This window comes from Chiroxiphia lanceolata, chromosome 12 (assembly GCF_009829145.1).
Source record: "Chiroxiphia lanceolata isolate bChiLan1 chromosome 12, bChiLan1.pri, whole genome shotgun sequence".
NCBI classification, from domain to species: Eukaryota; Metazoa; Chordata; class Aves; order Passeriformes; family Pipridae; genus Chiroxiphia; species Chiroxiphia lanceolata.
The window spans coordinates 11,971,838-12,092,070 of NC_045648.1; the positions used below are offsets into that span (position 1 = coordinate 11,971,838).

The window sequence follows — 120,233 nt, forward strand, 5'->3', positions numbered from 1 at the left end:
ATATAAATTCAGTGATTGCACATAAGTAGTTAATAATTGATTTAGGTAATTTCTTGATATTCATGTACACTTGCAATGACTGCACAGGCAAATGGATACACAGAGGAGAATGAAACCTGGCTAGCATTAAAAATATGGCAATCACTATGATCAAACAGACATTTTTGGGACCAAAGAACAAGAAGTGTCACCAGGTTGAGTCAATTCCTAATACAAACAAGAAAGTCTTGTACCTTTTCTGGTAACTAAGTTCCAGTGTTAATAGTTAAGGAGAAACAGAATTATTTTATTTTTTTTTTAGTGCTGATCAGTTACAATTAGGATTTCCCCTTCAATAGGTGAAAGTCTCCGGGCTTTCTGGAGGAAAAAGTAGTAACACCTCAGCAATAGAGGAAAGCTTGTGATTCTTCCAGCTATATAAAAAAAACTTCCAACTCTCAGTTTTCCAAAGACTACAGATGCTCTGCCACACAGTTCAGCACTCACAGGTGCAAGCTCAGGATTGGAATTATGAAAGCTTTACAACTATATATTAAAGTTTGTGACTGCACTGAATGTAGAATTCAGATGAGCTCAAGGTTCAAAACAAATTTTTGACAAACCCCACCTTAGAAGAGGTTGCATAAATCAAAATAACTCTCCTCAGTAACAGTATATTCTTTACAAAATATTTGATACGAAAAAAAGGAAGGATTAAAACGCCTCCCTCATCACGCTACAATGTGTGTTGTATCTGTACAACAGTTAATCGAAACCCAAGAAGAGAAGCTCTTCACACAGCAGTTAAACCATGAAGGAAGGCAACAGTCAATCCAAATGCAAACGGATTTTATCTTCCTCTGGTCAACAAACAGGGGTTGTCAATCAAAACTTATTCACTGCTCTGATCACACATGTACATATATGCAACTTAGGAAAAACTCCCATCCCTGTTTCCTCTCTAGCATAAAAAGAATATAATTTGCCTCATGTTAAAAGGACTCCCAACCAAATATACTTTTTCAAAGAATTGGAAAAAAAAGGAAGTACAAAAGTCAACAACCTTAGTAGCCCTCAGCCCTCTTCCAGCCCTGGCATATAATGCCTTCATATTCCCCAAGTGGAGCTCCAAAATGAGTAGATATACCTATATGACTAAAGGAGTTTGGATAAGAATTTCTGTGCTGAATGTGTAAACAGAGGCAACTTAGAAAAAATGGAACTGCACACCTTTCTAAGGAAAAATAACACTCTTACTTGGTTATGTACACACGTGTCTATACAGGGAAGGCCATTTCAGCTGGCCCCTTTTTAAATTATTCATTGTTGTATACACATATTTTTAGTACTATAAAAGGTCAGTCCTCTTCTGATTCTGCAACACTTTCTTGTGGAGTAAAGAAGAGTCCCATGAATATGCAGACACACACCCCTGTAACACTGCAGTCACTGTGCATTAATGTGTGTTCTCTGTATATTTCAAAGTCAAACAAATAATACCTGTCATGAACATGAATTTCTAATATCTTCTATATTTCATTTTAAATGAAATGTCAAAATGATGGAAAATATTTTCCAGAAAGTTTGCAAAGGGCAGTATCTAGCAAAAAGCTGCAATACGTAATTCTGCCCTGGTGCAGAATTAAAGGGACATTGCCACAGCTTGAATCAGATTTTTAAAACCATTATTTTCCCTACCTTTGTCAATCCTTACACAACCTGAGAACAGAAATCTGTTCGTAATCCTGAATTGTCATTCTTCAATTACAACAGCCAGTTAGATTTCCCTGCAGCTGAGGAAATGGATGCCAGTATATTATTTTTCCTTTGTTACACAGTATCATGTTGACAAAATATTTACAAAACACAACGAGCTGGAAGCCAAGTTTGGATGGGTGGTGTTTGCAAAAGATTGATTTTTCTGGCTCTGTCACCTGGCATGCATAAAAGTGCTTTTATATATTTATTCGCCAATATTGGTTCAGCTGACTAAGCACCAAGGAAGTCTTAATCACTTTATGTGGGTATTCCAGTCACTCATATTCAAAACATAAGCTGCCTTTTACATCAAAAGCCAGGTCCAGCAGCTCCTCAGCTCAGTGACTTGACATCTTTCTCCTGTCCTTGGCAATCCCACCATCCTCATAGCACTCGGGTTGCCTTTTTTTCTAGTCACTCCACCACCTGCATCTTTTGCTTTTCCTCTCTGTCCCACCGCTGGTGGCTCCTGACCCCCAAGGAGGCCAGAGTTTGCCTGTCCTATATACTCAGATCCTTACTGAACTGCCAGAAACACTTCTTACCCATTTGTCTCTCAGGCCACCGCAGTTGTGTTTTCCCCACCCTCTACTTCTCTCTCCCCAGACTGTCCAGCCCCATCTCCCTACCGACAGGAACATCAGCGCTTAAATCTTCTCAAGCTCCACCGTGGATTTCTTCCCACAAACCCAGATTACAGTGACTCCACCTTCTCCTTGGAAGCTGAGCTTCTCAGAACACTCCCCTGCTGCATCAGGATGGGAGACTGCAAAGGCACAATTCCTCCTGACAAAGATCGAAGTGTTAAGCTTGAACAACCACAGTCACCTTGATCTTCAAGCATTCAAGCATTTTTGAAAGATTTGGGCCTCAAAGATTGCTTCAACTAGAAATACATGATCAGGTGTTGGATATGCTTCTGTTCCCTGAAAGAGTGTAAGCAGATTTTGTGTTCCTGAACACATTGTGAATCAAGCAACACCACAATTTCTTTAGTCAGTGTTCTAAGTCTTTTGGCAGCCTGTAACTTGCCCAGATGTTAAGTCCAATTCTTTTTTTTTTTTTTTCTTATGGTTGCTCTGTAAATGCTTTTCTAACCATACATATGGTTCCTTCATAATCACATTTTGGAGTTTTTGCCTCTCTCAGTTTACCCCCACCCAAAAGAGCCCTTCTTCCACCCAAGGAATGATACTCAACCTCTTCAGTTCCTAAATAAAAGATTATTAAGCCACACAGCACAGATTGCAGACAAGCCATACACTTTTCCCTTATTTGAGGATTTTCAATGATTTTCTTTTATTTTTCATCAAGAAACTTAAAATGTGCTGCTTAGGAGGTGAGAAGAATAGGTGTGTTTTCTTGGGGGGGGCTGTTTTCACCAAGATGAATTTTAGAGTTCACACTCATATGTTTCCTCTTTCAGTTCACACACAGTGCTACACCAGTGAATCTTTGTTAACCCACCAAATTCATCTTTCACTAGATTAGCTATGTTCATAAAAAGAGAGTAAGTCATTAAGTCAAGTGACATAATTTTATCATTAGCTAAGGAATACAGGAGAGGGGGGTTGGTGGTTTTTCTGGGGTGGGGTATTGATTTCTCAATGTCAGCGCAGTCTTAATTTCTTTCACAGTTGTTATTTCAGACTTGTGATCTATCCAAACACAGTTCACACAGATGAAAAGATAAATCTTAGCAAAAAGAGAAAGCATTGATTTTCAGGCAGCAAATGAATCTCTAATGTCCATACTACCTTCACTGTGATCTCTAGCAGATAAATTATTAATGCAAGTGTATGAACATCATTTTGTTGTGATTAGATTTCACTTAAATTTTAATTTAAAAAAAGTCACAGGGGATCGAAGAAGCAGTCACATAAGATAAGCGAGTCAGTCAAAGTTTTATTTTTCATGTTTGTGTGCTGGGATTATCTGCAATCTTATCATTCATGCAGCAAATTACCAAGAACTACATTAAAAATGTGTATAGCCATTTTCATTTTTGAAAGATTCAAGACTATAAATAATTAACTGGGTGAGACATCTGTTATTTATGAGCTGAAATGACAGTTTTAATTTAGTTCTTCGTTTAGCTGAGCCTGAACGTATTGAGACTAAGTAAGAGAAAACAGGAAATATTTTTAAATGACATCTCACAGAGTTTAGACCTTCCAGGAGTGCAAATCACACACTGCTGGTTTTTTTGTTTGTTATGTTTTACTTCAAGGCCCATCAGAAAACATTCTTCATTCATGACCTAATATTGCATGCTCACGAGGACTCTGATGACAAGGTAGAGCAACTACCATGGCTTCACAAAATAAATCAGCCATGTTACTTTTTTGTAAACATCTAGGAAACAAACTGTTTATTTAGCACATGGGTACCAGTCAGATACGTTGCTCAAACCACAACACTGCTACAAAGGAGATATTTCCCACAGTTCTTCAACTTATTTCTCTCTCCTACTGTACTGGTTGTATGTCTACTGTTGTGAATCAAAATATTCGTTGTGAGAAAATAGGGAACTCAAAAAACTCTGTAACAAGGTTTCCAGGGATGTCTGTGTCAGATAAAAATAAAAGATGCCCATGTCCCCCTTCCCAGCTTTGGTTTGGAGAGGAGAGGTCGACTTTTTCTAAAACTATATCCTTCCTCTCTCTCTCTCTCTCCTTCCTTTTAAGGAAAAGTCTATGTACCATGAAATGCTTCCCTAGGAACAGATCTTTAATGATTCTCCCTCATCACTGATTGTTGAAACTACTATCCCATATGTCTGCTAACTTTGAAATAAAAGGCATTGGGCACAGATTAGAGATTTAGTATTCAAAGGACTTTTGCAGGCTTCAGTAGACAAAAAACCCAAGTGACTAGAATGTAAAAGCAAATTTTTTTAAGTAAAAAAAATTTTTTTTGTGATTCCAATTATTTTTATATACCTCAGCTACAAACAAACACACGGCCCCCAAAGCCAAAGGCCCCAAAAGTCAAAACTCCTAAACTGAAAAGAGATGAAATTATTTGTATAAATCTATCATTACAATTAACTTCAGGTCAAGTTTACCTTGGAACTGACTGTCCCTGTTCTCTGTTCGAGCTTGAGGGTATCCCAAGGGGTGGGCAAGTGGGGTGGTATGTGAAATTCCTCTGAGATGGAAGCTTTCCCATTGAAAGGAATGTCATAATTCTTCTCATACTGAGGAGAACAAGGTCTAGGCTCCCAAGTGATCAGCCTGGGACAGAAGGGACACAACTGCTTTGCAGAGGTGATGGACAGAGACAGCTTTCACTGAAGTCAATGGGAGTCATCATTGCTCTTTATCTGAAAAACACTCTAAGAGAAAGGGTTCACCACATGTTGAATCCAGGGATAAAGGAACTTGATGGAAAAAAAACAACCTGGAAAAAGGCATAAGTCTAGAGACTTGTAATAACAAGCTACCTGTTATTAGATCAGCCATGAGAGGCAGACACACAAGGAAAATATTCCAGCTGATCTCATAGAAGACTTTATCTGCCCTATGAACACTGCAATTCTTAAATCCTAGGCAATCCTAGGCCATCAGTGACACAACAACATCACTACCATGTCCAGAACAAGCAGTAACTTTCTTTTGATGTCTTCTCGTTTCACAGAGAAACAACTGTATGTTCAGAATCTCAGGCTAGTATAGTAACCCTCCCTGTGTTACATGATTGTATTGTCTATTTTTGGTGAAGCACATAGAAAACCAGTGCCTCAGGTTTTTGTTTCTTCACTTACTGCAATACAAGCAAAAAGGCATTTCAAAAACCTGAATGTTTTACATTTTATCTCTTAAACAAGAAAAGGTAAAACAAAGTAATACTGACATTTCATTCCTGCAGAAGAAAGTAAAAGTCTTTCTCAGCATCTTCTCTCATTTCTCACTGGTCATTGCCCATTTATTTCGTAGGATAAGAATGGCAAGTGTTAGGGGGTTCTCCTCATACACACAGAAAAAAAAAAAGAAAAAAAAACAGTGAAAATGAGGTGAGGAAAGGAATATATTCTTTTTCCACTGGAAGATTAGCTTGTTTAAAAAAATCACAACAACTTTTCACACAACGTATCAACAATTACTTTTCTCCCCTGCTGATATATCAGCTGAGATACCTATTGAAAGGGAATCAGCAAGAAGGTAGCAGGTGTTGAGGAGCATTCAGGCCAAAGACACCTGCTGTAGATGTCAAGAAAATCAAGAGAAACTAGGGACATATGAGAAGACAAACACAGGTGAAAGCTAGAAAAGTAACAGGGTGTCAAGAGAAAAAAATAAACAGTGCTAATCAGAGAGATGAAATTAAAAGCTTGTAGATAAGCACTGCTGAGATGCCCACCCCATGAGTATAATTATTTGTAGCCACAAAAATAAGCTTCGAAAGTTGCAGCCTGATGAAAACTTGGTCATATACATCTTATAACATCCTATAACACCTAAAAAGTTGCATGAGCTCATTTCAAATCCAACCTTCTTATTTTTTTTTTTTTTTTTTTTTTTGTGAGAGGAAACTAATATATGTCCTGAAAACAGCGAACAAAAGACAAGAATAAGATAAGATAAGATAAGCAGGACTGCACAAAATAAACTGTTACAAGGTACTATTATAGAGCATCTGGAAATCAGATGTCAAGTGGGTGGCTTTGAGTGAAGAGAGAAACACCTGCTCCAGTCCCAGCATGTGGGAGCTATTTCAGCAGTGGAGCTGGGGACTGTCTGACCTGCAGAAACGCACTGCATCTGGAAAACACTTTCTGTTTAGATGTACTTGAAATGCAGATTCATTTGAAGGGCATAGATTATATTTTGAAATGTATTAGTGAAGTACAATTTTATTTTTGTGAGTCAAATTTCATCAGGAAACCCTAAAAGAGGAATAGAGCAGAAGTCACATATGAAACTACCAACAGCATTGGTTCTCATAGTTCTGAAGCAAAAGAAGAAACACTTGCAGTCAACTATCTGTCTCTCTATCTATCTGTCTATTTATCCATCCTGCTTTGGCCACTTGGCAGATTCCTTCTGCAAGTCCTGGGGAAACACACTGCTGGCACTGATGAAAGGACACATAGGTAATATTTCCTGTCACTTATCAGCCCAAGGACAGCAACTAATTAAAAGACTTTTGAGAATCTAAGGAACCGAAAATTGAATGCAAGACCATGCTCAGATTAGTAAAAAAATTGCCATCACAGAAGATACCGACTGACCATGACATTAATCAAAGAAAAAGGCAGACAGGTGATGAAGGGGGAAAAGATCTGCTCTGCAAACAGCTTTACATTCAGCATCTGAAGAAAGGTCTCAGCTTATTACTACACTGAGCAAGGTGTATGTCATATGTTGCAGAGATTCACAGAGGTCCCTTCCCTCATTTGACTACCATGCTCTTCTTGCAGCAGAGGTTTTGGGCACTATAGAAAACATTGCCAGACTTAAAAACAGCTGTATTTGTTATATAGGTACACATTACACACTAAAACCGTCAAAAAATGTTCAAGATAAATTAATGGGTTTAATATTTACTGCAAACTCACTTTCTTAAAAAAAAAACTCCACCACCTTCAATAATGTAAATAGTATTAATTTTAAAGCAGATAGATGGAATACTCCACTATCATTATCAACACTGATGTCATATTAAAAATGAAGGGAATGCATGTTAAAAAAATCATAAAATTAATCAACCTTTCACTTGTCTTCCCAATGTACTACTGAAAGAGATTAAATACTAGTGTGACCTTTGCAAAGTCAGAGGATTATGATTATGAATATTATGGGTAAAATAACTCCAAAAAAACTACAGAATATCTATTTTCTCTGCATCAGTGCTACACAAAGAGTGAAATCAAAACCTGTCACTTTTGCTACTCCACCAAAAGAAGACAGATCTGAAAAATTCCCAAAACTAGAGTAACTCTGGAAAATAAAAGCAAATCCAAAATAAACACAAAGTTTAATATGAATCATAGCCTTTTCAGAAAACAAAAACAAAAATAGTTGTAAAAAAATTTAGAATATTATAACACAAAGGTTTTGAAAACAGATTTGTCTTTAGATCTTGAAGTGCTCAATTTCCATTTTTCCATCAAGTCTCAAAATATCAGATTTTGTCATTACAAAAGTGAGATCTTGATTTAAATTAAAGGACGTTGCAGTGAGTGCTAAACTGTGGCTATCAAAAAAAATTTAAATAAAATTTAAAAATACAATAGCTTGTCTGTTTCTCCGTCAGAAAATGTCAGTAAAAGGATACACCTGAGATTCTGCACTGGGATGCTCTATATCTTCTCCTGTGCCAATACTACTGACATGTCAGGAAATCGTGGAAGACATAATAAGTTACATGATCTCCTGTCCCAATAATACCAACTCAGTAGTATACCATGAGAAAATAAATTTATATACACTGGAATGCCTTTGTAATCCACCCATACAATAGAAAGAACATGCCATTTCCCATTCCATAACAATGCTTCTAAAATGGGGAGAAAGAAGTCAATAGGATTCTAGGTTAGTTTAGTTTTTAATTATTATGATAGAAAGAAAGAAAATCCAACCCTAAGCTTTTCAAGGATGAGCAGCTCTGTGTGTGTAAATCATGCTTCACCACAGTTTAAGTACAGAAGTAACTATTTCCAAGCAATTGTGTGCAAAACAAAAGTAATGGAAATTTTATATTCTCCTCCCACTTGCATAATAGCTGACTGCATTTAATTGAAACCTTCCTGAAAACATTTGAGCTGAGACTAATGATGGCAGCTTTGAGACAGTAGAATTTTTAAAAAATGTAGCTGATGGGATAAAAAGAGAGCTTTAATAAAAGGCTGCTTGCAGCATTAACTAGGGTGTTTACTGGTGCAGAAATACCAGAAATTATCAACATACATCTTTGCTCAGGTAGGCTGAAGATAAAATTTCTGTGGCAAAAAGGGAAATTCTTCACTGGATTCCGCAAGTACAAGGTATATTATCCCAAAAGCTTAGTGTGAAAGGGGAAAAAAAAAATTAACTTTGATTTCTACAAGCCACTTGCTACAAGTTCCCTGAAGCAGAGAAAACTGCCTGTAGATGTACAACAAAAAAGTCAAGGGCAAATTTTGAACAAGTAAGAACTCTGTTGGCATTTCTCATGTGTTGTCCCAGGCGCTTTTCAGGCATGAAATAAAGGCTTTGTTGATCACAGTAAGAAACAGTGATACTTCAGTATAGGGTACCAGAAACACAAATTTCTATATCATTGATCAATTTATACAGATATTTACAGTTATATCTGGAGGGGGGAAAAAAAAAGAAAAAAAAAAACACACACACACAAAAAAACCCCAACTATTTGATGTAGAAACAATCTCTCTCTGAAATAATTTAGTAGTCTCTAAGGTACTGAAAATTAAGTAATTGTAATATGTTTCAGTGCATATAATTCACTGTTTACAGGAGATGGAGGGCTGGATGCAGTAAAGAACATAAGCCCAGAGGTCAGATTTTAACTTAGTACAGAATTCTATAATAGTTTTTCTGCTTTACTTAATGTTTTCTATGCCAGTATCAGGACATGTGGGACATGCAGTTGTTGCCTCCTGCTTAGAAGCCTTCTGAAACACAGAAATAAGCATCCCTTTGTCTTAGGAAGCCACCAAGAGAGGAAATTTTAGAAGTCAGAGTTCTTTTTCCGTGAAGGTTTCGCAATGTACACTCAGATCATGCTTCTGACAAAAAACATATGTTAGAATCATAGAATCACCCAGACTGACACTTGCAAACTTATATGTTCCATCCTTGGGTGGGCTCTCAAATAGGCCCAGGAAAGTCAGAGCACGAGCTCAGCTCCCTGGTGTGAAAGACAAAGACAGTAAACAGCAGAGGAACTTGAACACAAACCCAGTCCATGCTGCAGGGAATGATGTGAGTCTCAGCAACAGCAAAAATGGCACCAAAGAAAAATTGGCATTTTCCCCACTTTCCCTACACCCAGCCCCTTATACTGATTCATTTTAGATAGCAGTCTGACTTTAAATATCTAAAGCATAAATAAGTGGATAAAAATGAATAAAAATACCTAGACTTTCCTTAGGCATTTAAGAAGAGAATAAAAAAAAAAAAGCCAACAAAACCCCCAACAAAGCCATCCAAGAAACAAAACAACAAAAAAACCCAACTACAAACCACCTGTTTCATTGTCTACAAATAAATCACAGAGAGAAAATATCTGTCATTGTCAAGCTCCTTCCCTTGGATTTCTAGCACTGAGAATCCAATTTAGAGGTATAATTCTACAGTGCAATAATGCTCATTCACCTATTAAATTAATCAGTGGTATTTGTTCCCTTTGAATTTGTTTTTGAAAAATCCTTTTAATCCAACCTTTCTTTTCAGGATGGCAGTCAAAGACTGGAGGCAAAACAAAATTAGCTCTGATTGTACCGAGCCATCACATTTCATGACTCAGCAGTACAGATACTAAAAATTCATCTGTGGAAAGGCATAAAGTGCTCACAAACACCTGACAGGACCTGCTTTTCTTCCTTGACAAGCTGAGTCCGAGAAATTTCCTACCAGATTCAAGCAGTGAGGAGCAGGAAGCTCAGGGTATGTTTGTATGGGATGGATGGCCAGTCGTGAGTGCTCCAAGCAGCACTTCTACACAGCACAGCACTTGGCCACCCTGCAAGGGAACACCAGGGCAGCTCTGCACTCAGGGTAACAGGTCCTGCTGAGCCCTGCAAGATGCATCACCTGCACAACTTCCCACTGCCAAAGAAACCTGCTTCACAGAGTTCAGAGACATTTCTCTAGCTTGGCTAAAGAGGATAAAAAAGCCATCCGAAGTTGTTACGTCCCTGGTATAATGGGATATGGTAAAATATCCATCCAGAATTTCTACCATAATACCTCCTTTCACTTTTGGCACACAGGGCCACACAAGGCTTAGCTTGGTTCCTCAGGTGATGCATCCTCAAAATAAAACTGTAACTGCAGTCACCCACCACAGCTTTAGAGTGGACACATTGATCATAAGCAGCTGGCAACAAACTGGTTTGTGTCATTTCAGGAAGAGCACCTACAATGCCAATTTGTCATTCCATCCAGATAGTAAATTCTTTAAAGCTACTCAGCTGAGGTTTGCTTGTGTTTATACACAACTTCGCACATTGGATCCCTGATTTTCATTTAAACCTTGCAGGTTACTGCACATAATAAGAACCAGTAGTAACAGTAAGGATCAATAGTAACAACTATTTAAAGTAACTTTAAAAAAAGCTTTTAAACAAATGATGTCTTGAAGACGTTTAACCTTTCCTGCCTCTGAAGAAAAAAGAAGGGGAAAAAATGACCTAAGACTGTTAATCTCACATGTTGTGACTAAAAACAGGGAAGGGGAGTGGAAAGGATGTGATGATCCAGGTCATAAACCTGCCTAGGCAGATATGGGTATACCCTCCACTCTTATAACTCCAAGGAGTAGATGTCCACATTTAAAATCTTCAAGTAACATAGGTATGTACCACAACTGAATTTCTGGAGCAAAGCACCCCTATAGATCTCCATGCCCATCATATGGGAAAAGAAACAGCCAAGTGTTTCCACAGAGAGGCCAAACTCCATCCTGCACAGGTCAGCCTGCTCTAGTCCCAGAGTCCATCACCTTACACAGCTCCTGTGCTACGCAAGACTGCAAATCATTACACCTTAATAGAGCTCTAACAGGAGGACCAGCTCCCTGCTTTGCTCCACACATCTCTGGAGAGAGAGAGAGCTGACATCCAATAGAATGGTAATCAATACATACCTGACACAAGCAATGTACATAAATTATAGATGAAGGATCATTTAAATACATTCAAAGAGCACAGTCAGCCCTTCAGATGCACTTGAAATGTAGATCTTGTTATATGAAAATTGGTTTGTGATACATAATTGTATGGGGAACGTTTTTTCAACAGAGGCAGATCACATTACAAGCTCTGGGATAAGCTGCTTCAAAGAGACAATACCACTGGACTAAGAACACTGCTTTCCCAAGGTCTGGCTCCTTTATGTTGGCTGTAATTTACCTTAAGGTATTGATTGTCTTCACCAAAGTGTTTCTTGCTTAGTGATTCTACCCCATTCATTGCCTGCTTCTTCCATGTTTCTGCTCTTTTGATCACTTTGATTGTCCTTCAGGCCAAGCAGTGCTGAAGGCACTACTAAGGATTTTATTTGTCTGTTGTCCATCCCTGTGTTCAAGAACTTGAGTTAATAAAGGCACACATCATTTCCATCTTGCTTATAACACATTTGCATCAGAATAAATTCCTCCCAGAGTAGTTCCTCAGCCACATCTCCTGTCTTCAGCAGCACTATACTAATTTACACTAGCTAAGCATCCAGCTTGTGAACTCTATATAAGTACAAGAGAAAAATCAAGGCCCCAGGAGTCCTGTTCTTTCTGAGATGCCAGTGAGAAACGAACTGAAGAGAGTCCATGTATTTGTCATAAGTAGACTTTGTTTTTCATGTTCTTTATTCACCTTTCTTACACATTTTTTCCTCCTCTCATTATTTGTTACTCTTCTTTAAATGCTAACTGAGGAACATGAGAAAGAGCAATCCAGTTTGATTCAGAGATATTTCCCCTCAGCTGAACAAGGAGTGGGCGTTCTCAAAAATAGGAAATGAAACAACTTTACTTTGCAACAAGAACCAGGGAGTAAGTTATTACACCAGAGACAATTCAACTTAAATCCCAAGAGCTGCAATTTCAAGATTAGTTTATCTTGTCATATTCACATAGTAACTAATGCACTAGACAACTGATTAGTACTAATTCGCTCACTAACCAAAGTGTTAGATCAGTGAGGGAAACACCAAAAAAAACCCCAAAACATTTTCTTATATCTTAAACTTATCTGAAATCTCCTTCCTTTTATCCCATGTATAATATACTCACAGCCTGTAAGCCAAGGATGAAGAAACTGCAAAAAGAGGCTATGTGCAGAGGTAAACCAGCACCCTAAGGAGAGAAAACTTGCAAGAGCAACTGATACAGAAAGTTTTGCACCAGCAAACACTTTTTAACCACTGAGATCACTCCTGGCTTTTCTCATGAAGTTAATCCTTTTCTCAGGAAATACAACTTGATAGCCTGCTCCTACTATAGCTCTTGCAGTCAAAATTACTTCATTCATACTTTATTACCTCCCAGCTTTTAATACCTATTCAGCCATATGCAAGAGGGAAATATCCCATTAAAAATATGACCAAGCAATTCTATTGAAAAACTTCCCTTTCCCTTACTGTAAAATCTTGTCTAGTCTGAATTTAAGCAAAGAAAAACTGCTTTGCTCACAACAATGCAACAATGAGAGCCCCTGGGAACAAGACTCAATTTAGTTCCAAGAGTTTTACCCTACACAAATGGCAAAAAGCAGCTAGAAATGTGCTCAGCCTTCTCAACCCTGAGCATTCCTGTAGCACAGAGGAAATCTCTGGCTGGCACAGAGCTGCTTCTCCAGCCAGCACATGTAGTAGCTTGGTAGGTACCTAGAGCTCAGTTTCTGCAATTGCCAAGGGCCTGAGTGTAAGTGCAGAATTAGTGCAAGAAAATGGACAACTAAAGTGCTTAAGGAGCACGGTAGCCTGCCTTGAGCTCTGTGCTGCCACACAGCTGTAATCTAAGATAATTCAGATAAATTAATACAAATTGCAGTCACCACAGCTATACATATACCAAATTAGATTCTTTTGGTTCCAAGTACCCACAAATGCATCAAATCAGACCAGAAGCTGTTTAACTGTTTAGCAATAGCACCTGGAACAAGTCCTTTGCAGTCTGTATGCAGTCCTGTCAAGGATCACTCAGCACACAAGAACAGAAGATTAGGTCTAAATAAAATAACATGGACCTTGTGAAGTCCTCCAGTCCTGATCGACCTTACTGCCTTCATCCAGGCCTTGTTTTTCTCCAGAAGGTGCAGGGGACTACTGGTTCTAGCCAGGGACAGCCCACAAAATGCCTTCTTTTACTCCCATCTCTCAGCCCACGGTGGCAGCCCCTTCTGTCCAGCCACATTGGCCACAGGAAACATGAGTATTTCCCCATTCTGCAAGTGTTCCCTTCACTCTCCCTCTGGGAGAGCAGGAAGGGAGATCAGTAAAGGGGAAAACTGTTCCTGGGATTATTTACAGAATTACTACATATTGTGCATTTTTAGAAGGAGGTGCCTGTGGGTGCATTTCCTCTCTGCAGTGTGTGAAATCAGACACATAACAGACACAGAGAAGGGAAGGCACAAAGCATTAATAAAGCACATCGAAGCTCACTTGAATTGAGGTGATAGGACTGCACTGCCAGCTGGCAGTCAGACAGTCTGGCAGTGTCAGAGGTCTTTGTGTCTCCTGATAAGAGAGAAAGCAAAGGCTACATGTAACCTCTCTGGAGCAGTATCTGATGTGACTGGTGGACATTTGGCTAAATGTACATTATGCCTTTTTAGCCAAGACTTCAAAATGCAAATGCCAGGTACTGTATCTCACAGCAGATCAAGCTGGAAATTGTATCTCCATGTATTAAACAGCCAAAATACCTAAGAAAATTCTAGGTCAGACTACAATACAGATTTAGATGTACAGATGAAGTACATGAAACATGACAACACATACAGATGCTAACTAGAATAAAGCTGCCAGAGTTTAATTGGTTGGCAGTCAGTGTGACTCTAGGCAGAAATAGCTGCAGATTGTTCTATATTGTGCAAGGAAGGAAAGCAGCAAAACCAAGCATATAAAAGCAGATTTTCAAAATGAAAGCCCAGAAACATTCCCAGCTACAACTGTAAATCTGGATACAGTAATGTATTAGTAACACTAAAGAAATTAACTAAATGATAACAGTTGTAATACCAGTAATGACAACATATTGGAAATTCAGAGGAAATCGGGTAATGCCTGACAAAGAATAACAAAGCTTTACCATGACCCCAGTATTCCTCACTTGTACAGCACACCAGGGTAAGGAAATGACACTCACACCTTTCCACACAATCAGTTCTTGCCACGCCTGCCACCATATGCAGCACAGATGAAACAAGATTTTATTCCAGGTTTAGTGAAGCTGTGCTGTAGTGAAAGAGAGGGAGAGAGAATATGAGATCAAATGGTGAGCTCAGCAAGCCCTGGCAGGAGTTACTGGGCTTAAATAAAAGCTTGGAGGTTAGAGAAGAAAAGAGAAGAAGTTCAGAGAGGCAGGGCTATCTATCTTCTTTGAGTATTACCAAGGCATTCAGGCCACTTCTGCTTCCTGGCAATGCCTACCAAATATTTAAGTCAGCACTAAGGATGCTAAAAAGTGCATCTCCCCTTTACTTCCTTCCTTCCTTTCCTCCTGTTTTCCCTAGCATGACTGGTATTTCACTCTTTTCACCTTTTGTTTCACTTTCCCTTTTTAAATTTTCAGCAGTGCAGACTGATCCTAAAGGGAACTGCCTTGCCAAAGAGCATTTAGGCCAAGCTTGACTCTGCATGAGTCTATCCTTTTGCTGAGCAGGCTGAGTGAAATCAGAAAAAAACTCACTGGACAAAGGAAGAGAGTCACTGGTAAAGCAAGTTTTAAGTCAAAACTATTTGTGAATAGAACAAATACTTTTGGCCAAAGGAGGAAAATATTCTGTGTGGCCTGAATGAAAATACTATGTCAAATATTTCAATTGATCTAGTATTTTAAACAGGGTTCCACAATTTAATTAAATAAAACAAAACATTTTTGTTGAGTAAGGCAATTTTGTATCTTTTAATTTTACACTTGTCCACTGACAAAAACCTCTGCTTTCCACAAATGAACATTGCAAGTCAATGTTGTAACACAGAACCCGAAAAGCTGCTCAACTTCGTTTATCAATCATATGAGCTGCCCATACACTGGGGATGATACTGTCCTTAGAATTCATTGAGCTGCTTCATGAGACAAAATAATCCAGGTTTTTTTCTGAAATAAGTTAGCAAATACTATCAAGAATTCAAAGAGAAAGGCATTTTGTTATTATAAACATCCTCCCATTGACCTTTAGATACTGCTGGTCTGGTGCTAAACTAAAAAAAATTCTTAGGTTTTCCTATCTTTTCCTCATCTTATTACAAATCTGATATGCATATCATTTCTACCTAAATATAGTTTCTATTCCTGAGATCAATAAGCAGTATTTCCTACAATTACTTCAATAACATCTACATAGACATGTTACTTTAATTTTTGAAGATCTAGGTCTGGCCAACAGAATTCAAGCTGGTACCTTCAAGTGAAAATAAATGTAGCCCAAAGAACTACAAGCCTCTACTTACAACTACACACAGCCTGAGCATTGCCATTGTTTGACAAAGGGTGTCACAGCAGCTTTGCCTGCACAGAATTGAGTTACTGAGTGATCCAGGAATGACAGGACAATGCAAAGAGGCCTTGAGAGTAACGAGCCATGGCCAGTAGGACAACACAGCTAAAATTGAGTATAATGGGCCGTGGTAGGACTTGTGGGTTAACAAGTGACAGGAGAACACCTGAAATTGCTGGAATATTGCACCATTGCTACCAGTACGATATGTGATCAGCTGACACCTGTATACTGAAAAACCTGGAGGAAGGCACAAAGCTGGTGTGCAAATACCTGTCACCTCATTGAAACAGAGTGTGCAAGGTAACACAGTTACAGATTGACACTGAGCTGCCACTGGAACCTTACACTGAGAAAAGTCAGAGCAAGTGTCCTGCTTGACTGCATCTCCTTGCTGGGGTAATATCTGGGGCAGGTCTCAGGACTCTGTGCATACGTGTTTCTGTTTAAGACTTCTCCAGCAGAGAATTTATAAAACAGAGCTCAACAGTGCCATGCTGTTCAGTGTGCCCATGGGGAAAGGAGAAGGCCAGAGGACTCTTCACACTGAGGTGTGTGGTTTGGCCAAGGCATCCTGCTGCTGCTTCAGTGATATTGCTGCCATCTCTCCAAAGGAGTAAAGTGACAACCTCATTGCTGCCGAGTTAGGGTCACTGGGAACTACTCAGTTCAGCAGAGATGTGTGGCTGGTAGAGGTTCTTGCATCTTTGCTCACAGTACTTAAAAATTCACAGACAACTTTCAGCAAATAAGCCTGCCTTTTCAAATAGCACTGCAGATGTCACAGCAATGAACCCACCAATGTAAAAATGCACCCACTGTTTATCAAACCATTTGCTGACCACTGAACCAAACCTGCTCTTCATGAAATATTTATATCAAAGCAAGAAATCATGCGTTGGCCTATTTTTAGGTTTTGCAATCAGCCTAGAACCCAGATCATGGTAGGATAAATCTTCTGATGCTCCAGGTCAGTTGTGAAGTGAACCACAGCAGAATTACAGCTTTGTAATACCATCACGAGCAATTTGCCATTTCACCTGCTTTCAGTGGTGAAGAGCTGAAGTTCCAAGTTTCATTCAATTTTGCTGATAGAGGTACATGTATGTTGCTAAAGCAAATCCATGCTCATTACCATGGTATCAGGCTTTAAAAGGGAAAAAAACCCCAACCAAACAAAAAAACAAAACAAAAAACCCCATAAAACCAAACAAAAAACCCAACAAAAACAAACAAACAAAAAACCCACTAACCACCTGGTCTCTAAAAAGAAAACATACTGCTTTGCACACATCTAAATCACTGAGAAAACCACTCTGTCCCAAACTTCAGAAGACTTCTAAGAAAAAAAGCCTTCATAAAGACCACTCAAACATTTCAGGAAAAATCCTTAAACTTGCTAGTAAAAACTTAAATTCACAATATTCAATGATGCATCTTCTTCTTTGAGAAAGGAACAGACAAAGAGTACTTCTCTAGATTAAAAAGCTATCTAAGCACAGACATCTTGGTCTTTGTACTGTCCAAAGCTTCATCATATTGCAGATATTAACAGCGTAAACTTTCACTTCCTGAAAAATCAGGATTATTGTTGAATTTTTGCACTATAGTTTCTTCCTAGCTTACTCTGTGTGTGTAGCAAATGCTAACTCACTAGGGAAATTTTTATTCTGGAAAATATTTTGAAACATTAAGAAGCATGATCTGCTAGGTATAATCTGAGAATGTAAGGCTCAAAAGGCCCAAATGATGGCAAGCCACTAGGAGCTGGCACCAGACTGTTTTGCTTTATCAAGAACCCTGAACTAAAAACATGACCAAGGATGCTTAAGAAACATTACTGAGAAGAATTTCATGTCTCTGGGCTTCTGGCAGACTGTTCCAAGCTCGGGAAGCAAATGAGATATTTTTTTTAAGGACTGTAATTCTGGACTGGGCTCCCAAATCCTTTTATGTATCCAGATTTTTATCTTATTTTGTGCAATCCCAGCCCCCAGTACGATTTGGTTAGGAAAGTTTTCAGTGTTCTCTCACAGAGATCCAAAACTTCTCAGTGCTACTACACTCAGCGTCAACCAAAGAAGGCAATAACTCCGCAAAGGCCTGGAATTACCTAAACAGTTGTTATATGCAAATTCCCAACAGAAGGGAGGCAGTGGCATGTATTGCCATTTTTTAGGAACAAGCAAATTCATCTGATATAAACAAGAGCCTCACTACAGAGCTACAGTGCCCCCTCCCCCAGACCTGAAAAGCAAAATATCTGCCATATTCATAAATCCCAGGTAGCCTGTGAATCCCAAGAGCTACTCTGAAATGAGTTTCCACCTTCACAGGAACTACATTATTCAAAGGACCTTGCACTTCTAATTTGTCATTGTAATGTGTTCTTCAATACCTTGCACTGACATTGTGTAATTTGACAGAGTTACATGAATTGCTCTCCGAGGACAAGTTATCCAGTAATATTCCCAGAGCCGTTAGTTTCACTGCTGAACATGGCCACTCTCACCAGTAGGACAGAAGATGGAGTTATTGCTGAATAATTATTTCCATATTGGTTAATTTTGTTATAGACAGTAAAAGTGGCCTCACTAAAGCTTAAACAACCTCCACCACCCCCTCTCTCTCTGACTGCCTCTTAAAACAAAGCTGAAATTGCTGAGACAGCAGTGATCAAAATTTATCATGTTCTGCAACAAAATGTTCTATTGCTGAAAAGTCTTTGGGGATGACACTGCTCCTTCTCATAAAATAGCACCTAAAAGACTTCTTACAGTAGCTCCAGAGACTAAAGCAAAGACTTTAAACCACACATTGCCAACAAATCACTAACCATCAGCAACACTCAGCACAGGGCTAAAGTGCTTTACTGAGCAAGGAGCAAGGAAGAGAACAGATCTGAGGCCAGTGAAGGAAGAACAGTAGTGACGAAACACATACATCGAGTTTGGCACATCAAGGGACTTGCTCTTCGTCTGGAATATGCTGTACTCTTCACCCACATTTCTCTTCAAATAACACCCTGTTCTAACACAGAGAACTCTGATTTTAGCTGTTTCTGGTTTTTACAGTTGTTATCCATAGATTACCCTGACAATGACAAGACAAAGAATGTTATCACACACGTCACTTAAAAGCATATTTTAACGTAGTTTAATTAAGAATAGAGGAACAGCTATTGCTACAATCAATGAGAAATGCAACTCATTAGGCCAGACTATGGATGGGGGGAAAAAAAGTGCCTATGAGACAGGCACTTAGCTATTTGCTTGTGTTTTAAAAAATACCAAAACTATGATTATATAAAAACTACTGATAACAAATTTGGCAGAAAAATACACTGACATTTCAGAAGAACAGCAGTCAGAACAAATAAGTGTATCTTCTAAGCAAAGTAATAGGAATTTTCATTAGAGTTGCAAAAATTATAGCTCAGTTCCCAATAATGCAGTATGCTTCTCCCTCTGCTGGAAAATCCATCCTACTACACAATCCAAAAACTACAGAGCTGAAGTATTATTATAACATACTTCTCTGACTCCTCCTGCTGGGAGAGGTCAAGACTTAAACCTAAACACAGCTCAGTTTTTTTATCATGAATGCTGCACTGCCTCAATAATTTAATTTGAGTAAGCACTTCATTTTTGTGAATGACTTGCAATGTGAAGTTACTAGTTAAACTTAGCTGATGACAACTTCAAAAATTATCATGCTTGAATTTTTAGGGTTAGTGCATAATTTTTTTTCCTTTCAGACAGTTTTTTTTCAGAAAGGGGGGAAGGAATGTTGTATTTGAGCAAAATTCTATAAGTCTATTGTTTCTCTAAATGGAGATAAAATGAGTCTGTATGCAATTCATTTCTATGAACTTCCACACACAGATATATACAGGATAAACTCATAATTTTAGCTTCTAGAGATGCTGAAATTAATGCTTAGATGCCAACTGATGGTTGGAACCAGTAACAAGTGCAGCAAGTAACCAACCTAATTTGGAGAAAACTGTTTACTAAGATGAAGAACTGGTGGGATTAGTTGCATACAACTTTTCACAACTAGCATAACTCATGCCACTATTTAACAATGCACAGAGATTTCCCTAAATTATTAAAGTACAGAGGTTTTGGGGTGGCCATGTGCAAGCAAACCTCGGTACAGGTGAAATACATATACATACATTATTTTTTTAAGACACATCTATGCTGCTGGAAGTGTCTGCTGCCAAAATACAACTGACAGATAGGGATGAATTTGGGCTGGATATGTATTCCGATTCAAACCATTCCAGTGTTCCCAAAAACCAATTACCAAAATTCCACTCAAGTCATCAGAAGAACAATCAGAGAAGGAACAAACAACACATCAAAAAGCAATTCCTTAAGTGCACACTTATTTTGTTTAATAGCTACATCATATACTTTAGGATGACAGTCTTCAACTTAGTTATCCAAATTGCATCATGATTGAACCCATTTTCTGAAAATAACAAACTGTAATGAGCTTTACAAAACAGCAGCCTACTTGCAAGTCAAAAAAAATAAGATCTTATTAAATGGAAGAGTAGTCCCCCATGAATTCCCAAGAATTGCTTTCAATCAGCAAGGCCTAATTCAGACACCCTCCTGTGCTGAGTCTCTTGTGGGGAAAAAAATAAAAAAAATAAAAAAAATTATTACCCTTCCAACTCTCCAGTACTTTAGACCCTTTGGTTGGCACCTGGGATCTCTGGTATGCAGCCAGCTGAGACAAAGCCCACATTTACCATGCCTGTTGCTGGGAGGTTAAAAGGGTAGGAAGACTTTGGCCCTAAGAGACAAACACTTTCAATTATTTTCACCTTTCTCCAGTCTCATTATTGTCTACTTTCCACCAAAAAAAGCAGGACATAAATTCAAGCTAGATCAACACACATCCTGTGACAATCCCAAGACTGGGGATAAGCCTGAAAACCATTTATAAGACAAAACTGTCATACTTTGGGAGCCCAAATCTTCTTGTGTGCCCAAACCCTTGCTTAATCTCTGGGTATCCAGCATATAAAAGGGCCTGTGCTCTCCAGCACACACATCATGGGTTCCTACTGCTGAGCTTTGTCAGTGCTGCCTGTTGGGACTGGCACCTCCCTGTGCCCTCCCTGAACAGTGGTGAGGGCAGCTGGCTTGGGCCATGGCAGCAGGAGTGTCAACAGCCAAACAGGATGGACTAACTCAGGCCAGGGTGTCACCTATGTTGACACACTGACAATATGATGACCCTTCAGACAAATAACAACCTGTATCTAGCACAGCAATCCTGCTCAACTAAAACCAACTCATCTCTGCTCCAGGAGCCTCAAAAGGAAAATGCTTGCAGTCTAGCAATAACCATCAAACAATACAACATTACATCTTAAGCCTGTCTGAATCATTAGTTATCCCTTGCAAGTGGCTGATCCCCACAAGGTACATGAAGTAAGCAGTGCTGAAGGCTGACAAACAAGCTCCCCCCAGAACAAACACACAGCAATAGCACAGAAGTTCCTGTGGACATCCAAGAATCTTGGCATCTTTGCAATTACTACTTTTTCAATCCAGATAAGGCTCTTAAGCACGAGTTTCAAACTGATGACTTTTGGAAATATGATGGACTGGAAACAAGAAACAACAAGAAACGAAAAGGTATTCACAGACTCATTCAACTCTGAAGAAATAAGTAGGGGAACTTAAAAATTAATGCAGAAGATCTGAAAATTGAGATAACATCAACAGAAATGTGCAAAGTAAATCAAACCAGAGATGAACAGGAACCAAATTACCCTGCAAATTTCACACACAGCTGCACAATGTTAAAAACAGAAACCTGTGAGCAGGGGACACTTTTGCAGAGCTGTATCAGAGCAAATCCCAGCTCTGGAATGCAGTACCTCAGAGGTTAGAATTTTTAAGTTTTAATTTAAAGAATATAAGAGAATACAGTATTTTCTGCCACTTTCAAATGTGATCACAAAAGATGTTTCTATAGCTGCTCTTCGAGGCAGTCTCCTTTTTCAAATGAAATCCCCACAGATTTGTTCAAGTAAGGTATTAGACTGGGAATCAAAACTCATTAAACAATATTAGTGCTTTGGCATTAAAAATTGCATTAAGCTGCCATACATCTCCGACTAAAATGTGAATAAACCCAGGAACAAAGAGGGTACTTAAAACAGTAGCTGGGAAACATGACTGGTCTAAGCATGGCCTGCATTCACCACACGGGGTCTCTCAGCTACACTGACCTAACAACTGCCACAAGGAAAAACCAAAAACCAACGAGCCACTTCTTCAAATGAACAGCACTGATGACTTTCATTTCTTTGTCATTCCTCAGTAAGAAAATGACAACCTAACTCTGTGAAGACAGAGTGTAAGTGGTGAGGAGGGCAATGGAAAATGAGCATCAAGGATGGCTGGGATTCTGCATAATCTGGACCTTGCAGGTTATGCTGGATTGGAAGTAAAAATCCAGCAGTTTTCATGTTTCTCCTGTCCTGTATCTTGAGCTTCTCTTCAGATTTTAAAAACATTAACATTCTTTTCACTGCTGTGCTGTCTTACTACAGCAAGAACTGAACATGGAAGAACTTTTTAGCGACCTTTTTCTTCATAGAATGTCTACTAAGCCCACCAATGAAGTACAGCACTTTTTAAAAAAAGATAAAATAAACTAAAAATCTGCTCAATGCTCCCTTGCATCTGATTTGCTTTTTCTGATAATGTGTTCCCATATATTAATTCAAGGTTTTGTCATTTTAAAAAAATAAAATCAATTATCCTTCAAACCAATCTTTTTCAGATTGCATAAGTAGCACAGATATCCCCCTCAGTAATCTGAACATTTCCTGCAGATGACCTTTTTTAAAGGGTTTTATCTTGAAGCACAGCCAGGTGAGCACCAAATTAAAAAGAGATGGTCACTTTTAACTTGGGTTCTTTTTCCAAGGATTCTTTGTTGGAGGACATAGAATAGCTACCAGTTATTAGCATTTTAATCAATTTAGCAACCCTATATAAGCACTATATTTATTACAAGTATGATTCTTCTCAAGGGATTGTTATAGTGGCAGCTCTACCATTTAAATAAGTAACAATTCAAATGTGTGAAATATTATTTTTAGAGCTTTTAATAATTTCTGCTTTGATGACAGAAATTAAAGTATAAAAACCACAGTCCTATCAAATGACTAATCAATCTTTGTTATTTAAATAGTCCTTGGATCAAGGTCCAATATAAAAAAATTTTCTGAGTTTTTTCCTAATATCATTGTAAGACGTGTTACAATGGGCCATAAAAATACATCACATTAATGGATTTTGTCCTACCAATAAGCACTTTTCAACAGTTTCAGTAAGTATTTTAGAATAAAATACAAATAAGACAAATTATTTGCTAAATCTCTTATTTAATGGCAGAATATCTATAAATGTTACCTTAATTGCAAGTGCCATAATTTTGCTTCCCATGTTATATTTTCAAATCTGGAAATATTTTTTTCCATAAAAGCACCTGTGCACTCAGCTCCTACTCCCATGCTGGGTAAATCTCTGACTATGTGCCTGTCTAAATCTCATATATTTTCTTTTCATAATGTGCACAGAAGAAACTCAGAAGCAGCAGCAGGGCTTATTGCATAATTATGAACTCCAGTAGGAGATTGTGTATGCATGAACAGCTTCGGAAGTAGTTTTTTTTTAAGGACTACTTCACATCTAAATCCTGAGGTTGATTTTTATTTTTAATTTCATTACAGCATATTTAGTTAGAATTTACTGCTGTGTTTTATAAATGCTAATATTTCTTTTAAAAATATATAAAGCTATGATTTATAACTTATCATGCTGCTTCATTTTGAAAAATATATATTAAATGTAAGTAAGTACCTCAGCAGTCTCTGGCAGTGACTGTTATGTTTGGAAACAATTTCTACACATCTGAAATTAGAGATACTATTATTTGTAATAAACACTTTGTTAAGTTTAACCCAATCTTTTCCTGAATTGTTTATGTTGAATATCATTAATTTGAGCAACTATTAACTGTGATAATGAATGAATATTTGCAGGAATATATGTAAGCCAAAAGGCTGATTAAGAATTGTGTGCTTTTCATTCTCTCCCTTTCAGAATGGCGTAATTTTTATCAAACTTGCCCCTTGACAATATGATTTATTCTTCTGAATTCAGAGTGATAATAAGAAAAATAGTTTCAAAAAAGGTAACTGAACCACGTTCTGTGCACGTGTGTTTCTTTTTCTTACAATAAGGACTGGAAACTCCCATATCCAAAGGTAGAAATAACAAATACAAATGTCCTATCCAAGCCCAAGCCAAACAGCTGTTTAGAATTCAAGTGAACTTGAAAAGCCTGTGTTGTATTGCTCCCCACCCAGCAGAACAGCTCTACCCATTTGATTTACATACCACATTTCTTTTAAGCATCATTTTTTTTTAGGCATGGGGATGAAATTTTTTAGACATTCTCTATATCCAAAAATGAAGTCTGGCCAAAAAAACCCCACCTAGCTGCCTCAGCCATTTTCTTTATCCACCTGCTAATGCCAATAAGCTGTAAACACTTCTCTACAGAAAAATACAACCGCTTGAAAACTGGATCCTTGGTACCAACCTCATCATCTCTGCTGGCTGGTGCCTGTGTCTGATTTGTACTCCAAAAAAAGTAACAACATTTCAAAACTATGTTCTGAGTGTCATTAGTTAAGACCTGAAAATCTGGTAAAGTCCAACAAATTCTTGAAATAACCCACAACTTCCTTATATAAAGTTATTCAGACCGTGCCACTCAGATGTGTTTCTGTTTTAGAGAGGAAGTGGTTGCTGCAGAAGTGCTGCTGAAGATGCTTAACTCCTCCATGCAGTTGTTGCTCTTCACACTGATGTTTTTGTATTTCTTACATTGGCTTCTGTGAATGCAGATTCAGTTGCCAAAAGTCTCTTATACACGTTGCATTCTTCCAAACAGCTGAACCCAGTCAAGAATTTTAAATACACCTCCTCAGCTGAAGGTTTTTCACGCAAAAGGAGAAGAAACTCCCTTGTCAGTTTATTGAAATTTTTCTTATCAGTCATGATGTGAGAAGAGAAAGACTCTTATTCAGAGTCATTAAAATGTGATTTAAGCTTAAAAAGTATATACACAATGAGCCAGAGCAAACCATGTTATTTCACTAATGGAGATAAGCCTGTGCTGCCTGAAGTGAGAGCTGTGCTCCAGTCCAAGCTTTGCCTTGCAGCTAAACTCTCTTGGAACAAACCTGTACTCAACCACTGGATAAGGTAAAAATATTTAAGCCCACAAAACTGGTGGCCTCCACACATTCATACACTCTTCTGGTGATGCCAAGTGAACAACAGCAGGCAGATATTTCATTTAGAAAGATGTCCCTTGAAAGATCTGCCAAGCAGATAGAATTTGTACACAACCAGACCACAGACAGATTTCGTGACACTGAGAGATGTCCCACTGAGCCCCAAAGTCCTGTTGCTGTCCCTGGGGAGCAGTGGATCCTGCTGAGGTGTGCAGCCATATTGTCACACTTGATTTCTCACTTACCCCTTGTCTTTAAGTGGCTCCCAAAAAGCACCATTTTTTCAGTAAAACTCCTGTTTTGCAAAGGAGTCCTCACATTTGTCAGCTAAAGGCTGGTAGCCTCAGGCCATATCTGTGTGAAAGAAATATGCCTCATAACAACTCTGTTAATGTTGCCACACTGGAACACACATAGACACACTACACCTTCACAAGTTCAGCTCGTACCAGCTTGATTTTATCTGGCAGCAAAACAAGACACATTGTGCAGCTATACCAAGAACTGCTAAAACACAGAATAGGCTTAAGATACCAAGTTTTTAGAGGTTTGGAGCTGGCTGACTATGACTGTCTATCAAGTTTCATAGCCTGAATATACTCAACTGAATATATGCTCAGTATTTTAAAAGTAAAAGAGGATTAAAAAGCTCAGTCTCCTTCAGAATATTCTTAATTCCAGTCTCCTCAACAAGGCTAGATCCCCATACTGGTAACGTGAGAGGTATCAGACATCAGAAAGAACTATAAGTTAAATTTTCAATTTTGTATTTCTAACTGGTGTTAATAAGAACAGATGGTGTTATTTCTCTCACTACATTCTGTTTGTGTTGTTTAGAAAGTACAGGCTACGCTTACTGCTTTGCAAGTAACTATGAATTTGATACCTTGTTTCCCAGCATTATTTTTCTTATTCCATGTTGACTGGCCCTGTCAGAGCACTGCAATCTGCAGAGCAATCTCCATGCTCATGATTAAATAGCTTCTCATGGTATTATTCATTTCTCTGGGAGATATGATAAATATATTCTGTAGTCAAAGGCATGAATCCGAAAAAACCATGATATTTGAATATTTCAGCTCAAGTCTTGATAAAGTAAGACAGATATAAGAAAATCAATCCCACGCTGGTCTCATTTCAATTTCATGGATTCTCCTCTGCAATCATAAAGCAGAGTACTGGCCAATCTGAATGGAAATATTACCTGTTCTAAAATGATCAATATTATACAGAAATGGACAGCGAGGGCTATAGATACTGCGTGCTCAAGACACAGACTTTGAGATCTGAGTGACTTTATGGTTTATGGTCAGTGCATTTTGCTGCCCATTTCAGGACATGAAATCAATCCCTTCACAACAACAGCATCTCTCGTAAAACAGATGCTGAAAAATGCAGCCATGCTCTCTGAGATTGCACTTAGCATCTCCTAAAAAGGGACTAGCACACTGCCAGGCAAATCTTCCCTAACAATAGTAAGATTTTATCCTATGAAAATCAATGAAAACATACTTTCTCTTCCATAAATCCACCCTTACCCCCCCTCAGTGAACAATTAATTTTCCTTTCTCAGTGAAAGAGAAGGCACAGTTTAATCAAGCCCTGCACGCTGCACTGACCTGGTGCCCTTAGAAAACACTGTCTTTAGGCTTCAGGATATTTATTCTCCAAGCCAGGAAAACACTGATAGCACCATTTTATATATGAAGAACAGGCATATTTAGAACTATAAAACTTGCCCAAGTATGCTTAAAACTAAGAAACTGAAACCAGGTTTCCCTCATGAAGCTTAAAGTTTACATCATGCCCTACACAGACAGGCTCATAAGCTAAATTTCTATCTGCATTAGATTACTTTCCCCCCACCTCAACTCATCTTTTCCTTTTTTCCTTCAACTTTCAAGGGTACAAATAAGAGGCGTGTCACCTTTGTGCCACTGGGGTATGAAATCTTGTTGTCTGACCCTCTGTATCCTCTGCTGGAATAACTGTCCTTGTGACCATCCATATTTAGGAGAGTTATTTCCACGTCTGAGTTTTCAGACAAATGCTCAGACCTCCTGCTACAGGTTGAACCAAAATAATTAATCCTAAGGAATTTAGTAGGACTGACTTCAGGAGCAGGTTTTGCTCATGATTAAGGCAACAGTTGACACAATAAAAAGACAAATAGTTTATAACCTATAATTTAAAAACATCAACATTAATCAACTTCTAAATGTCTTTAAAAAACAACAAGTCGTGTCCTAGTAAAACAAGCAAGGTACAAAAGAGGAATGACAATAGTCTAAAACAGTAAGCCAAGCTTTCTGTACAAACTTACCTAATTGTAGCAGAAAAGAATAAATCATGTCAATACAGTGTATTATTTAAAATGTGAAATAAACAGGGGAGGTAGAAAAGAGGAAGAAAGAAGGAGGAAAAGGAGTGCATTCCTTACAGCACAAAAGCCATTTTCCCACTGTCATTAAACCTGTTATAAAGTGAGAACCATTTCAGAACAAGTTTGAAGTACTTTTCTCCCCCCCCTTCCTTTCCTTTCCTTAAGCTTACTCAAGTTTTTGAACCTAAACTATAGCTGAATATATACCAAAGGCCCACAGACTTCAAATAGTTTTTCCATGGGTTCTGTGAGCTCCAGTTTTCATAAGAGAAAAAGGCTTAGAATAAATTTTATAATGTTTATTAGTCCATAACCAAATATAACCACTGGGTGTCACCAATGTTCTATAAAAAAGGCAGTAAGTTATTGCATTTCCAAAGTATTTTCTGGTGGAAATATTGCCACATGCCTTGGCAATCCCCAAGCCTTCATAAAATACCCACATATTTAGGAGCAGCATTAAATTTAAACAGATGACTAAACAGGAGTACAGAATCTTGAGGGGTCTGTGATTCCCTGAGAATCAATAGCACCTCTGCCTCCACTCTGACTGAACAGGATTCAATTTAGCAAGAGACAAAATCCTGCCATAGAACAACAATACATGAAAGCAACTGTTTCTATGCAGTCACTGAGAACAGAACAACCTCATTAATTGGTGTCAAGCAGAACAACAAAGCCAATGTGCTCCTACAGTAAAAAATCAACAGATCCTTTGTTATCAGTTTTTATCAACTGATACTATAATCCAGCACTGACATGAACTAGTCACTGTGCTTTGTATGTTGTGTGATTGATCTGTGAGATTCTATAAACCAGTTCTTTTTTTTGCTGCCAGTAAATTAACTTTCCTCTAGCAATTCTCTATTTTAGCCTGAATAAGGCAAATAAATTAAAAGGATTTCCTTTCATCTTGTTTAAGAAAGGCGTTTGTCAAGTATCAGATTGGCAGCTTTCTAATTACTTAACAAAAGATACGTAAACAACAAATCACTCAGGACAAAATCAACCTTTTTAAAGTGTTTGCACTATAAAATAAGATATAGTTTCTGCCAGAGTAGAACTATATTTAACATTCAATTTTTTAAGCGCAATACCTAAACAGTTCCTTCCATTCTATACTGGAAGGATCAGCTGTGAAAACATCACTTCAAATCTAAAACTACTGCAGTTTAAACACTTTCTTTTCTCATTAGTAATTCTGATTTTCATTCTCTTTGATCTTTTCAGTCAGTAAAAGTAGAGCATTACCCATTCCCTCGATTCTTCAAAATTGATTATTATTCAAAATGAATCACTTTTCTACTTTTTTCACAATCATTCAAGAACACGTTGGACATAAGGAATAAGAAATGTTACACTGACAACAATACACTTCAGTATAGTTTTATGCCATCACCAGTGGTTCCATTTCTTTCATACATCATTCCAAACTGCTCGCATCCTACTTAAAAAAGGTTTGCCTTTAAGAAAACACTGTGCTGACCGACAGAAGACAGAATGTTTCTTTCCCTTTCCTCTATGATTTAATTTTAGCATCAGATAGTTAACATGCAATTCTACAGGGCCAGAACTAACCAACACATATGTAAAGTACATGTACACCAACCATCTATCTATGGCACTGCTTCCTCCTCCAACATTCAGTGTGTGTCACTCCCTCTGAGAAACCCTGCAAGGTGACACCAACAGAGGCAGCCTGGCCAAAATAAAGCACAGGCACACAGCAAAGCTGTCTTGCAATTTTTCTCCATACTTGTATTTGTCATTAGATATTAAAATGTTTTGGTTATGTTTCTATTACACGGAAGAGATACATATGTATGTATAAAGAAAATACAGGTGTATAGATACATATCCGAAGCACATTTCTATGAGATAATGATCCTGAAATGCTGTAAGTAGATATAGGTCAGTCAAATACAACAAAGTGGTGCACATTGACTAAGGTCAAAAGTAACTCTTTGGCACACACTCTTTCTAAATACATTTTTCTTGATTAGAGTATGAAGAAAGATATGCTGAGACGAGAAAAATTACTTTATAACTGAAGGTTCTCTGGCATCTGTCCATTCCAAAACAGCAAAACCCACATACTTCTGGAAAGAAAGCGAGCTAAAAGCCTGGCTGGTACCAATAGAGAAAGCTGAAGGTCTTGTCTCCCTCTTGAGACTGAGGAAGGCAGAAATCTTCCATAATCAGTTGTTGACATAGAAAGCCCTGTGCCTAAAGAGGTGATTCTGACCATGTAAATGGCAATAGCCTTGTGTATTCTATGGGGTTTGTACTCTTTCAGTTTTACAGGTGGGAGAGGAGTTGTTTTGCAACCATCTGTGTCCCTGGATATTTTCTTTAACTTATAAAAGCTCATAAAACATCTGAAAGGCTTCTGTTGTGTCTCTCTAGACACCCATTCTGACAGGATATGTCCTTCCTAGCACATAACACATTACGTGATGTTGCCTCCAAGGATGCTTAGTCATTTTTCCAAGGCAGCTACCAGAGTATTCCTTGGGAAATCATTCTGATCTATTTCTCCGAATTGCTACTTACTAATTACTAGCAAGGAGGGACAAATAAGAACTTTGGGACACTAAACTAGAAACTGAAGAGTAAATGTTTGAGAACAGCAGAACTGAGATCAAGGCTATAACAAAGGGCTTGAGTTTTTGGGGTTTTTTTTGACTAGTATAGATTGTCAGAATAGCACTTGGCAGACCTTGCCCCCAAACAGTTACTATAGGAAACAAATCCAGCATTGTTCCAGCCTTTCCTCACACCTTTTTTTCAGTTCTTCTCCTGTATATTCCACTCCTGGGCTAATCTTCCTACTGCTTGTTCCAAAATGGGGAGGAGAGAATTTAATGGAAGTGAAAAACTCATTTCTCCTTTAATCAGTTACTGTAACCACAAGAAAAATTTAGTGGATATTTTGATATTTTTAGTAGGTATGTTAGGTTTTTGAAATAGAAAATTTAAGGTCTGCTGAATGCTGAGACAGAAATACAAGCAAAAAGAATTTACAATTGCACCTCACTGGGCAACATAACCAGGCTGAAAAGTAGCATCATGGGATGTTCCCTCACATCCAACATCACATCTGGTGAGGCCAATGGTGGTTCCTACCACTGGCTGGAGCAACGAGTCAGAGGCTCCTCAGTTGCCATGACAAATATTTTACCAAATGAATCAGGGAACTTACTCACAGCCAACACCATCTGGCAGAGTTCTGAAACACTGGTGGTTGTAATACCTTATGGATACCACCCTTTCTAAATACAGCAGCAAAGACTATTTCCCTTCCCACTACAGTCAGGTAGCAACTGAAGAAATTTTTGAGGCGTGGACAAACAACACTCAAAACATACCTGTGTATTTTTGCTGCTCTTTCTGCAGTAAGTGCACTGTCCTCACCAATTAAAAAAACCCAAACAAACAAAAAAAGAAAACCACAACCAAAAAGTCCCACACTAAAACCCAACAAATTAATCACACTGTCTGCACTGGCTTGTCATTTTTTCTCCCACTCCCATCTGTTCAGTTGCACTCAGCTGTAAACAAGAGAAAAAGCAGCAACATTCAACCATTCTGTTCCTGAAGTTGGAGCAGTCAAGAGACCATTTAAAAATGGACTCATATTGTACATATTTTTTAAATGCATTAGAAAATTACATTTATATTACATATATGTCTTTTACCACTAAAAAAATCACGATTGTATCACCACGTGAACATGACTAAAAAATGACTGAACAAAAGTGCAGATAAAAGGATAATTCCCTTAGGCCTTTGGGCTCTACAGTGCAAAAAACAAACTCTCTAACATCTTCTCTGAATTAAAAAAAGAAATATTAGACTCAATTTCAATCTCTGAAGTTGGAAATGATACCTGGTGGTTTTGCAGCATCAGCTCCCAGGTTTCCCAAGTTAGCCACCTTAGGTGGTGGTGGTGGTGGGGAAACCACATTTCAGCTCAGTGTCTGATACTCCCAAATACTAAAAATAATTATTATTTCACAGTCCTTTGAGTTTTTAAATTCCTGCTCCATAGTTGTTCTGGAATATTTTTCAATAAAATGTTTCAGTTTTCTTCAGAACAGGAATTCCACTCAACAGGCAGTTCTTCACATCAGTACAACTGCACAGACAGAGAATTTACACTGGTGCTAGAGGTCTGAGCACCCAAGCATCAAATTAAGCTGTATAAACCCTAATAAATTACTACACAACTGGATTGCAAAGTGGATTATTTTTATCTACTGCATTTCTTGGTGATGGCAAGACCAAAAAAATCTAAGCATTTGCAGTGCTGACCCATCTCTCCTAAGCATCTCTCTTTTCTATGTTTTAGTCATTTATTTACTTAGGACTAAGACATAATGGGAATAATTAATCTTTGTGCTGGCACTGGGCCCAGTTCAAGAACCAAATGGAAACCACTTTGCTGCTTTCGAGCCTGCCAGGGCTACTTTGACTCTTTGATACAAAGCAGGCCAAATTCAAGGTTGACCTAATCCACTACTGCAGTAACAGCTGAGATGGACTGCGATGCTAGTGGCAAAAAACTGTTAGAAAACACAGCAGTTCATCCCCAATGTCTCCTGCTCCAGGGATCCCCGGAGAGGAGAGGCAGAAGGTAAGAGTTAGCAGCTATTTTTCTCATCACCAGCAAAACACTGATAGATCCTTTAGCTAAGTAACAAACGTGGCAGCAATTGTAATTATTCTATTTGATCTGCTTAACTCTAAAAATCAAAATAGAGACTGTCTGGTAACTGTGACTACAAGGTCATTCTGAAATGATCCCTTGTGGGTGGTTACCTTACCAATAAGATACAAAAAATACTCTATGATCCACATAACAGATTGCTTGTCCTGCTGCCTGCATCACTGCATTTATGTACTTGCTGGAATTGGAAAAAAAAATATTAATGTTGATGAGATATAGAAGAAAGTATTATTTATGTAGGTGAAGCTCCTTTACTTAAATTTATAACATCCATGGAATTTCTAAATATTAAGAGTAAAGAGATTTGACCTGAATTCAGAGAAAATAAATATCCAGACAAAAAACAAAAGCAAGTTTTTCCACAAGGAAAATTATACAATTTTCCGCTCCTCTTAATGCAGCCAATCTATGTGAACAGATGGCAGCAGATCTGTGTGAGGCAGTGGGCAGCATTTCCATATCACGCTGCTGGCAAATATCACCACCACTTAACTCATTTGCTCCTGTGCACACCCAGAACACACAGACACATCCCTAGAGGTGCTGGGCACATCCCACTCCAGAGTAAAGAGTGCTGAGTTCAAGCTTCTCCTTGTATTATACACAATGAACACATAGCTTTTCATCACTCCTTCAATGACTACAAAATCAACAGTGCCCTCTGCTTTTCAGGTTAAAGCAAATAACCCCAATTCACCCCTTCTCGTTGAGCCAAAAAAAAAAAAAAAAAAAAAAAATAAAAAAGAGGCTGAGACAGGTCAAAAAAGCAGCTGCCGTGTGCATTAGGCTGGAAACACCGGAGGACCCCTTTCCTGGGAGGTGTTACATGAGCAGTAGGTTGAACAAAGCCCATGGGCTGCCACCTGCTCAGTCCCCTCCCTACTGCCCTGCCATGGCCCTTGTGACATCCACTTTCTCTTTAACGGCACCACTTCCTCTCACTGAAGGTCCTGACACCCATTTTCCTCCTGTGCCAAACTGCAACGGCAGTTTTTCCATCAGTGGTGGCCTAATTAAAGTCTCTTTTCTCTATCCTGTCAAGAATTTCCATATTATGTATACAAGGGACTTCAGCATTTGATTAAACTGAGCTAGGGAATCCAAGAGTTTGTGGAGATGGAAAGAGGAAATATGACAGAAAAGAGGAAACCAGGAAGTGGATGCGACACAAACTAAGCAAGCACAACAAAACCTTAAAGAAATAAACACAAATTAAAGGAAATCTGATACATTCTTACCAACAACCAAGTCACTGGTAAAACTATTAGTTTACTTAGGCACAAATTTCACCCTTTATCTTGGCTTAAGGTGTATGACTGGACAGCCAGAGTGCACTTTCAGTGTATTCATCACATGGCACAATTAACCATGGCCAGCATTACATTCATTTCTCATATCCTGTGTGCAGTTGTAGGATGAAGAGGATGTTTTTCATAAGGATACATCTTTATTACAATCTCAGAATGGTCTGCAAGACCAGAACACACAGTTCACATCCCAAAATAACCCTAGAGACTCTCAGTGCTATATAATATAAGGAGTCAAACACATTTCACTTTAACATGTATTGCAGCACTCTGCAAATCAGTTTGAAGATCAGAGAAAATCCACATGTTCCTCACCAATGCACTGACACAGGAATCAGGAATCAGCAATCCTCAAGTGTCTCCGCACTGAGAATCTCCACAGTTAGAAACCCGTACAGACATCCTGCATTCCTTGGAAAGAAGGTGCAAAGAACTGAGTTGTTCCACATATAATCCTCTTGGAAAAGTATTTAGTTTATTGTCAACAACAATTTGCTTTTTAATACCAGTAATACAAATCCCAAATAATTCGGTCACCAGTCTGAAACTATGAAGTCTACAGAGCTTTGCACATCACATGTGCCATCCTTAAACTCACGTCTTAGAAAACTTACAGTTCATTATTTCAGCAACTGGATACACAGGCAGTACTTTGCCCTTGAGACATCCTCCTTAGACACCACTTGTAGAATGTAATTTACAAATAATACTCCATATACCTTAAATATTAATCTCTTTATGTATTACTGCAAGAAATTTTCAAAGGCTTTTCTGTGGACACAAATTATAAGCAGATATTAAGCCAAGACCTGCTACAAGGCAGCCAAAGTGAAGGTATTTGGCAGGGGGGGAAGTGGAATTAAAAAAGTTTCTCCATCTATTTTAATTTTCCATTTCACGGTAGATTTTGTATTTTCAACTTTGATTGGAGGAGGAGGGGAGAGAATATCAGACTCTTATACAGTTCTAGTTATTATTAACTACGTGTTCTACATCCTCAGCTTTTTAAAAGTCAATTAGACACGAGAAACTCCCTTAATTCTAAAATTAAACTTCTATACTAAGCAGAGTTGATGAGAGATGCCTCAGAGTTATGCAAGATGGAATATTGATAACTATTTTACTTCACTTCAAATGATTCATATCTGTCTTGACAGGCTGCCTGGAAATGCATAAAGCAAATGAAATACTTGTGGTCCCAAAATTACCCACAGTAAACACATTCACACTGCCCAAGCCACAGCCCAGACAGATAAATTGCACTGGTGAGCAACACAAGAAAATGCCCTTGGGTTAATTAGCAATGGTTCAGCTTGAGTATTTGTGCTACAGACATGAGTACTTAAGACTTAATGATTAGAGCTTCAAAGAATTACCAAACCAAATTAAACCCCAGTACTTGGCACACAGTGCATCAATTACACCAAACTGACATGTTGCACAAGGGGCAAATTTAGTCTTATTTTACACACCTCTTTTTATAATGTGTTCCCTGTATTGACAAGAAACCAATAAGATGTTCCAGAAGGCAGTCTGATGACCAAGGGAGGTTGTCTACACAAGCTGTTGCTCACATGCTCTTTTCAAAGCTTCTGCTGCACATGTTAGGAACAAAACAAATAAACAGTGAGGATACTGTTTTCACTCCTCTTCCTCACCAAATGCAAACATACCTTTAGAATGAAAGACAATGTTTAATATTGCAAACAGAAGAAAATAATAAGAGGTTCATAGTGGCTTTCAGCAGCTAAATGCACATGATAGCATACTTTATTTGCATATGCAGTTCAAAGGAAACAAAATCAACAGCTATAATCTTACAAGGTTGGTTGGTTTTACTTACAGCATACCACAATCTTTGGAAGCATAGAAAATATTCCAATAGGCTCAAAGTACTTAAAAGCTTACCAAAAGCCAGTTAGTCTTAAAAATAGGTTGAATTAGGATACATTCAGGCACCCGAAAACGTTAGGCAAACATGTAACATGTAGCCGTGTGTGTTGTTTTAAAAACAGTCTACACGGGTGCCAGTGAAATGTAAGAATGATACCATATGGAAAGCAAAAAGAAAACAGTAAAAAGGAAAAATTATTCCCTTACAGATTCTTTTTCTTATTAGAAGAAAAATAGTTCTAAAGCTAGGATGTATCAGTGACAGGGCACCTTGAAGTTGAAGAAATACATGACACAAGAGTTACTAAGAAAGCAACACAAACCTAAACTGATAACACATCAAATGTCAGTCCAAAATATTTTGGTTAAAGTTTCTCAGAAGGGCTTTTAATTCAAGTCTTCCTCAGCCTTCACTGCAGAATACTTCCTGTGGTGCTTATAAAACTGTCGGTGTCGAAGAGCTGGTCTGGGCCTGGAAACAGTCATAGCAGTTCATAATTGGAATCATCTTCTGGTGTCCTCCAGTTCCTGGACAGGAGTCTGTGTTATAAACAACCCCATGCACACCCTTCATTGCCTCCTTAGGGACAGAAATGTCTGCCTTGGAGAGATGAAGAACTGAAATCCTTACTGCAGCATCATATGACTCAGCAGGTGTCAGAGATTTGAGTTGGTTTTTTTCTCAATTAAAAAAACCAGGAGAAATTCCCAGAACATCTTCCATGTACACCTACTGCCATCAGAATACTCAGTCTGAATGCTATTTCCCAGGTGTTTGCAATACAAATGGAAAGGCAAGATACACAGATAATCAGAACTGAAAGGGTACAAAGTATTAATTCTTCCACTTGACGAAAAATATTTGCATTAAAACAACAGTGCCTCCTACCAAGTATTAGGATCCAGACACCCAGAAAATTATTCTGAGCACGTTTGTTCACTGAAAGTTTCACTAAATATCTGTGTAGGATAAGCATTTAATAGGGAGCACACAGAATAAATTCAGCCAACAGAACTAGTTAAGTTAAACTTAATCCTATGTCATTAAAGTCCAATGTCATGCCACATATCAGTACTAGAAGTAATTTATTCTGTCTCTGCTTTCTTAACATTCAAGTATTTGCAACTAAACAATTGCTAAACAACTCAATCCTGTCTTAAGAAAAATCCTATCCCGCTCCCCACCAGAAAAATTCTACTGGTCTGGAACTGCCATCATTAGACAGACTGGCAAGAAAGCAAAACCTTGAAGCTTATGAAAAGAATTGAGACAGCACTACTAGACCTTCTCCCTAACCACAGAAAACATCAGCACCTTCAAGTGCCTCAGTAATAACTACCAGTAATAACAAAGGTACAGAAAAAAAATCACATTACAGTTCAGAAGTTAATAGCAGAGAACAGATGTGGCATCTTATGGATTGAGGAACATGACTGTCTCCAAGCTAACACCTGGTTTGGGTTCTAGAGAAAAAACAGGCAAGTAGCTTTTCTTCAGGGAAAAATACAATTCATTCAAGAACCCAGTGAAGATTTGAGACAACCATCATGGATCACGAGGAAAATATTCACAGAATTATAAAACCGTGGTGCTCAGAAGCTCTCTGCATCTTGTGCAAAGGTAAAGCCTTCAGAAGCACAGAAAACAAACAAGGTGGTTGAAACAGAGTGTGTCCTGCAGGTTTCAAGATACCAAGGCTGGAGTGCAGCATTTCAGCTTTGAAATAAAAGATAGTCCAGAATACCTATTTATCTGGCATGATGCCTCTTATGAGTGTTGTTTTCTTTCTCTGTGTTCAGCACATTTCTTTGATGTGCTTTAGGATTTCTTCCCTATGCAAATCTCACAGCAGTCTTTTGAATTTTTTCCCTTCCCAAAAAATAGTCCTCCTTTTGCCAGAAATTAGAAAAAAACCAATACCAACCAAACAAAAAAACCCCTATCTTTTACCACTAAGCAAAAGTACATTAAATGGTTTGATTTCTTATATGTAATCATGATTTCTATGTAAAAACATTGTACTTATTTCTGATTATTTTGTATAACACCACCTTTTTTTAGCTAAGTGAAAATACTTCTTCCTATGACGAATGGAACCAAGTTATTTCTCCACAGCATCTGTGTAGTTCAGTGTCTGTTTTCTAAATTTGGATCCCCTTCCTTTCCTTCCCTCTCTTTCTGGAAGCAGCAGAAAAGATTACTAAAGTCTCAACCTTTGTACACCTATAGATTTGTAGTTGGAGAAGCAGAAGGCAAAACAGAGTCATCCTCATACATGATGCACACAAAGTCTTGGTAGGTCATGTAATCCATCCTGCTGGACCAAGCCAAGAGAAAGTCCTCTCAGCATTCCTGACACATCCTTAAACACCACCTAAGGCAGCTCCAACTGCAGCTTATTACCATAAATTAAATAGGTCTTTTGGTTCTATAGAGCAGCCTGAGGTAACAAAACTTCCCTTCTCACAGCTTTGAGCCAAACCAGGGAATTCCTGGGCAGACTCCAGCAGAGGTACTGCAGGTACTTTTGCATAGAGTTAAAAAGAAAAAAATGTAATTGAATTAAGCAACAAGATAGTCAGGAATGAAAGGGGAGATGAAAAGAATGAAGGCCTCTTGGATTTTATTATTATTATTACTTTGTGTATTTTATATATATATATGCAAGTATAAATATATATGTGAGAGAGAGGTTACTTTGTGGTCTCAGGAATAGAAATCACATTTACATGCACTAAAAATTACTTCAACGTGGGATATTTAAGCCACTAAGAAGGAATAATGATTTCAAGTAAGTAAAACAATCTGTCAGCAAAACTCAGGGGAAAATATTTGCTTTTGGGAAGAATGTGAAGGCCTTATCTGCAGATACTTGCAGCATTCTGCTCAAAGTTCTGTGCACAAAGCTGGCCATGCCTATAGGTTTCCACAGCCACAAATGGAGTATTTTACTATTAAACCCATAATTTTGCTTAACTTTTACTTTAAAAAGGAAGTTTACTTGCTTCAGGACAACATGCATTCTGTGTCCCACAGTAAAGGCTCAGTGGAATTAAGGTACCACACAAATCAAACTCAAGTTTCTGACCAACCCAAGCAATAAGCTGGAAATTTCTCTCTCAGTTGGCCACACACGAGCTACTGACAGTCTGACCCTCATTAGGGGACAGAGCTCTGAGCTGAAAACCAAAACTCTCCCTCATCATATCTGTACCCAGGAAGACTGAACCAATCCTGCAGGTAGTCTGCTTTCACCTAAGGCTTTTTGCCACCAAAACTGGGTAGTTTTACTACACCTAAGAAAGGAAAACACTTTCCTATAGATCATACTATGCTCCTATCATTGTCATTATTGGCCAATTCAAAAGCCAACTAGCTTTTTCAGGCATTAGTTGGACTTTGTTCCACTCATTAAAACAAACAAACAAAGTCCCAACCAAAACAAAAAAGCCTCAGCATGCTGCTTTTGTCTCTGAGTCCTGTGGCATGCATTTAAAAAAATAATCTTATTGAAAATAAAAATCAGTTGCTAGTTATTACACATTTTCTGTGGAAGAGCCTTCAATCAGAAAAGCATACAAGTGGTTCCATATGAAACTGGGTCAACTAAAGATCAAAATGGTTTTTTTCACCTTTTCACCCCAGCTATTGCTCTCTTTAAAAAGGGATTGCCTTTAACAAGTATGGGAGTAGACAAAATCGAAAGTATTGTGATGACAATATTTTTTTCCATTCAAATGTACCTTGACTATGTTTTCATTTACCACTACGCTTTGAGTAGCATTCATTTATTCAGTAAGAGATGTACACTTAAAAAGCAGTCCAAGGCAAGATGAATCTTGTAGTCTCAGTCAAAACTGAGGTAGACTTTGAAGGAGGTTGAGTTTTGCAGCTTCAATCATTAGCAACAGTGTTACAACTGCAAGACTACTGTATTGACCTACTACAGGAAAACAGAGAATTTTCTTTATGTATACACACTGTCTACAGAGGGGTTTTTTCCTCGAATCCCTTCCAAACAATTTTCAGGATCCAGTCTTCTTCACACCTCTGAGACAGAGAAGGCACATTTAAAGGCTTTAGTTTTCAAGAGTGTTCGGCAGTTATCGCAAACAAAGCGGCAAAACGCTCACCGTATTTTCAGCGAGGTCACTCCATGTGCAGAGAATTCAACTAAACACCTTCACCAAAGGGCCCAGCACTGCGGGCAGGTCCCAGCACCGCCGGGGCAACTGGAGCGACGCTCCTTCGCTCCCAGGAGCTGCCTAAGCGCTTTGGGATGTGACCAAACGAGAGGACCCTTACCGAAAACTACTCAAACCATCCTCAGAAGCGCTATATATACATATATGTATATATTTAAATGTAACTAACAAGAGGCGGAGGTGCGAGCCCGCCCGTACCTGGCGGCGCTGCCCCGAGCGCTCCGCCCGCCCCGACTCCCGGGACACGCCTCCCCATCCCGTCTCACGCCCGGAGCGCCACCGCTGCCCCCGCAGCTCCTCTTCCCTTCCTTTTCTCTCCCCTCCCGCCCCCGGGAGGCGTGTCCTGCCGCCGGCTCACCCTCACCTCCGTGTCCGCGGGGCCGTCCCTGCCTGTGCTCGCTGCCCGCGGTCCCTCCTCCCGCCGCCGGGGGCGCTCCCGGAGCCCGGTCCGGCCCGGCCCGGCCCCCCTCCCGCTCTCGCTCTTTTCCTCTCTCTCTTCCCCCCCCCCGCCCCGCGCGCGCCCTTTAACCATCGCCTCGCGCGGGCGCGCGCGCGGCCCAGCCCCTCCCTCCCCGCCGCTCGCGCAGAGGGCGGTGCCCGCGCGCGCGCGCGCCCCCGTCCCCTCACCTGATTCGGGCTCTCCCCCCCCCCCTCCCCGCGCGCGCTCCCGCGGAGCCATCCGGGCACCGAGCGCGGGCCCCGCTCCCGGTCCCGGCCCCGGCGCCGCGGGGGCAGCGCGGCCGCGATGCATCTGCACCAGGTGCTCACGGGCGCCGTGAACCCCGGCGACAACGGGTACTCGGTGGGCAGCGTGGACGACACCCCCTTCACGGTAAGGGGGGGCCGCGGGCTGGGGAGGCCCCGGCACGGCGGCGGTAGGCCCGGGGAGAGCGGGGGGGACGGGAGGGACCTGCCGGGAGTGGGGCGCCGGGGGGACCCGGGGGGATGCGGGGACCGCCCATCACCGCCAGCGAGCGCTCCGCCGGTGCCTGAACCCAGCCCGGGAGCCCCCGGTTCTGCGTCCTCAAATTTCCCTGGGTGCTTCCTTCCCCCCTCTTTTTTTTTTTTTCATTTTTTTTTCCCCCCTTGTGTGTGTTTATGGCTCATCTGCAAAGCGCAGGGGGTAGGTCGCAACCGGGGTTCAGACGCTCTCGTCGAGCGTTTCCCTTCAATTGCTATGGTTGATAAAACACAAATGTGCCAAATGCACCTCTCAAACGGGAAGGGAGAAGGAACACAGGATATAAAGAAATACACTTAAGTAAATTTCACGAGGCCGGTAGTTTATAAAATAAAATCTGTTTATCATCCACAGGCTATTTTTGTTTATTCCAATGTCAGTTTCCACTTCTTTAGCTCACGATCTGCTGCTCTGATTTTAATGAGTGATCAGCTTCTGCAGTGTTTTGCATACCGTCATCTAATCACTATGTTATTATTTGCAAATAAATTGTCTCATTACATTTTATATTCACGATTACAAGATTATGTCCTAGCCACAAAACAGTTCCAAGCAAAATGATGCAGAGCATCCTTTTTGGTATAAGATAACTGTCAGCAGACTTGTCAGACATTTAAAGCTTACTTTAGATTATCACAGATGTTATAATTTCAGTAATGAATGCTGGAAAGTCTTAAGAAATAGAAGGTGCCATGTTTGTCTTTATTTTCCCTGTTCTGCTGCTATGCAGCCACACTGCTATTAAAGGGACCTCTAATACTTTTGATATTTATATAAGAAGTAGTTTACTCATATTCTAATGTTTCTTTTTACTGTGACAATTTAAAAGTCAATCAACTGGTATTATGAGAGACAATTTTATGCTCATTCTTGCAATGCTTTTGATAACATCAATAATGAATATGTGTTATGGTTTATAGAAGGATTTTCAAAGAGCAAAACTAATGTTTTCCAAAACAATTCAGAATTGTTTGGTAGCAAGTTAATTATGGAACTGCATGTAACAGACCTCACTGTCTTCTCTGGCTGCTGCATCCAGTTTTTCGTAATACAGTACACAAGGAATTAGGGAGATAAGTCTGTTTTACTAAATATATCTTCTGGCCTTCCATAACTGTACCTTTCTTCTTTGCTTTTTCTTCATTCTCTGTATTTGTGGTATTTCCTGCTCTTTTAGACCTTGATCCTGTAGTAAACTGTATGGTTAAAAACATCTGCCTGCAAACAATTTGGAGCCTTATATCCAGATCCTTTGGATATCAGTCACTTGTGTGCCAGAATAGCATCACAGACCATCCTCCACTGCAGGTGGCAAGTTCATTAGTGCCTACCCTTAAATTCTGTTGCTCAGCATCGCCTGTATGGACAGAGCTCTGGGCCCCAAACCATTCAGCTGTTGGGAGTCATAACTTCAACTCAGATCCTGAAGCAAGTTTTGCAGTTTAGGCAAGAGGCCATCAGTATTGGTCACAGAGCCTGACTCTGTAGACCTGCTCTTACGACCAAGTACCTGTCAACCTCTAGAACACAGCACCAGCAGAGCAGTGAAAGGGCAGGAGGTCAGGGGAGATCTGCACAGCATATGCTGTCTGTGAATTCACATGCAGCTGTTTGTGTGCTCATGTGCTCACTTATTTTTTGGTCGGTGTTTGGGCATTTAAAATGTGTGAGAACCAGTTCACAATTGCTACAACTGATTCATCGCAGGGACTTGAAAATACAGCTTTTTTTGTGTGCAGGAATGAATCACTCGTGTTAAAAATACTCCACTTAACGGCAGAATAATGGCTTGGGGACGTGTATATATGTATCTACTAGTTAACAGTCTTGGAGCTATTTCCCTTTTTTTTGAGGAGGAGTAGGGGAAGGAGAAACTTCCTCTAAAGATAAATGTGCCTTAGATGTCTAACTCCAGGAAAGTTATGATTCTGAGACAAGAAACGCATTTTTTTCTGCCCTGGTTAGGAATATCACAATTGTCAGGTTCTTCATTCTTCCTTTCCTCCATGGTTTGTCCTTGGCTTGTTTACATGACTCCTCGCTGGGGATAAAGGTAAGCTTTTTATTTCCCAGTCTGTGTAGGTAGAGCTAAGATGATAACATGTTCTGCCTCAGCTCTTTTAAAGCTTTGGTAATAGTCATCTACTTATTCTGAGAATAAGACAGGGAAAAGAAATAATTTTTCTACTGTTTTATTCTTCCCCTGCTAAAAACGAGTATTAGTGTCTCCATAAAGCTAAACAAATCCAAAGGAATAGAGGCACTTGCTGTGGGTTGGCTATAAAGGTTTTGCCAGTCCTTTAGCTGAAGTGCTCACAGTGCTCTTTCCTCCCTGTGCTCCCACATGGGCCTTCAGCAATCCTGGCGTATATCCAGCCTTTCCCAAATAAGGGATGAAGCACAGAGAGGTTTGGTGAGCAAACTGCCTGGTGGACACTGTAGCTGTGTTGTGCCCAGTCTGGTAGAGTGGGTGATACACAGGAAAAACTGTTTCAAGGGTGATTAGAAGCAAAATAACTTCATAAAGCTGTCTTGTACCAGACAGTCCCTTCAGCCTCCCTTCGTCTGAGCTCCAAAGATGACACTGCATAAGCCAAGGATTTAAGTACTAAATGACAGAAGTTCTGGTAATAATTCTGTGCACTTTTCAACTTTCTGTTACTTCATGTTCTCGTTTTAGCAAATATTGTTAATGGTGTTTCATAAGCGAGTTTACAGAAGGTTGAGCTGAGCTTTAAGCAGAAGGGCCTTACAGCACACACCCTGCCTGGACAGAGGGTTTGGTGTTTGTGCCTCAGTCTGACTGGCAGCTAATAAGTTTTTCAAGGTAGTAAACTGCATTTTTCAAACCATAGTTGATTTCACTAAGCTTTTGTTCTTAAGCAGCTCTTTTATGTTGAGCCAGTTTCAGTCACTGACCCCAACTCTGTGTGGGATGTGTGTTACCAACCTGACTTGCTGTGAGGGAAGTAAGGTGGTTTCGGAGAGATGTCAAGCTGTTCTGATTCTGTTTCTTTGGCTTCTGCCCTTAGTACCAAGCTCAGGGTTGTCTTTTTCCCCCTGAAAGTCTGGACAGAATGTAGCTGTTTCTAAGGTTAGTCTAGGTTTAAAAACATATAAATAACTATGTCAATTACCTAAAGGCTGGATTCTATAAGTATAAAAATTCCAAGCGTCCTACAAACAGCAGATAATGAATATTTACTTTTTGTAGGAGGTACCATTAAATGCACAAAATACGTAACTCTAAACATTTTTAATTAAAAACTAGAATATCAGATTTTAGGCGTATCTGTACGTAAGAACTTTTCTGATAAAAAGTGAAAAAAATTAATTTATTATTTTTCATTTTTGAAAAAGACAAGCTTCTTGACATCCTCCATGGTAGTACTGACACTGGAGCTGTGTGGAATGAATTTCAGAAGCTGTTGCAGATAAGTCTCCTACATCCATGTAAACTTTTTTTGACCTCATTAAACACAGCAAAATCTTCATCCACACAGATGTCCACAAGATACAGCAACTGAGAATAGCTTTTCCCTGCTGTGTAGGGTTCTCCTGCTTCTTCTCTACTTCTTCCTTCTTAAAACACTTACTTATGAATCCCTTTTAGTTATTACTACTTACATATATCTATATGTTCTCTATTGTCTTTATGTAAACTGAATTACAGATGCTTCACATCTGAATTCTTACTAGGTTCTTTTTTCTCTGGAGCACTGTATGTAAGCATATTGTAAAGTATTACAATATATTGAATTTGTCTCAAATGTCGATTTAGGAAAGCCTCTTTTACAGACCAAAGGCTGGTAGTAGGTTGGGAGTTGTTTCTCAGTTATATTGCTAATTTGCAATAAGTGTATGTTATTCTACTACTCCTTTGAGGAAGGAAGGGAAGGAAGTGTAAGTGTTGTGTCCATTGATTAGAGTTTGGAAATGGTTCAGAATTCAGGTGTCTCCAACACTAGCAGGAAGGTGGAGGAATTTCTGCATCTTATGTTTACTATCCATAGCCAGAAACTTAAGGATGAGTATTGTTTTACTGGAAAACATGGTCAGCTGAAAAAGACAGATGCATGTGCTTCTTTCATATTATCTGAAAAGTGAGGATACAGCATAAACTCTTAGAGTAGGACATAATGTCCTACTTCTGTGTGGTGCTCCTGCCTTCAATTAGAGCTTTGTCATTGCTCATTTCAGTGGTCCCAGATCCTGACAGTTAGAGCAGACATTGGCAAACTACAGCTTATTAGTTGCTTATGGATCCTGCAAGTCATCCTGTCATTCTGAGAGTTTTGCAACTCCATTTAATTTTCTCCTTGAAGTTATCAGTGACATTAGAAACGGAGGTTGGCAGATACTCCATGTGGGTGGTTTTTACTGCACTTGTTTTGTTCAGTCAGTGCTTATAATTCCGTTTATTTAAGAGCTCTGTGCTCCTCTCATCCATTACAATATCTCAGCATCTTATTCCATTCCTTTTATCACCAATGCTGTGGCCACTGTTTTTCTGGCAGGAGAGACCTGAGGTGGCATGAATGATCTTGTGAGCATGTTGTCAGCTAAAGCCTTAAGAAGGAACTACTGATGTTGTCAGCTGAATCCTTAAAAGGAACTACTGATGTTAAATGTTATGACACTTCCCTATTTTTTGTCAATGTGGGGTATTTCTACTGCATCACCAGCTTAAGGAGAGAAAGGACAAAAGAAAAGAGGATTTAACAGAAATGTGTTCTGTTCAAGTATAAACATGGTAATAAATTGAGTACATTAGAAAAGCTGCATAAAACTTACCAAATGGAAAACTTGTATTTAAACATAGAATGTGAAATATGGAAATATCTTTTATTACATGAAAGTATATTGACCTTTTCTTAAAGGTTGAGTTGTAATAAATGTACTTCTTAAAATAATTTTAAGATTTCAGGTAATATACTTTATTATACTTGCAAGAAATAAGGCACATTCTCAGCATAAATATCCAGAACCAAGAGATAGCAGCACTTGCTCAAAGAACCTGGAGCTGAAGGCTGGTGCCCTGCTATTGGGAATGTGTTCCAACTAAGGTCTGTAAATAATGGACTGGATCCTCTGTTTCCACAGGACACTTGGGTGTGCTGAGTCACTTGTTGGTGCAGTGGTAAACACAGGCAAAGAGTGGGATGGATACAGGTGACAATAAGATTTCACAAAGGAAAAATATCTCCTTCCTTGATCAAGAGCATTTCGATGACTCTTTCAGGAAAAAAACATTCTCCTGTAAACCACACTTAATTCACAACACCGTTTTACTTAACTTTATAAAAATATGCTAAATAGTATAATTAGCTGGAAAAGTACTGCCTTGTTTCTAGAATAAGAAGTGTAGGTAGGGACAGGAGAGATGAAAAACTGAAATGTTTAAAGAGGAAGGCACTAAATTCTTTTGCTTCACAGAATAAGCACACATACCCAAGTCTAAAATATTTTCTCTTTTGTGCATTATCAGCTTTACACACACATACAAATGTGCACGTTTAAGAACAGTGAGCAAAAGGAAACTGAAGTTGAGAAGTCTTTTCCTTTTATAATTTGAGACACGTGTACATGTCCCCTGCTAACAAACCTGCAACTAGTTATGAGTTACGTTTAATTTAGTTTGAAATTTGCAATACCGACAATGAAAAAATAGGGTAACCAAAAGGTTTAAGTCCTTGTTTCAAGTGGATCAGTACCTCTTTTTACTGACAACAATTTAAACAATTAGATAACAATTTAAATCTTGTCTTTTAGTAGGTTTGTATTAGTAGTTATGAGATAGACCATTGAAGGAAGGTGAGTCAATTCTTTGCTGTTTTAATTGCTTACCTTTTGAAGTAAAAGTAGGAGAATCAATTGCTTGTGAATATCAGAATTCTGAATAAATTATTGGAACAAGAGGACCTGCTTCTATTTTCCTGTGTACTTCTGGGCATTCACATCCTGGTCTCCATCTTCTTCCTTCCTACTTATCAGCCTATACCATCCTGTCCAGAGTTCCACACCACTGGTGGAGTTTGTTTTGCAGCAAATTCCATTATAAAATATAGGAAAACAACAAAACGACTTTCTATTCAATGTGAGAACTTATCTCAATCTCAGCTTTCTTTCTCTTATTTCTGGAAATAATCCTATTCAATTTTAATAATAACTTATTCTCTTCCAGGCTGGATCTAATAATTGCATAGCCTAGTCATTAAGGAGCTGGGATATTCTGTTACACAGATAATCTACCTCCAACAACGTTCTAGCTATCCTGCTTACATTGTGAATCACTCCAGTATCAGTTCCTCAGAGCTTCCCAGAACAACAGCTGTGGGCTTGAGGTCTCAGACAACACTGTGTCACTTTATTTTCTTGAGATGACTTCAGAAATCTTTGAGACAAACTGCTTTATCCACAGTTCTCATTTTTGTGTGGGCAGTTGTGTGGTGTGTTCATGTCTGAGGACTGAGTTTCTGCTTTGCTGCTTGTGTTGCTGTTCCTTTCTTGGTTCATGCACTGACTGTATTTTCACTAAATTAAGCCCTTTTCTTCAGCCTTTCTCACTTGTTGCTCCTTCCCAGGAGCATCAGAACTAGACACAGAAGGTCGTGAGACCTAAATTATCCGTTCCAGTTGTTATCTTGTGCCTTTATCTCAGTGTGTCCATCAGTGGGGGTTGGTCATGTAAATCTCTAGAAATACAAATACTCACAAATTCTCGTACACTTCTCAAAAATTTGAGTAGCTTTAAAATAATTGACCTCAAAGGAGAGGACAAGGACTGACTCAGTATTTTGGAAATTATTTTAAAAGAACCAAGGGGCAAATTAAAATTATAAAGTAATTTTGTACCATCTCAAATTGACTGTTGAGGACTTGCACACTCTGCTTAACTCAGCTGTAAAATTTCTGCTGGCTGTATTGGAACCAGTGGAAAACTGACTTTAAGGGAAGAGACTGGTGACTGTAAAAGGCTTAGTGGTAGACTGATGCTAGGGAGGGATTTCTATGCCTGAATGTGGGAGCTCAGTTGTACAGATAATCTGGAGTGATTAAACTTTTTAGAACAGGTGAAAAGGTGGCAGACAGATATGTATTTATCCTGTCAATAAAAAGTGCTGCAGGCTATCACTGTTCTGTAGCTAATTCATAAACATATTAGTTAGGCTGTAGTATGTGTTGCACAACATAAAATATATCCAGAAAAAAAAAAAAACAAAAACAAAAACAAACCAGAAAAGCCCTGCAATTGGAAAGTACACACAGAGCTCAAGTTCTAGATTGAAGTTGGGGTTTGGGTTTTGATGGGGGTTTTTTACAGTTTCTGTTTGGTAATCCCGGTGGAGGTACAATCTCCTGTGCTACTTTGTATTCTACTTGTTGCTCCTTCTGCGGCTGAATTGATGAGGAACAAACCCACTGTACAGTAACAGCTTGTTTTAATGGGGATTCTCGAAACATCGGTCCTGTAACAGGTGTTTAGTTGGTTTTGAAAGTAAATACTTAATTGTATTTCTTTTAAAAAATGTTTCAGGCATATGGCTCTGGTTGTGACATTGTTATTCTGGCAGATGACTTTGAATGTGTGCAAATTATTCCTGGTGCTAAACATGGAAACATCCAGGTCAGTTGTGTGGAGTGCTCCCAACGACAAGGCAGGGTAAGGATCTTAATACATCTGTAAAGAATTTTTAAAAAAATGGAATAAATTAAATAATTAAACAGCAACATAATACATTAATAGAATTAAAGAGTTAATTTTATGACAAAGATCACATTCTGGTCTGTTCTGTACCTGGGGAGTGAGTATGTGGTTGCAACCTTCCCTCTACTCCCCTTAAAGAAGTAAGATTTCATAATAAATGTTAGGAAACTTTTGCATTTCTGTATTGAGTAAACCAGATCCTGAATGGGAAGAACTTAAATGGTTTTTCTTTTGAGAGTCTTTTAAAGAAGAAAAAGGAATTTTAAAGATAGTCAAGACCCAGATAAATTCTTAATAAAGACCATTTTGTGTTCAGATGTTTCTGTAAAATAAGTGAGTGAAAGAAACACCGAGGGGTTCGGTGGTCTATATACTTCAGTTTTTCTATTTACCATTTATCTCCTCTCAAAATGTATTTAAATATTAAAAATAGAATTACATTTCTTGCTGTTTCTTGTAACTATTATTTAGTGATTTAGTGATACAAGATGGAATCTAGGAACACGCAGAGACACAGACACTAATAATTAATGCATTAGTTAGCTGTGAAGTAGACAGAACATGAGCAGAAGCAGTGAAGGCATCAGCTTTCCCTTATACATTAACAGTAGTTGCCCTAGAAGAATATTCTCTATCTGATTGACAGTGTTTATGCCACTGAACAAGATGCTTAGAGTTCAAATCTTAAAGGTGGGCTTATTCAGAAGTATGTATTTCTTATCTGCCGTAAGAAAATATACCTATAATAGTTAATTACATTTGTATTAATTTCACTTTTCTTGAACAATGGCACACAGAAGTAGTACTGAAAATTCTTTAGCTATTTTGGAATACTAAGGAATGCTTATTCCACTTACCTCCTAACCATTCATTTTGAGTCTTCAACTTCTTTTTTTTTTTTCCCCCCCCAGATTGCAGCATCATATGGAAATGCTGTTTGCATTTTTGAACCACTTGGTATAAATTCTCATAAAAGAAATTGTGTAAGTATGTATTTCATAATTGTAATTTGGTCTAAACTCTTAGAAGAGGTAGAAGTCTGGCTTTTATTAAATTATGTTGGCACACCAAAGATAAATGGATAAACAATTTTCCACCATTCCTAATAAAATTGGGTGGGTAGAATCTTCCACTGCATGATTTGGACTGTGGACTGCACTTCTCCTAAGTTCACAACATCTTGTTCTTGAATCTCATACTGGAATGACATGGTGAGAAGTTGGTATTTCCTATTTGAACGTTGTCAGAAATATGACACAGACTTGTTCATGTACACCCAGAGTTGCTTTAACAGCACAGCCACGGCCAAGCACTCGAGCATTAAGTGTGTTCTGAAGCAGGTTTCACAGTCTTTGTTGCATCTCTACTGCCCTCCCTTATGTTCTTGTAAGTCTGTGACCTTGCTAGTGTAAAGTAGTCTACAGATATATCTGGGTGTGAGGCAAGTCCAGATCTGGTTCACAGGGCACCCTGGGGTGCATTTAAATTTTATAAAACAATTTAAAACTTATCAAAACTGGATTTAGCACCCTACCACTGATTGGTTTTGCAACAGGCTTAATTCTTAGAGAAAGAAGTGTGTTTTGCTGTTGTTATGAGAATTAATCCTTTACTGTTTTTAAACTACAGCAACTGAAGTGTCAGTGGCTTAAAACTGGGCAATTCTTCCTCAGTTCTATGACTTACAACCTGGCATGGGATCCTCAAGGTAATGCACAGTTTGGGAAGTATTTGTTCAACATTTTTAGTTAGAACAACTTGGACACAAAATATTTTTATTGTAACAAAGCGAGAGCATGAATATGGAAATATTAGATTACCTGTTTTCAGGCAGTGTTGCATAAAATGTGAGGCTACAGTTAAGATCTGTGAAGATACTGTGCCAAGTGTTTTTTTGACTCTCTTATGCAAGATCCTGGTTTGAGAATCACAGTGTTAAATTGCTAACTGACTTAAATTGCTACTAATAATCATTTAAACAGAATTCTATCATAATTAAAATCAGCAGTGTGCCCAGACACAGATCTTTATAAGATGTTTGTGTATTTATTTGAGGTGTGAATAGCTATTTAGCATCTGCAATATTCATTAGTAAATATGATTCTGTGATTCAAAGTCACAAAAAACTCCTTGATGTTCTTTCTTAAAAGGTATTATAAATTCAACATGTTTTGATAAAACCAGCTGTATAATTTGATTGAATACCCTATCATATTTAAAATGGACTTGATAAAATTTAGTTTTCAATCTGTTTTGAATAATTTACAACAAAATATGATGATAGGCTTCATCTTTGCATATCCCTTCATCATCCTGTTTCACAGCTTTGTTATTTCTCACTTTCAGGTAACAGGCTGCTGACAGCAACTGACTATTTGCAATTGTGGGCCCCTCCATCTAATGACATTCTAGAAGAAGATGAAGATGATGATCCCAACAATCAGATCAAAGATGATAAAGTTCTCCCAGTTCTAAATGACTGGAAATGTATCTGGCAGTGCAAGTGAGATAATTTTTATTCTAAGATAAATTGCAATTCTACCTCACATATCAGCAATATCTTCTCTCCAAAACTCTATTTTTAAATGTGCTTTTAAATATCATAAAATTCAAAGAATATAAGTTGCTCCAAATAAGAAATCCTCACTTTTTCAAGTGGTCTACCAGGAGATGGTTGAATAAAACCTAATCAAAGGCTTATCCAAACTGTACCACTGAAAATGTATCAGAATCATCTGTTTTCTCATTTGTGAGAATAATGCTGAATATTGGATGAGACTGAGTAGAGGAGCAGTAACAGGCAGATAAGCTACACTGATGGAGATAAGAACTGCTTCCTGAATCTTAGGAGAGGGGGTACTGAAACTTTCTATTTAGTTCTATTGGAGCTTCATGTTACAGAAGTGTCTCCTGATCATCCATTTCCAAATATATGCAGACTTGGGAAGTAGCTGCCTCTAAACCTGTTTTCTCTGTAGTTTTCTGAAGCCATTTCAGATTTTGCCCACAAAGCACTGCATAGGGAGCTTTCCTCTTAAAGACATCTGACCATAACCTGTAATCACAGACAAATAGCATCAGATTTATGAGAAAGATATTTACTTTTCGTTTCTTCCTACTATTTGTCTTGGTTTCACTGGGAATAGAGGAGCAGGTGGGACAAACTTCACTTCTAGGATCTCATTAGATCTAACCTAGGCTTGCTGTACTTAAAACAATTTATTTTATGAGCTGTTTTTCTGTAAAACTGTGAAAATACTATTTCGTTTCATTATAGCAAATATTTTTATGCTTCTGCTGTTTGTAAAGTATGCTTAAAGCAACAACTATAAAATACTAATATATTTCATTTAAATAATGAACAGTAACACTTAATCAACTGAAAACCTATGGAATAATACTCTAGAATAAATAGACCTTACTTAATTTGCTCTTGTCTTCTGTAGGACTGCAACATCAGTACATTTGATGTCATGGTCTCCTGATGGTGAATACTTTGCAACAGCTGGGAAGGTAAGGGCCAAAAAGGATAATTAAATAAGTTTTTGCAATGTTTTGCATTTATTTGACAGAAGTAAGTAATATGAATAGTCCTGGACCATACACTCTGTTATAGTCTAAGCAAAGGTAAATGATGATCTCATGTGTAATGCTGTGGTTTTGTGTAATTGCATGAATTTCAGCAACAAGAAATTGGATTTAGCTATGTAGTCTTACTGAATATAGTGATACAGACTTGTGTGTGTATATATATACACATATATATTTTTGATAAAGTATACTTAGATGTATTTTTAGATATGCATAAACATATTTTTCTAGTTCTGCTGAAAATATTGAGAATAAATATCAGATCATTATGATAGAATACATACACATTTAAACTAGTATAATATGCAGATGTCTGGATAAATTAGACAAGGTTTTCTATTTAGTGAACTCTGGGTTCAATTGTTAATTCTTAACTTCTATTTCAGTTTGCAATGTTTTTTTGTCAAATCTATTATTCAAGCAAGGTTTTCAATTAATAATTCTCTTTAATGTCACCCTCTCATTTCAATGATTCCTGTTGGTTTACAAGTCTGGACAGGTAAGCATATGTTGCTTGCACTTAATATTGGTTAAACAATGAGATGAATTTTAGTTCTGGGCCAAGTTTTCATGAATGCTACCAGAATGGCAGTTTCCTTATTATTTGAGGTTTTCCTTTTGTGACATTTTGAATTATAGCTAGCTAACCCCGTGGTTCTGTTGCTTTTTCTAGGATGACTGCCTCTTAAAGGTTTGGTATCCTATGACTGGTTGGAAATCATCTCTTCTGCCCCAAGAGAATGAAGACAAGAGAAGATGCTCAGAGGATGTCCAATTCTCATTTGTTTATTTGGCACATCCTCGAGCAGTGACGGGGTTTTCATGGCGGAACATTAGCAAGTACATGCCCAGGTTTGAAAGCTTTCTTTTTTTTAAAAAAAACGAGCAACCTTTGATGAAATATTTTTTTAATACTCTGATTAATGTTTTGCCGTCAAGAACATGACATTTCTCTTCTTATTCTGTCAAGAAACAAAACGTATCCACATCTTCCCATAAGCTTTGGTATTACCTATTACAGTAGTGACAGTCGTGTTAACATTTAGTTGGGGGAGAAGCAGAAATTGAGATGAAACAATAACTATTAAATACATGTAAACTCCCCTGATTTCTGCTGTGTTCATATAGCTAAATTAATTCCACTGGCAGTAATCTGGATGTGTCTGCCTTAGGGGTTTGGTGTGTAATGTGTTACTCACGTCGTGTCTCGATGGCATCTGTCGGCTGTGGGCAGAGACACTGTTACCAGAAGATACTCTTCTGGGGGAGCAGATCTGTGAAACGAGCACTTCCAGCATTGGCAGCACCGTCTCTCAGTCTGGAAAGCAAAAGGACAAAATACAACAAGCACTAGAGGTACAAGAAAAATACTGGATTTGTCGAATTTTAATTTCAGGATTCTTAAAACTTTAAATACTTAAGGATGTAAAACTCTAAGAATGTATATTACATGGTCTTTACGTGCATAACAGAATAGTCTGAATTATTTCGTATCAGTTTTTGAAAAAGTCTGAGACTGCAACTCTGCATTCAAGCTCCATGTTTTTAAAACTCAGTTTACTTTTTCTTTAGCTAACTAACAGTGATGGGAAGAGACAATGATTCATATGGAGTAGTAGTGATAGTTTCATTCTGATTGGGTCTGAAGGTCTGTAATTATAAAAACAATGGAAGGAGTAAATAAACTCTTTGAACTTTTAATTACCTCATTTGATAATTGCATTTCAAAAAAATGGTATTATGGGGCTCTAAATTTCATTTCAGTGACAGTTTTATCAAGGCTATTAAGTTTACAGTAAGAGAAAACCTGTCAATATAAAAACAAGGAAAGAAAAGAAAACAGTCACTCCTTATTTGTAACTATTACAGTCAGACCAAGGTTTTACTTCTTACATGTCATGGTCATCAACAAATAGGGAGATTGGAATCAAGTACACTTTGGGCTGCTGAAACACTTGTGCTCTCCACATGCTCTCAGAAATTCTCAGGGGTACAAAAATAATTCATTGTAAAATTATATTGCAAAAGTTACTGCTTTTACATTGTTCTAATCTTATTTATTAATGTTATGCAAAATACTGGGTATTTTTATGTTGTTGTTGGAGCCGATATTAAAGAAATTTCCTGGAGACTGTTAGAAGAGCTTTGCCTTTGGCCAGAAACAACATACATTAAGTGTTACTAACCTCTGTTGAAATCTAGTTAAAATAATCTTTTTGAAATCACTCATCATTTCTTTGGTAGAAGAAACGTAAAAAGCTTTAGCTTTACGTAAGTGTGAATTTTTACCTTACCTTTTTTTTTCAGTATTTCCCAATTTATTTTTTATAACTATAACAGACAATTCACCAGTTGAAAAATATGAGAAAAGGCCAAAGGAGATCTTCAGTTCTTGTTACCCACACGGATGTGCTGCCAGATCAGCAGGGGACTCACGAAGTTCAGCGTCACATTTCACACCATGCAAATGCACTTGGTCACTTCCACATAGCAGCAAGCATCAACCCTAACACAGGTGAGATACAACCATTTATTAAACTCTAATATATTTGCACAAAATAAAAAAAAATGAAGGGAGTTGAGATGCACATTCTTTGCTTTGCCTAATTGAATAAAGAGAGTTTGTAGGAAGACTCTTATTTCACAAGTCTGTTACTTGGCATAGAGTTTTGTAAGACAAATGAAGCTGAATTTATTCTGAATACCTTCAGTACTTTTACAAGACAATTAAATTCATCTTTGCATGTCAGAAGGAAAAGAAACCTAAATTTCCAGTTTGCTTGGTGTTTGATTCTTGGGTTTTGGGAGCCCATGGTATATGATGAATAGAGTAATTGTATTCTACAGAATATATAGTAGGGTTTTATAGAATATTGCATAATATTTTAAAAAAGGAAAAGATTAAAGAGCAATGACATGCTTTACCTAAAATCTGTACATGAATGACAACACTGCAAAATATGAAACTGAGCAATTAGGCCTGTTGAATATCATTTAACCATTCACATAAGAATAAATTTTCATGTAAATTTATTGCCATGAAAATATCTTTACTTTTTTTTATTACAATTACATGTAGAAACTTGATCTGTCACCTGCCTATTCTAATCTTATGGGCACAAATGATGTTATACCTAAAATAAGTTAAACGTGGGTATGTATGTATATATGTATGTATAAAAGATAAGCAGTTTAATATATAGCTTTTTTATTTGTTTTAAAATGTCCACAGATATTCCATCAGTCTTGGCTGGAACAGCTTTTAATATAGATGAAGGAAATGGCTTTGTTGTCCACTGGTTGAATAATAAAGAATTCAGTTTCACATCCTCCATTGAAGTATTCATGCAGCATTTAAGAAAAATTTCTGAACAACAACTAGAACAAGATTTTGATGTTGAAGTTGAAGAGGAGGAAGAAGTGGAAGAAAAAGAGAGAGGTTTACATATGAAATTAGATCATGGTTAGTTCTTATCAGATTGTCCTGCTCACAGGTTAAAAATATATTGTGTTTAGAATGGAAAGTGATGGGAAAATCTTTGCAATGGATAAAATGGCACAATTCTTTTCTGTTGCAGACTTGTCTATAGACAGAGAATCAGAGACAGGAACTGGTACAGGCTCCTCAGAACATGAAGATGGAGAAAGAGAGGGAAGCCCCAAAACCTCCCTGCTGGCAGGGCCACGAATGCCTCTTCCAACAGTTTTGTTAGATCGGAAAATTGATTTGCTCCTGACGGAATGGAACAGGAATCCAGACATGCTTTTTACTATCCATCCTGTTGATGGGACCTTTCTGGTGTGGCATGTGAAATATTTGGATGAATACAATCCAGGCATCTTCCGACAAGTTCAGGTATTATATATTTGAGATGGTTTTATTATTTATGATCTTAGTCAATAAACAGTGTGTCCTTTCTTTTATACAGTATAAATATAATTAATATAACATCAGTATGAATTTAATTAAGTACTTCCTGAGTTTGTATATTCTAATTTTTTCCTTTTTTATTTCTTTTTTAGGTTTCATTTTCTTCTAGGATTCCTGTTGCATTTCCCTCAGGAGATGCTAGTTCCCTTAGCAAAAATATTATGATGTATGCTTGCCCCATCTTTGTAAAAGATGCCAGTAGTGCTGCACAACAGAAGACAATGGACTTTCCAGATAGTACTCTAGCAAGTAAAAGCTTTGCCCAGGACAGTGCAAATGTGAATATAATTTCTCCCATAGTAATGATGATTTCCAAACATATAGATGGCTCTCTAAATCAGTGGGCAGTTACTTTTGCTGATAAATCAGCCTTCACTACTGTGCTCACTGTATCCCATAAATTTAGGTACTGTGGACACCGCTTCCATCTCAATGATCTCGCTTGCCATTCTGTTCTACCTTTACTGCTCACATCTTCTCACCATAATGCTCTGTTAACTCCTGAGTCAGACAGTTCCTGGGACTCTGACAGGATAACCAGAATGATGGATCCCATTAAACATAAGAAAGGTTCTTCTAAGCAGCAACTTAAAAATGCAGCAACCCGTACATTCCATGACCCAAATGCCATCTACAGTGAGCTGATTCTGTGGCGTGTGGACCCCATAGGGCCTTTATCCTACACTGGAGGAGTGTCTGAATTGGCTCGAATTAACTCTCTCCACACCTCTGCTTTCTCTAATGTAGCCTGGCTTCCAACACTCATTCCCAGCTATTGCCTTGGTGAGTATATGTGGCATGTTTCTGTATAGGGTTAACACTGTCAGTTGCTAGAATTAATTTGTTAAAATAAATTACTATTTTATTTGGACTATGTTTATATTAAGTTTTCAAAAACTTCCTGGTATTGTGCAAATCAAGCATTTTTATTTCATTTGAGGCTAAGATACTGCAAAACACTTCCTGTGGTGTGAGTGTGTCTGCAGTCACTGTGGATCAGTTACTGACATTCAGTAACTCCTCTCTGTGACTAAGCTCTCATTACTCTCACAAAGAACAAGATGATGCCTTTCCTCAGAGCTTTAGGCAGCTTCCCTGAGTGTTCTCTGCATTGACACAGTATTAAAAATGCAGATGTTCTTTCTGATGGCTTAGGTGTCTGGGTTGCTGGCCACATGCAGCTGCAGGAGGCACTGGGTTGAACAGAATTAGTAGTTGGACCATCTGAACATCAGAATTATCGAGAAAGATTTTCAGTCAAAATCTGCATTATCAAATTCTTTTAACATGTTGACTAAAAATTCTGCTTAGAAGATCCTGAAACAACACTGAAATTCTTCAGATCATCAAGGGTTTACAAAAGCCCAGTTAGAACACAGAATATTTTTAAATAAATAGACTACATTAACTTTACAGAACTGCAAGCAATACTTTTTCAGATGTCTGACAGTACAACATCTGATGTGTAATGCCCAGGACAATTCTTTAGTTTTTGGGTTTAATTTTGGGGCTTTCCATTGCAGTTAGGAAAACTATCTCATTACTCTATTCAGCCACTCAGATACTTATTCTTTAACTATCACAAAGATGTTGTTATAGTAGTTGTCATCTTTGTAGATAGTACTAAATGCCATTTGTGCTGTGGATGTAATATTACATTTTATACTAATGCCAGGTGATTTTGTTATGCTCAGGCCAGACTTGCCTTTGCAATGATTAAATGGGTGTCAAAGATGATATACAATCCAAAAATCCTAAATATGCTAAATACGCTTAATAAATGCATAACATATCTTTGATTTAAAATAAATATATTTGATTTTCTCTGCTTACATAGTAACATTCTGTGCTGTCTGAATCCCACACAGTGTTCTAAACACGAATAATGAGCTGCTTTCTTCTAGAGGAAAACATATATCAGAATAGACAATCTAGTGCCAAGCCTGTTGTATTTACTGTAGGGAAGCAAAAAATACAGTTTTTCATATGTTATTCAGAACTACAAATCTATTTCTCTCTCTACTTTTATATCTGCACTTTTAACTGCAGGGCAGAAGGGAATATTCATAGAGGTTAATTTTATGGAAAGTACCTAGAGACAATAAACAAGGAAAAAAGCTGTGGCTGATGTAACATTTCTGAGCACTTTAGAGTCATATTCTGAATTGTCTCTGGCAGCCCATTCCTTTAGGTGTATTACAGACTGGGCATTGCATGTGTGAACAGTTAACGTATGTGAATTCAGCTTAGGTTATTGAACTTTAATGAGGAGTTTCATTTACATAAATGAGAAGAAATGGAGTTATTTCCAAGTTAAATAATGGTGTTTTAATACCATATTTGCTTAGGTTTTTTGCTTCAATACTTTATGAAAATTATGTTTGAATCATACTCAGATATTGTGGATTGTAATAGATTACCTGATGCCATTGACTGGCACTTTTTTCTTTATGCATTTATTGTGTTTTCTGTCAGGTACATATTGCAACTCTGCCAGTGCTTGCTTTGTTGCATCAGATGGCAAAAACCTCAGGCTCTATCAGGCTGTTGTAGATGCACGAAAACTTCTGGATGAATTATCTGACCCTGAATCATCTGTAAGTTTTAAATAGCAGTGATTTGAAAGTATTTAAATAAAACTGAAGTAATTTATTTCCCCCCCCTCCTTCAGTGGTTTGTCTTCAGTTAGCTGTGTGTGATTTTTGTGCCATTCTATGTACAGGATCTTAACTGTTATACTTTGCATAGTTGCATGTTTTGCACTGTGGGTAAACGTTAGCAGACAGAAAGGCAACTGTTGCTACTAAAAGTGTCTGGACCGAAACAAGATTTCCCAGACAAGTTTTCCCAACCTGTGGCAGGTGGGGAAAGGAAAAACAGAATTTCTCTCTTTGTCTTCTCAAAAGAGGAGCCTAGAGCAAGGGGGAAGGTGAAGGACAGATGAGCAAGACAAAAGTGTATCCACCTAAGTTACGTCTATATATGAGGAAGGACAGAGATGGTGGGATATAAAGAAATCAGCAGGTTATTGCTAAGGGTAATATTAGCTCTTATTTTTTTTCTGTAAGAAGCGATTTTTCATCCTTTTTGTCTTTAATTTCTGTGACTTTAAGCAAAGTAAAGCCTGACCTTACACTGCTATTGTGTAAACACATCTTTATCCCTTTTCCCCCGTTTCTCTGTTCTTTTATAAGCCATCCTGCAAGACAGAGCCTGTCAGCATTTAGATCAGTCTGAGAAATTTGTTCTTGGAGCAATGACTATGAACATTCCAGCAAAAATCAATACAGCCTTCAGCTTATATATGAGCTGTACTCATTTATTTTTTCATATGTGGCGACAAAACCTGAAGCTTGAAAAAGAAATGAATCAATATATTTGTTTCTCATTGCACAGATGTTTTATACTGTGTTATGAAAGGATAAATCTTTAAGTAAATAACACTTAGCTTCCATAAAAACTGATGTATCATCCCCATGAGGAGCTGCCAACTCACAACAGTGCAAATGTCTAAACATATTATTCTTGAGTGATAAAGTGACAACAGGAAGAAGTCTGTTACAGTTTCTGCCAGCAAGGAAAATTGAAGCATCGATTTATCATAAGTGACTGCAATTTTCTTCTGTCCAAAGGAAAAATACACTAATTTTTTCACATTTTCCTCTGTTTCAGAAACTTATTGGGGAGGTGTTTAATATTGTGAGCCAACAATCAACTGCTCGTCCAGGATGTATTATTGAACTCGATGCAATAACTAACAAAGTAAATAAATGGTTAACTCTTTAAGAGTATCACATAAGGGTGTTTAATACCTTTGTTAATTAACCTAATCTGTTGGAAAGAGGTAAAAGAGATGATATTTCTTTATGGTGATAATGACTGTGTTGAATTTCTGTGAGTATTGAGATACTTTGAACATTTTGGTAAGCCAACTTCTTGTTAGCTGCTAAGAGCTCAAAGCTCATTTTTAGAGTATGACAATATTTTCGAAGCATAATTCTTGATGAAAGCAAAACTTAACTAAAGACTGTTTTCCAAGCCATCATAATTTAAAGGAAAATAATTACAATCCCCTCAAACCCAAACAAACAACAACAAAAAAATAACAACATTAAAAAGCTCAAAAACTAAATATAACTATTCCAAAATGTAAGAATGTTAGCCAGGTATGACTTAAGTTTTTTTGTTTGTCTTGTAAGACAAATTTATATCTAACTATATTAACTAATACAGCTATACTTTTCAAACAGTGAGCAGGTGTAATTAAACCTTGTTCATACTCAGTTGTTTTGATCATACATTTCCAATGCTGTTTCGTGTTAGGAAGCAGCCTGTGAAAACAATGAGTTTTACCATTTCTTAATTACACAGTTGTGGGGTTTTGACATGTATATTTTTCTATTGTCAATAAATTTCCATGTCTTTTAAGTACTAATAACATAGGATCTTCAATTTTAGGTTCATATTTACAGAATATTTTCCTAGAATTTTTATAAATGAGTACAGAGAATATCGTCTTCCCTTGTTTCTCTGGAAAAAAGAGGGTGTTTTGCAAAATGAAAACTTCATCATCACTGTTTTTGGGGAGCATATTTTTCCTTGCCAGCAGGGAAGGATTTCAGTGTGAGCAGCCTTTTTGTAGGGAGCTAGAGTTACTGCAAAGAAATCTGTTGCTGTCAGAAAGGACAGATGTCAAGATATTTGACAGAAAGAAAATCTGCAATTTGTTCCCTTTTTCAGATTTCCCAAGCAATTTGCTGCAGACATGTCTTCCTACTGAAGAGGGATAAAAGTCTAAGAGTTTTTGCCACTGTCATTTCTTCAAGGCCAAAGAATAAAAACCAAACCAATACTAATTAATCTGTCAATAACTGTGATAAAATTCATCTGGGTGGATTTGAATATACAAATAATCAGTTCTAGAATATGCGTAGAATATTCTTAATATAAAATGAAAATGTTTAGTTTTTCTGATGCATTAACATAATTTTCAACATTATAAAAGAAAGTGTTCCTCATTAGTAGCTGGATTGCACAAAGGAAATAATTGCATGAGTACAAAATGTTTCTGTACTGTTCTGGAAGCATAACTTTTGCTCAATGTTTCAGTGTGGCTCAAACACACAATTGCTTCATGTCTTCCAAGAAGACTTCATTTTGGGATACAAGCCACATAAGGAAGATGTGGAAGGGAAGGAAACTGAGATATTTTTTCAGCCATCACAAGGTATAGCATAAACTCTAACTAATATGAATTAAGTAGGTACCAAAAAGGTTCTTAAAGAATACTGAAATCTAGCTAGCATGTGCTAATTTACTTTTAAATGAGAATCTGTAGAATTCAGTAAAATGACTGTTTTGTGTTTTTCATATGAATTACTGTTTACATGGAATTAAACAAAAGTATTCTAATTGAAGAATTTTGAATTCTAAGAACATTTTAACCTGTATGAAAAAGTACATTTTTCGAAGTGCTGTATGTTTTATACAAAAATATGAACAAAATAGAACAGAAGCATATTTTCTGCATCAATATGTAGTTCCAGGTCATGATGGGAATATATCTGACTTTCAAGTTAATGCAATAGAAAGTCACTGGGTAATTTGGTTATAGACTTAAAACTTTAAAAGAAAAAGGAAGAAAGCAGGCAGGTGAAAGGAGTCTTTACAATCTGGCAAAATAATTCAAACTGACTGGGAAGGCAAATATCTAATAAATTAGATTTGTCATTATTACTCAGATTGTCTGTAAGTCAGTATCGATTTTTGTAATTCTTTTGTGGCCATAAGCAAACAAAATGTCAGCTAAAGCATATTACTAATGGTACTGTTTGAGTATTTAGTTTTATAATCAAACGATTTCTTTCAAAGATGAAAATGGGTTTTTTTATTATTAATAGTTTTTAGAGAATCCTTTGTTATGGAAAAATTATTCAGGTTGAATGTAAAATTCATGACAGTGATAATATGTTTAAATTACAGGGTATCGTCCACCACCTTTCTCAGAGAAGTTTTACCTTGTAGTAATTGAAAAAGATAGTAATGGCTGTTCTGTTCTTCAGATGTGGCATCTTCATCTCAAGTCTGTGCAAGCTTGTTTAGGTGAGTGAGTGACTGTAATATTCTTAGAGAGAGACATTTCTTTCATATTATTTCAAATAAAACTTAAAGTTTGGTGGTTTATTTTAAAACAATTAATCAATGCAGTAGAAGCAATGAGATTCCTTACAAACACTGGTTGCATTCTATGCCAATGACAATATATAATTTTTTTGATGGAGTGAGTAACGTACTTAAGCACTGAAATCTTTATTTCAGACTATCAGAATTTCAGACTGTTATGGATATCTTAAAATTAATAGTCACAGCATGCAATAAAACTGACACTGCCTGCACACATCATATAATTTTCTGTGTAACTCAAGCACTGATAAAAACAAATAAATTTGATTAAAGGGTATTCATGTCTTGTCCTTATAAACAATATTTTAACATTCTTAGCATTTTTTTTATACAGCAAAACCAACTGAAACATCTTCATCAGATAATAAGCTTAGTGTACCTGAGCAAAAGACTGTGGATTCTTCTCCAGATGTATCACCTGGCATAAGTCCCATCCCACGATCTTCATCCATTGCTAATCTTCAGACTGCCAGTAAACTCATCCTGAGCTCCAGACTCGTGTACAGCCAACCTCTGGATCTTCCTGTTGGTGTAGAAGTAGTGAGAGCAACTCCTTCAGCAGGTAGCTTTAACATTTTTTTTCTATCCAGTTGATCCACTGATTTACCTCCTATTTTATAGGATTGTATCTCCCCAGCCTATCACATTCTGAGTTACTGATAGAGGAAGTTCAGGACTAAAGACATGGTTTCAAATCATTGTGCCCATGTCATGTTCTTCTTCAATAAAGGTATCAAGACCCCACAGGAGAGCTATTCTTGAAACTTACTGCTCTAATAGTTAGAAATGTAACTTTTAACCTTAATTTATTAATGAACAATTTATACCTGCTTGTTCATCTGTCAGCATTACTGTGTTTGGTACGTAGTGCTTTTTTTCACCTGATACGCTTACAGCTTCTTCTGTTTGTCTGTCTTTCTGTCTCTCCTGTTGTGTTTTTTTTTCCCTTTCCCTCTTAGGTTTCATTTTGGTAGGCTATATAAGACTAATTTTAATATCCTTAATCTCATCTGATTAAGGCTTTGTATTTCTTCTGTTGTTCAATTCCAATTTATCATATTTGAATAGTGACCAAAAATGCAGATGATAAGTATTGTTCAAGCTGCAAGACTATTACCAACCTTAATGTTACTTGCCCTTACCCAACTCCAAATTAAAAAACTAATACCACGTTGTAAGATCTCTTGCAGTAGGTAGACACTGTTATGTCTGCCTTATTCATGCAGGCATCCTACTATATATTACTGAAAGTAAATGTGTTTGTTCTAACTTCAGGTCACTTGAGTTCTTCATCAATATACCCAGTCTGCCTTGCACCTTATTTGATAGTAACATCGTGTTCAGACAACAAAGTGCGGTTCTGGAGATGCACTGTAGAGACAGACCTGAACAGCAACAATGAAGAAAAGGAAACATATCACTGGAGAAAATGGCCTTTGATGAACGATGAAGGAGAAGACAACAGCAGCACAGTGAGCTTAGTAGGAAGGCCGGTTGCTGTGAGCTGTTCTTACACAGGACGTCTCGCAGTAGCCTACAAACAGCCCATACAGCATAATGGCTTTGTTTCCAAAGAATTTTCCATGCATGTTTGTATACTTGAATGTGAGTCTACAGGAGGATCAGAATGGGTTTTGGAACAGACAATTCATCTGGATGATTTAGTTAAGGTTGGAAGTGTACTTGATTCAAGGATCAGTGTAGATAGTAATTTATTTGTTTACAGTAAATCGGATGCGTTTTTGAATAAAGACAGATACCTGGTGCCCAGTATCAAGCATTTGGTGCATTTGGATTGGGTTTCAAAAGAAGATGGTTCACATATACTGACAGTTGGAGTTGGTGCCAACATCTTCATGTATGGAAGACTTTCGGGAATTGTAACAGATCAAACGAGCAGCAAAGAGGGAGTAGCTGTCATTACCTTGCCACTAGGTGGGAGCATAAAACAAGGTGTAAAGTCAAAGTGGGTGTTGCTTAGGTCCATTGATTTGGTATCATCTGTGGATGGCACTCCTTCACTGCCTGTTTCCTTGTCCTGGGTGAGAGATGGCATCCTGGTAGTGGGGATGGACTGTGAAATGCACGTTTATGCCCAGTGGAAACACGCTGTCAAGTTTGGTGATGGAGAAAGTGATGTTTTTGCTGCTGAAGACTCAGCAACACAAGATCCACTTAAAACAAGCTTGATAATGAAGAAGACCAGTGTAATTGATGGGGCAGGTATTGTGGATGATGTTTTTGGCACTCCAACAGTAATTCAGGATGGAGGCCTCTTTGAAGCTGCTCATGTTCTTTCACCTACTCTACCCCAGTATCATCCAACCCAGTTATTAGAACTTATGGATCTGGGTAAAGTTCGCCGAGCCAAAGCCATTCTATCCCATTTAGTTAAATGTATTGCAGGAGAAGTTGCAATAGTTAAAGACCCAGAAGCTGGAGAAGGGACTGGTCCTAAACGCCATCTGTCTCGCACCATCAGCGTCAGTGGCAGTACCGCAAAGGACACCATCACTGCTGGGAAGGATGGTACTCGAGACTACACCGAGATAGACTCCATTCCCCCACTGCCACTGTATGCACTGCTGGCTGCAGATCAGGATGCCACCTATGTGTCTGAAGAAACTTCTAAAATACCTCAGGGCTCTGAAGACCAGGCTAAGAGAAAAACAGAGGATCAGTACTCAGATCTGTTCCAGATTCAACCTGTTACAACCGAAGACTTTATAGATTTTGAGCCTGAGAAGAGGGAGAGTAAATCCAAAGTTATTAATCTGTCACAGTACGGTCCAACTTACTTTGGCCGAGAACATGCGAGTGTCCTTTCAAGCCACCTGATGCACTCCAGTCTGCCAGGCCTCACTCGACTGGAGCAGATGTTCCTTGTAGCTTTGGCAGACACTGTGGCCACAACGAGCACTGAACTAGATGAGAACAGAGATAAAAATTACTCAGGTTAGTAACTGACATTATTGAATTAACATTCTTGTTAATTCAATAAACCTCAGGAAAGGTAAACTTAGTCCTTGGGTATTTGGGGATAACAAAGCTGAAATCTAGCATCAGTTATTCAGATTAGATACTGAAAGAAAGAAAATAAAATACGAATCTCTACTTATATTTCATGCATAATAAATAACTTGTGGTTCAGGCTCTTGGCAAGCTTAGAAACATACATTCCTCATACACTGTATATGATAACTTGTATATATGTCTCTTGTAGTTCAAAAGTCAGTATTTTGTATTTCACAGGAAGAGATACCTTAGATGAATGTGGCTTACGATACTTGTTGGCGATGCGCTTGCACACTTGCCTTCTGACATCGCTGCCACCTCTGTACCGAGTTCAACTGCTTCACCAAGGTAATCCTTAGAGAAAGTATTGCTCCCATTTGATCCCCTTGAGCTGACAGGCTCTGGTTATGTTTTATTTCATTAAGGCCATTATCTTGCAAAGGCTTAATACAGACTTCCCTATGTGCACTGTAAATAGCAAAAAAAGGATAACTCTAGAGCAGATTCTGGCCTATTCAGTTTGATGCATAAGTTCTCCAACCAGAGAAAGTACAGATTGTATACGTAATTCAGTGTTTGTGCTGGAGGAATGAACACTTCTTTACATTAGCTTGGCTTTATCTTACCTTAAAGATTGTTTTATCATTTTCATCACCGCGTTTTTTTCCCTTGCTCAATACGAGTAAACGCTGTTGTAAAATACAGGAAAGAAAAGTAGTTACCACCTAAAAAGCAGAGACAAGCATTTCTGGCCCAGAATGGGTCTGCTTCTGTGATAACAGAATGCTTTTCCTTCAGTCTTTCAATATGTAAGTTTAGTACATTTATGAGTGGGGTGCTGGAAGGTTACAAAAGAAGCACCGAGGAGAGGTTATCCCTAACAAGCAAAAAAGATATTTCAGCTGTTCCTTTAACAGCTCTACTTCCTGTTGAGGGAAACAGTCTCTCTCAGATCTACCCAACTCTTGGGCTAGAGATCCTATTTTTCCTCTCTGACATATTCCATTTGCTTATTAACAAGTCAGTCTTCTGAACGTTATTGGTTTGTGTTATTGTTTAGGTCTGTCTACTTGCCATTTTGCATGGGCTTTTCATTCTGAGGCCGAGGAGGAGTTGATCAATATGATTCCTGCTATCCAGAAGGGAGACCCACAGTGGTCTGAATTAAGAGCTATGGGTATTGGTTGGTGGGTCAGGAATATCAACACGCTCCGAAGGTGCATTGAGAAGGTACTTTTTATTGCTCACAAATTCTCCTTACATGCTGTTAGTTGTGCCTTCACAGGTGTGCATGGTGAGTTGTGTAAGCAGGTTCCTTTGTACTCCAGCCCAGCCAGGAGACTGCATAATTAGTTTTTCTATGCCAGCTGATGTTTGCAGTCCTGCCTTACAAATGTCATTATTCGGCAGTAAGATAAAATTCAACTGATCTTGGGAAAAGCCATTTTTGAAATGCTTAAATTCTCTCCCCCATGTATTTTATAGTATGTTAAAGATCATATTAAGTACTCTGTTTCAAGAAAAATCTTGCTTTCAGGTATGAGACAGTCTACAGATTTAAACAGGTAATAATGCTTTCAGTTCAGCAGTAGGTTTTCTATGAGAAATGTATCTATCTAAAAATATTAATCAATAAAAACCTATATAAAGGATTTTTTTGCAAGTGTTGTATTGTTTATAATGAAGTCCTATAGAACATAAAATAACTGAACTGCAAATAAATTCAGATTTTACTCTTCTGAAGAGTTATGAAATTACTGGGTTTTGGCAATATATACCTATATTTATGTAAAACCAAAATAACAGTAAATCTCATTTGTGTGCAGTTTTCTTGTGAGAGGTCTAAAATGGATAAAGTGCAATGTATTTTCGAAATAATAGCTAAAACTGCTTCCCACAGCTAACAACAAAGTTTAAATCTCATTAAATAATACAAATTTCAGCTTTCTTATAACTTGAGGTTTGATGGATTTGTATAATTGCTACATTTGCTTTGAATTACAACAGGAAATGCAATCTTTAAAATATCTGTGGAACACTACTTACTACTCTACTAAATTTGCAAGTCGTCTAATGAAAAAAATACATTTTTTTAAGTTACAGGAAATCAAAGAATCCAGGAGCAAAACAATTATCCTAGTACTCCAAATCAAATGCAATTACATCTGATTCCTATATAAAACCCAAACTGTTCATTAAGCAAATACTGTTATTAGCTTAAGTATTTTTAAATAATGGCTTGTCAGATGAATTTCACCTAATAGTATTAGTTACTGTAACACTTTTGAAGAAAATATTTTTATTTGCACATTCATAATATCCCACTATTGCTCTCTGCAATAGTGCTGGTCTTCTGACTCTTAAAAGCATTTACAGTAGAGAGCTCTGTTATATATGAGTAAAACATTCTCACAGAAGTTACTTTGTTGGTTTGTAGAGATAATGCAGTCACTAAACCATCCTGCCTGTTAAACAGCTAAAGAACACGAGTTATGTAGGTAAAGGCAACCTTTTGTATTTCCATTAATAATAATAGGCTTTATTTACTACAGGTTGCAAAAGCTTCATTCCAGAGGAACAATGATGCCTTAGATGCTGCACTTTTTTACCTTGCTATGAAGAAAAAGGCAGTGGTGTGGGGTCTGTTCAGGTGAGCTCTGCTAACTGTAAGTTTGATAAAATCTTACTTGAACCAGAAATGCAAAGCAGAATTCATTCAAGATTAGAGTTTAATTTCAAGTAATGTTGCTCAAGTGATAGTATGCTAAGGTTACATAATAAATAGCTGTATACATTGCATTTCTCTATGCAGGTCCCAGCATGATGAAAAGATGACTGCCTTTTTCAGCCACAACTTCAATGAAGATCGATGGCGTAAAGCTGCTTTAAAAAATGCTTTTGCTTTGTTGGGAAAACAACGTTTTGAGCAGTCAGCTGCATTTTTCTTGCTGGCAGGTTCACTAAAAGATGCTATAGAGGTATCTGCTTTTGAGAAATTAAGTTTCAGTTTCTAATTTGACCTATGTAGCTACATCCTTGCACGCTGTTCTCTGATGAAGTTTTCACAAGTTGTGGCAGCACAAAATGGGATGGTATGTCTACACAGGAGCCCCTTGTGCCCTGCAGACATACCATTTACCTCCACACTACTGTGAAAAGTGTCATGGAAGCTGATCTGAAGGCCAGAATAATTGTTCAGATACATCAGTGCTCAGTGGAAGCGCTCTTGGGAATACTAGTAGTGACCTTTCTGGCAAAACTCAGTTTGATCAGCACAGTTAAATTGTAGCAGTGTGTTCAGCCTCTAGCTATTCTGCATGACCTATTGATACTACACTGAGTAGGAAAAGCAGTCAAGAGTTCTCTTGAAGCAGCCCAGGGATCCCTTTTCAGTGGAGCTGTGATGTTCCTTGCCACACGGGAGGTGGGAGCTGTAACCAGGATCATAAGCTAAGCAGTACCTCTCAGGAGAGTATGAGAATTAGAGAATCTTTAGTTATCTTGCCTATTTCTATGCAGTATGTTTGTTTTCACTGGAGAAGGTATTTTCCTCTGAGATGTAATTCTGTAATTTTCACACAAGACAGTGTGAAAAATATCTTACGAGTGATGTAATAACATTAAAGTTGGAGGGTACAATTATACTCCTAGATAGAACAAAAATAGACATTTTTACTTCTGCCATATTAATTTTTTACATGCTGATGTACCACTATGCCTATCACAATTCCTGAAATAGGGAAAAGTACACCTCTTTCCAAACAGAAGAAAATACCTTACTTGGATATAGATTACTTGTCACGTTTTTGACCCAAAGATTAATTTATGCTTTAAAGAACAGATATAATGAGAAAAAAAAAATCTGCTTTGTAAACATATATTGCTATTCACTTTATTTTATAAAACAACCTTTTCCTCATAAAACAACCTTTTCCCCACTGCTTATCATAGGTGTGCCTTGAGAAAATGGAAGACATTCAGCTGGCTATGGTCATTGCTCGTCTGTATGAATCAGAGTTTGAAACCTCTGTCACATACACCTCCATCCTTTATGAAAAGATTTTGGGTTGCCAGAAGGATGGAACCGGGTTTAGTTGTACTAAACTGCATCCTGATCCATTTCTGAGAAGCATTGCATACTGGATAATGAAAGATTACACACGAGCACTGGATACATTATTGGAACAAACACCTAAAGATGATGATGAAAACCCAGGTAAGGAATAACATTAGTGTGTTGGGACAAACTTATTAAGAAAAAGAAGAAATACTAAATAAAAATATAAAAATCTTTTTCCATTTTTTTCTGAGGATTCTCTCCAACCCTCTAACACCAGACTTGGTTCCTGGTGTCAGCTAAGCTCAGGAGGGCTGTCTTTGTTTGATACTTCCTTACAATACTTCTCTAGTACTGCTTGCTGGCTGGTCTTTATTCCAGTGGACTTAAATTCTCATTCTTGCTTCCAGGAATTAGCAGTATTCTAGCAGGATTTCCTATCTCTTCTCTTCAAGATTAATGTTTAAATGACAGGTGTCTACATAGGTTTCATATTACCTTTCTTGGGGAAATCTCTACCTGGCTGATAATCTCAGCTGTGTTTAGGCTTAGTGAATGCAATATAACAGTGAGGCAAATGAGAGAATTTAGTATCTTTCTACTCATTCAGCTCATACCTTTAATCTTTTTGTGGGGAGTAAGTAATTCTTTCATTTTGTTTTGGTAACTAGACCCCAAGCTGTCTATGTTCTTGTGTTTTGGCAAATGTCTAACGCAGGAAATACTGCAAAACAGAATAATACCATTTTAAAGCCATTTTCAAAAGGTGTCTTATCTGTTTGATTCCTTAGTTATCGTCAAATCATGCAACCCTATGGTATTCAGTTTTTACAATTATCTTCGGACCCACCCTTTGCTCATCAGAAGATATTTCAGCTCACCAGAAGGAACCCTGGCCACCTTAGGTCTAACAACTGAGAAAAGCTTTGTGGATAAAATTAATCTTATAGAAAGAAAATTATTCTTCACTACTGCAAATGCTCATTTCAAAGTGGGCTGCCCTGTGCTAGCTCTTGAAGTTCTTTCCAAAATTCCAAAAGTAAGAAAAAAGTCTACTGTAGATGCAGAAAAAGATTTATCCAGTCCTCCTATACAGGATGGTGGTTCAGATTCCAAAGCCCTACAGGATGGTGCTGGAATAGGTGATATAGACTGGTCAAAGCCCATTTCAACTTCCTTTGCTTTGGATAATACTGCTGAATCTTCAGCACAATTTGACTGGAGTCAACCAGCAGTAAAATTTGATGATGAGCCCCTTACTCTTGACTGGGGTGAAGACAAAAATGGGTCAGATGAAGAGGACAAGGATGTTGGTTTAATGATGAAAAAATCCGATTCTAAGAGTGGAGAAGATGAGAGAACCCCAGACACCAGCATGGCACAAACACCACGTGGGGAGGTTTCTGATGCAGGAGACACTGAGGTTGATGTTATTGCTGAACAATTGAAGTTCAGAGCCTGTTTGAAGATCCTTATGACGGAACTGAGGACTTTGGCTACAGGTTACGAAGTGGACGGAGGAAAGCTCAGGTTTCAGCTCTACAATTGGCTTGAAAAAGAGATTGCTGCTATGCATGAAATATGCAACCATGATGCAGGGGACAAAGACTATTGTAAAACCTATACCAAAGTAAATGGGGATCTACTTGACCACGAAGATATTATGGATAAGCCAGATATTGGTTCCTATGAACGGCACCAGATAGAGAGACGGAGGTTACAGGCAAAACGAGAACATGCTGAAAGAAGGAAGTGGTGGCTGCAGAAGAACCAAGCTCTGCTGAGAGTTTTTCTAAGTTACTGTAGTCTTCATGGGGCACAAGGTGGAGGCTTAGCATCTGTAAGAATGGAGCTGAAGTTCTTGCTGCAAGAGTCACAGCAGGTAAAACAAATTCAACTGATTTCTATTCATGAATGTGAACAGTTCCAGACTGTCAGTTATGTCAAATGCCTAAGTCTGTGCCTAGATAGATGCTGCTTGTGTTCTGCAAGCCTAATGATCAAGGTCATTTAATTGTTCTCAGAGGAAGAACTTTGTATCTAACTGTGCTGCTGTTCCACATCTTGATTACTTGGTTCTTAAGAACCTGTTACGTGACACTGAGGATCAGGCTGCTTATGATTGTGGAATATAAAAGTTGCTGTTTATGTTATAGTTGCAGCATTATATCTGTGTTACAATGGCATAATTTTGGTCACAGTATTCTAGGTACCTATATAATAAATCAAATTCACAGTTACTGAAATACAATAAAATCTCATTCCCTACACCTCTGCAAATTGTGCAAGGATGCTACAAGAAATGGGGTTTTAGCTGCAAAGTTCAACAAATAATATAAAGTCAGACAGGGTAGTGCTTTTTTTACTATGTTATGGCATTTTCTACATTTAGTTCATACAAAAAGAGATATTTTATAGCAAATGTAACTAACCTGAGCTACAGCAGATAAGCTGATACTGGGCAAGTAATTTAACATGCTCTAATCCTAGATTTCTCATATTTCAAGTAGAAGCAATAGACAGCTGTTTTGGTGGTACTTGGCTTAGCATTTTAGCATTTTTTAGTACATTCTTAGTACTTTTAAGAATAAAAAAAAGTTCTGTTCATTTCCCCTTGAGAAACTCAGATGAGTGCAAATTTGACTTTGTTACTAAACTCAGACCAGTGAGTATCATGTCAACTTATGCTAATGCAAGTACAGTTTTAGTTAATATCCCTTAATAGACAATCTCAGCACTTCCTAATGAACGACATGAAAGTACTCTTCCTGCACTTAATCAAAAAGCAAACTTGACTATCAGGTCTGAACCTTGTTATTATAGTAAATAAGAACTTACTTTTGACAGTAAAATTCCATCTGTACTGAGTGGACAGGAGTGGAAGAGGACAAATAACCTGTGAAATATATTTAAGATGTAAAATTAGGTAAATAAATAAATTATGTAAATAAAATATGTAAAATTATGTCTATTTCTAAACTTGTTTTTCTCAAAGCAATAATTTTAAATACAGTCTTTTCTTTTAAACAGGAAACTACTGTGAAACAACTTCAGTCTCCACTTCCACTACCCACAACACTACCCTTGCTTTCTGCAAGCATAGCATCCACAAAAACTGTGATAGCTAATCCTGTGCTGTACTTAAACAACCACATTCATGATATTCTTTACACTATCGTGCAGATGAAATCACCACCACATCCTAATGTTGAAGATGTCAAGGTAATGAAAAGCTTTCAGGAGATGCTGAATGATTTATTTTTTTTTTTATAAAATGGGGAGTGAGGATGTGAAAAATAAAATGTAGTGATTGAGCTAATTTTTCAGCACTTACCTTTTTACAATACTGACCTTCTCCTTTAAGTCTGGTGAAGTGAACATGCTGGTTAACCGCTTGCTTTCTGACATCTTTTTGGGTCTAGTTAGTTCCCTTTCATCCAAATTCTGGTTTTTCTCAGGAAACTATTCCAAATGTGAATGTTCATTGAAACACTGAATTCTTGGCTCTTAAAACAGCATGATCATGGAAGTTAACTAATTATTATCATTCTGATCGAATCCTGTAGGGAGACTAATGAAAGTAGAGGTGAGACTGTAAGTTATATTATAGTATTCTATTAATAAAGATACTATAAACCTTACTGTAGTGCAGATTTCCCCAACTGTACGAGGGTTTTTTACAGAATTGTGGTGAAATACTTTATCTAACTGTGTACTTAGGGGTGAATAAAATCTATTCAAATTCAGTAAATACAGGAGGGCAAAAAGCCAAAGAGCATGAGACTAGGACACAGTTAATTAGCAAGAACCTAAATAATTATTTTATATATTTAATGAACATGAATACCAATCTAAATTAATTTGACTAAATGAAAGTAGGGAAAAACAAGAAAGTAAATGGGATGTCCCACTGCAAGGCAGTTAAGTTCTAAAACTGTAACCCAGGCTCATTTATGTCTCATTTTCTCTCTTACATCTTGACTTCTTCTCCATTCTGCATTATGCTACAGCAAGCATCTTTCTTACTCTAAAAACTCATAAATTCTTGAAAGAGAATTCAGAAAGAAGAGCTGACACTTCCTAACTGCAAGACAACCATTTAAATAATTCATAGTTTTAATGTAAGACCTAATATTTGATTAAATGGAAAGATAGTAGGAAAGATAGGAACAAACACAGGGTGAGTTTCAAAAAGTTTACTTTTTTAACATTTTGACAGTACCATTTTCTTCACACTGTGGATTTCATTGAGCTTTCCAAGAAATCCTTGCATTTCTTCTGTTTAAGAACTGGACTGTTTCTGTTGCATTGTGAGGCAAAAATGGAGTTATTCTTGTTACTCCTGGAGACTTACGGAAATTTATAAGCACATAACTGAGGTAAAAAAGAGATTTTAGATAAAATAATTATATAATGACTACACAAATTTTTGTATTTTATGCATATTGAGCAACTATTACTACATTGAACTGCAATGTTATATAGTGCAGCTTCCAGGTACCATTCCATCAAATTCATTATCATAAGAGGACATAGTAATCACTCCTTCAGTGTGCTCATTTACTGCAGCTGTTCTATATTATAATCAAGTTAATTATCTTGACATAATACTAGAAGGTTGTGACTGCCATCAAATTATCTTGAGCAAACAGTTGTGATTTTCTTAGCACTACATTGTAAACTTAAAGTAATGTTCAGTTACTGTTTCTTGCACTTGGTTTAAAACTAGGACAGCCCTGCAGAACACGTTTCCAATGTTCTTTAAAAAGAATTGTAGTTTGATCACATTTTATATAAAACATGTAGCTTATTGGTTCTTTTTATTTTAGGTGTACACACTTCATTCTTTAGCAGCTTCACTTTCTGCATCCATTTATCAAGCACTATGTGACAGCCACAGCTACAGGTAAAGAGGGAAACTTTATCTTACAGTCCTACCTTTGGAGTATACTTTATAAATCCTAAATGGAAATTCTTCCTGCATGTGTCTAAAAAAGGGATTAAATGTTTGTGTGTGGTTATACTTACACAGTTTACAATACATTGCTAGCTTTGATACCCACGATCAGTTTTACACAAATAACACCAACCATTCAGGTTTTGTCAATAAACAATAGGAAAACCTGATGTCACTGTCACTTGGGACACTCACTTTCTCATCAGAAAAAAATGTATTTGTATTTAGCAGCCAAACAGAAGCCAATCAATTTACTGGGATGGTTTACCAAGGACTGCTTTTGAGTGATCGACGCAGGCTGAGGACAGAAAGTATCGAAGAGCATGCAACTCCAAACTCACCTCCTGCTCAGTGGCCTGGTGAGACAAATATAAGGTTATTTTTAGCACCACTGGACCAGCTCCACATTTCAAAATTACTTCACTGTCCTGTAATATGATGTTTCTGATTTAGTTCTCAAATTAATGACAACCTTTAACTTTTTCACGTATCAAAACTAATTAAAATAAACTTTCTATATGGCAGACATCTTGCTTGAAGAAGAAACTGATCTTTAGGATAAAATCAATGATCATTTGTCATTCTAAAATGTTTTCCTCCAGCCTGCCTAACCCCCTAGCAAAGCTATTTCTGTTACCTGTCTCTGCAGTACTGTCTTAAATATATGCTGTAGTTGGTATAGCTATCAGAATAGCTACTTCCAATATATGAGCATAAATTTAGTTTTTTAAGGTGAACTGTAGAAACAGTGCAGGAATTTCATAGGTATGCTGAGCTGCCCATGGTATTGGCAGAGTTCAGTGTAAAGTCCCAGACCCAAGAAGGCTTTTTGTGATTTTGATCTTTATTATTTAAAAAAAACTATTAGCATATTATATATTAGTATGTGTGTATATATATATATTTGTATATACTAAGTATATTTTAGTATGTTTTCTCTGAATAAAAGCATCATGTATTAGTGGATGTTTACCATAAAATGTAGAGGTGAAACACTTCCTTTTTTCCCCGTTTGTCCTCCTACTCATTTAACGCAGAATTTTTCCTCTTTTTCTCTTTGCAGGCGTGAGTTCGCTTATCAATCTGTTGAGTTCAGCTCAGGATGAAGATCAGCCAAAGCTCAACATCCTCCTTTGTGAAGCTGTGGTAGCTGTCTACCTGAGCCTCCTCATCCACGCCCTTGCAACCAATTCCTGCAACGAGTTGTTCCGACTGGCCGCCCACCCTTTGAACAGTCGCATGTGGGCGGCTGTTTTTGGTGGGGGAGTGAAGCTTCTTGTCAAACCTCGGAGGCAGTCGGAAAATATTCCAGGTACATCCTTCTCTGAAGGTCATACTAATGATTTGCATTTTATACCTTTTAGTAGCCTGGTAGGAAAGGTTTCTTTCCTTTTAAAGGCCGAAACCAAGCAAGCAGGATTTAAGAATATACTGGCAAGAAAACTGTTACATTAACTAAAAAGCAGAAAGGAATATTAGCCTTGCAGTTGTCGTTTGTAATGGCACCCAGCACATTTTAAATTTACCATAAAACCTGTACAGTTGTTATATTACTAATATTACTATTAGATGCTTACTTATAACCTTTCCAGGACATTCGGGCATGATTTTTAGTGAAAAAACGGACTATATAAATCAGTGTTAATACCTCTGGGGTTCTGGTTGTGAGATGAGTGTTACTGTTTAATGACTGCAGTAAGTTGGAAACAGTATTTCTGAAACCAGTTTCTATAGCAAGGTAGGATTTCACCTAGCACAAACCACAGAGGAGAAATATCAACTTCATCTGTCAGAAAAACAGATTATGCATATGTAAGCTCCAGCTAACCCCAGGATTTTTACAAAGACAGATGAGCAAGTCTTAATATACTGCTTGAGGAAAAGCAAAAATGGAGATTAAATTCAGGCTCTGAAGACAAAGAAAAATACAACCATTTGTTATAGGACTTCACACTGCAGCAATACTGCAAATCACGTCACATAAACTTTCAAATCAACAATAGGCTTGAAGGTTATGCAAAAATTAGACATTCCATATCCAACATATAAACCCAAATAGCAGTAAGGCATTGCACCATTATAAGTATGCACAACAGGTTTTTGTCAGTCATGGAATGACTTAAACTCATTTAGGGCAGTTATTTTCACAAGGTGTTAATATGAATAAGTTATATAAGTTGTGTTTATTTGAGATGTATTCTGTTTTCCTTTAACCTACAAGCTGCTACAGCTTCTGATGTTTCAGAGGATGGTAACGAAGGTTTGTAAAGACTTGCAGTGTAGATGAGTGTTGGTAGTGGCTTTTTGGGAAAAAAAAAAAGTTTTTAAGTATCTAGTTCCCTTGTAATAAAGTAAGTGTGATCTTCAATGTTGCCTGGCCAATAAGACTTCAAAGAACAAATTCCTCAATAAAATTTTGGTAAGTGTTATGGCATTTTAAATCATAACAATTTAAAATAGACTTCAGGTGTCAAAAAGCCTGTCTCTATTCAAATTTTCTTCTCTATCTTAAGAGTTCCTTGGCATATATCTTGATAACTACTGCTAATAGTGCAGCTTACTGTTTAGTGATATTTTATATATTACTTTCTTTCTCAACAAAATTTCTGAGTTTCTTAATTTCTTTCTTGAGAAATTTTTAGATAAAAGATTTTTTCTTAAAAGGTACATGTCCTGAGAACTTAATCCAGTATATAAATGTAAAATAAAATGTACTTCTCATAATATGTCCAGTGTCTAAATGCCACAGTTATTGAATTTATCGTAAGTGAACTTTTTTATGATTACACTTACTTTATTTAGGCTGCCTTTGATTCTGAGTCAGTAGAAATTAGTACCAATAACAGTGGTGTTAGTTGCTTCAGTTACAAAATACAGCCATTTTAAAGATGCAGTATTAATATCAGCTTTTTTAATGACCTGAATGTAGCACCTCCTCTTCCATCAGAAGAAATGGATAAACATCGCCGCCGGTTTAATATGAGAATGCTGGTGCCAGGAAGGCCAGTGAAAGACAGCAACGTACCACCACCTGTACCTGCAGAAAGACCCTCTTACAAAGAAAAGTTTATTCCTCCAGAACTCAGCATGTGGGACTATTTTATGGCAAAGGTAATTTAAAATGGAAAACAAAAGTTACGGTTCATAAAAGGATATTACTTCCATTAAGTTTTAAAGGATAAAAATAATGTGAAAATTCTGCGTGCTCTTTCTTGTAAGATGCAGAATATTATCTTTGTAATAAAAGATGAAGAGCCTACAAGTCTATTACTTCACCTTCAAAACATGTCTCTTATCAATGACAGAGATTAACACTTTTCCCCTTGCTATTTGGTTATACTATCAGGAAATTTATTTATAGGTTAAATTGCTGACATTTAAACTCAATGACAGTGATAATTGAAATAAGAGTTGAATATTAAAAAATCAGAAAATAGCTTTTATAGCAGACTTTTACTTTGCATTGCAGCCATTTCTTCCTTTATCAGACAGTGGTGTTATATATGATTCTGATGAAAGCATTCACAGTGATGAGGAGGAGGATGACGCTTTCCTCTCTGATGTACAGATCCAGGAACACACAGATGCCAATTCTTACAGGTTAGCAGAAATTGTCAGTGTTTTAGAACAGTTACGTCATGTGCTTATCTTTGCTTCCAAATCTAAAAAAAAATACAGGTCTTCAGCACCATCCAGTTTTAAGTCAAATAACTTTAGTACTGTGGGTAGATTTATCTGTGGCAATGGGATTACCGAAGTGACAGATTCTCATCACAGTTTCCCATTTACTTACCAAAAAAAAAAAGGGATTAGGAAGTCAAAGCTGTGTGGTTTGTGTTTTTTTGGGGAAGGGAAAACAAATAAGAAACCCCTATCTTCATTTTTAAGACACAAAGAGCATAAGGTACCCCAATGCCAGCTCCAAAACAATGTTTTAGGCTACTGGTTCAAGCATGTAGGTTTTGAATAAGGTGTAGATTAAATAAAACACATCTACACTGTTACTCTAACCCTGACTGAAGAAAAATATTCTGTAGATAGCTCTTAATGTTATTTTAACATAACTAAATCTATTCTTTTTATGCAGCTGGGCTCTTCTACATCTAACAATGGTAAAATTAGTTCTGCACAACATTAAGAATTTCTTTCCCATTGCTGGTCTGGAATTCACTGGTACGTTAAATCCTGCTTTACATTTTATTTTTCTGTATATGTGGCTCTCTGTAAGACTTTGCTTTTTAGTTTTAATTTTAAATTTTAAATAACTAAATACCTTATTTTTTACAATAGCCAGCACATACATTTCCTTTCAGGTTTATTTTTTTGGATGGCTGTATTATTCTGGGGTTTTTATACACACCATAACTTAGATTATTTTTTGTCTCTTAAGTCTTAATTGAATAATATTTCTGTTTAGATCTGCCTGTAACATCACCACTGGGCATTGCTGTAATAAAAAATTTGGAACACTGGGAACAGATTCTTCAAGACAGAATGGACCAATTTGAAGGCCCACCACCAAACTACATCAATACTTACCCCAGTGACCTTGGTGTGGGTGCAGGACCAGCTATTCTCCGCAACAAAGCAATGATTGAACCTGAAAATACACCGTTCAAGTAAGTATTGTTTTCTTAGCAAAGACACCTTCTCTGATCACAGAAATTCTAAAGAGTATTTCCTACTAATGTTAAACATGGCAGCCAGGAGGGCCAACTGTGTCCTGGGGGACATCAGGCACAGCATTGCTGGGCAAGGGAGGGGATTGTCCCACTCTGCTCTGCACTGGGGTGGCCTCACCTGGAATATTATGGCAGTTTTGGGTATCACAGTGTAGAAAGGATATAAAGCTATTAGAGAGTGTTCAAAGGAGGCCAATGAGGATGCTGAAGGGCCTTTAGGGGAAGCCGTATGAGGAGCGGCTGAGGGCACTTGGTCTGTTCAGCCTGGAGAAGAGGAGACTGAGAGGAGACCTCATTGCAGCTACAACTTCCTTGTGAGGGGAAGAGGAGGGGCACTGATGCCCTCTCTGTGGTGAGCAGAGACAGGACCCAAGGGAACAGCATGAAGCTGAGTCAGGGAAGGTTTAAGTTGGATATCAGGAAAAGTTTCTTCACCCAGAGGATGGTTTGGTGCTGGAACAGGTGCCCCGGAGCAGTGGTCACAGCACCAGCCCTGTCTTGAGTTCAAGAAGTGTTTGGACAATGCTCTCAGGCACACAGTGTGACTCTCGGGGCTGTCCTGTGCAGGGCCAGAAGTTAGACTTTGATGATCCTGATGGGTCCCTTCCAACTTAGCATATTCTCTGTTTCTTTCCTCCTTCTATTTTATCCAGATCAAAGGATTACTCAGCTCTTCCAGCAAAAAGGCTCTGGCATTTTCTTGTGAAGCAAGAACTTCTTCAGGAGACTTTCATAAGATATATATTCACAAAGAAAAGAAAGCAGAGTGAGGTAAACAAAGGATGTAACTTTTCTTAAAAAGAAACTTCAATTATAACTGTTCCTCAGTCTCCCCAGTATTTATTTTTTTCTTTCCATTTTTCGTTAACATTTCGGTTTCCTTTCTTTCATTTAAAAGTGTTTGGATTTTTTTTTCAAAATCAACGTGACTGCCATGTTGTTGATTGGAATATCAACTGAACAGAATATATGTAGACAAGACATAGCTCACCTTTATGTATCTGAATACTGTCCTAATAAACAGAACATTTGTGATAATGGTAATAAGCAAAGGAATTTGAATATTCATGTAATATTTTTTTGGTGTGTCATACAGAAAAAGAAATTTAAATGCACTATTAATTTGTGTATATGTATATATGCATGAGTAATATATACATATAAGAGTAATATTATATAGTAATATATAATATGGGGCTTTACAAATTGTACCAGTTACAGCTGCTGTAAGTTCTAACTGAAAACTTAAACCAACACATAACTATCATGGGAAATAAGTATATGATGTAGTATCTTTAAGAATTCCTGTAAGTATGGAGTTTGTGTGTGTATTACTCCTCCATTTATTTACTATATCATACATCTTGTGTTCATCTAGGAGGCATTACATTTTAAGTGAGTTTGTTTAGATTCCTGTCTTAGTTTCTGTGCCTTTTATAAAAAGTTAAAAATACATTTGTCATCATTTACTGACAGAGTGGCCTTTAAAATCTAGTTTGGAATGTTTCATTCTTTTTTTATATTTGTTTGTGCATGTGTTTTGTGTTTGTGACTGTGTGATGTTATGTAGTCTGTAGAAGATCGTGTGGAGCAGGTCAAACAAAACTGCGTAGCAGAAGATCACAAAAACAAGGTAGTATCCCTTCTCCCAAACCTCTAGCACATTCTTAAAAGTTCTGTGGAACTGGCTTTCTTTCTCTAATGTGACTAACAGAAGCTGTATGTTCTGTGTAGTCTGTGTGGCAGGCTTTTAATCACTGAACTAACTTCAGATGTCCTGATAATTGGGATGAGTGAACACCTCGTAAATAGTGTTGCACACACAACTTCTGTTTCTTACGCTCAAACACAACTTTTGGCTTCTAGACCACCAAAGAGTATGAGAAGTCTAAAGTTTAGCTTCCGAAACAATGCTGAGGCCACTGAACTTTTCTTGCATGAATTTTGTATAGATTTTTGCACTCTGAATGTACCGCTACAAAATGGATTTTCATGCTAACTGAAGTTTTTTATAAATGTTTTGTAGGTTGAAGCAGATCTTGGCTACCCTGGAGGAAAAGCAAAAATCATTCACAAAGAATCAGATATGATAATGGCATTTGCAGTTAACAAGGTAAGCCTCAAGTACTACAAGAAGTGTAATAAAAAGATCCTAATTATAGTTAGTATAAATTTTGTATTTGTGCTGCATAGGCAAACAGCAATGAAATTGTTTTGGCATCTACACATGATGTTCAAGAACTTGATATTTCAGCTCTACTGGCTGCTCAGTCGTTTATATGGATTGGGGAAGAATATGACAGAGAATCTAAAAGGTAGGATTGTTTCTTTGTGCTTATATTAATAAGAGTATTGGTTTACTGTGAGGCTGAATATATAATACCTGTGTAGGCACAAATGGAACCTACCAAAAAAGTTATTTACTCTTCTTCAGTAAGTTTCAGGTTGCTTTACAAATGGGTGAGGGAACGCAAGAGAATAATTAATGTCTTTAGGCACGTTTGCACTGCGCAGTGAAGTCAAATTCCATGGTGCATAAGCTAATAAAGGAATACCTTAGAAACACTGTAGTTCTCTTGCATCATTTCAGTGTGGAGGGTAGTTGTGGTGGCTGATGCTGGTTGTATAATACAGCAGCCTGGATTACTGTCTGCTCCATTACTGTGCTGAGATCTGTGAGCACTCCTCTGTACCACGTTCCCTTGCACGCTGCACACACAGGTCAGGATATTCTTCTCAAGAGAGCTTATATCCTTATATTAGGATCATCTCTTGAGATGAAAAATGGATAGCTTTGGAGTATTTGGAAGGAATTTGTACTATGTAAGTGGAGGAATTATCAATTTACAGTCTTATTATATTCATTTCCTCTACCCACTGCCCTTAGGCTCTTGACAAATAAGCAAAGAGCATTAGAAGCAGAGAAACATTTGTTTAAAGCAGAACACTGCTGTTCTTTCACAGTTCTGATGACATTGACTTCCGTGGTTCCACCACAACACTCACTCAGTCAACTGCCCCATCGTTTGGAGTGAGTCAGATACAACCATCTCCATCTATGCCATGGTTGGGCACTGGTCAAACCAGCACTGGAGCTGGTGTGGTAAGTACTTTTTTGTGCATGCAACTCAGGAGAGCATCACTTCTTTTGTGTGTTGTTTAGCAGAGAGACCTAGTGTGCATTAGTCATCTTACTGTTAATTTAATGTTGGCATAAAAGGCCAGTAGTGACCAATAACTGGCCAAAAACAAGGCCAAACTAAGCATTTTCTTGTGTACTGTGGCACAGAATTACTGTGATACAGAAAACAAGGGTACAATCAGGCTTTTTTTCTTTCTTATGGGAGCTTTGATGTAGGACCATGCAAATAATGTTAGTTTAACAAACGTTTTTTAGCTGGGGGACACTCACCATGTAGTAGTATAAACAAAACTGAAGAGTCTGTTTGTGTGTTTTTTCAAAATTATTCTGATTTTTCTTTGTTTTATATTAAGCTTATTAAAAGAAATCTGAATAACGTCAAGAGAATGGCTTCACATCCAGTCCACCAGTATTGTAAGTGAATCACACTTACTAGTATGGGATAAACAATTTTCTACAAAACACTGTGGTATTAATGAACATCTTTCATCTTAGACCTTACAGGAGCACAGGACGGCAGCGTTCGAATGTTCGAATGGACAAGACCACAGCAGCTGGTTTGCTTCCGACAGGCTGGGAATGCCAGGGTCACGAGGATGTATTTCAATTCCCAGGGCAATAAGGTGAGTACAACATTTAGGGGCTTTGGGGGGATGTTGAGTGACCTCTAACTCAGTTGAAACTGGTGACATGCAGAACCTCCAATGATGTCCTCCAATGAGGACATGAGCAGTATCATTCATTTTGTCTGCATGTGCGAGCTTTGTAACAAACACTGACCCTTGTTCTCCTTTCTCTTCTGTCACTTCACACTGCTATCCCATATCCCATTTGCTGCATTTTCACACCTTTTATTCTTTCTGTTCTGAAATCTGTGTTCCCATGTGGTAAGCTTTTTAAATTAAATATTTAAAAAAACTATTGGGCATCCTTATTTTATAGAAGCACACTTGTATCAGTAATAGAATCGTAGAATCGTTAAGGTTGGAAAAGACCTCAAAGATTGTCAAGTTAAATGTAATTTAAACTGATTTTACAATTGTGTTTTGATTGTGTTTTGAGATATTGCAGTCTTACCATCACATGGGAATCAATCTTAAGTCAGAAATTGAGATGTACTAGTTGTCGCCGTGCTTCACACAGAGGTCACTCAGGTGGGACTCGTGAAACCCAACTAAAAGGAGAAAATATAAAAAATAATTCTAAATATTTCTAAAATTATGTTGTAAAATACAGAATATGCTGTGTGGGATATACAGTATAATATAACTGTCATTTTACCATTCATGATAGAGCCCAGTCCTTCCACAATTGTCCTCATCATGCTTTTGTGATATGTCATGTATTTTCCTTTTTTAAGCATTTTCAAGTAGAGTCATGGAGTAATGATGCCTGTGTAAGCCTTAGCATTTAACATTAGGATTTGAAAGAGAAGCTTCCATGCTTACAAAGCCTCCATTTCCAGAAAGAGTTACGTATGCAGGAGAGCATCAATCCTTAAATAATCATTAAACAATCAGCACTGAACTCACTTGGCTTCTACACTATTTTTTTGTACCTGACCATCACTGTTGTTGATATTCCATTTACAGGTGAAGGTTTGGTGGTTTAGGTGGTTTTTTTCCTGAAGTTGGCAGTTTACTATTATTAATTATTATGAAGTAAACATCCAGTAACCAGTACATTATGATAATAAATGCAGTTCATTCCTTGCAGTGTGGTGTTGCTGATGGTGAAGGTTTTCTAAGTATTTGGCAAGTAAACCAAACCACCTCAAATCCTAAACCCTATCTGGTAAGTAAACAGAATTAATTTTTTTCTTATTACAGAGGAAAGGGAAGTCTCTGAGACTTCAGACAGGCTAAGAGTGTATATGACTTTACTGAGACATTTTTTATTTTGCTGCTTTTTACTTGGCATACTTTGTCAAAACAACTATAGAGTGCCAGTAGTACATCTCTGGAAAACTAATTGCACAATAACCGTAAGCTGCAGTGTAATTTACAAATACTACTTCAGCATTACCCTTGATTAAATTAAAAATCAGAGCTACAAGTAATGACTTTACAACCCCAAAACTTAGTGGAAATACACTCTTCAATTCTTTTCACTACTTCTTAACAGTCCATGAAAACCATGCTTAATTTGAAATTCAGGCTGTTGTCATACACTATATTGTGGATTTGCTAAAGGTCACTAATTTTAGTATCTTTTTATTTTATACTGGATTTTTAATCCGTTGTTTCATTCTCTGAGGTTTCAAACTGTCAGTTTTGAGCTTTGTGTAAAAGACTGCTTGTGTTTTGCTATCACTGACATCAGAGTCATAGTAGTAACTTTTGATGCAAACAACATCTGGTAAGATTGCACCTTTTTTGTTTGTTTTGTTTTTTAATAGAGTTGGCAGTGCCACAGTAAAACCACAAGTGACTTTGCATTTATAACCTCTTCAAGCCTAGTTGCTACATCGGGACAATCCAATGATAACAGGTGTGTTTAAAGAAACAATGAGGAATTTCACCAAAACTACCTGTTCATCTCCATTAATGTGGTAGCTCTTGGGCATTAATGTGACTGACGTTCTAAGACTCAGTGTTCTAAGCTTTGTTACAGCTTGAACTTCCCAGATGATTTCTTTGAACATCATTCTTTCAGTTACTTGCTTCCCAAATGTAATTTTTGTGAGGAGTGGTCAATAGTTAACCAGTTTTTTCAAGTTGTATTCCAAATGCAGTGTGATGTGATGCCGTTGCTGGAGGGAGAAATATATTCAGCAAAGAGGACAATTCTTTTTGTCCAAAAAGAAAAACTTCTATAATGTCTTGGTACAGCCTGGGGTTGGTACACAGCTTAAAGGCAGAACATATAGTTCCACTAAAAAGCATAAAAGAGCAGAGAAAGGAATTAAATGATCTTAGTTCTTTGCATATGTTCTCCAATGACTGCAGAGTGTCAAGAGCTGCTTGTTCAGTTTTACCTTCTAGACTGACATAAAATGTGAGTCATGTCACCCCATGAATCACTTAGTAACAGGCCATAATGACTTTCTTTTCTGCCCCTCAGAAATGTGTGCCTCTGGGACACTTTGGTTTCATCTGGTAACAGTCTTATACATGGTAAGTACTGCAGTGAAAATTAAACCTCTGCTTCTTACTGACTAAGGAAACACAGCTTGTGAATGTATTTGGTGCAAAGGAAAAAACCTTTACTGGGGAACAGGTCCAAGTATGTATTGCATAGGGAAGCATGAACCAGAACTGGTACTATGTATTCTCTAGCATGGTGTTAATCTCCTCTATATAGAAAAGTCATAGGTCATAGAACCATGCAAAGGTTTGGCTTGGAAAGGACCTTAAAAATCATCCCTTTCCAACCCCCCTGCCATGAGCAGGGACACTTTCCACTAGACCAGGTTTCTAAGCACCCAATCCATTCTGGCCTTGAACACTTCCAGAGATGGGAGAGTCCATGAGGTCATAAATAAAGCTCCTTTTATGACAGTATTAATAAAGTCTAAAATATCTCAGTACAGTCCTGAAAACAAAACCTGACAGCAGACTAATTAAGGTTGCATTATCAAACTCTTATGCTTTCACTTAAACTGGCACTTAATTAATATATCTCAAATTATAAATTCAGCTATGTATCTGTATTCTAAAATAAATTAGACTGCATATCATATCTTCTTGTGCATTAGATCTAGATAGCTCTTATGTCAGCTGATAAGGCAGTACCTATATGAAGGAATGTATCTGTAAAATTAAAAAATATTCAGATAATAATTTATAGAAGAAATGCTTCTTAAGTTTGAAAGCTACTTACAGTTTCAAGTCTATTGAATTCTGACATCCTTCTTCTTCAGCCTTCACTTGTCATGACCACGGTGCCACAGTACTTCAGTATGCACCCAAGCATCAACTGCTAATTTCTGGAGGTAGGAAGGGATATATCTGCATCTTTGACATCAGGCAGAGGCAAATCCTTTTTACCTTCCAAGCCCACGAGTCGGCTGTTAAGGCCCTTGCCCTGGATCCTTCTGAGGACTATTTTGTCACAGGCTCAGCAGAAGGCAACATGAAGGTAAGGGATGGGAGAAGCTGAGTTCTATTGGAGAGGGTTGAGCTGAAGTAGTGTATTGTCATATGTTGATCAGCATGTTGCAAATAGCCAGATAAATGCAGTAACAAGACAAAAACAAACCCAAAAAACCCAAACCTCCACTTGATATACAGGATGTTTGCCTTATGTTTATAATATAAACTTAAATATACTAGTAGCCTTCTAAAGCAAGTAGGTTTTGTCCTCCTCTAAATATTAGTCCTTTTAAAGTTGTGAGACTGAATTTTAAGTGGATAAAGCAAAGTGCATGGTTCTGAAATCTTAGCTTTGTTTTTCCCTCTCTCTTAAAAATGTTCTGGTTTTGCCTTTGGACATTTCTTTGTAACACAGGGGGCGCTCAGTAGCTTCAACATTGTGTAAAGTTTCTGTAACACCAAGTTGTATTTTTTCTCTTGATGTCCCAGACAACTACTAAGATGTCAGAGTAGTAAGAAACAAACATCAACATCAAAACAAAAAAACCAAACCAGAAATACAGTCCCTGTTTTAAAGGGCTCTTTTCATGAATACTAAAGGAAGGAAATACAAGAACATGATAAGGAGAAGGAGGAAAAGATTTCTTTCCTTTTAGCTGGGCTGCTAAGTGTTTAGTAGGTGCTTTCTGTGCCTCTGCACAGATTGTGGCCTGGCCTTAATGAGGGCTCCTGCTGCTTAGGACACAACACACAGCCGTGCTTCCTATGACTCTGCATGCTTAATAATTGTGAAGCTTACTCCCTGCAGCATTCCTTAGCAGGAAAGCGCTTCCAGCAGCTGGAAAGCTGTCCATAGACATCTTGGATGAAAATGCAACCTTATTTCTGCAGCTTTCATGAGGGGAAGCTGGGAGTAGGACGCTGATCAGGTGCCACAGGGCAGCTTCACCCTGCCCAGTGACCAGCTGGTCCACGCTAAGGTAGCCTTACACTGCATCAAGAGCCTCCCAAGAGTCTTGGACTTGTAGTAATTGTTGCTACTAGACAACAACAAATATCCTTTATCTTTGCTGAATAGCATTTAGAACAACCAGAATCTGAAACATTGGGGGGGGAAATACATATCCTTGAATTTTCATCTCCTTTTGTCATTCTTTTGATACAGGTGTGGAGACTGACTGGCTACAATTTAATTCACTCATTTAAAAATGAACACGCAAAGCAGTCCCTTTTCAGAAACATTGGTGCTGGTGTCACCCAGATTGAAACTGTGCAAGGCAACCGAATCTTCTCCTGTGGAGCAGATGGCACTCTGAAAATGAGGGTTCTTCCCAATGCTTTCAATGTACCTTCAGGCATTTTTGACATTCTGTAGCGTTATGTGAGCTAATCCTGGTTTTATATAATGTCCCTTTAAGTAGCTAAAAACACAGTGATATGCACTGTGGAAAGAAAACATGTTTCCTTTCAAAGCAGTTACTGCAGCATTAAGTATTGTGGGGGGAAAGATATTAAAAAAAAAACAAACAAAAAACCCAAGAAAACCAACGCTTTTACAATGGGTATATTTTGAATATGCCCATAAGGATCCATGGGGTGGAAATGCATGTACTATATTGTGAAAGCAAAGAATTCAACTCAGTACAGTTGGACAGAGAGGGGTTATAGTTCAGTAACCCACAAGCTGCATTTAGTAAGTGTCTTGCAAAGATTCTGACAGTTGTCAGTCACTTAACAAGCACTGTGGCTCTACAAGTCAGTGAGCATTTCTGACATGATTCTGATTACTTTTATTCCAGTTTTTCTCACTAATTGAAGCATGTGTACAACTTCTCATTGTAAAATAGTTTAGTTTTAATTAAGGGTACTCAGTGTATTTGATTTTTGCCAGAAAGTGTAATGGATGCAAATGCCGTGGAACATGTGCAATCAAGGACGTACTGTGAGAGATGTATCATTTTATGCTGAGATTTTTTTTTCCAGTTAGTATTATTGCACAGTTGATACTGTAACTTGCACATCAGCATATTTTTAAATGTGATGGTTTTTAATTTTGCACACTATTTTCCTTTCTTTCTGAGAGCTATGTTTTCTATTGGACACCTGCCTTTACTTTAGGAATGTATTGTAAGCACTAAATGTTTGTAGTGAAGACATCCATCATTCTAGTCAGCTTTTAGTTTTTAAAGTCATTTGTCCAGAAAATACTTCATTAAATGAAGCTGTTAAGAGAATACCAATGGAACATATAATGCCACATTTCAGATGAATGTCAGGCTTTATGTGGCCAGCTAGTAAATAGTGGATAAAACTGGTAATTAAATTATTACCAGAGTATATTGTATAAACTATGCAGAGTTCAATATTGTTTGCTTGTAATATAACTAGCTACTGTTGTCAGATGTATTTTTCTGTTGTAAACAAAACCCATGTTCTTCAATGACTGGAACGGATGTCTGCGTATTTAAATGTTAACAAACTGTCTTATTCCTCCAATGAAAATTTTGATGTCTGTGCTGTATTGTAAGATATTCTAGAATAAAAAGCACCTTTCTCCAAAGGTGATTTTAAATTGCAGCCTATGAAGTATAAGAATTATGAGAAGAAAGAAGAGTAAGTGTCATTGTTTAGTTTTGCCTTTGTAAGTTAAATAAATTACTTTTATTTCATGGAACAGCCCATTCCAGAACTCTTGTTTATTTAGATTTATCTAAATCTCCAGTAGATTGACTGGATGCTGCCTAAGCTAGCTTTACCTTGACCTCAGACTGTACTGAGCTAAAAAATATTTTCAGCTGTTCTAGAAAAGCATAAGGTTAACGGGATTTAGTTCCATAGCTGCAAGAAGCACAGGCTGGTCCTGTCACTGAGAAAACAGGCAGAATTTCCTGGCCTTCCTCCTCCAAGAGGTTGATCCATGTGCTTCGACAATGTCATGCAGAAGTTTACCATGTTTTAAGATAGGCGCACTATCTAGAACTGTGTTTGCCCAAGTATATTGCTGACTTTTAGAAGAGGGGTTAGCCAAGAAAGCTTACTTTATTAGTACTATAACTCAGTTTTTAAAACACCACAAACAAACATAAACATGAAAAAAACTACCAAAAAAAACCCCCACACCCCACAGAAGTCAAAAGCAGCCCATAGAACTGTAGCTCTGGAGTGTGAAGTGTCACATTCTTTATACAGGTATAAATAGAATTGTTAATCTATGAGTTTTTGTGCATGTACTAGTTCAAAGTATTAATTATGATTTTTTGTTTTGTCTGCATCTCCCTCTTCTTTGTCTGCAAGGCCTTAGTGAAAACAGCAGGTATGCTGAGAAGAGGCCCAATCATCACTGTATCACACACTGAAGTTTAGCTGCAGCAGAGGAATTTTTTCAGCTAGAGAAGGTTCTGCAGGCACAGACATTCCCAAATTCATTAATCCCTTTGATGATGTCACAAAGGTATTAAACACTTCAGTGCAGTTCAGGATTTAAATGACACTTTGCATCTAAATATTTGGATGAGCTCCATGAACTTTAGCAATATGCACAGACAGCTTAGAAATTCAAGTAGGGGTTTTCCAAAGAGCACAATTTTGAATATAGATACACAAAACAACAGTAGAGATTTATGTCCCAATGTTGAATTTAGAAACCTGAAATACCAGAACAAAATTAAAAAGTTCCTATTATTTCTCAGCTCTAGCTTTCAAAAATTTGAATGTGAATATGTGGTCTCTGACTTAAGGTTAACAACAAATTAAGCCATTAAGCAGTATGATGAATACATGTATTCCTGCTTAAGCTACTTTATTTTTCTAAGAATAGCAGCAAAAACATATACCCTTCATTTTATGATTTCATTTGTATGGATGAATGTGGGGACATTTTACTTTAGAAATATGTGTTACTGTAATTAAATACAATTGTAAACAAGTTATAATGGTATAGTTTACATGACAGTGAGGGGAAAGGAAGAGGCTGCAGCAACATTCAAAATGCAAACACTGTTAAAAATGAAAATTTAATCATAAATGTTACATCTTCTCTTCAATTTTAAACCTTGGTACTTTTCTTCCAATTCATCATTTATGAAACAAAATGTATATTCAGTACTTCACGTCATTATTCCTATTTTCCTTGTACTTTGGCTGGATTTTGCTTTTGATTACTAACAGTTGATTGAGCTCGTCAAAGGGGAAGCTTTCAGCTTTTTTTCTATTTAAATAACTCTTTCCATCCTCCTTATTTGTAACAGCTGTAAACCTCTGTTCAGAAAAAAAAATCTTCGCTGAGAATCCATGGAAATTAAATGAAAGTGACAAAGGTATTTGTACACAAAAGTTCATTATTTAGATATTTATACTAGACCATAATCACTGACTAGAAAATGATTGCAGAGAAGATGATCGCAACTGAAAGTTATAAATAGTCTCTGCTGAGCACATGACCATGGGATAATCGATGTACATTAGATACAATTATCAGCTGAATAACAGGGGAGAAACAAAAGCAAGTCTGTGCTAACCGTTTGCCAGCTGCAATAGTGAACAGCTATTTTTTAAAAAGATGAGGATGGCCTGTGTAACTGAAGTGTGTTTATAAAAAGGCAACTGATCTTACTTTTAGACACACTCACCAACCACCATCAGTAAACAGAAAATGATGCCAAGTGAAGAGACCCACATGTGTATGTCACAGAGCTTTGAAGAGATTATTTAGACAAGCATGGCTCCCATACATGGCATGTTAAAATATTTTCATCTTCCAAAATGTACAGGGTACACCATTAAGCTCCCGTTCTCCCACGTGTACAAGTTCTTGTCTCGTAGGCTGTACGAAAGCATGGCAAGAACAGACTGTGAAGACCGTAATTCAAACCTTGCATCAACCTGCTTCCCTTTCAGTAAATCAAAAGCAAAACTTACTGTCACGTCCTTAGTGTCAGTAACATAAATAATGCCACATGCTATGAATGCATTACCAGCCTTGGACTTTGGATATGTGGTGTTGATGTGCTGAATGACTGAAAACGTTTCTTCATCAATATGTGCTACCATTATGTTTTCATCAGTGCTCGAGGCATAGATAATCCAGAGCCCCTTCTCGTCCACCGCTATGTTGAAATACGTCTTGGAGTTAGAGAAGAGGTAGTTGCGCCCGTGGTGTAGGGCATTTTCAATGAGCAGAGTGCCCAGCGATGCTCTGTCGAGCCCAAATCTGCAATGAGATACAGTGAGGACTCAGTGCACTGTGTTAAAGTTCATTTCCATGCACACGGGTTGGCTGAAGTAATTCCAAGTGCGTTATTACTGATAGAAGTGTTGTTGAAAGCACTTGAGTTCAAGGACCATTCTGATGTCTTTTAAGATTAAGTTCTCAAAGAACCTTCCAAAACACTAGGAGAAAATTCCGAAGTAACAACCAATCAGAGATGCATAAGAGCATGGACTTGCTTTGGTAGGTCTCACTTTATTTAGTCTGTGAGCTGTATTATCACTTGGATGAAAGAAGCAACTAAAAGGAATGGATATGAAAAAGAATTGGATACCAGGTGAAGGCCCAGACTTGTGAAATGGAATCTGTACATAAGTTTGCTTTTGACTAGAACTAAAGGGAGAAAACGTGAGTGACGAAAGCAGCTTAAATTCTGGGCAGGTTCACCTGGTCTTAGAGTTCCTCTTCTGAAAACAGTCCAGATAACACAGTGATTTGGTCAAATAGACATCAAAGGAATAAAAATTCTACTTTTGCAGAGCCAAAATTCTGACCTCATGCTGGCCTCAACAGGACAGCCTGAATGCTTCATCTCTATAAAGTTGTTTTCATTCCTTGAAATTCCTTAGGACGATGATAATCTGAGGGCAGCAGCAGTGAGCAACTAAATTGTGTTCCTCTACTAGAGGCTAATCAGCTTCTATTGAGACACATCTGCAGTTAGCATTTAACCACCAAATAACTCCATACTTGAGCAAAGGCAGAGGGAGAACGTTTAATCTTTTTAAATAGTGCCCTCTATAAAGAAGCACATTTCATGTCTGACTTCTATCTAACTGTATAGCTCCACTCTTCCAATAGAGGAAGAAAAAACGTTACTCAATACAGGAATCCGCTACACTTACAAGTTTTCTGAGAAGACAGGCTTAATCACAGGAACATTTCAGATCCAGGAACTTATAATAGAAGGAAGAATACTGGAAGGATAATTTTTCAGTCTAAAGGGCATTGATAGCATATACTGGAAAAATCATGATAAGAAAAATAAAGAATGACCAACTTAGATACTTTCCCTTGGCTTTTGGAAAACTCACATCTGCAGCAACTCCATATTCCAGCAGCATTTATGTGCAATAAAAGAACTCTTCAAGGCTGGAGAAGATTTGAGAAATGTGTGTGTCAACCCAGTTAATCTTGTTAGTTGCTTCATGTTTGTAAATGACCTCATGCAAGGGCTAGAAGGACAGCCCTTGACAGGAATAGTCACTCAGAAATGCAGTTTTTCTTCAGGATTTTTTTCTATAAAGAGCCAATAAGAAAAAAACCACCTCAAGATTCATTAGAAAAGTGCAAGATCTGCAACACACAACTGTCTTTTCCTGTTATATGTGAAAATCCTGAAAGGAGCAGAAAAGTGAAGTTTCATTCCTGGGGTTCTCTTGGGCTCCCCAGTCAAGGACAGTCTGCAAAATTCTTTAATCATCTGACACCTTGGGGTCAATGACAACATACAGTGTAATACTTCCATCAACTGCAGGGAACTCAAGCTGCAAACACTTTTCTGATCACTAATAGCAGTGAAGTCAACCAAAAATAACAGAGGTGAGAAAGCATGTTATGAAACAATGTCAGGGATTGGACCATCATGAGAAAACCTGCCAAAGGTCAGACAAACCTAGTTTTGCCAGCTTTTAAATATGACAAGAAACTCCTTTTAAATATTTTTTCAACATTTGCAAGATGAGCCAACCCGATCCTCACCCATTCCTTCCATTAAATCAATACAAAAGAAGTTTTTATGCAGCCCAAATTCAAGGAGTTCACAGTCATAAAATTCACTGTCACAGAATTCGTAGTGCCTCATTCAATCTGTGCTGAAGACAAATAATCTGAGAGTGAATAACTGAACAGAAAGGCCATTTCTCAGCAGCTCCTTAGAGAGGTTTTAAAAATTCCACAAATAGTTTGTGTTCTTCTGTACATGAAAGCATTTCTCAATTAACGGTACCCAAGCAAAGCTGAGGAATCTCTGCCCTATCACTATGTATTGCTTAGACTGTGATGATCTTTACAGAAAAAAAGCCTAAAGGTATTTAAAGGAGGTTGCCAAAAAGCGAGCTTGTCTTTGCAGAATAAATATTATAGAATCCACACAGCTTGCTCACATTCCTTGGCATCCACATGAATATAGGAAGGCAGCACTCACACCTGCTTGGGAATAGACATCAAAGTATAGTAAATGTTCTTGGCTCAAACATCAGGGTCGTGTAAGAACTTGAAAGCGCACGCAATCTTTCACTTGCCCTTGGACTGTCTGTCTTTGGCTCTTCCCACAAGGTGAGATTTTGGTTTTGATTTGTATTGTCTGTCTCTGTCCTCAGGAGAAACCGAAACAGAGACGTAATTCCCAGTTCCAGTTCAGGGACATACATCGGGAGAGTTGTAGGAACCTCTTATTACAAGGAAATCAAACATTGGAGCCACTCCTCCACAATGGAATGTGCAATTCACCAGGTCACCACGTCCTCAGCTGGTGCCTCAGTGCATTCCTCTGCTCCAGCATCCAGCAGCATCCACTCCCAGGCCAGCCAAGAGCAGAGCACGGGACAGCCCAGAGAGCAGCTCTACAGAGCCACCCCCTGTGCCTCCCAGACTGCAGCTGAACCAGTTCTTACTCAGGTGCAGGTAGATGCACAAGTTATTTTTCTAAATCAAATGCCTTTTTCTGATATCCAAATTCCTTAGTCAGTTCTCTTTTCTTTCTTGCAATTATGAACACAGGAAAGAATCCAAGTTGAAGAACACCCATAGCAATGTAATGTATAATAGCAACCTGTTGGACCCCAGGATAGCCAAGAGAAAAATCTGTTGTCATCTCTGCATGTGGCATCTTGTTCATCTTGAGGCCCAGTTGCCCTACCACATAGTAACTGCAGAGGTGAACCCCTTAGACACAGTTCAGCTCTGATGCCTAAAAAACTGTCACAGCAAAGTAGTGGACCTGGGCTACCCTCCCAGTTTCCCTCCTTCTGCAGCATCTCCACACACAAATGGAAGGCTGGTGGCCCACATTGTAGTTACAGATTGTAAAGAATAAGTTTTTCTGTTCTGGAAAGAGTTCTGAGCCATTCCACCATTCTTCCTATTCTAGTTAGGATCAAAAAGAAACACAAAATGGTACAAGGAAAGTTGTCTGCTTTTCTGAGGTTCACCTCTGTCACTTTAGCCCACCGCTCCTCCTTCCACACCATCACTTGCTTTAAGACAACTATGTTTGACTTACTTCAGAATGACATTGGTTCCTCCCTTCTGATAGTACAGATGATTGTTTTGTACTGCATGACCACATCCATAATAGAATCCCGTGATGTTAATGATCCTGTAGCTGTCATTCAGCAAGGCATTGGAATTCTCATATTCTTTTATAGAGTTTCCTAAACAAAGGGGAAAACATGAGAAAAAAAAAGGGACTACCATCTGGCTCATCTAATTTTGAAATCTCTATTCTAAAATTCAGTCTTCAGTAAAAGTCAATCTCAATCAACTGTCTGACAGATAACAATTGTATGTGTGTTTTCAATAATGATTCATCTTGCTGAAATGTGAAGAAGTAATCCAGAGACACACAAAAAAAAAACTATATAGGAGATGAGCAAGAGCCTGTTTCCCACAGACTTAATGGACCCTCATTCTGAACACAGTTGATATATATGCAGAAATATTTCCTTTTTCCACTTAGGTCCTGGGCATTTTCCTGCTCTTAATGTAGCTAATGCAGAAACTGATTCATTTTCATGCCTGGCTAAATGAAAGGGCAAAACTCCTAGCTACAATTTAGAGAAGTAAAGCCATAGAAAAGAGAAACTCTTGAAAGAAAAGAATAAAACACCATGAACACCAGGCATTTAAATTTGAATTTGTTAAAAAAAACAAACTGAAAACTTCAAACTATTTTTAAAATCTAATGTTGCCTCTGAAGATGTCTGACACTACAAATGCCTACAACCATATTTATAGTCAAGTTTTATACAGGTAATATGTAAAATACTCTGAAAAAGATGTGGGTAAAACCCCATTGTACTTATTACTTTAGTTTGAAGGGATTAAGGAAGCAGTGTCAGTATAACAATGGATTTTGGATTATGACTACTACTAAAAATACCTAAGAAATGCATGGTAAGCCAAATCCTTTCATCACTTATATTTGCAGGCTCCCGCATCCAAGTTCCAAATGTTTGCTGAACACTGACAAAGTGAACAGGACTTCCCACAGATGTTATGACGCATTCTAGTAGAAAAAAAAGCACATGTCCATGATCTGTGACACTAAAACAGCAAGTAGCACTTAGTCATGCTCTGCAGCAGGTTACCAGGTTTTTTTGAAGGACCAGGGGTTCTCTCTTCAGCTTTTCCAGCCAGGGTGTCATCATTTGGTACATCACATGTCTCACCTGGAGTTGAGGGAGAAATGGTAAAATATGTCATTTTTCTCTATTTGACATGACAGACAAAAGACATTTCTCTGTTTGACATGCACATGACAGATGTGCACATCAGTGACTCCACTAAAATAAAAGGATGACAACTGGGATTTTGTTTCACCTGAGAAAAAAATCTGCTCAGGTTGGTCTGGTCAAAAAATGAGATTAGGAAAGATTTGCTCTCACTCCTGCCAAGGAAATGAAATGTTTGGGTTGGTTTGTTTCCTTGAGGTTGTCAGGCTGACAGTGAACTTTGAGGAGTAACTAATTAAATCAAGAGATTTAATTCCTTAGCTATGAGTTCCTGAGTAGCTGCTTAGAAAGACAGTTGCCCTTTTTTCCTTATATAACTTTACACAACTGAGGTAGTTGGAAAACGGCTGATTTCGCAGTAATACCAAAAACATTTTCTTGGGAATGAGTGGTTGTTAAACTCAAAAGCATCATTCCCAGATTGCCACACTCCAGCCCAAGACAGCAATAAAGCACTAACACATACACTGAGCACAATGATGCATAAGATTGCAGCTCAGCCACTCATGCCACAGAAGCAGTAGTGTGAAAGACTGAGGGAAATGATGGATTATGATACTTACAGGCATAGAAATGTTTCACATTAGAAACAAACACCTGGAAACATTTTTACCCACCCCTCAACAGTCTGAGGAGCATTGGTTGGATTTTCCCTTTGAGTTTACCGTTAAAACAAGGCCTGAATTATTTATGGATCTTTTTCTGTAAAACCAGGTACCTCTTCTGCCCTTAAAACAATGTGACACATTTCAGTTTGCTTAGCAGGAATAACCGCAGAGAACAGTTCTCAGCTTTTTGCTGAAGATATCCTTATTTCATTGTAGCCTTGTTTTCTAATTCCATCCTTAACTTTCATCTTACATATTGCACACTGCTTGATATACAGGCTGTAAATTCTTTTAGACACATATTCTTCTTGTTTCTTTGCCACATATTTCTGGGATTTACAGATCTGTGCTGAAATTTAAGTGAGAAAGATAGTAAAAATATGAAATAAAGTAATGCTGAAAGGGCACCATGACATTGAGGAAAGAAAGGACAGATTATACTGAATTGTTGTTTTTTCCTTTAGGTTGTGTCCTCTCTTTGCTCATGCGGACAAAAACTACTCCAACACGAAGCAAGAACAAGATGTATTTCTCCCATCCTTTTATCTAAGGCATTTGGTGAAATGACATTGAAAGTTTGCAAGCGATCACAGTGCATCTCCAAAAAAGGCCTAAACAGTCAACCCAACCACGGTAAGCTCAGTGCCCTATAGCTGGAATCTACCAATCCCTCTGGATCCCTTTCCAGCTTCTGATCACAAAATATTGTCAGAATATCTCAAGAAAGGAACCCACTCAGCAGAAATCATGAGTTGCAATGCACAAGTTAATTTTCTTGGGCTGAGTCTGATAGATGCCGTTGACTGGATGAGCAGTTCCCTGTACAGTAGTTTATCTAAGGCTACAGAGCAGTCAGGGAGCAGGTCAGTGCAGCAAAGCTGAGTGTGCTATTTGTGTTTGAGGATAGCTGCAGTACTCTGAGGGCCTTTCAGCTGCATCAATCAGACAGCAACTCAAATTAAAAAGACAGTTTTCAATCAGAGACTCTTATGGGAAATTTTCATTACTTTCTTTCCATCAAAAAACCAAGATAAATATCCTACTGATTCCTATCATAAAATGTTCTGGTTGAGAGTTAGTGGAGTTTACAAGACATTAAAACTATTGATTTGGTCTGTTGGAGGAGGGATGGAGCAAGGCAGTTTGGAGCAGAGATGTTTTGTTTCTTTTAGAATTCACTAACAGTACCATTGAGAAAAAATACACCCGAGCTTCCAACTCATTATTCTCTTTTTTGAAGAAAAAAAAAGTTTTACCCAATTCAAAATTTAATTTGAAGAAACCAGTCTTGTATTCTTATGTAATAAGTTAATTACAGTTGTAAATCAGTATGTACATTCTCTTTCCTTGAAAAGGATATGAATATTTAATTATAAAAGCTGGGTTATTCTTTGAATTTTGGTAATAAGATCTCATGGCTTACTAAGTCATAAAACATAAAAGCTCATTGAGGAAGATCTCATCTTTGCAGAGTTATTTGACTGTAACTCCCATTTGCACACTGCGATTTCAAATCCATCAGAAATCCATCAGAAGGCTTATCCTGCAAAGCACTTCAGGCTGCTTCAACACTTGGAAAGAGGCCACATGAGCAAATGGCTCAATTATCTCCTATAGTACTTCATGCATTTCTGAACTTCAAATAGGATGAGATTTCTGCTCCAGCTCTCTACTTTCTGTTGTAGGGAGTCCCTCTGGGCTCTGTTCAGATACTTCAATATCCAGAATCAGGGTGATGTATTTACATGTAAAATTAGAAATTCAGCATTTAAAAAGCCAAAAATTTTAACTGCATTTCTCATACTTTCCAAATTTATCCCATCTAACAGAAAAACACCGTTTTTAAACACTTTGCCTGACCATTAGCATAGCACAATGAAAAGACTAATATTGTACAGGTGGTAACTTGCTTCCTTATTCAACCATATTTCAGTAAAACACCTAAACATATATTCAGCTTTAAGTTTGCAGTTTTACTGATGCCAAGCGAAATTAAACCTGTGCTTACTGTTTTGTGACACTTGAAGCAATATTTTAATATTGAACTAGTTCATAATACAAAAAAGAACAGTGGGGAGAACTAACCTGTGCATGTGCTGCTGCATGTGTTCTCCTGAAGCTCTGCTTTAGCTTTACCTTTACGTTTACCTGGAGGCCCCGGGGGTCCAGGTGGTCCAGGGGGCCCTGGTGGTCCAGGTTCACCTTTTGCACCTGTGTACAAAACAGAGTCCTGTCACAGGCCTTGCACAGACAACAGGCAACCTGCAGAGAACCACGTGGCAGACTTGGAGACATCTCTAAAACAGCCTCTCTCTTTCTTAAGAGGTTTCTGAGTACAGAAATATGGTGCAATACACACTAGAATGCTGGCTGTTGCCATAAAGAATTTCACAAGGTGTAGGTCATCAGTGCATTTTATCTGTCTGGATTACAGGCACATTAGAGAGCTGTATAGCACTGCTGCCTTTTACTCACTGCATTCTAAGACCTCAACTTCAGATGCTACATTGCTGTAATTTTACACAGTTTGGCTGCTTCATGTATTCCTGCGTGGATATCTGACCCTCATTTTCTAATAGAGAAATAAAACCACACTGAAAGAAAGAGCAGGAAAAGGTCAGCTGTCTGGAAGTGTATTGGAAAGAGTGGAGTTCACAAACACCTCAACCTAAAGCCCAAGCAGAAAAGTTTTTGTGAAGACTTGCATTACAAAGAGAACAATCTCCTGGGCACAGCAATACTCAAACTTCACTGTGTGTGTATACCATATTTATACTGGTTGGTCCTGCTCTTGCACATCACATTCATGCTTCAGAAGTGGAAGGTATCTTTTTCTGTCAAGCACACTGTTGCAAGAGAACTTCTTCATACCTTCTAATATCACATCACTGCTTGCATCCCCCTTTTCCCCCTTGGTTCCTCTTGCACCTTTTACTCCTGGCATACCATCCTTGCCAGGTAAACCCATTTCTCCAGGTTCTCCTTTCTGTCCTTGATCACCTTTTGGTCCTGGCAGACCTAGAAATAAAAAGCATTTCAGTACCAAGAACTCTACTCCAGCATTAAGCACCAATTAATACATATTTTTACTGCAAACCATATTCACTCTAGTTATTTTTTTTTCACCTGTATTTAGCTGGGTAGCTGTAATTTGTTTGGATTTCAAAGAAATGTTGTAACCTAATATGAAGGGAAACTGTGTGCAATTTGTCTGGTGCAAATAATATATTCTCTACCTTGTGATCTCTGAGTTTTGAACACAGATCACACAGGCCTGGACCTCATTAATACTGGCAGGAGAATTTCTGGATAAGTAGAAATACTGTGGAAAGATGTGAGGTCATGCCTTTATTTCACATATGTAAGACATTGAAGAAAGGCATTATCATAGCTCATCTAGGGGTTTTTTTAAAGTAATTAGGCACAAACTTTACAACACACATTGCACTTTTAACTTTTTCCACCGTCCCAATAGAACATAGATACAGCTGTCTAGCAATGCTTTCTGTGGCTGTTATAACTCTACACTTGCTAGAAGCATGATTAGCCCACATACTTTTTGCACTTGATCATGTAGTAAATTCATATATTTAACAAGATATTCCTTTGTCCTGTGTGATTTAGTTCTGCAATAGGAAAAAATTGTGTGTTTGTACAACTGACACATCGAAACTCTCCACCCTCTACTTTTGTGCCAGTTACTATTTTCTCACTTCAGGAGAGAGAAAAATGTTTACAAATAGAAATGTCAGTGTTCTTGTGGGCATAGATTTCAAATAAATTACATTTGTTAATACTTGAGAAGAAACTGCTTGTTTTTCTACTATGGTTTTACTACTTAAATTGATTTTGCATAATCAGAAGCAGAACTACAGTTTGCGGTTGAAATCCAAAATGTGCCTGACACAATTGCCACCTGGCTCTCTGAAGACTGGTTCTCACTTTCATTTCCAACTTTAAAAATTCATTGAGGATACTGAAGAGACAGAACACATGTTGTTTCAAGGTACAGTAGGCAATTGTTCCACTTACACCTGCCAGCGAGTCCACACAGCTCCATGTGAAAAGCCAGAATAATAGATGGGTCACTACAAACACCAGCCTGCATACCAGCCTGTCTGCTCATCAACATACCCTTCCTCTTCTCCATCCTCTCTCAGTTCCACCATTCTGACACTCTTTTGTCCCTTCCCCTCCTCCCATTCACCACCTGCTGCTTTCTCTCTCTGCCTTGGAGACACCAGTTATCCATCAGCACTGTCACACAGCTCGTCTGCCCCAGGTAAATCAGTGGAGAAACCAAGTATTGCTTTAAGATCTCACAGCATTGAATCTGGAACCAAATCTGCGGTAACATATATAACAACTTTCACCCCCAAACTCTGGCTTTCTTTTTAAAAAGTCTGAAGTCAAGGGTTGTGATGTTGGCAGGTTGAGGGAGTAGAAATATACTTACAATAATAGCAATTACTAGTGAGTTCAGAATATGGATATTCAATTAAGTGAGTTCAGTAATTTTAGTGTGCAATATTCTATGGTGTATATATACCATCTTCCTCACTGTAGAGGAAGTCTGAATAATCTGCCAAAGCTTAGTATGAGACAATAAATGGTACAGAATTCTGTAACATGCACCTTCTTTGTAAACTTTGAAACCCTTCTCCCTGTACAAAGGTCTACAAGAAAGAACAACTGAATATAGCAGTAAAAAAAAAATGTTGGTTTTTTTTTTTTAAATAACCATTAAAAAAAATACCTATTTTTCCTCTTTTTCCATTTAGTCCTGGTTCTCCCTTTTGTCCTGGTATGCCTGGGACTCCATCTGATCCATTGTAGCCAGGCAGTCCATCAAGTCCAGGAGGCCCTGATGAAACCAAAGAGCACAACTGTATTTTCACTGCTAAATGCAATTTATCCTTAAATCTACTACATTTACATGCAGTATGTTTTTATATATATACTTGAACCCTGGAAAAACATAACTCATACTTTTCTGATACTGAGAACTACTCTAAGCAGACTCACAGTAAAGCAGCACACAAAGAAAGCAAGTACACATTCATACAGCAACACTTGAGTGAGAACAGGGAGAGAGAATTAAATAAGAAAGGAGGAAAAGCTATGGGGGAAGTAGTCAATAATCAATACTTTTAAAGAGATGTTAAATTACAATATCCATTTATTCCGGGTTTTTTAATATATAGACTCCTCTCTTCAGCTAAATGCTACTTAAGCACTCTTAATTCCATTTGGTTTTGATTAAATATTCTACTCCCTTCACTAGAAAATTATAATTTCTAAAACCTCCCCCGCCTCAGAAGGGGCACGAGTTGACCTATATACAAAAACTATAAAGGCAGGCATTCAACCTTCCCTCATGCTAAATAGAAAAGGAAAAGTATTTTGTGAAAGATGCATTTCTACATTTCAACATTTTGTACCAGCAACTGTTTTAATTACCTCAAAATGTTATTCAAATTATCCAAGTGTCTTACCTGGGGGACCTGGAGGGCCTACAGTAAGAAAAAAAAACACAGGAAGAAATGGTGAATTTAACCTACCAAGAAAAAAAAGCAATTCCAAATTGAACTGATTAGCATTAGATCAGAACAGTAAAAGGGGAGGAAAACCCCTCAAATTTCAAAATTAACATCTAGCTATTTAACTGCTTTGTATTATAAATAACTATCTGAGCATTAGCAGTAGCTCAGACTTAGTGAAAGAGAATCCTTCAACATAATTACATATACACATTTTGCTTTTTTCAGATTTCAGTTGATAAAGGTTTGACAAAAAACCTGTACAATGAAATCTCACTGTCAGGGGCTTCAGTACCTGCACAAAGCCATGGATGCAAGGCACTTAACAGCCATTACCTTTCCTTCACATAAGTGTTCTCCAACAACCTGTTATAGCAGAAGATTAGTAGCTTTGCAATACTGCTGAATGGCACGATTAAAAAATCTTGTTAAAAATACACCATATGCCACACTGCTCTGTGTTTTACAGATATTTCATTGCCACTCAGGACTCAGACTATTTAAATTTTAAAAAAAGACAGAGGGAAGGGAAGGTTTGGGGAGGGGAGGGGAGATTGTATCATTCCTATTAACTACATCTAAATCCCAATCCGGTTTTTCACATGTGATTGTTCTCCAGCCTGGATTGAGCTTCCCACAGAAACTGCTTGGTGCATTAGAACTTGAACTCACTTCAGGTATTCAGCAACACTGAAACCTTAATGTCTTAATGTCTCTGACATAGCTCAGATAAAGGGCCCTAATGAGAAGCAAGCATAGCAGGTAAAAGTAAAGCAAGACTAAAAGAGAAAATGTTCCTGATGTTTCTGTAACAAGATTTATCTTCTATGATACCCAGTACACATTAAGAAAAAAAAAAAAAAACACTTTAGGACAATACAAAGAAAGGTGGCAGTTGCAATTAAAGAACCAAATTAGTTCTATGAACATTGTTATCCAGCCAAAGTACTCTCTTGCTTCAGCAAAACTCTCTACAACAGAAAATAACAGTAATTATTAGATTTCCCTAAAGATGACCATTTTCAGTATTAATTACAAAGTATTATAAGTAAAGTGAAAACCATCTTACAATACCACTATAACAATTATCCCTTTTAATCAGTACAGGCAGTAACATCAGTTAACATCTTTCTGCCATTTCTCTAGCAAATGGCCATTTTTTCCACACTACAATGTTATATCCTATTAGTGCATTCACTTACTTCCTCATCCCCAAAACTGAGGCTCTTTGTATAAGCAAAAGATAGATAAGAAAGGTGCTTGAAAGGCAGCAAATGACACTAGGGCCTATAGCAGAGAAAGCCAAGCATTTAATGGTGTTCAGGGAGAAGAAGGTACAGAAGGCACTCAGTAATGTGAATTTACAAATCCTAAGCCCAAAGAAGCAAACTTTTAGACTGTTTGTGTTTCAGTCTGTTAGGATCAGAACTGACCTACAACTTCAGAAGCAGTATTTAACATGTGTGTACTATGGTACTTCTCATTTGTGTTGAATCAGTGGAGTCAAATGGACCTAATAGCCATTTGAAAACTCAAACCAGACAGCAAATGAAGCATTTTCTTTAACTCATAAAAAACTGACTTCTTCCTAATCTTCTACTTTTCAAAAATAACATGACTGATTCTGTGATAGACTTCAAAGCTGGACAGTTGCTCTTAAATTGGCTGCTCCCTGAACTCTTCACCAAATCACATCAAAACTTCTCACACCTTTTCTGGTCCCAACCATGAGCTGCTCCAGCTCCTCCCTGGTAAGATGTGAAACATCCTGTAGCCATGGGTCCAATGCAGCTGAGACAAGGTGCTCATCCAAGTCCCACTGCTCCACTGCAGTTGCAACAACAGGAGTGGGTTTCTATACCATCTGTGTTCATCCCATGTTAGGTTTCAAGTGTGGCATACACAAAAATACCATGATTAAACCTCAATTAGTATTTTAAACACCTAAGTCTGAGAGATTTGTTTATGAAAATTACATGGAAAAGAAATAGCTCCAAGTAACATCAACTGAGCTCCTGAAATTCCAACATTTGTATTAAATGGGTACAGATAAGTCCCAAAGTGGCATCCAGTACCTTTTTTTTTTTAAACTCTGATAGAGTAAATAGCACAGTTCTTTGACACAGTTATTGACCTCAGGTTCTTTGAGAACACTGTATTTCTGTGTTCCTGAAGGTCACAGAGGTTCAATGATTAAGGCAATAAGCATACCTGTTAAGCATATCCCTTTTGTGCTGTTACATAAATCCACCATCACTCGGACCTAATATTGCAAAGAAAGTAAAGTTGAAAACAATGTATTTCATAAAAGTGTCTGGTTCACTTTACCTACAGAAATAATTTGAAAAACAAAGATACAACTGGCCACTTTGTTAATAAGATAAACTTTTCAGAATTACCTTAACACTGTGACACCATCCACCTCATCAGACTGTTTGTCTCATAAGCATCTGTTCAATACACCTCATATTAATCCTTACTGAAAATATGAATAAAATATTGGCCAGACAACTCCATACATCATCTAGTCAGCAAATTTCACACATTACTGTAAAACATGTATTAAAAGCCAACATTAGCCAATAAAAATTACATTTGATTTTATTTTATATTTGCATCAAATGATGGAAACTTTTTCAACACAGCATATTAAGGCAGAAAGGTGTCCTGTGTTCCAAATAAGTGATTTCTTATCTTTGAATAACCAAGATCTGCAAATTTGAAATGGACCTTCATCCACTCAAAATAATTCATCACAACCATGACAGATTTTATAAAACCAAGCTGGAAGACACATTCATAAAGATGCTCTTAATCTAGAGTAGAATAAAATGTATCAATTAAAAAGTCATCACTACAAAATACATGACTCTTGGCTGGGCAAATATTCACTTTACGTGTCCTGCATACTGAAAGTCAACACTCTAAAATATTTTGCAACTCATCAAAACAACCAGCAGAAATATGAACATGAGCACTGACAATGCCTCAGCTCTTTTGTGGGAAAGTCTAATGTTCATAGCCAGGAAATAAAAAGGTCATTACTTCAGGGCTGTGCAATATATGCTAATTTATGAAACATTTACCAAGAGTTTCACATTTATTCATCTTGGTACAATTACTCTATTTACAAATAATGGAATGCACTAGTCCCAAAGGACAGAACAAATGAGTGCAAGGCAATCTGAAAGGCAGATTGAAGTTTAATCCTAGAAAGGTTATTTGCCATTGTCAATCATAATTTTTAAAATTAATGCATCATTAGTTTCAACTGACAAATCTAACAGACTCAAAGAAAGGCAATTATTTTGATGGCAAGGATTCTTTTCCTGAAAAACCAAACCATACTTGACGATGGGTTCCTGTTCTGCTTGATGCATACTCTGAAGGCACTGGATTCCAGACTGGACTGGAAGAGCTCTTACATTTAAGAAATTTAGACTCAATTTAAATTAGCTGAGAAGTGCTGACTGGTTTTGAACATCAGGCTTGTTCTCTTTCCCCTCACACTCCTCAAAAATACCTGTCTCCTACCTTTTAATTTGTAAAATACACATTGTCCATGTGTACTCTAATTCTAACTGCATTTTAATTAAAATAGTTCTATTGAGGTTGATGAAGTGATCACAACTTGCTTTGGGGCCCTCCAATTATCTCAGCAGCACTACTTTTACCATTCAGTGCAACTCAGGTGACAATTGAAAGGACATGGCACTCAGGAAGTGCAAACAGACTATAGCAGAACCTCCAGCTTAGCAATGAGAGGTGAGCAGACTGTTCAATCAGCCAGCATCATCACTAAGAAAAGCTACAGATGAAAGTATCTTATTTAAATGCTAGAAATTAAGTTTTCTCACAAAGAAATGGGGAAAAAAATTAAAAAGAAAAAAGACTAAACTATGAAACAACTACTCAGATAATCGGTAGCCCCCATAAGCCGCCACTTCTTGCACTGTCTTAAATCACACTTTGAAACCTACTGGACTGTTACCTTTGTATCAGTCTTTCTGCAGCAACAGATTTGCCAGTTTCCTATTTTCTAACAAAATAAGTATATGTAAACACAAACACAGAAATAATAGGCCCAGAACCGAAAATATACTCATGTTAACAAAGCTAAAATATGGGGCTTGATGCCTAAGGTTATTTCAAAGATCCTTGAGCAGTGGCCACACCAGATCTCTGGGAGCAGTGGGACACTGACACCTGCAGAAATTGGTGCTTCCACCACAAGAGAGAACCCGCTCAGGCAAAACCTCCATTCAGGGCCCACATTCAACAGAGGTTGGAACGTTGCTCCAAGGCCCACCAGTGTAACAAGGGTCATCTCACCAACTCTAAGAAACTTTGTCTCACAGCACAAAAGCAGTCAAGCCTTGAAATTAACTTAGTGGGAGTTATATTCCAAACATAGAAATGCAGGAGTGGGAGGAGGGGGTGCTTGAAAATTTTTCTAAGGGCACCTTTTTTCCCCTTGAGCAAGTGAGTCTGCACACACACACTCCTCTGAGCAGCAGCCAGAAAAATGTTTGATGGGAGCTTTGTAAGAACAAAAAGGCATGACCACCCCCCCCCCCCAGCAACTCCCTGCAGGATACATTTAAAAGATGCACATGCACACAGCAGTAGTCACAGTGGACATTTAAAGGCACAAGTGCATATTCTGGCCACATGCTGTTAAAATATACACCATGTGCTTGGTTCTATTTGGAGAGGGTAATAAAATTCACATAATCTGTATGTGGTACCTAATGGCAGTGGAGTAACACATTTAATGGCCACTGTCAAATTATCCAGGCATCCAAGTGCCACTAAAAATAAAAAAAAGTCACTATCAAAACTCTCTGCTCTACGGTCTCTTTAGCTCTACTATTAAAGGAGTAGTTATCACTGTGAAATGATGATTACAATAATTTATTAACAAAACATGCCAACAGAACACTACTGAAGAGGTATTTTCTGCACATACTTTTTAAAACCAGTAATATTAATGACATGAGTAAGAGCCTGAGTTAACCTCTCCTGCTTTTTTTTTTTGTGGGCCTATGCCTGCAGCCCTTACTGGGACAGAATTTCCATTAAGGTTCTCTCAATAGTAATATTTTTCTTACATTTCTTCTGACTCAGAACGTAAAAGTTTTTCAATCTATTTAAAATTTTTCAGCTATGTGACCTGTTTCCTACTGAGCAAGATAATCTTTTCACCGACGTGCAAAAAACTATGCCAGTTTTGCCAGAGAGAAAGGACATACAGTTCTCCTGACCCGTCAAATCCCACCCTAAATTTAACCCTTACTGAAAGAGCACTATCAATCTCAAAGAAATCAAAATCAAACCAAATGAAATTTCACTGATAAAGTGATGTCCAGTACCCTGCAGTGAGATGCTGAACAGCAGAAAACACAGGGGGGTTCTGCTTGTGGTGTTGGGTTTAAAAACCTGAAACCTTGGAAACTGGTAACTTAGAAACTGACTTCTTATTGCAACTAAATTTTTGAAGTTACGTGAAATCCTAAAGTTCCCTCCCTTTGTCTGTGTAACTTCGACTTGTAAAGTTTAACGGCAACCTCAACTCTGTGGCCCATCAGCTCTGTCGTCTCAGCATTTACAGACAACAGTAGGAACCACTGTTCCTTAGGCGCGAGATTCCAAGCACCAGGTGGGTGTGTTGGCTCCAGGTAAACCCCGCCGCGGCAGGAGCGGGACGGCACCCCCAGGGCAAACCGCGGGGCTGGCGGGATCCTCAGGCTACAGCTGGGACAAGCGACAGTCCCAAATCCCCCATCCCCCGGCGGCACCCCAATCCCGGCGGGGCCGTACCGGCACCATGGAGTAGGTCAGCATCATCAGCATCTCGTCGCTCTCGGCGCGCACGGTGCCGCGGCCGCGCTCCCCGCGCCGGCTCCGCTTGGTGCGGGCGGCGGGGGCGGCGGGGCCGGGCTCGCCCGGCAGCCCCCGCACGGAGCCGTTCCCCCGCACCGCCTCCAGCTCCCGCAGCGCCGCGCCGAGCTCCCGCCACTGCGCCAGAAGGAACAGCGTGCCCGCAGCGCTCAGCGCCGACAGAAGCCCCACGGCCGCCAGCAGCGCCCGCCCGCCCGCCGCCTCCATCGCACGGGCACGGGCGGAACGCCGCCGGGGCGCATTTATCCCCAGGGATGCTGCGGGAGGGGGCCCGGGGCAGGGGACGGGGCATCGGGGCCACCGAGCCCGGCCGCCACCGTCCCCTCCCACACCAGGGCTTGGCATCGATCCCGCGAAGCCGGGCAGGACCGGGAAGCTGCTCTCGGTCACAGCCTGTGGTCAGGCGTGATTTTTACATTGCACATGGCTTTTTCCAGCTATCAAGATTCTCCTTGACTTCATCCCCCCCAAAGCGGTGGTGCGAGCAGTGACACTGCGTGGTAAAAGCCCCTCCGTCTTGCAGATCCTGTCGCTCTGTAGCTCATACCAACACTTTGCTATTTTAACATTGTATTAATTCACTAGGTAAGAGTATCACTTGTATTTCACTAATAACACTTCACCTGTTGCTTTAGTTGTTCAAGCTTTTGCCAATTTACTCCTTCTAACCCTTCTGTGACATGGGATATCTCTAATACAACAAATTTTGCCACCAAATAATTCATAGCCAAGATTAATTACCCAGAATTTCACTGTTATAAGGAATAGCAGAATTTGACCAAATATAAAGACTTCACGAACAATATAGAAGTTTCTGAAATCAGAAACTTTCTTCTAAAAAGTTATTCTAAAAGCTGACATTTAAATTTCAAACCAAAGCTGAGTGTTTTCTTACATCGATACCACTTCAAATCGACCTCAAGAAATTCACAGCTTTTGAATACCAGCTCTCCTACAAGAGGGGGTTCTTGATCCTCAACACAACAGTTCTCTGCAACTGATCAAGTACAATGTTTTATCTCCATTCTAAGTGAGCTATTGCCCTGTAATTCACCCTAATCCCACAGTGCACTGATGGGTGAACTATTAAGTCAAATCAAAGATGAATTTCATACACACCATTCTGCTGCAGTTGGTAAAGCACGGTAGAGAAGCCAAGAAAACAATTCCATCATATTAAAGTTCTCATCTCTCTGAAATAAAAAATTATGCAAAGAGTGTTGGTGCCCTCAGGCACCAATGATTGCATTGGAGACTCTTTCCTTCTGAAACTGTAGGTGGAGCAGGGTGAAAGTAGGGGGAACAAACATCATTCCACCCCATCCCATGAGATAGAAGAAAATCATCATACATCCAAAGGTATAAGGCTCACCAGCATAGAAGCAAAGAATAGTCTGGGTTAAAAGGCACCTTTAAAGGTCACCCAGTCCAACCCCCTGCAATGGGCACGAACACCTTCAGCTACACCAGGTTGTCAGAGCCCTGTCCAACCTGGCCTTGAATGTTTCCACAGACGGAGCATCTACCACCTGTGTCAGTGTTTCACCACTCTCATCATAAAAACTTTCTTCCTTATATCTAGTCTAAATCTACTCTAAGATATTCTAAAGAATAATAAAAAAACAAATATGTAAAACCTCCTGAAAAATCATTTGATGCCTTGGCAGACTACCCTGACGCTATCACAAAGTTCTACCTGTACATAAACAGCCTTTCTGATGTCAATGAAGGTTATAAGAGTAATTGTTTACTATGTATTGTTGTTTAACCACAGCTGGCAACTAAGTAACACACAGCTGCTCAGTCACTTCCCCCAATATCTACAACGAGCAGGATGTTCCATGGTATGGAAAATCCCTCTGGCCAGTTCGGGTCAGCTGTCCCGGGTGTCCTCCCTCTCAGCTTCCTGTGCACCTGCTCACTGGCAGAGCATGAGAATCTGACAAGTCCTGAATTTCAGGTAAGCACTGCCCAGCACCAATCAAGATATCTCTGTGTTATCAACATTATTCTTGTACTAAATCCAAAACACAGCACTGCACCAGCCACCAGGAAGAAAATCAACTTTATCCCAGCCAAACCCAGGAGACTCTGCTGTTGATGTCCTAGCTTAACCTAGAAGTGCACAATTAAGTTTTGCTTATAATATTAATCTTGTGAAGGAAAAAGAAGAAAAAGAAATAAGACCTTGCAGAAGACAAGCAAGCTTAAGCAAGCTTAGTTTATAATTCAGAGATACAACAAAACTAGTAAGAATCTATCATACCAGCAAACTAAATCTTCCTTTACAATAACAAATAGAACTGCACTCTGGAGACCATACAGCATAACAAACAGTAATTCTTCATCTTTATTGTCCATTTCAGAGCATAATGATTGAGTAAAATAGAGTATAATAATAATGAGCTACAATTTAGAGAATAACAAAAGCAACACAGCACTCTTGCTTCCACTTCTGTCTAATCTTGCAAGGTTTTCTCTGCATTGCAATCAAAAAGCAATTGACCATTTTTCATTAAAAAAACCCAGGCCATTGGATCATGAACATCCTATCCAAGGCTGCAGTAGGGAACCTGCTTAGATGGCAGAGTAGCAGGATTCTTTCCCAGGTTGTTAATTGCTCCAGAGTCACTCCCTATAGCACAGGTTAGATGGAGTGCTGTGCTGTGCTTGGTTTGCAAGGATGCAGTTACACCTCTGGCAAGAAATTGCCCAATTCTTGAAATTCAGGTACCAGTTAACACACGATTTTGTGGCAAAGGGATTCCCACAACTTCTTAGGAAGTTCTACTGCTGCTCCAGTGGCAGAAGCAGCTGTCCTACTGGACTGTGGACATGCCTGTCCCAGCTTTCTAGTGAGTGTTCCCCCATCCCATAGAAACAGCACTTCATTCAAATATCTCCAGGTCATCTCATCCTCTACTACCACCCAAAAATCCTATGTCACCTTCTGGATCTCTTGTCCCCTGAAATTTTGGCTCATCCATATAACACCTGTCATCAGCTGCAAATCAGCTTCACGCTCGATGGCTCTGTCTCTTCTTCACGATGAAAATCAAAGGTCCCAGTGGTAGAGTGATGAGCAGCAAAGCAAAATTGAGGCTTGGGAATGTTGCTCATAAATCCTATTTCTTTACCAAAAGGACATAAAAAATATACTCAGTAGCAATTCAAACCTATGTGAGAAAACTGTTATCCCCTATATCCATCAGTTTTCAGGCAGGCACAATGCCAGCAAGTAGCACTTCAATTATTTCCTGGCACTTCCAGAATCTATATCTCTAAAGGATACCCTAACACAAATGTGCCTCATAACTAACATGCAGTGAAGCAGAGCATACAAAGATGATGTAAATCTGTCCAAGTAACATGGGAACTAGAAAGGAACTATCAATATTCAAACTGCAGATACAACATCATGTTTATGCTTTTCATAATTTCAGCTTTCTGCAGTAGAAATTAATTTTTAGGAAATACAACAGAACTTTACCACAAGAGGTATTTTAGTATCCAAATTGCTCACTATGTGTATAATAAAGAATATCACTTGATTGTTCTGAAGTTGAGAATGTATTCAGATGGTGTCACACTTAACTAATGTTCCCACTGATGTTTTACTTTGTAGAAGTTATTATTACTGAAATCTCATCTATTTTGGCAGCTACCCCAGTGATAAAGCACACTGAAGACTGGCACCTTATTTTCACTTGGTAACTAATGCTGAACAATGGACTAAGTTGCTGAGGATGATGCTTTTATAAGACATTTAACCAAACTGCCTCTGATCATGGCATGACAAGATTATACAGATTATAATCTTTATGAATGCTACTAGAAAGAAGGTAATTTCTTTTCCTGAACTAGTTGAAGTGGAAACAAGGTCTTTTAAAGGTTTCACAACCTCCCATGGTAGCTGACAGATTTTAGCTAATACCCCTTCTTCTCAGAAAATATAATAAAGGTTTAATACCTTCATTTTACAATTGCAAACCTACTCTATTCTCCAAACCTACAAAGTAGAAGGGGAAGATCATTCTTTACGCTGTCAAACTGATGAACACAATGTTTCTCAGTAAATTTCTTGTGCTTTCCTTTGCAATAGCTGATACTGGTGACTGCTGCAACCTTTTGTTCAGGGTGGGTGTACTAAGGAAGGCAAGTCACAGTAAGAGCTGCAAATGCCCTTTCTCCTCATCCCTGTTATCACTGCTCAAACCGTGTGATGCACCAGGCAGCTGAGCAGCTGCAGAGCTGCTCCATCCAAATCACAGTTGCAATTCAATATTGGCACTGAAATCAACTTTGTTTCTGCAGCAAAGACTTTGCTTTAAAGCATTAAGAGGCTCCTGACCACACGCGGAAAAGAGAGGTTCGATTTTGAAATTCATATTAGGTCACAGTATATCCACGTTTGGGAAAAAATGGAACATGTAGGTTTGAAATGCCTTTGCAGCAGCTGCAGGTCAGACAGAAGAGCAGACTTGGTGATTCAGAGCACACTAAGCTGCGTGATCAACAGAATTACTGCAGGCTGGTGGCAGTGGCACACACCAGAATGCAACCCACGCCATTTCTGCACGTACATTCCACACGGATTATGGCATATTGGATACAGGCTTGCTTTTCAAGGGCAAAAATAACTATTAATAATAACTAGAGGAAAATAAAAATATACAGAAAGTAGTAAAACTCATAATTTTATATCAGAGGAGATGTGGTTTTTTCATGGAAGAAGCCTTGGATACTCCTATGGAATACTGCAGAAAGGTTAAGAAAACTAGTTTTGTATGTTGACATGAGGTGAAAGGTATTAATAAGAAGAAAGGTGTGTGTGGAATTAATTTTTTATTACTATGCTTTGGCAGGAAGGCTTAAACATTAATTCAATTCCAGCAAATGGATAAGTCCTAAACAATTATATATTATCACCAAAACAGCAGGAAATTAAAAGAGTTACAAATTTAACAATAAGTGAAATTAATGACTGGAATATTTAATTAGATAGGGCAACAGCCTTTCAAGTAGTACTTCACAGACAAATAAAAATTCTGCTTGAAAAGAGTTGGAATTGCTAGATAATGCTTGACTATTACTATCCTGAAAAACTGGAGTTATGCCCCAACTCCTTAACATGTTTTCCAGTGGTACAAGGACATAAAGCTCCTCAAGGAATCAACAAAAGACAGTTTAAGAACTACCTCTGATTTCAGGAAATTCCTACTTAATACAGAGTTGCAAGAGTAAACAAGTTTATGCAGAGCAAAAGATATACCAACTGTTATTTTGGAAGATCCGGTCTTACGACCCAATGAAAAAGTGTTTCTTATTAGGTAAGCAAAGTTGGTGTTTAAAGTTCAAAACAAAACCCATAAATATCTGCTTATGGTGCAGTACAAAGAGCACTATTCAATGGCATCAGCAGAATGTTTCATTGTCTTTGAATGAACATTCAATAACATTAGAGGAAGATGCCTTAAAGATGCATCATTAAGACACTGGCAGCTAAAGACTCTTTTTCCCAGAAAACTGCTCAGAATTCCTCCAACACACATTAGGAAAAAAGTCAAAGCTGTACCATACACAAAGATGACTTGAGGAGCAAAGAAACCATTGAAAACACCACAGCTGCAACCACCCATTCATAATTTAAAGTATGGGAATAAAAGCAACTGATCAAAACACAGCACAAATGGTAAGTGGCTCAACAGATCTATCACATCTTTGTACCATCACTGAAATCTGAAAACAATGAGTAGAACCAGATAAATCCACAGACAGTTACCCTTGAAAAACAGTCTTCTTCACTTTTTGCCAAGGATCCTGCAGTTCAGTAAGGAACTGAAACCCAGCCAGGAACTAAATACTAAATATTCATTTTCAGACAAACCATCAAACTCAAATTTGTCTTCATATTGAGATGCAAAACAACAAAGAATATTTTTTTGGTAAAGGTATTCCAACAACACAGAAAACAAATTGGAGTTTGTATGCTATGGAAACTCTCTTACACCATCCACTGTTCAGAATTCTCTCCAAGGAGAAAGAGCGGATGTCTCTGTGGCCCCAGTATACCAGACTGGAAGAAGAAAGATAATTGTATCTAGAGTACAGTAACAGTAAGATTGCCTCTTTACTTCAGAAACTTCCCTCTACATTATGTCATATGTGCATTGCATCCATTCCCCTTATTGTACAGAGCTTTAGTCAGCACTTTGTTAGATTGCACTACCTGTGGCTCTTGGTAATTTTCAATCAGGAAGCATCAAATACAAAGAGTATTCCAGCTTGTTTCCCCTCAGCTTTTTGTCATTCATAGTTACTATTGTGATTCACAGAGAATTAAACCTCTTTGAGCACTTTTAACATATTTATTTGATATATAACTGTACACACCATAAATATGCATTGTAAGATTATAAAGCCAAGAGAAGGAAATAGCACTACATAATCTGTTTAATACATCATACAGAAGAAATGCCAAATAATGAATTTACTACTGGTATCTATGACTTTCAGAAAACTGAACACAGTAATAGCCACAAACACAGCTGAAAAAGAAATGAACCAGCTGCACTGGGATAACTTATAAATGGAGAAGATGGCATGTGATCTCAGAACATTCACAAGAGAACTGCTGGCTATATTAGGTAGGTTATTATAGTTGACTATATGTCAACTCATATCAAAACCACAGACCATATTCTTTGAGGTCCTGATTGAAAAATCCATTGTAATTTTAAAGACATAGAGAAATAACTGAGAGGTAACTGAAAGATGATTAAAGAGAACAGAAAAATCATGCATTAGAATGACATTTTAAAAACTTTATTAAAGCACTTTAATTAATCTTCCATTTTCATCTTTAAAGTGTACCAATAATCTAGAATTGGATCTTCTTGAGTTAGAAGAGTTATAGTTTCCGTGAGCAACCAAATAATTATCACCTATTTATCCATAATTAGGATAAAAATCACATACACTAGATTAACTAAAAAGGAACCCTCAACAAGCTTATCCATGACACGTCAGTGCCTCTTACAGACAGACATGGGAGCCAGGTGAGCACACAGACTTCTACCTGAGAACAAGCTAAATTCCATCCTAGGAACGGCTGCTCTTCCTCTACTGCTAACAAAGCAAGTCCAGAAGGAAGGTTTAGGCCTGTAGGTAGAGAGTTAAGGAAACTAAATTATATTCATAGAACTATTACCACTCAGGGAAAACGTGATACTAAACCAGACCTTATTCAGATGCATTTTGTAAATGACTGTCTCATCTCAAGCCATAACACAACAGAAATAGGAATCAAGGCAAGAAGCAAGAGATAATATATATTAGATTTTTATTATGACTCTTTAATTTCAGGTAGGGTTTTTTAACTAGAAATTATCTAGAAGCACAGTTTTCAGAAAAGCTGCACAAGTAACAATAACAGAATGTACAGACATAAAACTATATTTTCCATATTTTGCCTTATTTAGGGAGAAAGTGTGGAAGGCACTTAGGCTTTCCCACGTGAAGGAAGGTGCACGTTCCCTTCCCCCAGGCACCCTTGTTTCAGAGCTGTGCACGTCTTAATTTTCAGAACAGAAAATGTGCAAGTCTATGCAGATCTCGAAATGGCACGTGGCTATGACACACCATTCAAATTGTTCTGGGAATACAGGATGGAGGGGGCACTGGCAGAATACTCAGTTCCTTTACAGGCATTGTAGCTGCAGCCCACGCCAACAAGTAAGCAATTTGGCACATTCCATGTCTGGGAAGAAGCATCTCAGATTGTGCTGTCTGAATACACGTTCCTTGTCTCCACAGTGAAAGATCTGAAGATATCACAAAAGGATAAGAAATGCCACAACTCGTGACTCAAAAAAGAAAACCCCACTAATTTTCTAAACAAGTCAGAAGGACTCTCAAGAAAAGAGTAATTTTTATGAGACTTTTGAGTGTGAATGACAGACTGGATCCTACAGGGCTGCATTCTCAAAGGTGCTGAGCATCTACACTTTCTGCAGGTGCAGAGGCCCTCTTATATAAGGAATAGGTTGGATGTAATAATCAGATTTAGCAATATCCTTGATAGCAGTAGGAAGTTGTACTGACAGGTACATTTTACATTAAAGACAACAGCAAAATCTGGGCAGCTGAGCTCAAACTTTTCTGCTCTACAGCCTTTTGCGCTACGTGGTCTTTTAGACTTCAGGTAACATTTTTTGCTCTGTAACCTCTGCTATGCTATTCAGTGTTTCCATAAAAGAACCAGCAGAGAGATAATTATAGTTGCCAGTCTTAGTTCAGCATCTCAATAACCAAGAGGCAAAATGGATGTACTTAGAGTTTAACAAAAAATTATTAACTAAGGACTTAATTACAGGACAAAGGCAACTGGCACGGCAACACAATTCCTGTTGATTTCCACCTAAGTACTGTAATTATATTTTCTAACGTAACAGCCAATTAGTAGGTCATTCAGGAATTACTTTAGTGAAAATCACTGCAAAGTGAGTATATGATCCTCAGAAACATATTGGTAATTTGAATTTCCTTCTTTGATAGTTTATATCCCTGTGGTATATAATTGCATGCTCTTTCTGCTTTTGTTCTTGCTACTAAATCAAGATTTGGATCCTTATGCAAAAAATAACAAATAGATCTCAAAAAAGTATTTTCCTCTCAGAAACACTTCCCAAGCTCTTTTTTATTGCTTGCCTTTAATCAGGGTTGTTGCTGTTGGTTGTTTATTGGCATATGCACATACTGCAATAAACCCTCTTTAGTACAAGCCTGTCCCACTCTGGGTTTTGTTGTTTTTTCCTGTTTGTTTAAACAAAGGAGGTGTGTGGGATGCAATACTGTTTCTCTGGATGGATAAATATGACGCAAAAAGGTAAAATGGGCATTAAACTACTACCAGATAGTGATTTCTATTTTCATGTAACAGACTTGATTGTGTTTTCCTTTACTGTTTTCCACTCAGTTTTGGATTATGTCCTGCTTGTCACCTGTTACATCCACAAACTACAGTTGGGGGGAAAAAAAAAGAAGATCACCACATTTCCTCAAAAAAGGTTTTAGCCTGTTCTCTGTAACATAAATGAGCACAAAATTTAGTGTATTTGAATGTAGAGTTTACAACTAACGTTAGGATAGGTTTATTTGCAATGCAATTATACATGATTCTGCAACTCCTTCAGGTGGGAAATCTGGATATCAGTGCTTAAGTTCTAAAGGAAGTGTAACAGTCAGGCAGAACAGCATTTCCCCAACCAAATCAGCTACTAAGAAAAAATAATGAAAAATTGACAGTTCTACAGTGATTCACCACACTCCATTGCTCTTGCAGCTGAGATGAGATGCAGTCTGACTGTGGGTTAATCCTAGGATTTTTTCTTTTTTTAATATTCCATTTTTGATACTATTTGCAGGTTGCTGAGCATTTTTGCACAGCTAACTGCTGAAAAAGATTTAGCATGCAAAGTTGCCCAGTTTGCCTATTTAGACACTGATTTTAAAATTCATGCCCATATGCATTATGATTTATGTGCTACAGATTTAGAACAGTGGTTATTACAGGTCTGACAAGTAGAGATGAGGATTATTTAATATATAAATATTTATTTATATTTATAAACCAGCCACAATGGCTGGTTTGGTTATCCATTAAAAAAGAACATTCATAGTCTAGAACACTCTAACCTGATTTTTACTGCTTATTACTCAAGCCTTTGATCAACTATTTTTCTAGTTTTTATGGAAGATCTGCTGGACCTGGAATCTCCTGAGCCTGAGATTATAATCTAAGTCATTAAGAAAAATACAGACCAGCAGGCAGAGCACCAAACTAACTCAGTTACTCTGCTGCCAAGCTGCCAGCCCTGCCAGACTTAGCTTAGCTACTACTGTGGACTACTGCACTGTGCAGTGATGTTGTGAGACTATTTACAAAAGCTTAATTCAGAACTGCTAGTAATTCTGAGCATTTCAGGTAATAAAATAACTGAATTCCTCCAAACTCTGAGGAGGATTTTGCACCATTTCCATTACGCCACTGTCTTAGACACAATCTTCTGCAAACATCTGTCTTCAGGTGAATAAATTTCAGTTCAATTTGAGTTTAGCTTGGTATAAGTAGGTTTCTAGAAAACACATTGTTTTACTTGTGTACACACACCAGTAATTGTAAGCAATTTTGTAATGGACAAGTTAACATTTCATTGTAGGACTAGCTGATAAAGACAATTACAGGTGATTCAGAAGTCTTTCCAGTGCAGGCTATGATGCACTCTTCTTTGTTTGCATTTCAGAGTTTTTCAGAAAGGACCTGGATTAAGCACACTTTCCCCATGTAACTTTAAAGTAAAAAATAACTTTTTTTACAGATCACAATATTTGTGATATATTCTGCATTGTGAATTCTGAGCTCAACAACCAAAGCCAATTTTTGTTGTTTTGCTGTATAATCACAAGTAACTATTTTGGTTTTGACAGCAGCTTCTTCATCAGATGATTACAATTATCACACTCTGTTGTATAGCATGAAGATATAATATTCCATCACTTACATGAGAGGGTCTAAACCTATAATGTGTGTTTCTACAAAACTGACTTTCAACCTGTACAAGGTGAAGCCTTAATAACACAGGAGGTTAAATCAATACATTTCAACACAGAGGGAATTATTTTAAAGGAACATTTGCATCTTTAAGTTGGATCCATTAATGCTTATGGTATTTTTTTCTCCACAGACCATCTCAAAACATTTGCTTCTTGTATTTGCCAAAGCAGCACAAATGGAAAAAAACACAGTATTTTATGAAAAGCTGATAAGCCACAAAATACTTCATAACTTGGTCTGATATACAGGTAAAATTATTTAGCAATACAAAAACACTTACTGAAAAACCCTTTTGTATAAACCACGAGTCCTGTGCACAGAAAATAGTTTTGGAAACCTGTTACACCACAAACCTACAAGAAGTAGTTTTTGGATGATTCAAAAGCAGGTACAAAGAGGCTCCTCTGAAGCCTCTTCAGAGCTTGAGCAGCACTTGAAAAAGCAGATTAGAGGATTCAGAACGACTAGAAGTAGTTAGCAGTATTTTCATCTGATTGCCACATACCTTTTTTCCAAGCAAAACTCTAATATTGTATTTAGTGCTTTCATTCTACTGAGGAAATGCCTACAGCACCTTCAGCACTAAAAATGGTCTGTTCTGCACTCTTGCAGTTGCTGGTATTACATACACTAGAGGTTTGGCTATACTTTCCTTTTAGCAGAAGTTTAACATATTTGTTTTGAACTTTTCATGCAAAGCACTTGTTAAAAAAAAAAAAAATGCCTGAAACATCCCACAATATATCCAACTGACCATTAGAAAGAATTCTACGTGAAACAACAAATGTCCAGTGGACTCATGTTCCTGCTGTAATAGCCAAATAATAGAAATATGCTTGGGAAAATTAAGTGGATACTGAAGCATTTTTCTAAAAGTGGTACCAATATACAGCAGGTGTATTCGAGCTGCTGAAATCCCCACAAGAACATGAAAGTATAGTGACCTTAGAGGAGCCATTGCCTCCTTCTGCATCTGGAATGATCCCAGGCACTAGGAGGGTAGTGACAGCACCTGACCAACTACTTCAAATAAATTAAAATGAAAAAATGGGAGAAGTAGTTTAAAAGTGTAAAAGTTTGATATCCTCTTTATTGTAGACATTGAGTAAAAGAACACTGCATGAGACTTTCAGAGACACAGCTGTGGCAGCAGAGCTAACTCAAAAAAAAAAAAAAAGAGAGAAAAACAAAGTACTTAACTGACAAAGAATCCTGTGACAATCTGAAGACTCATCCTAAACCACTCTGAATAGCTCACACATTTTTCCAGGACAAGAGAACAGGTTGTCTCTCAAAGCACAGTTCTCCACATCCTATCCCGACGAGTTGCTCTCAAATTAGTCTTATGTCCATGAAAAACGACAGAAAATCTGAGGTGTCCCCACTAGTTCCTGCACATCAAGGACAAAAACCTTTACACACCTCCTTTTCTCACCAGCTGAAATGCCAGTTCAGAAGGAAAATTGTAGACAAGTTGACCAGCTAACAAGCTGAAAGTGTAGATGCTCAGGCACTTAATAAATCCAGAGTTAGTTTTAGATGGCACATCCGTGACCTGTTCCTATAATGCTGCATTAGAGCTGCTTCTGCCTGGGACA

General features: G+C 38.0%; 2 protein-coding genes across 5 annotated transcripts; one reads left to right on the forward strand and one right to left on the reverse strand.

Moving 5' to 3' along the window:
- The first annotated feature begins 40,701 nt into the window (after positions 1-40,701).
- DMXL2 (Dmx like 2) lies at positions 40,702-88,925 on the forward strand. 4 transcript variants are annotated; one of them, XM_032699954.1, is made up of 44 exons: positions 40,702-40,822; positions 48,489-48,614; positions 49,571-49,642; positions 50,289-50,367; positions 51,006-51,162; positions 52,106-52,172; positions 52,924-53,102; positions 53,423-53,606; positions 54,591-54,765; positions 55,483-55,713; positions 55,829-56,106; positions 56,274-56,964; positions 58,657-58,778; positions 59,854-59,943; positions 61,291-61,408; positions 62,164-62,283; positions 62,699-62,926; positions 63,640-65,319; positions 65,617-65,727; positions 66,440-66,609; positions 67,932-68,029; positions 68,192-68,357; positions 69,331-69,595; positions 70,228-71,318; positions 72,467-72,658; positions 74,266-74,342; positions 74,622-74,752; positions 75,457-75,705; positions 77,323-77,504; positions 77,863-77,993; positions 78,481-78,566; positions 78,811-79,012; positions 79,729-79,846; positions 80,646-80,708; positions 81,102-81,188; positions 81,269-81,390; positions 82,040-82,178; positions 82,571-82,631; positions 82,713-82,840; positions 83,934-84,011; positions 84,616-84,707; positions 85,281-85,333; positions 86,080-86,297; positions 87,417-88,925. In XM_032699954.1, exons 1-44 carry the CDS (start codon positions 40,736-40,738, stop codon positions 87,624-87,626), a joined length of 9,204 nt encoding a protein of 3,067 aa, XP_032555845.1. In that variant the 5' UTR covers positions 40,702-40,735; the 3' UTR covers positions 87,627-88,925. The 4 variants fall into 4 exon arrangements, with proteins under 4 accessions (XP_032555845.1, XP_032555847.1, XP_032555848.1 ...); XM_032699956.1 differs by having other exon boundaries at positions 74,625-74,752; XM_032699957.1 differs by lacking the exon at positions 80,646-80,708.
- A 1,100-nt stretch (positions 88,926-90,025) lies between these two features.
- Positions 90,026-108,089, reverse strand: GLDN (gliomedin). Its single transcript, XM_032700587.1, has 10 exons — positions 107,940-108,089; positions 104,331-104,382; positions 102,075-102,092; positions 101,336-101,443; positions 99,451-99,597; positions 98,665-98,790; positions 95,828-95,908; positions 95,620-95,745; positions 94,741-94,891; positions 90,026-91,460 (listed from the first exon to the last, which is right to left on the reverse strand). Exons 1-10 carry the CDS (start codon positions 107,970-107,972, stop codon positions 91,001-91,003), a joined length of 1,302 nt encoding a protein of 433 aa, XP_032556478.1. The 5' UTR covers positions 107,973-108,089; the 3' UTR covers positions 90,026-91,000.
- Between the last annotated feature and the right edge of the window lie 12,144 nt (positions 108,090-120,233).

Excerpts from the sequence above, each read along its gene's own strand:
- GLDN (XM_032700587.1), bottom strand. The coding sequence starts at position 107,972 with ATGCTGATGATGCTGACCTACTCCATGGTGCCG. Across the intron at positions 98,791-99,450 it reads CAGTGATGTGATATTAGAAG|GTGCAAAAGGTGAACCTGGA; the intron begins GTATGAAGAAGT and ends TTTTGTACACAG. Across the intron at positions 94,892-95,619 it reads GCTTACCATGCATTTCTTAG|GAAACTCTATAAAAGAATAT; the intron begins GTATTTTTAGTA and ends CCCTTTGTTTAG.
- DMXL2 (XM_032699954.1), top strand. The coding sequence starts at position 40,736 with ATGCATCTGCACCAGGTGCTCACGGGCGCCGTGAACCCCGGCGACAAC. Across the intron at positions 40,823-48,488 it reads TGGACGACACCCCCTTCACG|GCATATGGCTCTGGTTGTGA; the intron begins GTAAGGGGGGGC and ends AAAATGTTTCAG. Across the intron at positions 66,610-67,931 it reads TCCGAAGGTGCATTGAGAAG|GTTGCAAAAGCTTCATTCCA; the intron begins GTACTTTTTATT and ends TATTTACTACAG.